Source organism: Osmia bicornis, chromosome 12 (assembly GCF_907164935.1).
Source record: "Osmia bicornis bicornis chromosome 12, iOsmBic2.1, whole genome shotgun sequence".
In the NCBI taxonomy this organism is placed as follows: Eukaryota; Metazoa; Arthropoda; class Insecta; order Hymenoptera; family Megachilidae; genus Osmia; species Osmia bicornis.
The window spans coordinates 4,639,317-4,761,212 of record NC_060227.1 but is presented as its reverse complement, the minus strand read 5'-3'; the positions used below and the strand labels follow the sequence as shown (position 1 = coordinate 4,761,212).

The following is a 121,896-nucleotide window of genomic DNA, read 5'->3' as shown; positions in this document are numbered from 1 at the left end:
TAAAACCTACTAATAAATCCGTATAAATATGCCAAAACACAAAGGGTACTACTCCATAAAACCCACTAATAAATCCGTATAAATATGCCAAATCACATAGGGTACCACTCCATAAAACCCACTAATAAATCCGTAAATATATGTCAAAGCACAAAGGAAACCACACCATAAAACACAATAAAGCACATGCAGGTACATGGAGTACCACACCACACAGGACACTAATGCACTTGTATAAAAATGTCAGAACACATGGGTGACCACACCATAAGTCGCACTAATATATCCGTATAAATATTCCAAAACACATAGGAAACACCATAGGCACACATAGTAACACTTGTGGTAACACACTAATAAATCCATGCACGAATATCCATGGTATCAACCCGTACCGGTATATGTTTGACAGTTCGATCCGTATCCTTTGGCGGTCGCGATAAGACTGATTAGATTTGACCTCTCTCCAGGTCGCTCTTGTACCGGCGCGCGCCGCGTCCAATCAAGCATGACGTTCCGCTTCACCGGTTCCGCAGATTTAACTATTTCTATCTGATATTTGTTAATATTTGTTTAATTATTATTTTATATTTTACAATTGTTTATTAATCAACTTATTGTTATATCTATTTAAATTGTTTATTTCTTTACATTTCCGCGTGGGTATATTGCAAAATTTTGTTTAATTATTCTATTAAAAATTATTTAATTATTATTTTTAATTTTACAATTGTTTATTAATCAAATGAATATTATATTTATTTAAATTGTTTATTTCTTTAATTTTCGCGTAGGTATATTGCAAAATTTTGGTTGATTATTCTATTGAAATTTATTTAATTACTATTTATAATTTTACAATTGTTTGTTAATTACATTATTGTTATATCTATTGAAATTTATTATTTTTATAATTTTTATACACGGATATCCAGTAAATTTGTTTGAATTATTTAATTTTTATACAATATTAAGAAGTGATTATTATGTTTTAATATAAATTTGATTTTTATCAAATAGTTATTGAACGTTATACAATAATAACAATTACAAATACTCTTCAATTCTTTAATTAATTTATTACTTTTCTAAAATGATTTATTTTCCAAAGTAATTGAAGTGAATACAAGTTTGTCAAACAATTATAATAATAACTGTTCAGTCTTGTGTTGCTTTTGATTGGTTTCTAAAAAAAAAAATAAAATCAAAGGGAGTGAAAATTGGGTCTTTTCAAATGTCAGTTTGAGGTGCGGTAAAAGAGGGAAAACGGGCACGATTATCATACTGGCTGCGCTCTCTACATGCAGACCTAACAATAAGTAATTTCATCTGAGGGTGTCTGGGACCCCGTGAATCATGACTCCTCGAAAACAGAGGCATGTCCAGTCTTTTGCATCTGTAGTCACTGTTAGTACGTTCAGTGACAACTACCCGATAAATTATATTTAAAAAAAATTCTGGTCTGTTTTATTGAACGTACGATTAATCAATAAGACCTTCATGTTGTAGCAATTAATATACTTGCACGCTACGATCGGTAAGCCGTTCATAAACATTCGTGATATGATTATACCAGAAATAACATAACCTCTTCTTCCTCTTTTCCCTTTTTATTCCAATGTTTTAATATAATTTTGATGTAATTTATATCATTATGGAGTAATTTTGTCCCATTAGTCGTACTGCGATCATGCGTCAGAATATAAAACAAGAGATTTAATGGGAACTTAAAGGTAAATTACAAAAAGTAGAAAGGATGCCGAGTTGCGGTGGCTTGTTTAGAATAATTAGACGCCGCCTCGTACTTGGACTGATCTTCGCTTTATCGCTTACATACTGCGCTTTTTCTCTCTTCCGTGATGAGGTAAATTGTGGATGAATTTTAGCCTTAGGATCGATCTTTGCTTTAATTGTAATAGGTGATATCATCTTGTTTATAGAGAAAATCTTTACCTGTGGACAATGATCTTGATGACATGGACCCTATGATTATCAATGACAATAATGATGACTTAATCTCTGATGATGATGCATTGGCAGAGCAATTAAGAGTATCCAGTAAACCATCATCATGGCAGATGGCGGTTGATCAAGAAGTAAATGATAATGCACTAAATATGGATATAATTTCAAATCTGAATGGCACTGATACAGTGATTCCTTGTCGTAATTCTGTTCAGGTATATCAAGTTTCTATATGATCACAATATGCTATATTATGGAAATGTGTTTAAATCCCATTATTCTGGTAGGGTAAAGCTCTGATAGTAGATGAGCGTGGTATTGTATGCTCTAGACAAGATATTCTACCAAATGGATGTTGCAACATAGATCAAAAAGATTCTGTAAAGAATGAAGATACATCCAGTATAGCCAAGAGTGAGAGGTACAGTTGTAAAACATGTAATGCTCAAGGATGCTGTGCTATCTATGAGTACTGTGTTTCTTGCTGCCTGCATCCTGGCAAGGTGGTTTTCTTATCTTCTTTTTAATTTTCCTGTAGAATAATAAAGACACTAATAGGGCACTGTTGTTAACAGCAAATAAAAGGAAGAAAGGATGTGTTGTTAGGTTTGCTTAGGGACAACCCCAAGGCACACAAAGACCAGGACGTGGTGAAGAAACGACTAAGAAATCTAGACCGCTTTCAGGTTTGCCTGGCTGCTTGTCGTACTTCAAGTGCGAGCGTTCGTCACGAGAACACCTACAAAGATCCACATTCGAAGCATTGTTATACTATTCAACCATCTTATTCTCATCAAAGACATCGACGTAATGTTGACAATAATAATGATGACAACTCTGTTGTCATTGCATCTTTTTCTGTCATGCCGTTACTTTCCCTTATCTCTCCTTTCTGTCTAGTCTCTCACATAAGTAATAATTCGCTGTTAATATCGTGCAACTATCATACTCCAATGTCACTCAGTTATTATTCTCACGTACGACCACCTTGAAATATAAATTAAATTTAACATACAGTAAATATTTTCATAGGGATGGTCCGGGTAACTACAGCTGTACATTTTACTTTAAAATTTATGGCTACGTGGTTCCATTCGCTTATCTTTATTTTTACGCGCAAGAACAAGAGATTGTTCTCTCAGAAATTTTTATTTTCTGACATTTTCGACACTTCGACATTTTTACCCCCTAAAGGGTTAATATACGAATCAGTCATCGTCCAAGAGTACAACAGTACGATTCATTTCGCGTGTGTTAGCGCGATTAATTATTTAAATTTCCGGTTTGCTCTATATCGTTGAATTATTAATCAAACGACACGTTACATTTGCAAATGCACTGATTGCAAACGATAAATTCATTGGAATTCCATCAATGCATTGATATTTTCTGAAATTTTTATCCGCGTGTTATACGAACGGTTGTGTATTTAAATTTCAGCTATTTTCAGCGCCCTACGCATAGTTTATATTCTTATGAAATTTATTTTCTGTTTTCTTTTCTGGCAGATTTGTATCGCTTTGTTGGATATACCGAAACCGCTGAGTATTTGATTTATCCTAACGTGACTTTGATAACACCTGCTGGGTATATTCTGTTTTTTAGTTTTTTCTAATTGCATTTCGAGTGTTAATTTAAAGAACAAGGAGCTTCTTGTAATAATAATTATTCTGTGAAGTATTCTTGGCACAAGTACAAGCATAATCGATGAAAGTGTAAATTTTCTGATTTATAATCGAACGTATTCGCCAAATTTTGTAAGAGTTCATTTTTATTCACTACACAGAAGTACTTTCTATGTCGATGCTGTAAACATGTTTGCCTGGGGTTTTCTGCTATCTTTTTGCGGTTACTACATTCTAAATCGGATTGAAACTTCTTCAAAAGACTATGAACAACTTCCATTTCAGTTCACGTTCGAATTTCAAGCGCTGTTCGACATGTGATTTTACAAAAGTTCTCGGATTTAACTTTTCCTCGAGTCGATCGCGATGAACATTTTTCTTTCTGCTCGTCCAAGTATTTTCTAACCAGCGTAATCTAACGTGGTAGAAGAATCGTTACGATTATTGGAATATTTGGAAATGATATTGACTTTAAAACTTCGGTTTTAAACGCAATATCAAAAGTGAATAAAGATTTCCTGTTTATGGTTCTATGATCTTTGTTTGAAAAGGAAGCTGGGCAATATTTTAAAGCTTTTATCGACTTTAGCAGGTTAGCGAACCCTGTGTTTTTATCTTTAAGCCATCTGAAGGAAGACCGTATTTATATTTTTCTTAGAACTCTTCTATTTTAAAATTTTGATGATAGTGATAAGTAGACTAGAGCAAACCGAAACCACGCTAAAATGTGTAAATTTCAGGCACGTGTAAGAAAACAGAAGAATTGTTTAAAATATGTAAAATATTAATTATATTGGTTCCATCACTGCTCGAAAGACGATAAATCTATGAAAGCTGTGACAAAATCCAATGATCAATTTCTAACAAATTTCTGTCTCTATTTTAGCAAACTTTTTTCTATTTATAGAATCGGGGATGTTTTAAACACACACTCTTTTGACGTTCTTCCTGGTTTGCAAATATCATCGTTTCTATTTCTACACGTAACACTTCAGAAAGAAAATCCGATTCGATAGCTGGTTTATTTTTATTCTTAAACCCGCAGCTTTTTTCACCGATCGATCGAAACTTCCGTTTTGCCATCGGTGCCAGACTGCTCATGAATTTCCAGAATGGAACACGTGAAATCAGATTCGAAATGCGAATGCACGAGATGTCCGCAATGTAAATGGGGAAAAGGAATCCCTTTTTGCGGGACACGGATGGATCGAGGGCAACGGAGATCCTCGGAAGACAGAGAGAATCAAATTGTAGGAACATCCGACGAACGAGTGCCGAATCGTTTCCATAACTTGCTCGATGCGAAACCGTAATGTTGCAAAAACAATTAGTTAATGGGACGCGGACAAAGTTTGCGCCACGATCGAGTTACCGTTTAATAGAGTCAGAGCATTTTAAACTTATCGTCGAGAATAGATCAGTCTGTTTTATGCTAGCAACTTACTGCCTCGAATTACCCTCGTTCTATAGAAGGGTTGTAACCGTAGGAGAACTGGCTATCAGGAGTTCAGGATAATTCCCGATGGGCACTTGACTATAGATTTTTCAAAAGTAAAGAAAAATGAGATTAACGATCGCACGGTCACCGCAGCAGGAAAGTCGTCGAGAAAACAGAGCTGCAAAAATTTCCTTTTTCGAACGAACATGCATAATACAGTAGGAATACTTCCTCTCCACACGAATAAGCAGTAAAGAACAATTTCATAAATTTTCAGCAAGTTCCAAGAGTCGGGCGGGGGAATAATATGTAGGATTCCTTGTAGGAGGAAGCTTGTTCGGAAATAAAATATGAGATCAAATGAAATCGGATGTACAATGTCCTCTTTTTACGTCAACGATGCACGCGTTTCTTCGTAATTTATTTTCAGTCTTGATCTTTCTCCCCATCTTGGTCTTTTTATTTTTTTATATCTTTCATTGCATCTAGTTAAACATGCACCTAAGAAATATCATCGCGTTAAAAGCAGTGTAATATATTATCAGAAAGATTCAAAGTGGAAGTCAGAAACTTCGAAATTCAATCGAATGTCTTTCACACTTTGACACTTCTTCGAGGAAATAAAAGTCCCGATGATTTATGTAACGTAAAACGTGCCAATAAACGTCCACGATAAAGAAATTCTAATAAAAAGAAAGGAATTACAACGATAAGTGATAGACAAGGATTTAAGAATGCGAGGAATGCAATAAATCTTCAGGATGAGTTAAAAGTTCTAGACAGAAAGTTGCAAACAGAAGAAGCACGGATTAATCGGATACCGTTGCATGGTTTGACACTTTTCCAGTGATGGAAATCACATTAAATAAAAATAACAAATGAGACGACACGTCATTACATTATGCATTCTCATAATCCGCAACAAGGAACATGAGACTCCATAAAGAAGAAAAATTACAACCCCGAGGGATGATGAACGACCAATCGCAAGATTACGAGCAAGAACAGAAGAAGGTACAATTATTATTACACACTTTTACACTTTTTATAATAACGAAAGGAGAGGCCATCAAATTGAATTTTCTCAGAACTCACTAAGACCATCTTCTGGGAAATTTGAAAATTTTAGACAATAAATATGACTTTTCCAAAGAAATAGATTATTAAACAGTGCGAATATCAAAGTGTTAGGAGAAAAAATTGCAACCCCAAGGGATGATCGAGATCGATCACACGCGATCGAACGATCGAAGGGTGCTCTCCCTCTGTTCACCCTAGCGTTAAGAGAACTCGCGTTGCGCGCGTCGTCGTAGGCGTCGCGACGTTTCGCGCCGACGTGGTTCTCTCAACTGCTATCTTTCTCTCTCTCTTACCATTCGGCTCGATCTCGTTTCTCTCCGTCTTTCTTTCCCCGGCGCCCGTTGAATTCAGCACGTGGCATCAAAGGGAAGATATACAGCGGGGTGGTCGTCGGTTCCCGGCCAAACGGCGACGACCCTCGCCCGTCGTCGCTCGTTCTCGCGCGCGATTTCGAGTATCCGTTCGGACGTAAGCGTTGTCGATCGGCGTGTCCACCGTCCACGCGACAGAATCGACCCCCTGCGAAGGGGATAGGAATAATTCAACGGTCGGTCGTATGACGCGGCAGGAACTTCCGTCGTGACTGTTCACCGTGTTCCTACTTCGCGTGAATTTGTCATGTCGGGGTGAATAAAGAGACCCACAGACACTTACGTCAGTTCCTTCGGTGCATTCGAAATTATGCTCGCGATTATTTGGACAAATTACACTGGGTGATCGCGGTTCGACCACGTAATGGAATCGTTTCCAAGTGAGTTCAATCATTTTTTAAATGTTTTTATTTGATATTTTAATTGGAAAAAATGAAGGTGTGTAGCTCATTGAAGTAAGGAATTATAAAAAATTTAAAGGCCCATGTTGCACAGAAATCTTATTCTTAATAATCTTAATAAAGTAGATAAATTAATTTTAATTTTTCGAAATGGTATACAAATTATCCTGTTTTGCATATTTGGGTATCAAAAAGGTGGAACACTTTCGAGTCTACCATGCTTCAAAGGGTTAATAGAGTGACGAGAATATGGTTATATTAACATATTGGTTGTCACAGTAGTAATAGACATACATATTCATTGTCTAATTACTTGATCAAATGAAGTTACCCCCATGGTAGTTAACACGTCTTTCAACTTTTATCTCCTCTGTGGTTTTCGAGCATCGCGACAGTCAGCTGACTAGACGATTTTTTTTTTTGGTTTTTCGCTTTTTTATTTTTGGACCTGCTAACATGACGAAGCGGTTCGACACGCTTCGATGAGCGCCAATGTTGTTTCCGCGGTAACAACACAGACTCATGATATTTCCACGAAAGACCGTAACAATTTTTCTGTTGTTTTACTCTCCTAACAGATTGATGCATTTCCTTTTGTTCATGCTCGATTATTTTGATTAACGTTTCAATTCTTACAAAAAGGGAAGTCGAATTTTCTATTATGTGAAAAATGAATTATAAGATTATAGATTGTCTATTTTTTTTTTAAATTCAAAATAATATATTTTAGGGAGATTTGTAGATTGCGCGTCTTTGGTATAATGATATATTAATTAACCTTTGACTATACCATGGTTTTTCAAATTTTCTTTCGATCAAATTATTCATACATTTACCTTGGGTTTTATATTGCTTTTTAAAATAACTACTAACAAAACCCTGCGATTCTATTTCCTACCTGTTCTTTTACGATTAATCAGAAATACTGGTCGCTTACGAATCTTCGTTTTACGCTCGCCCTCTCTTGATCTTTTATTATCATGATCGTAACCCTCGTAATTTTTCTTCGCATTTTTCACAGTTTACCATTCATTTCTTCGGCCACAAATTACCCAGCTCTATCCTGTCAGCCGCAAGTGTAATAAACAAGCATTCCTTTATTTTTATTTTATTTCATCCTTTCGCACGATTTATTTTCTCACCCTCCCCCAGCTCTTGACATTGTACACGTTACATTTTATTTTTATTACCTCGGTATTAGCGGTGCAAAAACATCCTCAAATTTATTCCAAGCCTCAATTTATTTTCTCCCTTCTTTCACCATTTTTTATACCGTTATTATTACGATCGTCTTCCACCACTCACCTCTATTACATTACCCTTACAAACATCACAGCACGACTCTCATTTTCTCGCGCTCTTTCATATGCACCGCACACAGAGATGGGAACGTTTCGTTTCTTGTTGCTTTCTCGCCTCTTCGTTTTACATTCTCGCCGAACAATAGCGTTAATCCTCGACGAACGGTCTGGCAAACAAATAAACTCAGTCAGCCTCGAGCACGTTCAAAGAGTATTCGACGATCACCTTCTCGGCTTTGCTTTTCCCATCTTTCTTTTCACCGCTGGTACCCGGCAAAAAAGAGGTGTCGAGAAAATCCCCGCGGCGGATCGATCCATTTCGTCCGCGGTTTCCGCACTCGCGGCAATGGAAATGAGTTTACGAAGCCAGGCAGACAGAATCGATGTGCATCGCGTTAATAATACACAGAGGCAAGGTCTACAACCTCTAACGGTGGATCAACCTCGATGTAAAGACGACACTTCTTTTTTCATTTCCACGCTTTCCCGATTCCTCTTTTCCCCTCCTCTGTCACTTGGGACACCGACAAGATACCATCCATGTGACCTGTCCACCACGAGGAATTGCCTGCTTTACATTTACATTGCTCACGATTCGGTGGCTGTCAAGTTCGATCGGAGATTCGCAGATTTTTCCTTTGATTTTCGATAAATAACGTCCACTTACTGGAACGAGACTTGATAGATGACGTGACCGGATGTTTTACTTTTAAAAAACAATGTTCAGTGATAAGAGACACCGGAATTTAGAGGATGAAAAACCATCTGAAATCTTTTTGCACCTTATGGCCCAGATCTCCCTGCAGTAAAACATCCCTTTCGTTCTCTCCAGAAGGCTTTACATGCAGTAGAGTAACAGAGAAATAAAAAGCTGGTAACAAATGTCCGAAACTAGCTTGGATTTTAAAAGAAATATTTATTGTCTACACAAGAAAAGTAGTAGAATACCGAGGGGAAAAATGCAGTGGTTTAATTCAACGGGTTAATTAGTTGAGATCAATGACTGCCACTTCTTTCGCCGACGTTCTTCGTCTACGATTATTCAACGCGAACTTCTTTTTTCATCCAAGTTTTAGTATTCACCGTCACGTATATCCCCTAGTCTTGCCATGGCGAACAATCCAAGTAAGTCTGCACGAGAAACACGAAGAACGAACGGGAAGTAGATATTCGAAGAATGTGATTGCACTTGGTTCGTTTACGAAGAGCGGGTGAGGTTACTACACCACGATAAGCTACTAAATTTGCTCGGCTCGGGTTTATTGGAGATCGTTAACGGTACGTTTATGTAGAGCAATCGAGATGAGATTCTTCCTTGTTATCCAAATGATCAGTGCAACTTGGGTTCATACTACTTTCGTTATTTCTGGTGGATCACTTCTACAAAGCTTCTAAACGAATTCTACAACGTTAACAGTTTAAAATGCATATTAATTTTTAAGTAATTTTCGTATAATCCGTTTTCAAAGTATCGAAGGCGAACGATCCTCTCCTATTATTAGATTTTAACTTCAAAAAGAATAGAAAGAATCGATGTCGCGTTCGTTGAAAATGAAACATTTGTGAAGTGTCAAACTCAATTTTCGACTTGTGTTCACAACAATGCTCGTCATTTTAAGATACAATACGGACGTTTCTATCTGTTTTTCACGCGTTTTAAATAAAATACAGTTTGTTCAGTTTTGTATCGCAATATTTCATTAGAATGAAATCTTTCATCCGAGGTATTAATTATTTGCACAACGACGGTTGACTTTCTCATTAATGGATTGATAATTAGATGGTTTGGTTCGTAATCCGATTTTACGTTTTGCGAAGGGTTGATAAGAATCTCAATTAAGTACAGTGCTTCCCTTGTACCACTTACTCGCGTAATCCCTTCCGTCTACGGAATTATGTACGATTACTACTACACTGAATCGATTGTACCGAGTGTAGTAAATAAAATTCTTATTCTGCCTAATTTAATTTTATTATCCATGCTCATGCTGTACTTCAACAATATATGTTAGTCCTTTTCAAGCGTTTATTATACTACTGATTAAATTATTTTATAAAAGTGACTTCATTAGAAAAGTATTCCAATATTCCTTAAATACCCGTCAACTTCACAAACAATATTGCCTTCCATCCGACATCAATATTCTCGTTTCTCTAGTTCCCCCTTTTTCCAACATCCAATTTACGCTTGATCTCACGGAAAAAAAAGAAGAACTTTGCAAACTTTCCAAATTTAATTTCGCGAACGTGAAAGTTTCAAGCTTGACACTGTACCCTTTCCATCGTCGACGAAAAATGAAGCTACTCGTATCGCGGTGCGAACGTCATCTTGTGGAAAGCAGTTGTCAGTTGAAAAGTTCGCTTCTGACATCTGTTCGAACAAACAAGTCTTACAGAATTTGAAATATCGAGAATGGTAACTAAAATTTCCAAATTTCTATTTGGCTCATCCTAGAAGCAGGTTCAAGTTACAATGACCCTTCTCATAGAATACCCACAAGTACCAAGGTGTTCCCGTTTGGAGAAGTATCCTAAACGAGCCTAGACGTGGATCAGCTTGGATGTTCAACAACGAAAAGGATTCATGTATACCGAGGCTCTAGTTGGCTCGGGTACAGAACAAACTACTTGGCCAGACACCCGGGCACCTTATTCCAGATAAGAGAAGACGTCTGCTGAGACCAATAGTCGCGCCAGATTCGCTTGGAAAATTTTTTACCGAGACTGAAACAAGCGTTTCCTGCTTTCGTGTTAACTACCGGCGAATAGAGGGATGCCTGATGAATGACGTTGGGATTTTAATTGATCGAATTAGCGCACTTTAGGTAATGAAATTTCATCGTCGCGCTGTTAATTTGCCGATTCGAAGACTAGCAATTTTAACGCGCTTTCCTGATCTGTGTACTTTTAAGGAAATTGATTTAAAATTTAACTGGTCGATTTTAAATTTGTTGCTATTACAGAATAATTTGTGTTTCATAATTTTTTCTACATTGTTCATGAGATTGGAAAATAACGTGGATATCTTTTTCGTTTTACTCATACTTCCATGGGATATCGAATTTTTCACAAAGCTATTCTTTTTTTCCAGATTTGATGAAGCGCTTTTCGTTCTACGTTTAGCTGTTTCGTGTTTTCCAACGTTCTATATTCTGCGACTGTCTCTAGCTTTGATTCTCTGTAATTTTCTTGCGGTCACCGCTCTTTGACTTTCCGCAGAACCGACTATACTCTGTAGAATTATTTCCTCGTCAACTTTATGACACCACTGTAGATTACTATTTATAATTCTCTACATTCTTCGATCGTTCCTTGCTTAATTCACCAGAGAAAATTCCATTGTTCTGCGTTTTTTAATGTCATAAAATTACATTTCTCGATTTTCTGCGGGCCTCTGTTATACTTTCCACCTTTCCAGAATGCATTACACGTGTTCCGCTCTGGGAATCTTTATGACTCTGTAAATTGAATTTCCTATAGTACCCTGCACTTTATGGCCTTTGATTTTTTACAACATCGTCATTCTACACTGCCTTTCTATGTCTCCTTCGTGTGTAATTTCGATTTTTGAACAATTTATATTCCCTTTTCCCAGATAAAGAATATTCCAAGGAGAAGTAGCCGTTTTTGAAACGAATCCTTTGCTAATTTATTCGACCATGTTAATTAAGGTGTACCTCTGTATACTGATCACGATTGACCCAGTTATTCAAACGTTACATCAATGGACGAAATATCAATCAAACCACCTTGCTTGAGTCAGTACGCATCAGTTTATGAGCAATCGGTTGCCATGTTTGCACCTTTGATTGACTACTGATCGAATCGTGACAGTAAATCAAACACGCCCCGAGCCTTTCTTTCTCGTTTCGCCGGCTTTCCTCCTATCGAACATCAATGACACGAGGGTTAAGGGTTGCTTTAGGGGCGGTACGTTGGCACACACCGAACGGGTCGTGCACTCAATTTTCCAGGATGAAGTCGAACCACGTACAAACAGGGTGTTAAGGAAGTAATGGTCATGATTTATAGAAATACTTCTTCAAATCACGTTATACATAGAAACATTTGAAGAAGAAAACGAAACATTATTTAAGGAACTCGAAGAATATATTAAAAGAAAATCTTTATTCCTCAGTCTTTGGATTAAATAATATTTTCATAATTAATATATTCTTCCAGTTCCTTTATTCAGGAACTTCTATGAAATAAACTGTTCATATTTTATGAATTTGCTTTTATTTCAGGTCTGCAATGCCATGGAATCATAAGGGGTCGCACGATAAAGAAGCACGAACCGCAAGGAACACTGCAACCGCTCACCTAGACAGGACGGTACGCAGGTAAACTCGTATTTATCCAATTATAAAAGTCTATCCAAGCATGATGTGGAAAATCAATTTCGAAAGCCATAACCATTATTTCCCTAACACCCTGTACGGTTAGGCCTGGGGGTAGGGAGCTCGTCATTGGGGATCCTTCGGACCCTTCTTCGGTAACGAGAACCGGTCGTTTCATAAGAATCGACCATCGTTTCCACTGCGAACTGAAAAGCGTTTCGCGTTACCGTTTGTTTTGCCAATTCCTCAGGGACTCGTTTCTTCTTCTGGTGGACATTGGAATCCGAGGTTTCCACGGAAAACCGTGGGTCTCTTCCAAAGCACACAATTAAAAGATCATACGCGGAAACGTGTCAAGGCTAATGTCTAAAAGGTTTGCAGACGAAACAGCGTCTCTCCTCTTCTAAATGACCATCGGCAACGATTCGAAACCGTTTTCTCGGTGTATTTCCTCGCCGTTAATGCGAAACCTCGCTCGACAAATATTTAGAACCGATCCGTTCATCTACGATCTCGATGCTCCTCCTAAGCAACGAACTGCCCTTGCCTTTGATATCCGGTCGGTTGAGGAAGATTTACTAGCATCGCGATCTTGTGTTTGCAAAGAAAATATCGCAACAATTTTCCTATTATTCGAGGCTTATAGACGATTGTTTAAGAATTTATCATAGGATTTTCAGGCTGCGTTCTGTTTCCAGCATTCGCTCAGCTGTGGATTTAAAACAATTTCAATCTATTTCAATAATATTCGACCTTGTTTAGGAAATCCTTGCATAGTAGTAGCAATTTCGTATGATCTCAAGGCATTCCATGCATCATCAGATGGCATAGGTTTTGAACGTGTTAAAGGAACATAAGCATCGCGACCTATCGTCCCTATTGATTGGAATACCGAATCGAAACTGGACAACGACTGACGTATCGATTCCACGTGTCGTCCCAGTTACCTCGAATCGGCTGTGTAAAGGATACCGAGCAATTGTACGTTTCTTCTTCGGTTTCCGTTCGATGGATTCCGGATCGAAGGAAGGAAACGATGCACCTGGCCGAGAAACGATCGAACGAATCGACGCGACGGCTCTTCATGGTTTCTTCCAACTAACCTTGGAACTATTCTTATGCTCTACGTGGTCGTATGCTCTCTTTTGATTAGCTCCTCTTACCCTCTGCTATTGGTAACACTAAAATTCTTTAGTTAAGCTTAATCCCATCTAACACGTGCAAAGCACTGTTTGAGGATTTGATTTTTAAGCCAAGTAGAAAAGTCATTATTCCACATTAATTATCACGGATTATGCGATTACATTGGTTACTATGTATTTCTTCTATAAGACAAAGAACTAACCAAGTAGATTACTTGAGCTACGAATCAAGAGGTTTGTTAGATAAATGGTGTAGTAATTAATCCAGGGATGTTCAAGCTGAGCTCACAAGCTTAAGGAATTTTCTACCATCCCCCTATTAATTACCATGGTGTACGGTTTGATGCGAGGTAGATTTAAGTATTAACGAACATGATTGCTTTTCTGATGCCAGCAGCTATGTAGACGATCGTTCAATTCTTTTCCCATAAATTTCAAGACGAATTAATGGTTCACGTTGGGTTATGAAAGAACCTTGTTACGTTTAAAAATAAATTTCAAAGCAGATTATCGATGGAAAGCAATTTTATCTAATATCGTTAAGTATGCCTTGTTACCAATTATATAATATTTTCTGAAGAATAGAATAATGATCAACTTTGAAAGATTAAATGCAAGTTAATCGGCTGAGGAAAATTGTATTATTTCTAAGCTCCGGTAAAAATATTATTTTTTTAATTTGTCGGTGCATGCAGGATATACCCAACAAAAATAATTCCAGATACTATAAAACCAAAAACTATATATGCGACTAAATGAACACAAAAATCATAAAAGAATTCGTTCCGCCTCGAATTCATAGTCTCTGTGCGATGACGATTAACCTCGCTATTACCTACATCTTTTATCCCATCCTCAAAAGTGATTCCTATAAAACAATTTTAAATCATTCTTTTTTACTAGTTCTATGTTGTTTTCTTCCTGTTCACGAGAGATTGAACTTTAATTGGAGAACCTTGTCGTTTCGCAGTCGTTTTCGCTGAATCGTCGACAGTTTCTTTCCGGTCCGCCCTCTCCGTTTCGTTTCCGTTCGATTTCTTTGCCTCTATCATGGTAGTAAAACGTTGTGTAAGCTGTAAATTTATTTGGACAAGATTGGGCTACGCCTCGGATCTACGATCTAAAGAATTTGATCAAAATTATAGCAACGACCTGCGGTTGGATGCTGGCCAAACGTCACTACCCCTTTCTGGTTAGCGACATTTTGTTGCTTTTCTGTTTTCCTTCGTCTCTTTTCACTTTCTTCTCTCTTCCCGGCTGTAACGGAGTTACGACAATTTTATTAATCCTTCGCCTCCGCTACTTTTTATTACGTTAAGAATCACAGACGTGGAGAAATAAAGTCCTACCGTTCGAGTAACTTACTACGTTCCTTGCTTCTTGCATCGAAAACAAGATTACGAGGAAACGTAGGTTCCTCTGGATTTTATTAACCAAATTGTAACTGGTTTTACGTGGTAGAAAATTCTCGGAGATTGCAAAGGGTAATGGTTTATTATATAAAAAAAAGGTGAAAGGATCTAAGGTGGGCCCCAATTTCCAAGGGACTTTTACCCAAGGTATGCACCGGTTACCTGCTTCAATTACCATTCTACATTTTATGACCGTTGGCATTCTAATTAATAAGACTGCCCATGAGAGCTAAAGGCAATAAAATCATAAAGTGATAGGCCTGTGATTTCTCTTTCAAAATCTGGGTAAATCGTTTTCCTTCGAAGAAACGTATTAAATAATTTCTGTTCCTTCTTGTAAACCTTTGCCCATTCGGTGGCCATCCAATCATACCGGTCTCATAAAAGCATTGTTGTTCGTGTCAGAACTGTTTTGCACGTGTTAGCAATAGCCAGATGTTTCAGGTCTTTTAAAACTATTACAGGCCATTTCGCTGCGTGTAATTGCACCTCTCTCACGAACCCAATATACCGATTTTGTCCCAATAACAGTGAATGGACGTTTCGCACGCTTGCCGCTTTTCAATTTCTTTCGTGTAATTATTCCAGAATACTTTCTTCCGAGCTTGGTGCCCTTTTATAACAGGTAACCCCGTTAGTTCTTTGTCTTACAAAGCGATCGAACAGACGGTTCTTTCGAATGTTTAAGTGCCATTAGCAATTACAGAGATGGTACCTTTGAAAATTTCTCAAATACTGATTACACTACTTTCTTACATAATTCAATTCATTCAAATTTCTATTTCATCTTCAGACGAGAAAGTCCCTTCTGCAATATTTACCGTGATTGCAGACACCGTAGGCGGCTAACAAATGCGTTACACGTGCGAAGGAGTGGGTCACGTTGAAGGATCAACGGGAAGGATCCTATTTAGGGAGGGTCCTGTTATATTACACTCTATAACAGTTAATTTCCAAGTGGCCAGATGTGGAACAACGAGTTGATTGCCAGATGTTGGAAACTTTCGCGTGAAATTTTACGGGCCGTCCAATGAAAGCTTGATTAAAGGTAAATTTTCGAAGCGATGAGATTTTCTCGTTGAAATTTCTTCGATCGGCTTGCCCAGCCCTGTTTTATCATTTCCGTCGTGACGTCGAGTTTCGAACGATTGATTAATCGTGTGTCTTTGCAAGGGTGAAATTAAAGATTCTACCTTTGCGATGATTTATGTGTTTACCTCGATGACAGGAATTTAATTGGACTCTAGAGCCCATGGAAATTTTGTTAAATTTCAATATATAATTCTATTACAAACAATAATAAATCTCGTTCTAATATTCAAATTCTAAACTTCAAAATTTTCATAATAAAATCCTATCTTTGTTATTAAAAATGAAGAAGAAACAAACCCTTGACCTCTGTGTTCTTCTTCGAGGAGTTCTGTGAAAGGATAATGAAGCTCAGCAGGAATCTATCGAAGGGGTGGAATTTAGGGGAAAAATTGCTTACGGTCGATGTCTCGCCAAGGGGTTGATCCATTAGATATCGATCAAAGTTCGTCGCGATAATGGACGAGCGAGAAGGGCAGAAGCAGTACGATAAGAATAAGCAAAGGTTACTTTTGTCGTGACAGGAGCCGCTGTTCGATTTTCCTTGTTATCGATCGACCGGGATCGATATGCAGGCTGGTGCAAAGACTCGTAACATGTGTACCGCGATCGAACAACTTCAACCTTGAGCCCATTTTTCTCGCGATTCCAGTCGAGTGACATCCTTTTCATTCACCGCGCCGACGAAGAATGATTTTATCGTTGAATTTATTTGGCGCGGATTTATCGTTTCCTTCCTTCAACTCGACGGAACAACCGGAAGATAAAAGCACGTGTTACGATGCATTCGCATTTTTAATCTCTTGCTGCATTGTCATATTTGTCCTGTCGCGTGAGATCTGGGACGTGGAATAAAATATCGAGGGGGTTGAAAATCATGAATACGCGTTGAAATATTAAATTCTTCGTATTCTAAGCAAAAGGATTACGCTTCCTTCTGCAAGAGCTGCTGAAGAATCGAACGATGGCCAGAAATGAATTATCAACCCTTTCTCCTCTGTCAGAGCTATTCCAATATCCTGTCATCCAGCACGAAATGCGCACCGAGTCTCGATTGTATAACGTCCACGAGAATTCGCCACAGAACAGTGAGCATTTTGAATCCACGATCGCGAAACTGTTTTGCCGTTGGAAAATACAATCGTGTTCCTTAACACTCGAACTATTCGGGAAGATATCTTGGCTCTGCGTTGTCCGGCAACTCGTCAATGCTCGGAACTTACTTTCTTCCTAGTCTTCGAGGCATACTTTATTGCTATTCACGTATAGTTTCTCAATAATATGGCGGTGTTCTGTATAATATCCTCGGGAAAGAAAGTTTCGTTCGAAGCTACTTATGAATACATTCATGAAATTTTACTTTTCAATATTCTCCAGGGTGCTGGTTAATTCGTCAAAAAAAGTACATTTTTTGGTTCACCGAAGCATTTTCTTCGAATTTCTTTCCAATTTTCAGCAGAATGCAAGGTTGCGATAAAAGTTCCTTATAACCGATCGAAGTTTCGAACAACCGATCAGTAAAATATTATCGTTGTTTGTTCCGTGCAACTTTCCAAACATTCCTTAATGGAACTTGTCTCGCAATTTTCGGACGGCTGTCACTCGAACCATGGAAAATCCAGAGCTGGAAAAGTCGCGAGGAAAATTGAACCCCTGCGACGTCGTGTAAAGTGTGCCAGCAAGAGATTGGTCTGTTAATACTATCGATACTTGCGAACAGGCAAGACAATTGGTTAGAGAAAAGGTTTTCAACAATCGTAAGACTATTATCGTTGCCTCAGTTCGGTAACGATACGAAAGGATCTTTTTCTTCGTGGCTATATTTTCACTTTTAATGGGGCGAAAAGCGTTCCGGTTAGGTACCTACACGAACGAGGATAGCTGCTGTCTCTCTCTTTCTACCCCTGCGAGTTTTACAATTACTCGAATCGGTGGCCACGCTCGATTCAGGTCGATGAGGGCCATAACGAGCCATCATAAACGTCTGGAATTTCTTGGGATAAATCGTTCTTCCCGGCTCCTTCTTCGTCATCTTTTCACGCTGATAGACCCTCCACCTTTCTTTGCCGTGATTTCATGCACCGTGTAGCTGTGGACTTTCGACGTTCAATGATACCACATTTCCGTCTTATCTCTTCTCTTGCCAAGTCAGAATCAAAGAACTATTAGATGAAAATAAATACCGAGCTTAATTTTAATTACAGTAGAATTAGGGTAAAGGACTGCTTCCCGAAGATAGTCATATTTCTGCAAGTTGCAACCTTTCTAATTTTTTTTTTTTCTTTATTAAAAACAAATATTTCATAAGAATTATATTTTGCAAGGATATCGCGTTTGAGTTACAAACTGTTCGTGTGTACACGAAACGATTGCAATTTGACACGTGCGTCCTTCGGTGGATGCAAATCGGAATTTCGACGACCCCATCCTCCGCCACCCCATTGGCCGCTCGATAAACCCGAAGATTATTTTTCACCACCTACTGGCCATCCCTTAAGTGAATTTTTCAAGGCTCCCTCCCATCGTTTCCTTCGGACATCTCAAGGCTACCAATGACATAATTTATCCGCATACGGTAACTTGCTCGAAAGAAAACAACCGTGCGATAATGTTTTCAAACACTGCCTTTTATACATTTCTTGAAGATAATTTGCAGAATTTAAATTTAATTAAGACGATGTCAGGTTCCTTTTCAGGGAAGGAGAGTATATTTTTAGTATACTGTTTGTCATAAATCTGTGCAAGATAAATGTTATATAGCTGGTCAGAAATCTCGGTGAAAGTGTTTTCGAGGGTGCGACCAGCTTGAGAAAGTCATCTTTTACCAAGAACTCGATCTCTCGCGAAAGTATCTAGTTACTCTTCAATTAAAATCCTACACCAGTGCCAGTCGACGTTGTTGCGAAGTAGATTGAAGAGGATTTTTGTCATTTGCGAGAAACTTTGCCTCTGGTTACCAGTTAATAACGTCATTTTTCTAAACTGAACGCTAATAAGTATCGTGTGTGATAAGACTTCTATCCTTCGACAATTTATTCCCGATAAACGTGTTTTCATTATTCTCTTCTCGTAACATTTCACTTCTATTTTCTATGATAATAAAAGGGTCACAGAAGTCGATTCAAGATTGCTCGGAGGTTATTATTTTAGGTCTTAATTCGGAACGTCATTTGTCACTTAAATTATATTTCCCTGTTGATTCTCTATCGGTACGAAATATACCGAAGGATTTTCGAGGAAGTTACCAAAGTTTAATTTTCCCGGATAAAGTTCCTTCCCGAGGGAGGATCGAACCGCTCTCTGCAAACGAATAACATCGAGTCCACTTCAAACCCTTTAAGCGAAACTCGTTCCATACTATAAATATTTGCAAATTGACATTGGTAAAATTTCAGTGGAATAGTTATTAACAATTGCCAGAGGCAATTGGGGATGTAAAATTTTTAATTTTGTTAAAATTAATTCTAATTTCCAATTTCAATTTAGAATATATGTCTGTTATAGTTTCTTCTTTATTTTAAGATATAAGCAACTAAGAATTTTTATATTTGAAGCTATTGACAAACTGTTCCCTTTGTATTTTCCTCTGTTTTTATGACAGCGGATACGTTGAAACGAGCTGCGAGGAAAGTCGTGAACCGATTTATTTGAATGAAATAAAATCCTAGGGAATTGATTGCTGTTAAAGGCAAAAGGATACAGACACAGAGATCAGGAGAAATAAAGACGACAGGGAGGCGAATAAATCTCAGTGGAAGAGTTTATTCAGCAAATGGATCGGTCGTACCTTTCGCCGGTAACTTTATGTTCGAAATGGTTGTAACACGATTAAATCGTCGTTTTTATTCGTAACTGCATTGAAAGATAGCGTCGATCGATCCTTTGAATCCGTTAACGCTATAGAAAACTCAATTGGAACGCAACGATTGGATCTGGTTACTCTCACTTTGACGCTTCCCGCCGTTTTGCAATTATTCTTTCATATCTATGTATTAGAAACTCGTTCCAATTATCACTGTAGATTTTTCCAAATCAGAAGATGGTTAATCGAAGAATCATTTTTCCTTTATTTATCGGTTAGAAGTTTGCGATAGAAGGTCGATAATCGAAAAATTTCAACAGCAATTTCTTACTCTATTGAATGAATACTATGTATGTAATTCATAGATTATTATTTTCACCACAATACTCCTGTTTTTCTCCTTTTAATAACTGATAATACATTAATTTTGTATAGGTAGAGAAACGTAATTAAATAAATTTCTATAGAATATTAATGAATTTTTCAAATAAACTCTGAAGAGAATTCGCGAAACGTGGTAGAAACAACAATAAAATTCTTTGTTTATCGGGTTACAAGTGGACGCCTGTCCGAAACGTGATCTCGCATGGTTTTCAGCGGATAAGTGCAACAATTTCGATGAAATTAATTTTAAAACAAGTTGGATGAAAGGATCGTCGCGTCGAAATTTTGCAGATATAAAGTTTTTCAAGTGGATGTACAATATCTCGTTATTAAAATAACATTTCCTCTTTCGTTATACGCAAACCTATGAAACCATGATTAAAAAAACATTCCATGATATTTTTCTTTTTCAATAAATTCTATTATTTTTTTGCGTACAAACATCCATACGATACACAAAATTTAACAAGAAATAAAATGTGACGGGGGGATGAAAAAATTGCATCTACATACGAAGAAGATCGATCGTCTGATTATGCATTTGGTTTCACCAGAAAAGATGGTGAGTTGGCGGTCACGTGGATAAGTGGCGTTTTCTATTGCCTGGCAATTTGCCTTTCTGATTTGATAACTTTGGGTCATTTGTTACCGGGAAAACAGCGTCACGAAATCGACCGAAAGGTTACCAGGTCGGATGCGTTTCGATTTACTCTTAAAATTTAAAAAAAATGTCCCGTCTTCTTAAAATTTGTATTAGTTGTGTAAAATATTGAGTCGAAAAGATTAACTTTGTCCTGAAATTTTTAAATAATTTTTTTTTAAATGGATAGTTATCGATATTCCTCTTTTCGTTGCTTCTTGATGTTTGATCGGATGCGAATAAACAAAGTAAAAAAGTACGTACGATGAGTGGCGTTAAAAAGGAGAAATCGTTGTTTCCGTTTCAAGAGGGGGATAATATGGATCGAGAAGGCAAAGACACGCGAAACGTGGATTTTTTATCATTTATCTGCGCAAGCTGAAACATTAGGGTAACCTTCAACCCTTCTGCCTTTCTATGCTTTTAATTTTAGAATCACTGAGAAAGTTTGTTTATTAAGATCTATGAATCGTTAAAATTGCAATTTTCCAGTCGTCGAATCATAATTAAAACATAGAAGATTTCCACCGATGCTGAATAAAAATTGCTCCAATTTGCACAACGACTTGCTCCGTTATAAAAATAACCAACGATCACGTCGAGTCGTATTGAAAATTATGACTAAATTGCACGAATCCTCTTACTGTGTCGAATAATCTAGCAATCGAGAAACCTCTTCGATTTTTCTTTACCTCTCGAATATCTGTGGATACATAATCGACGAACAGCGAAACTATACAAGATTTTCTTTCGTGACCTTTGAATATTCAACGATATTTTACGTCCGGTTGATCGCAACGATTCAATCCCTTGCACGAAGAAAGAAGAATCGTATACGTGGATGATAAAACACCGATACCGATGGTACTCCCGATAGAAAAACGAAGACTCATAGGCAGGTTGCATGATAAACTAGATTATTCAGGTTGGCTCGTGTCAGTGCTGATAAATAACACCGCTTATTCTGATTCGGGATAAATGGTGTAAATGTTAGGAGAGATTTACTGCGCTGAAATGACTGCTCGACACCTTGTTTGGCATAATCTTGACGTATGTTAACAGATTTGAAATTTTATTATGTTCGGGTATTTTACTTCAAAATTTCAGAATTAAAATAAAAATAGTTAATTTGAAATTCCTAAATTCTTCCTAGTCGAATTCTACAAATTAAAAACTCATCACTCTTGACAGCCAACATTACTTTCATAATTTCTGGTTTCATGATACTTTGGTTAAATAAATGGGAAACTAGTAATTGGATATCTGCCAAGGTCGAAACATTTACACCATCAATAATTTAGATGTTTTACAGGCAATCAGTGATGCAGTAAAATGCAAAATAGTTAAATACATGTTCTACGGAAACGATTTGGTGATATTGTATCTTACTTATTTTATGACAATTTCACTCTATCTCTGCTCTCAACTATGTACCTACACACTACGAAATAACGGACAGGTATCTAAAATGTATAGAGTTCGAATGATTTCTTTAATTCGTTATGAGCTGAGAACCTGAAGAATCCACGATCGTTCACGTAACATTTTGCTCGTATTTCGAGTCGTGCTTCACGTTTATTTATTTATTATCCTGTAAGAGCCAAGCTATTTTTCATTCCTTCATGAAACGTTATAATTTTCTTTTATCAATCTAAAGATTATTATTTGACCAAAGTTTGAGTGATATTTCAACTTTCTTTGTTCATGTTAACATTGCAATTTCTAACAGATGCAATCATAATCCAAAAGATTAGATGTATTTTTCTTCTATAAATTGCAGAGGCGAAATGAAATGAAAGTACTTGAACTTTATAATGAGACACCTTTCTGTTGTTTCATCATTAACGTGGGTTGATTGCGTTTCATGGAAATCAATATTTTGAGCACTGAATCGAATGATTTTGAAACTAGGGGAAGATCAACCACAGAAACACGTGTAATATCGCTGAAAAGTCTGTAGTGGGTTAACCTAATTTCATTCCACAACAGATTATTTAGATGTAAAAAGAACAAAGGTTACCACAAAACGTGGTCTGACTGTTCCAATCAATTGACCTCAACCTGATTGTTCTTTTCTGATGAAATGTACAAATCTCACGGAAGTACATCGGGGAAAAATCAGGAGAGCATCCGTGTCAGCTGTACCAAGGATATCAGTAAAATTATACCCATTAATCAAGATTCTCATTAGTGTAACTAAATAGGGGTTGGTGTGGATTTGGTTCCTCCTCTATTCTGTGATACTAATATTCTAAAGTCTAAAATCTTTTAATTTCAAAACTTTAAGGTTCTAAAATTCTAAAATTCTAAAATTCTAAGATTCTAAAATTCCAAATTCTCTTATCATGCAATTCCCTTGGATAATTTCCATCATGTATTCTCTTTGCATGAAATATTTCTACGAGCTAAGAAATCCTTTTGTCGCACTCCCTTGACGAAGGTCAGGAAAATATTCTTTCTTTTCTTCCCGTTTCGTCGGAATAAAAATTCCATGATTAACTCGACGAAGAAAGTTCCTCAACACGTGCGATCAGTTAGGTTTCTCTGTGCATTGTTCAGCGTACAAGCACACCACGAAACACGTGGCAAATTACGACCCGTTCGAGTCAAGGGGCCTGCTGAAACAGCATGGAAGGTCCATCGTGTTCCTCAGGGCGAATCGTTTACACTGCGCGTGTCGTGGTCGCCCGTTAAGAGTAACGACGAAAGTTTTCCATTTTGCAGCGTCTGGTGTGATGTAATTTCAACGCGACCACTTAGATCTGTGTGTTTAGGATTCTGGTTTAACTTCGCTCACACTCGAAAGCGACGATACTTTAGCGATAGCGACATTGGCAGAGCGTGACCCTTTTGACACGACGAAATTTAAACGAGAAGTAATTTCGATGCGATTATACATAATTACTGAAATTAATATTTCAGGTATAAATCTGTCCATTTTATGCCCCTCATTTTCTTTTTCCTCTTTTCCCTCTTTTATGACGGTGCGTTAATAGCCCAAGTTTCACTGCATAATTACTTTTCTGGTGGATATTAGAATGCACGACCACGCGACAAGAATTAATTCGTGATTCGATCCAGCTAAATTCTTCTCCAACATTGTTTTCCTTCTTTTTCTATTTTTCCAATTTGTAACTTCCGTCCATTAACGAAACCGCGTTAATGAACTTTCGAAGGCTTTGTCATAGACTCCGTTTCAGACTCGATTATTACACACTGTGTAGATTGTTAGCGGAGGGTATCAAGTGTGGCATATAGGAAGTACGGTAATAGAAGTAGTCACACTTAATGACACAACGAAACGTGGTACTTGGTCGAATCCTCTCTCTATTCCTATACCACGATACCATCATCACCGTGGTTTTCGACCTATTTTCAACTTTGCACCGCATCGCTTTGAGAGTTAATATCGTAGAAGTTGCCATAGAGAGGATGAGGGCCTGCATTTTCCACAAGGATGCACGCGTTGCTTACTTTACCCACGATTGGTCTTTGACCTTATTCTATGCTATTTCACCTGACAAAGTTTTTTCTTTTTTTGGCTTTCAGTGATTCGAAGCATGTCGCTTTTTCGTCGTCTATTTTAGTCGAGGAGAATGCGAAGTTAAGCGAGATTCCAGGTACGATTTTCAAAGTTAAACCAAATACTATATCATTTCTATTTCTTGTTGTTAGATCGAAATCTTTCTGCAGCTACTAAAAATAGTAATATTCAATTAATGCCACATGTAAGGCCAAGTTCTTGGTATAGTAAAGACGAAGGTAGCTTGCGTTTGAAGGGCAAGCTGCGTGTCGATACGGATTTCTAGGTCACAAAGAACGCATTAGGAATTTCGTATTTGCTGCGACGTATTCTTCGTGGATCGATTTAAACTGTCTGGCTAAAAGTTTTTCTACTTTCGCTTGTTTCTTTGTATTAACTCATTGCGGATGAATGCCGTCAAACAAGCTGCATCATGCTTTCATTTAATGGCTCTTGCTTCGATTGAGGATGATTACAGTGTGCTTTCTCTGGAATTTATGTTGCGTATAATTCAGTTCATTTTATCGTGAAACGTGTCGCGAAGCAAGGCAAACAGAAGTTTCGTTGACGGTAACTTTATTAATACCGATGAAGACATGTGCGAATTTTATTTCTGATGATGAGGTATTAAATAAAAATACTAGACAGCTGAAACCGTACTAAATAATAGCAATAAAATTTGTATAAAACACAACATTTTTTTCCGCGACACTTAATATTTGAGTCTTCGGTAGAACACGCGATCACGCGAGGCATGTGTACATTTGTCAATAATGCGGATTCAACCCTAATTAGAATAACCATTTTTTCCTTCCTTTCAGTCTACACATCTTACAAAAGTCTCATCATTCATACACGCGATGTCCTGTCTACCTTCTACATTTTTATCCATTACTTTTTATCATTCTGATCGTTATTAATCACATGCCTCCATTTCAAAGCGACTCGAAAGAGAAGTAGACGTAGAAAAGACTATGGAAATGAACAAACAGGACAAGATAAATGTTGTTTGCACACTTCTTTGTTCTTTCAAAGCGTTGAGAAAAATGAAGGAACTGCATCCGTTCTATCATTCAACTACAAAAATCATCCTTGTTCGTTTGTTCGGTAAGCAGATTTTAGTTAAACACCCTCAGGTTCTATACAGCCTGCTAAATCGAATGGCAACGTAATTTCTTGTGAGCTCGTTAATATCTTATTAACAAGTTGCTTTCACTTAACGCAATTTCCTAGGGAGTTAAATTGAAACTCTCGTATAGCTACTTAATCTCTGATTAAATGTAAATTGCTCAAAGTGTTGGGCAAACTTTTAGTCGTGTGATGTGCGAAGGCCACCAAAATTCGTTCCTTGGACCTTAATTAATTTCGAGGGCTTCTTTAATTATCATCAGGTGACATATTTTTCGATCTCAAAATTATTATAAAATTTCAAAATTTTCTATATTCGAATTTAATAACGTTCAACCCTTTGTAATTTGAATTCCTTAATTTGCAATTCAAGTTCAACTTGGTGCAAGAATTCCAATAGACCAAGTATTTTCTTCTTGGACCCGTGAGTTCAATTTTAATCTCGATTTTCTAAAGAGGTTGATCCGAAGAATGAAGAACGAACGAGCGAAAGGAAACATCGTCTGAAATCGATCGAATTCTTGTTTGCTGTACTAGTTCAGAGGGAAACGCTTTAGCTGGTACAAAATGGAAATCAGCTTACAGTGGAGGGTCTTATTGGGATGCTCGAAATCTTGCTCGAGTGTCATCTATCGTTAGATACTTGTTGCGTGAAATTCTTTGCGCACCAAGTGGAAAAAAGTGGAATCGAAGAAATGGGGATCCATTGGGAAGGCACTTGACTACCCTCGACAGAGTTTTATTTGCGTTGAGAAGTTAATTGCCTAGATTAAATCGTTGAAACAACTTTCGACGCCTAATTTTATTTTTATTTTCTAATTGATGAACTGTCTGCAGTAACGTAACATAATTTTTCGTCGACTGTTATTCCATTTTACAATCGTTCGTGAAAAAGAATGGTAAAAGCTCGTAAATTGAACAATATGAATTTTTCTCGGGGAATGAAGCAATTTTAAAATTCTCATTCACGAGCAAATATAAAAGAAACAAATTACTATGTCAACGTTACATTTATATTCGGATGCTGGCCAAAAAGGAAGTTCACTTCATCCATTTTCATTCCACGTGCTATTAAAATACAACCCAGCTTGAATTTAGCCTTCCGAGTCTTATTATTCCTAAAATTTGTTACGGTTGCCTGGAAAATTCAATGAAATCCATCGCTGGCAGAAGCCCATCGCAGTCTGTCCAGATTTGATCTGAGAATGCCCTGTTATTTTCAAACTTCAGCCTATTTCGGACAAACAAATGAGAGCCTAAAGCAGGAAGCTTAGTTTCCCAATGGTTTCCTTTATTTCTAAACAACCGCGTTATCATGCGAGGCAGTTTCACTTTCATCCCTCCGGTTCTACGTTAAACCTCATGGTTTCTGCGAAGCAGTGGAAGCACGAATGAGAAAACTTTCAACTACTTTTCGTCCGCGCAGTTTCACCGATTTTATTTACCCCTTGGTTCAGATATTTAAACCTGGATCGTGAACGACCCAGCATCCATTGTCCCAGGGAGAATTTTGATACTTTAAAAAATAGAAACAATTGTATTTCTGCCTGCAGGAAAAATTTTTTGGAAATTAATGTGCAAAAGCTGACTGCGAAATTTGTAAGGGCAGAGGAGGAAGAAAACTGAATGATTCAAGAACCGCATGAATATTGCAAGAATTGTAAGAATGAAGAAGATAAATAATATTTGAAAGTTATGACAATTTATATACAGACAAAATATTGATAGATTTTGGTCCCAATTTTCTTCATTAAATGGATACTCTACAAGATATTTATACTGTGCGAAAATACATGAACGAATTCACGTGTATAAAATCGAGACGGGACGAGCACAACGCTCGCTTTCAGCTCCAAGTACTTTGCATACCGTATACACGGTTAATTTCATGGAAATCGCATTCCTTTAATTTGCCTCGACCGAGAAAATTTGCAAAGAGAACAGTGTGCGGCCAATCTCGCGAAACGGGTGAGCCCTATCGTTTCGTTCTTAAAACGCCGACCCGAAAGTAGCGATTATTATTTAATTGAAAAACACGTGACCCCGTATGAACGAACCTAATTTATTTAAGCTAACCAGAAAAATTACCATGTTACATCGAAAAAGAAAATTTTTAACATACATGATATTGCTGACTTATTCCCTAAACACAATTTGGATTCATTAAGTTCATAAAATTCGCAAAGATAATTCGTTAATGGGAAAACAAAAAACGACAAACATCGCGTGACTTATAGCTGATTTTCGTGTAAATCCGTCGTTTACAATTTCGTTTATCTCTGTTTGTGCCCTTTCATTAACGAGTTTTTAATGCCACCCTCGAGCAACGCGTACAGAATACTTTAATTAATGATTAGGGCGAAATATGGACAGAAAACGTAATGACAAAATCGAATACTGTCATTTTACAATGGAATTAAATATTTTTTTCTCTTCAAACAAGAAATTATAAACGATTGAAGCAAATATTGTTCGCGAAGGTTGCCAGTCGTCTGAGCATAAAGGTTGAACCAGGCTAATGGTCGATAATGGAAGCTCCCGAATGGCAGAATAACTGAATTACGTTGTCTACTAACTACTCGTGATATGTAAAACAATATTCATAAGGGGCCATGTCATTACACGTATTATTCCACCGAATTTGCGTTCATTTCGACCCGTAACTGTTGCGTTGCCTTCTGACCTTATTCTGTTTCAATTTCTAAACTACCCTTCTCCAAATTATTCGACCAAGAGCAGACAAATCATTATAATATTTTTAAATCTATGGAAGAATATTAGAAAAATTGCTGTTGCCTCGGATAAATGACTGGTTTCCAAATAAAGATTGCATCGTTACGCATAATGGAGCACCAGGTCATAAGGGCAAGGGTGTCACAAAGTATTTGGTCGATCAGCATGTGCGAACCTTGCTCTGGCTATGTAATAACGCTTATTTAAGATTTATGCGCCACAGCGAAGAAAAGGACCGAGCAATGCATCACATCCAAAGTATTATAGAAGCTGATAAAAAAGTTCCTTAAAACGTGGCATAGATTTTTTACAGATATTGAACTGAAAATTTACATATTTCTTCCTTTTTAATTTCTCGACTAAATTAAGTTCACAGCATCGATCATAGATGATTCCATGACAGTCGATGCGTTCATATGTATAGAGTTAGGGTAACGGGGATGTTCATCGATAGGATTTATCGCGAACGCGTGCTACTCGTGTCAGTTGATCAAAGGACATTAGCAGATTGGCCAGCATTTCGATCACCTTGAGCCGTCAGTTGTAATTTTCACTGGCAGCCCTTATCGTCTCGCGGATCGACGTTCCTTTTGTTGTTCAACGAGCCCTGTGTTTTTGTTTCAATAAAGCCTTCTGAAAACTAGTTAACGCGTTGCCTGTCATCAGAGTCACCGTCGCTAATATTGCAGCATTTATGTAAAAATGTACACTCTTGTACTATTTTATTTTTAATCGTACTAACGACCTTCCACGAGGAAGGAAGATCAAGGATGAACTAAACAGCACATAATCTTGTATTCTGTATTCAATTGAATTTCTAAGAGGAAAGAAAATCGAAGGAAAATGTGCTGGTTTCGTAGTTGAGTTCTTATGAAATATCGAAGGATATTTTCCGAACGATTGAATTTTTAAACTTCATCTTGGAGTGGAGTCGCAGGATTGAAGATGGTAACCGTGATACGAACGAAGAGAAAACAATAATACCTATTTTCGATTTCAACTCTCGAGGGATTACGATCATTGTTTTCAATAAAGCTTTTTTGCTGACGATAAGTTTCATGATCTAAACTTTCATTTCCATTTGATACAAACAAACGAGTAGGATATAAGATCCTTTTTATGGCTTACATCACCCTACAAGGATTCGAATCCTATATCCTTGGAACAAGGAATTATTGGATGGTATTAGCATGGAATATTGTAACATTGATCGGAGGTAAATTGCTGCTAGATTCATTTCTCTTACGACTAATGTATTATTCAATATATCTGCGGTAATCGGCCCCGTTAATTGACGTATTCGGTGGCAAATCGGAGACCGCGTCTGACAACCGATAACCTTTCGTGTCCTGATGGAACAGCCTTGACCAAACCGATGTCTCGTTTATGAATCGATATCACGACCTGCCAAGACGGTAAAAAGTTTGTAAAACTCCTGGCGACATAGGTAAAAAGATTCTTTACGAGCACCCTTCTATTGCTCAGCAACTGCGTGTTACTCGCTAATTATATAGCGCTTAATTATACAGGGTGTCTCGTGGGGTAATTGCAAAAAGTTGCATAAATTCAATGAGAGAATATTACATTTAGTGAAATTAAATTAAATCGCCAAGAAATTCAATTTATAACAAATTTAATCCAGGAGCTTTTGGATTTAATAATGGCGAACATACTTTGGCATACTTGATACTGAATTTTACTTGCCAGTAAAGTTTGTGCTCATAATTATTGATTTATGATGCAAAACTAATTTCGCGTGGAAAATTTACAATTTGTTACTCAACGGTATCTCAAATTAACCCCGAAACTGTTGACTCCAAGTGCTGCTAGCATAATGTCATAGATGGTTCCCTCTTTTTCCCCGGAAATTATTATCCTGCACGATAACTTAATTACCCGCGAACGCACTAATCGAATAACCGTAGTTCAAGTTTGAAGCCGGCACGAGTTTCCGGGTGACATTAACGCGATTTGGTTCGGTTATTTCGAAGGTTTGATCGACACGGGACCGTCGTGGCAGATGTTTCAGGTGCAACCACCATCATGACGTCGTGGATCGCGTGGCAGAGGATCGATACCTGAGCTACAGACCGCGGGAAGTGTCAACTGTCCTCATCGGAGCCGAAATCTTCGAAGGCGAGGAAAACACGCGGGAGGAAGAGGAATGGTCCCTTGGGCCTTCGGCGTGCCTCTCGTCCTTGTTTCTGCTCTGGGTCTTCTTCTCAATGGTTACGTTCTCCTCGTGGTTCTTGGATTGGGCAAACAGGTGAATCATTACCTTTTCTCTCTTTTTGTACTGTGAATAACTTCAAACGGAGACAGAATAATCGTCCATAGACGATAGATCACGGATACTGCAGGAATTATTCAATAGACTATTGGTCCTTCACGAGGCTTCTGTTATCGAGAACACAGGGGATACAATGAAGTTTGATAACGTATGGAACTGCGACGAAAATTTCATTATGCTTTCGCAAGATAAACGATGAAATTACGTAGAGTACTCGGAGCCGATAAATTTCAGTTCATTTTCGCAAAGAAACTCGATTCGCTAATGAACCGAACACTTCCCCGAACACAATCAGAGCAATTGCAATACCAGTTGGGAATACAGGCTTGCTCGGCTCGAATTGATTACGCGTTATCTACCTTCGAATGCGTCTTGCTTGGTTTTGGAATTAGCATTGTTACATTATAATTGCTTCGTACGTGTCCTTGCAAACACATATTAACCCTCGGACGGCGAACAATGGAGAAAGCCACGATTTTAATCCAATTTTGTATTTCATATTATTATTACACCATTCATTAAAATCTTCATTTTCATCATTTTAATGATTAATTATTGTATCAAAGATTTACTGGATCTGAGAAATAAATTGATTCGTACAGGTTCGATAGGGATTCAATATTCGCCATGGATCTTCCTTCGATGAATTTTCTGCGAAATTTTCCGAGCTCCTTTTTTCATCACGAGATCCTTTTCAAGCAACTCCCAGCTCTCGAGAAATTAATTGAGGGTTAAGAGCATCCAGAAGGATAGGTCCTTTGGATTTCTCACGATTTTTCCTATCGCTGTAATCCTACCTTTTAAAACGATTTCCTTTTGAACAGAAGCACACCTTACTTTCGCGAACGCGACACATTTCTCGTCGAGGAAACGAAAGGAAGAAAAGCGGCCAGCTTATCTTGCAAATAGCCTTACGCTTTTACGCGATCCATTTTCGTTTAGGTTGCCGTTCGCAGTGACCGTGGCAATTTGAACAACGCGAACCTTTCGCGGCTAGAAGAGCTCGCTTTTCCTTCGATGTAATATCGAAAGTCGGACATTGAATGACAGCCGGCGAACTAGGTCGCTCGGAACGTTTTCCGTAGCCTTTGCGAGACCGGTGCTTCAGATTTCCTGTATTGTTTTCCGTAAACGTACACGCGATACTACCACTCTTTTTATGGGGTCAAATAAGACACTTCTAGAGGATATCTTTTATCGACGAGGAAAGTTCGATAAAAATTTACCGAAGAAGAAGGCACTAACAGAGGAACATAGTACCTATTCCTTTTGAACAGCCTATCAATTTTTAAAAAGTCAATAATTAACAAAGCGCAGATAGTTCTTCGAATGTAATGTGAAATAGTCAGTGACCAGGGAACGTTTAAGAAACGAGGATTCGCGTGCAAATAACGAAAAGTTTAAATTACTAGATCTCAGTTGGAAATTAAGATTGCATGCTGCAGGAATGCTGTAGAAATGAAAAGTTGATTTAACGAGTCAATCGTGTTATCAACCCGATGTTCACAGACGCAGCAGCAACAAACCGCGAATACTTTGTTGTTGATACATTTGGGCGCGGTGGAGGCGGCCGTGTGTCTGATATTACTGATCTTTACTACTGGTTCCTGGCCGATCGCCGGCACTTGGTGCGTTCTACACGGTTTCCTTTTGGCTCTCCTACATCCGGTCGCTCTTTGGACTGTGACTGGATTGAACTGCGACAGGTGAGTTCTTTTCAATTATCTATTTTGATAAGAGCCACGATTTCCAGCGATTTGGAGAATTTCCATTCTTAATATATTCAGCAAAGTAGAATTCCTACTAGCACGTTATCGAACAGACGCGATTCGTATCCAAAAAGGATCTCCGTTCCTTTGATCGGTAATTCAGGATCCAGACGGATCGGAGCCCCTTTATCTCGTGGAAAAATCGACTTCGATCCGGTGCCAGGGTGACGTTCAACGAAACGTGGTCTTACGTGGCAGAAAGCAGCCAGGCTTTTCAATGTAAGATGTCAATAGCTGCTCGTCGTATTCAGTCGATATCTCTGTGGCCGTCAGCCGACGCGAGATCTTCGATTCAATCTGAAACCCCTCGACAGATCGTCTCGTTCCTGTGGCTCGTATCTAGCGTAACACAGAAAACGATGCTCCTTCCTTTAAATCGCGTCCCAGAACTGAGCAATAGTTACGGAATTTGTAAATCGAACATGACATGCTCAATTTTGCGATGTCTTTCTTTAAAAGTGACTCGAAAATTTTAGCGATTGAATAGTAGACAATTTTCAATAAAATATGAAAAATATCAAACTTCCACCGTTTAAAGGCGAAAGGAATTTTGAAAAGTATAATGGACAGTTTATAGACGTTTACCAGGAAACAAGACAAAATAATATCACGTGTACGGTTTGCTTCAAAGAAATATTAGAAATGTTCCACGCGCTATTAAAGGATCAGACGAGACACAGAACGAGAACGAAGAGCGTGGATAAAAATACTTGGAAATATATCGTGGCTACTGATCGAACGTCTGGAATATTTTATTCACTAGGTCGGTGGATTTAAATCGGCATTCCTCTTCGACATCGTCACGACCTTTTCCTCTCGTTTCATTCTTTTTTGCCTTACCCTTTCATTATTCACCGGTGCATGCCACATTCCAACGATTCCAGAAGTATCATTTAAGAGTAATCGTCCCAGACAGAACGACGGTTATATTAGACTCGACGTCGTTTACAGAATCTGTCTTTTCATGAATCCCCTTCGAATCGACGTGTAACTAGCACGTTGAATTCCTTCGATTTCTTGTGCAGGTATTACGCGATAGCTGCACCGCTGCATTACGCTGCATTGGTCTCGCCAAGACGCGTTGCAGTTGGATTGGCTGCATCCTGGACAGGCGCTCTGTTTTTATGCGTGTTGCCTTTCTGGGGCTTGGTACCACCGTACAGGTTTGTTTTATTTTTCCAAAATTCTAACCGATATCGAAGCAGAGAATTTATCAAAGATTCTCTTAATTATTTTTTCCATAGATATAGCCCGGGTCTGGGCTGCTGCGCCCCGGATTTCGGTAACGATTCCTGGGGTTTAGCGGCTGTTCTCTACGGGGCGGTTTACGCGATCCTAGGGCTGGCGTTGCCCGCGATTCTGGTAACCGTGTGCAATTTGCGCGTGCTTGGCATAGCCCGTTACCACCGTCATCGCATCGCGAGCGCAATTTACGAAGTTACCTTGAGTGCCCAGGTGACCATCACCCATCAACGGAATCCGTTTTTCGTACCGACTGTCACCGCGCCTTCTGCCGTCAGCCCGCCACGTTTCCACAGCGCGGCCAGCACGGTTTGTACACGTCCCTGTATCCGCGTAATTTCTGTTTGCTCTGCATAATTATCTCCTCGCGTGATGCTCTCCCTAGCCGCAGATACCTTTCAGCTACATAATTTCCACGAGGAAAACGTGTTACGTAGGGAATCGTTAGCAGTGTCAGCGAAAGGTAGTTTTCACCCCATTTCGCGTGGTTTTAGTTCACCGTGCTTTTAAAATAATTACCTTTTATTTTAAATATGAAATTTCCCAGTGGTTTCTAAATTAATACGAATCTATCTGACTTTTCGATATTTTATATTATTATTTGCGATATTTCAAATATTAAACGTCACGCATCAACAAATATTTACTTCATCCGATGTTCGTGCGTATGTAAACACTGTTGGTTATTATATGTATACATCAATAAATTTTGTACCTTTCGTCAAGTATTTTATGATAAATCAATTGTTAGCTATGATCAATATTTATGTTAATTAATGCACGATTAATTGAAACTGTTTTAATATTCCCCGTTACAATTGGACAATATATTTTTAATTAATTAATAGATTGAAGACTTAAAGGGATGTTAGCAAGTCAAATCGATTAGACACCCCGCCGCGAGGCGTTTACTTGCTTCGCTTTTATGTTCAATTAACTCCTCTGTAACTGCCTGATTCTAAAAACCTGAAACATTCTTTTGCTCGCGTTGTTTCTCTCTGAAAGATCTTTTAATTATCAATTCCTCATTATAGCAAGTAACTTTCTTTCATCCGCAACCTTCTTTTGAAACATAACTCATTAACTCGGAACATTTAAATGAACTAATATTAATTTTCCAGGTAATGCAACTGGTTGGCTCGTTGTATTTACTTTATTTCCCATACTGTGGCCTGATTCTTTGGGAGGTTTGCGGTGTCGGGAATCAACCCCATTTCTACGATCATCCAAAACTGGCCTCGTTGGCCTCTCTTTTACTCGCCTGTTCTCCACCCATCAACGGTCTTCTCTACGGCTTGAAATCGCAGACCCTTAGACGATCCGTGCAAAATTACTGGCGAAAAAAGGCGACAAAGTCGGAGCTTCAACACGTAATCATCATATCATTTTACTAACGTCTCCTTTGCATTTCTCCTTTCCTTTGTGAATCGGAAGCTAACATGTAATATTAACCCTCAGTAGACGATTCAACTCGTTGATGGTGCAAGATTCCTCTTCCCCTGCACTTATTTTTATCCAAAGGAAGTCTACGTTGCATCCAAATCATCTTTTTTTTCATTTGATTTCTTTTCACCGAAAAAATCAAGATTCCTTATCCTCTTAATATTCCAATATATTAGCAAATGGTTTTCAATAACAATGCTTTTAATTCAGGAGATCCAAGCTAGGACACCGAGCGCAGCAGGATCGAGAAGGCCATCCGGAAGTGGGACTGGTTCTTTCTTCCCCTTCCCGCCATTACAACGAAGACTGAGCGAGGCACTGTTGGCTCTCGGCTCCTGCAGAACCGGAAACAGTTTCGACAGCAACAATCTCGGTTTCCATCGAGGAAGACTGCAACCTGCTGCCTCGTGCAATACGCTTCGAGTACCGACTTCCGAATCAGGTTAGAGTTCGACGCTCGAATTCTTCGAATCTCTGATTTATCGTTAAAGTTTCTCGACAATTTTCATTTGTTCTCGTTCGTACAGGGGAAAGTAGCAAGTTGGTGAGATCGAGTGCAAGCGCGGCCAGCTTGATGGGTCCTCATTACAGAAGCGATTTCATCGGGACAGACGCGAGCACCGGATGTTCGATAGCAATGAACGAGACACCAAGGAGAAGTCCAAGGATCCTCATAACACGCGCGTGTAGCGAGGAGAGCCAGGACGGAGGAAGTCCATTGCTGAGGAAACCGTTCCTGGCAAACGCCCTTCCATGTGACAGTACGTGTTATCGTTTTGAAATTGGCGTAGAATTTTTATTGAGAATTATTGAATCTTCGAACAGCGTGTCTCGTAGGGGTCACCAGTGGCACAACTTTCTTTCATTAACATTTTGATAGCCGGTGTTACATATTCGGGGCTTTGATAAATATTTCTTTACCTTATCGTCTTCTGACTCGTTTTTACATAGAGCGACAATCATTAATTGCAATTTGGTAATTGGGAATTTTATAGAGTATAAATGGAATCCGTTTCGATATCAAATTATTCGTATGTTTTGCAAGAGCGGAGATGGCGGCATTGTAGTACCGGCAGTGATAGCAGTACCGGAAGTAGCGAGGCGAGCGTGTGGACCACGGGCGTTGCTCAAAAACTTGCCAAGGCGAATGCAAAACACGTTTCGGACATGTGGCCCCCATCGCGAAGATTCGCGCGTGGAAAGAATTTGGAAGAAGGCGCGGTTCTGGTTGGCGCCAGACCCAGCAATAATAGCGAAAGCAGTGATACCACGGATACCACGGCCACAACCACCACCACCACAACAATGCCCACGAAACCACCCGCCATGGTAAGTATACCATTTCCGATGAACATCTTATACAGTATTGTAACGCTAGTAACATTGAGCAAACGATTCGTTGCAATGTTATTTCTGCTGTTACATTATTTTTTAATTATGAATCGATCCTAATTATACCCTTGATACGTTATTTCATATATGATTAGTCGATAAAACTGAACTCTAATTATTAACTCTAGAATGTTGTTCTATTTATCCGAGATTCATCGATGATTCACAACAGTGACTGCATGAAATCAGTAATGACTTGCGTCTTACGTACTCTTGTACAAATGATTTCACAATACTGCTGAGGATTCTAAAAAATTGCGTAACTGATATTTCTTAAAAATTCACTGAAAGTATGATTACCTGCAATTAGCGTGCAAACAAAAGAATTATTTCTTCTCGCATCAATGTTACCGGAAACGTAATCATGAATATGTACAGGAGAACGGATGTTACCGAGAGAAGCAGAAGGAAGAAATAAACGGTAGGAAGAAGGAAAGAGAGCATAGCGAGAGCGACAACAGTTGGAGCAGCGTGGACGAGATCGAGTCGAAGGAAATGGCGGAGAAATGTATGGAAGAGGATAATCCCGTGATCATCGAAGAGGAGACAGAAGAAGAAAAGTGCAAGCAATTGAGGCGGAAATCGAAAACGATTCGCAAAGCGGATGTTCCTCAGGATTGCAAGGAGGCAGCGCAACGCAGGCCTCTTCTCACCTCGTCGTCCTAAGTTCGATCAATGAACTCGAATATTTTTTCTTAAATTAATTTATTATATCCCTTTCGTTATTTATTTATAATTTCCAAGGTGCTCGTTCGAAATGAAACGATCGAATCTTATCATCTCGTGGTCCAGAAGGAGGCTTTATTTTTCTCTTCGAAGAAGAAGCCCGACGCGTCCCCCTCAACTATGCTCGATATCATTTACAACGTATCGACATATCCTGAAATTATATTTTTATACTTCCACTCAACCACGAAGCAGCGTTAACGAGAAAACCGGGGCGAATGCGGTTTCGCTGAAACGAGAAGCTGATTTAATACACCACGAGCAGGTTAATCTCGGCGAAAAAGTTGTTCCCCTCCCCCAACCCGAGAAAGTCCAAGGAAAGTTGATCGGCCAATCATCCTTGTACGAGTGTCGGCGAGACTGGTGGAAAGTTCGCGGAGGGAAAGAAGCTCGTCATAATTTTCTTCGCGATGATATCCGCGACCGTACGAAACTTTATCCGCGAACAAATAAGCTTAAGAAAGTTCTTGCTACGATTTGAGAATCATTGTTAGTCCTGAAGAATTTCAAATCGCTCTTCTGTTGGCTCGAAGAGAACGTTTGGTACGATTTTATAATTTCATACCCGATAATTATTTCTCCCTCCGCTTTTGCCGATGTTCCTAATTAATTGACTCGTGAATCATAGAGATTTAATGATGCGTTAATTAACCATTGTGTGAATAATAAAAGAAAAAGTGTTTGAAGAATAGAATTGTGGATGATTTTGAAATATTTCAATAAAAATGTAATAAATTCTTTAACGTAATGGTAAAAATGAATATTCAGGTGCAACGGTATTGGCAAACGGATTAAAAGTTGATAGGATCGATTCCTCTTATGGAATGTAATTTAATAAAATAAATAAAGTTCTTCGTTAAATTTACAGAAAATAATGGAACATTTTCATTTCAAAATCCTGGAAAGGTTACTTCTTCGATTTGCCTCAATTATTGTAACGTAAAATAGAAGGAATCGAGGGTTGAAATTTCTATGTTTCACGAGTCGCAGAAAATATATTTTAACATTGAAATACTAGGAAATTCTGACACGGACTCAAGCGTCTTTCAATCGTCACGAATTTAAATAAAGATGTATCTATGGAGATAGAAAATTAGTAAAAATAATAATGTCGATTAACGTGGTCATCCATTGATCGGGGTTCGATAATAAACGGATGATCGCGTTAAATCGATCGGTAATAATATACGTTAATGAAGAGCGACGAAGCATCGTGCGAATTCTTTTTACTAGCAAGTTTGTACAGCCGTTTTTGTGAATTGTGGCCAACTTACTGTGTTTGCACCGACGCGGTAATAATTTGCAATTTAGATCGTAGCGGCAATTATTTAAAAGTTGAACGATATTAATGTTGGTGGTTATTGGAATTGATGTTCTGAATTTTGTAGAACACGAATGAGTGCGTGTGGGTGTATGAGTGTGTGTGAAAGTACAGTATCGAGCACAGTAGCCGAATATCCCGGGAGCCGAATATGCTCGGTAATGTACAATTTCATGATGCGAATTGTTGCAGATCCAAATGTTCTAATTATCGAAATCTTAAAGATTTGTTGAAAAATCATATTCAATTTAATTTACTTGCACTTGCGGATGAAATTTAGTCGTTGATTTTATCAAAAATTAAAATCGTTATCCAGTACAAATTTTATTTAATGAATGTTTGTGTGTATAAATCCAGATCGAAAGCTACAAGAACATATTCTATTTTAACGTACGTGCTGGTTAGCTTTTGAATTCGTCAATTAGAACATCCGAGAAACGATCTCGTTAACAGAAACATGTTACTTTATCATTCCGGCGTGAAGAAGTTAATCGGGTTCGAGTGTTCACGTTAATGTTAATAATATTAAAATATCCCGATCTAAACGATGTCTGAGTGTATGTCATTAGTGCTAATAAAACAGAAGAAATGATTTAAAAACAAAAAAGAAAAAAAGATAACTCTGATTTTAACGATATTATTCCTTTTTATTTTTGGTTAAATGCTTCCTGAAGGAGGTAAATCAATACGATGCTGGTACAGATTGTCTTATAATTTAATGAAGATACCCGACCATTAAACTCGACGTTTAGAGAATTATTACAAGGTGGCCAAACTCGTCTACCAACTCGTAATACATTTTAGCCAAGGCTCCCGTTTCATGCCGGCGACCATGATGGTTAACTTTGAAAACTCGTTTATCCTTGCAAGTGAAATTCATTTTCACCGTAAGATGTTCCACGTAGAAGACACTCGCGCGACTATCTTCTTCTCTACACAGCTAATTCGACGTGTAATAATTTTCATTTTTTTTTTAAATCTTAAATTTTCTAATTCCCTCCATTCTTCATTTCTTCCTAGGAACCTTCAGATTTCCATTAAAATCTGAAACTCGGCGAGAAGCGAAGCGCCAGGGCGTTAAATCGTCCGGCGATTAAAATTACGCGAGGCAGAAACGGAGCAGTTGTCGAATAGTTCGAGCGGAAAAAAGGCGATGAAGCAACGTAGCTCGATAAAGCATCGCGAGTATGTGTGCGGCGCGAAACAAGGCCTTCTTTTAGTATCGAAAGTCATCTGGACCGGCGCGATCTTCTCCCCCTATCGTTTAGAATTCAAATAAGGGGAATTAAATTCGTCCGCGGCGTGGGCAAGAAACAACAATCCCTTCTCTGCCACGGCCATGAGCCTGGCAAACACGTTTCGAGATGTTTTCGTCGAGAGCTGAAGCGAGCGTGCTGCGATCCGGTCTCACCACTGTACGATAAACCTCGTGTCCGGACGACACGTTCGATGCCTCGAAGCCGGCTTCTCGAATGATCGTCGCTCGATCATTCAAAATTTTATCCTACTCCAGTTTTATCGCGGTGACGAAGAAATAATTACTCTTTCGATACGTCGTGATTGATTAAACGATCGATAACATCGAAAAGGAGTGATCGGATTCGAAGAAGGTATCAACTTTATGTAACAGTGGATGATATTCTGAAAATTACTTTTGAATCGGTTGTTGTTGGGTTTCGCAATCGGCTATGATTACGATAGTGTGTTGAAGATCTGATAGAGTTGATGCGCGCGTCACTCGCTGAAAGGAAGGTGTTCCAACGGGTAATTACTTCAATTTAGAACCGAGTGCGCGGTAAGATTTTTAAATTCCCGATTATCTTTATGAATATGAACGATTGACTGTGGGATCATTCGTCTCCGAGTACCGGTCAAATTCTCGGGTCACAGGCGGTCGATCGTCGTACGTGTACGTTTAAAAGTTCTGTGTGATTTAAAAGTTTGATCGCAAAGATGACGAGAAGAAACAGCCTGGCGGAAATCGAAGAGTCACGAAAGAGACGAAGGTATGATGAAAATACTCGATGAACGATAAAACCAGATAACATTTGTTGCGACAGGTGTTATTTTTCTGAGGATAACACTTTTCATTTAGAGCTGTGAATTTCAACAAAGTAAATGAAGAAGTTAAATGAATCTCGTTGTTTCATTATTCGATGCGTTTACACTTTTCTGAATCAGATTGCTCGATGCTTAGCGGTTCCGATAATTGTCGAATATCCGCTACAAATTGTCGCAATTGCATGCCACTTCCCGATACACATATAGTGCCGTGCACGTTCTACGACCCAGATATGTAACTCCTCTTAATTGTATATTCCATTGTTTCGTCGAAATACTATTATGCCATGAAAGGTCATATAACTTCGTCAATTAAATATTCATGTACCGTACGAGTTCCGCATTCCTTTTAATCGCAACAAAATTAGACAGTAATTCTGTTATTAATATCAATTTTATGATATTCAGTGTTTTCTGTTGGCCAGCTTATAATTAAATAAGCGGAACGACAGATTCTCGTAGAAGTTCATTCGTCACCCTGAGGTGACTGACACCCAAAATATTAATAGCATTCCGGAATTCACTAATAGAGTGTTTTGTGGTGAAAATGAAGAAATTAGAAATATTTCATAAATTTCAAATACTGAAATAAACATATTTTGAAAAAGACAAGTCATAATCGATGCTATGTGTACGAGATACACGTATTGCTAAATCACTGGTCATGGATAATCGGTAGTTTATCGCTAGGTGATATAACTGATGTATCACTAAGACACGTGCCTTTCAATATTGAAATATTTGAAATTCAATCCAAAATACAAATTCTTCAAATATTCGAATGCCTCGAATTATATATTGCCTATTTCATGTAATGACAGACTATTTTTCTGATTAAGTAGAAGATAGGAAACTCTATGATGCAATTATGTAATATTCTACTGAACGACGTTTATCAAACGTGACGTTCTCGTTATCAGTTCACACAGATTTCTCTCACAGGTTGTTACGGGACGACACTGACCTACGACAATCAGCCTGATTCAATTTTTTATCGCTCTACATATAATAAGGTTACGAGTGGGTGTGAAAGGTTCTCGAAAAAGAATACTATAACTACATTCATGTCAAAACCTATTCTTTCAAAGTAGAAATAAAAAGTTCCTAATTCTATTACCTCAGCGAATCCAACACTGATTGTCAAATTCGGTTTCCTCAAAAACAAAAGCTTAAACGAAAAAATGTTACTTTTTCTTTTTCACTCATTTTTGGACATAAAATCACCCCTGTACCGCGCATTCTGCTGCGCCCTATATTTAAACACCGAAACTTCATTTTGAATTTACATCAATTTGCAAACAGAAGTATAAAAAAATTAAATTGTTATCTTAGAAAAAAAAAAACAGAAGCAATATAACTGTTAAGCTTAATTTAAATCGCGTGTATACACGTGACTGTGACATCCAGAAGAATATTGCGCGAACGGGAAAGGAACGCGCAAGCCCGGATTGATTTTCGCCGGTCAGCTGGTACTTGCTCAATGTCGGGACGATGCGGTTAACGTTTCGGACGCTTTTCGGCCAGCGATTATTACCGTTCGTACGAACGAAATGGTTCGTAAATCTTTCCTAAAACGAGATCGGAATAGGTGCAAGAAAAATCGTCGACCAGTTACAGTGAGTGTCTTTCAGTGATCCCACCGTACGAGAAAATATACAACTAAACACTAACGATATACCTGTCTCTATGCGTTTAGTCGGCTTGTCAAAAGGTGGCGATAGCCGTTTGTTCGACAACGATTTTTATAACAATTATCGTTGAAGTAACGTCGTTTGAATACGAAATTCGTTTAATGTATCTTGTTTTTCTTTTTCCTGGGTCGTTTTATAGCAGAGAAAAAACATGACGTCCTCGCCGTCGTCTAGCAACAGTTCAGCTTATGCCATTACCGATGATCTACGTCAGTACTATAACAACGATAAACGAAATTTCCTTGATTCGGACGAGGTCGGAACCGCTCGACTCTTGCGCTCGTATTCGCCTCATCGTAAGACGAGAGGATTATTTCCAAGACTAATTCTCGACAAGTGAGTCCCCCTTATGCGCAGGTTGCCGCCAATTTTAATTTCAAAACGGCGTTTTATTTGCAATTAAAGTATATGTAAAACTTGATGGGTAGACTCTTATTGGTACAGAACCGAACATGGTAGACTTTCTCAGGAGAAAAGGGGAATTGAGCGTAAAAATGATTTTCTAAATTACTCTCAATATTAATGACTTCAAAATTAAAATTCTGAGAATTCCTGTTTCCTCTACAGTCTACAGCCTCTACCATCATTTTCTCTGGGATGGTGTACTTCGCTCGAAACTGTACATATGTGTATAGAAAGAACGTATGCATGCAAGATACGTACAAGGACGCATGCAGAATTTCGTACATACGAATGGCATATTCAATTGAATATCGTATTTAAATAATTCATATCTTAGCTATTAAAATCGTAGATAAAACTGAATGGGTATACGATTGTTTATAAAGCTCTCTTTCAGTTAATCTAATTAACTGATTAATCTTAAACCGCAGATTAGAAATGAAGTGTACTTACCACACGACGACAGTGTTTCTTCTATCACTTTCAGATTATGCAGTATTTTTCCCAGTTTTCCCGAATCATCGTTGATTCCATGTTCCTGCACAAAAATGAATAAAAGTTATATTTTAAGAGAGTTAAACATGAATGAAAGTATTTGAAAGTAAACTTACCAGAAGGATTATTTTTCAAGCGAGCCACAACTTGTTTGCGCTGCTTCATTCGCTTTGATGGTGGTACCAGGAACTGAAATAAAAATTCATTGATAAACACTGATATTTTTATGTAACAACCTTCCCTGAACACAAATATCCGTGTAAAGTTCAAAACATTCGGAGCAACTGTTTCAGTTTAATGTTTGCGCATCAATGAAATCGTAAAATTTTACATATACCACAATCTTTGTTTAGGATCATATTTATCATCGGACGACTTTCGATTTTCAGGTCATATATAAACACAAAGGTAATTGTAATCGGGAGCATAGTATTAGCAACAGTGATCCTAGCGATAATAGCGATCTGCACTGTCTATGGATCGAACAGAGACGTAGAAATTCAAGAAAACGAAGAAATACCACCGGATCCAGAAGCAGAGTTGCCTCCTTCAGCGAGTAAATTAAGAACTTTTAAACGTGGGGCCGTTTGCGCAGATGGTGCCCCATGTGCCGTTGTCGGCAAGTACGTAACATCATATTTTTAGCATCAAGGCATACGAATATACAAAACAAAAATCCCACTGTAAACCTTATTTTAAAACGAATTAAAATACGATTGTATAACCATCGTTCCGCAGGTCGATTTTAGAGAAAAATGGCTCGGCTGTGGATGCCACGATAGCAGCGATGATTTGCAACGGTCTCGTGAATATGCAAAGCATGGGCATTGGAGGCGGATTTTTTATGACAATTTATGATAAAGCGAGCAGACGCGCGTACACGTTAACTGCAAGAGATCGTGCACCCTTAGCAGCCAATGCCACGATGTACGAAGGGAAACCAAGAGATGCATCCTTTACCGGTAGACTTACTACTTTCCCTTTCACTTTTAATCGAATCAATCAACTATCCGTAAAAATTATTTACTGACAATTAGGTCCATTGGCCATTGCTGTTCCTGGAGAATTGGCCGGATACTGGGAGGCTCACAAACGTTTTGGTAAATTACCATGGGCCGATTTGTTCAGACCATCGATCGAACTTTGCGAAGAAGGATATAATTTAACAAAAATCCAACACGATGGGTTCAGATTCAATGCGAAGAATATTTACAACGATCGTGTATTAAAGTAAACATAAGCGAAGAAATATATTTTACATAATTATTCGTTTATTACAATCTATATTTTCTCTGATTCTTAGGGAACTGTTTGTCGATCCGAAGACCGATGATTTTTACAAACCGGGTACCATCATTAAACCAAAGGTACTTTGTAAAACATTGAGAGTGATTGCGGAGAAGGGTGCCTCGGAATTGTACAATGGTACCTTGGGCAAGTTACTTGTGCAAGATCTGCAAGAAAAAGGAGCGATAATAACGATGAAGGACTTGAACAGTTACAGGTGTTTATTATAAAATTAAATAAGCACCAGAAATGACAACACGTTAAATTTCATTTATTTTTAGAGCTACGTGGGATGAACCCCTTCAAACGAATCTCTCTAATGGAATAAAGGTTTACACTGTTGGATTGCCAGCTAGTGGAGCTCTTTTCTCGTATATTTTAAACATTTTAGACGAATATCATTTTAATCCTGACAGCATAGCTGATCAAAACCAGACCATTCTTACTTATCATCGAATGATAGAAAGTTTCAAATATGCTTACGCGTTGAGAAACGATATGGCTGACAAAGAATTTGTCGACATGGAAGAAGTTAGTAAAGAATTAGCAATGTCTATACATCCAGGTGTCTGAATACATAATTACCCTATTCTTACCATCGAATTCTTTTCTTTCAGTTAACGAGGAATTTAACCTCGAGGAGACACGCTCACGAAACTCGAATGAAGATCGACGATAACAAAACATGGGACGATCCAGCTCATTATGGAGCTGTTACTTTGAACAGTGCGAAAGATCAAGGAACTGCCCATGTTTCAGTATTAGCACCCAATGGAGATGCAGTGTCAGCTACTAGTACCATTAATTTTTAGTACGTTCCATTTTCTACCAACCATGGAAGAAGAAGAGAGCTAACATTTTTAGTCAGAAGATTCTATGGAAAACAATTATTTATTTTTCAGCTTTGGAAGTGGGGTAATTAGCGATACCACTGGAATATTATTAAACAACGCGATGAATGATTTCGGTATACCATCGACGGTAAGTTATTTCGGTATACCTCCCAGTCCGAATAATTACATCGCCCCTGGGAAACGACCTTTGTCGTCGATGGTACCTTCCATCCTCGTCGATTCGGACGGAGACGTGAAAATGGTGATCGGCGCATCCGGTGGCACTAAGATCACCACGACAGTGTCTCAAGTTAGTATTCCACCACTGTCCTTCGCTATCAAAAATATTCCGTCTCAGGATCTCCGACAATGAAATGGTTAACCACACGTTGCAAAGGTATTTCATTGATGGATCACGATTTCAGGTAGTGGCGAAAATCATTTGGATGGGACAAACGGTGAAGGAAGCGGTGGACGCTCCCAGAATACATCATCAGTTGTACCCATCCGAGATGGTGTACGAATATGGCGTGCCAAAGCAAGTAATCGATGGTTTAAAGAAAATCGGCCATAAAACTGCTCGTTACAGGGTTCGCGGCAGTGTGGCGTGTGTGATTTTTGTTAACAACGACACGACCGTCTACGCGAACGCTGACTTCCGCAAAGGCGGTGACGTCTACGGAGTCAATTGAATGTATGTTCGCGGGGATTATTGATTTTAGCTAAACATCTTCCATTATTGAAGTAGTTGTTAAACAGTTACGGCGGAAGTAAGTCATAAATATCATTCGATTCTTCGAGAAACTTTTAATCAACATTTGACGTTCGTGTGTTTTAAAGGTTTATGTATTGAATAATTGTGCGATTATGAACTTCAATAAAAATTTTCCACGTTATCTCATTACATTCGTTTATTTTGATTCAGTTCGTGGTATAAAATTTATTAAATACACGATTCAAATGTTACTTCCGTTTTCTGAGCGTAATGGAAACGTTGGGGCACGGATTATTGATCGAAAGAACAATCTCGATGTAAGAGAACGGTTTGATCGGTATTATCGATCGGAAATGTATTCTACCATTAACTAGTCACAAAAGTATCCGACTAAGAGTTCATCAATTATATATCGTGTATTTAATATAAACATTAACATCGTACTTTAAACAAAAGAGAAATATTTTGGGACCTACTATAACCATAAAGAAAATTACCTGTGTTAAGCTTTTGCCAACTCCAGTGTTTGCAAGGACTGATTCATTAGGGGTCGAGGCATTCTTCAATGTATTATTCAACTTTGTTCTGCCTTTCTGAAATTTGATAATAATGATGTAATGGGCTTCTTTAAATGTGTTTTTAAATTTATCATTGCGCAGTTTGAAAGGAGTACTATGCACGCCGCCTAACGGAGAGTGTCGATAATGCTAATTTTTTCATAAAATAGTTTTTGTGCTTAATTAAAACGAGTAGAACGTTTCATAATTACTGTGCAAGACGCAGACACATACCTCTACATTTTTATCACTTTTAACACATCAAATTCACTTTAATACCACAATTTTATGGATATTATCAATACAGATTTTTTCACGAGGTTCAGCAAGTTAAAAAACTCAAGAACTGTAGTTTCGCTATGCTGCCGTTAGGCGGCTCTAACGGCTCAGAATTGTGGCGGTCTTTTTTAAAAGAGAGTTGTATTCCTTGAACTCGTTAGTAAGCTTTAGCTCATAAGATCCTTGTTTTAGACAAGAAAAATGAAATTTCTTTTGTTAATTGCTTTTAATAATGCTGCCACAAGAACATTCTACTTGTTCCGATAAAGCAAAGAAATCATTTACATATGTATTTCGAGAACAGTAGTAATTTTCAATTGCGTTAATTTGTTCTCTCGTTAGATGGCACTTATAGCACCATTTTCTTAACATTAATACAGTACTATTGATTTATTGAATCTATTCTTGATTCAAATTAATTATAAAGCAGCTACTGTACTGTTTGTTGATGAAACAAAGTATAAATGTAATATGATCGTAGTAAATATGATTCAGAAACTCTAGACGTGAATAAACACTACTGATCAACGTATATACATGATCAGTAGATTTATTTTTACGTGGGAAGCTTAATTACCATCTGATAGTTATTAATTAGAGCATGTCCATACTCGAATACAGACATGCGTAATTCGAAAGATACGAATCTGGTTAACCTGAATTTCATTAAGCCTAACTACGTCTTCATTCGCGTATCATTGTTTGTTTCACACTAGATTCGTATTGAACGATATCACTGACGCGTTTGGTAATCGAGTAATTTTAACCTCATCCGGTATAGATATTTTGGCGCCTCATTTTGCGTGCACTGTTGCACGTATCAAATGATAGATACCTACAAAATATTCGCCAACGTTCTGCTTACGATGAGTATGGAGCCTTCTAGAAGTCAATGCCTTGAGACGATTGCGCATGCGTAGTAAATCCAACAGTATGTTGACAAACATACGAACAATGCTGTGTGACAGTAATACATACAAGGCTTATCCATTATCCATATATGTATATGTGTTTTTCAGCAATGACACATGTAAAATTTCGATATTTGAAAAATGTTGCATAAAATTAAACAAAATTGTTTAAAGTCACAGATAACCTGTGCAATATTGCAGTATACATATACGCAGTTACTAAACGGAAATATCACGCTATCAGGGCTGTCAACACAGCATAAATAATACACTTAAGACATATATAAATATTTACCAAATTATGTTAGATTCTCCTGATTGATTTCCATTGGATTAGAAGATATAACGTTAATCGTACGATTGTTCTGTCTTCTAGAAAATTTTAGGTTCCAGTACATTCTCGGTCACATGTTCCGATTAAAATTTCATTAATTATTTACCTTTGTACCTTTGTCAGGTATTGAAATGAATTATCTTTGTTCGGAAATAGTCCTACTAAAGCTGTTTTATCTTATTTAACGAAGTAACAAAGAAATCTACGGTGTTAAAACAACTTTTATAGCAGGTGTTCAAAATACTAGAGACATCACTGGGTACTGGGCATGCGCAAGTTACCTCAATCAAACTATATAAGGAGCTGCAGCCGGGCGCATCGGAGCAGTATTGAAACAAAAACGCAAGAAAATAGACTATTTCGTTCGCAAGTGAGTGAATACGCAAATTACATTGTATTACTCCATGAACAAGCTTAACGACCCGGAAGCAATGTCGGATGAGTACGTCGTTGACGAATACGAGCATTTCAACTACGATTACGACAAGCATATTTTCACCGGGCACAGCGGTAAACAACGGAGTAAACGGGAAGCCCTTACTCACACAAATCACTTTGACCCGTGCGGCCATTCTAGAAAGATCATGACTAAACTGATGAATTCCGAGCACAAACGGCACCATCAGCACCAGCATCGTGATGAAGGAAAAACCAAAGCATAAACTGTAAGAAAAAAGAAAAGAATTATTTAATAAACTACAACATAATTTTCAACATTTATATTGTATTACGCGTTATTGATTGAAGCGCAGCCGGGATAGTCGGCAACCTTGGCCGGGTTTTTGCGCGTTTATATTTTTGATGTTCCTGCTACCTGCAGGTGAACCCCGTACATCTTTTAATTGGGCATTAATCGGTGAACTTAAATTTCAATTGTCCATCAGTTTTTGTTTTTTTATTTTACCGTTATAGAAAGTCGTCCTTAGCATTGTTATTGTTTTTTTTATCGCTGCGCCACCATTTTGCAGATGACTCATTTCTTGAACACTTGTTGCTTTCGATTCGTGTACAATGCGATAAACGTAGAAAAGAATATAACTGATTGTGTTAACACATGTTAGTATCTCAAAGTACATAATTAGATCATTCTTTGATATCAAACTAATTATAGAAAATTTTTTTTTTTCTCATTGTTTCATTGTGTTGTGTATTTCTGTTCCAGGACCTTGGGCTTTCCTGTCCATACTTCTAGAAAGAACATTTGTCAACTCTGACAAACCATAATCTCTCTTGAAGATACTGGAATATACACATAACAGTTTTTTTTTTTATCTCTTATCTTCGGCAATGCATTTACTCGCTAAACATAGATTCTCACTTAGAATAAGATTAGTACACATGGGATAATAAATGTTTACTGCATCTTGTAATCGTCATTTAGTCATATCACCATTTATAGATTATCCAAACATATACTTAGGTAGGACTGCTCTTGATACAGAGTTACTTGAGTCTGTAGTTTTCGTCATGTTAGGATATATCTGGTAATATTCGTATTGGACTTACATTGGACGTGAAACTTGTAGATATTGAACATCTAGTTAAAAATATTCCATTGGTACGAAAGCAGTTTGCTAAGTTTGGTAATTTGACGAAAGAAGTTCAATATTGAAAAAATGCATTTTTTTGTCGACTACGTTGAAGAGGTTTCCATTTAATTCGATAAGTATTTTTTGAGTTCGTTAAACACTGAAAGTATCGGGTTGAAAATCTGTACGTAATTCTGATGAATAAAGTTTATAATCAGTAATGAAAATATTTATCATTGTATGGTCCCTGTAATGGAGTCGGAGTTTGGTATGCCGGAAATGAAGTATCCAATTTTCAATATGAAACTTTTCTCTGTTTATTTCAGGATATAGAATTCGAAGTTCAGATTGTACAGTTTGTCTGAAAACATTTCGTATATATTTGTAAATAGTAGGTATAAAATAAATTTTATACGAACAGAAAATTACGTTTATTGTAATTTACTTCACTTTTTACATTTATGGAAAAATAAGAAATATGTATAAACGCTGATATATACAAAGTAGAATTTACGTTAACTTGTATTTAACGAAATTCAATTCTTGTTTCAAAATACCTGTTAATATAAATTCTGTCGACTGGATAGTGACAGTTTCTGGTGCTTTGGCAGCAAATTTCTTTGCGTTTATTAAATCTTCTTCGCGGGAAATGATCACCGCTTTCCGAGGCCAAGATGTCGGTGGTCGCATCAAAGCTTTACCACCGCATGAAACAATTATGCCTGTAAACAATAAATTATTTCTATAACGAAATTTAAAATGTTTTTATTATGAAAACGTACTTTTTAATTCTGCTAGAGGTGGCGGTGCCACTTTCGGTGTCAATACAATACTGTAACCCTCAAGAAGTTTATCCTGTTTCGCTTTTTCCCAGCTGCTCCTTAGTCTGAAACCAAACTTAGCTTCTGCGGCAGGATCTTTCAATATATAATTTTCTAGATCTACGAAGTGTCCAACTTTTTCACTTTCAATTAACCAATCGACCGAAACTATTGGCACAGCTTGTGCTAAAGCGCATAAAAATTTAACGGTTCGTCGAACTTTGTCAGTAACCAATACTGTGCATTTTATTGGATCTTCAACTTGAGACGCACCTGCAAGAAAAAGACATTAATAAAATTGCATTTTAAAGCCTGTATAAGTCAATACTTACCCAATTTTGTTAATAACTTGCTGTAATCGTTAGCTGATATACCAGTAAATAAAATTTTATGTTTTATCTTGAATGGCGATGATATGGAAGAAGTACTTCTACGAGTTCTATTAGATATTGAAACAATCGATGCATCGTCGACACTGGAGTTCATTTCTGAGGAAACACTCTTTTCTTCAAGTTTGTTCTGTTTCTTGTTACCTTTCAGCTTTACCGCCTTCCGTTTAGTTCCTTTCTGTTTAGCATTATTACTTTTGCTTACAGTATTATTCAAATCATTCTGATTATCGCTATTTTCTAAACGTTCCTCCGAAGAGGACTCTGAAATTATATCTGGCTTGATCTGACTGGATCTTGGCGACTGTCTACTGTTTCTTGTTTTCCTAACAGCTACTTCCTTAACATTTGAAATAGTTTTCGAAATTTTCGCTCGTTTGCTTTTCATAGCGGGTACCTCAAAGTGTGCATCTTCAGAAGAAACACTGCTTTCGTATTCATCGGTGAGAGTATTTGTCTGCGCGCGTTTTCTGGTATTCCTAACGTTCACACCTTTTTTATTTGTTTCTACATCTTTCTTTATATCTGCATCATCTTTGATACTTTGCTCCATCATCGAACCGCTCATAATTTTCTCCACCTCTTGCGATTCCTCTCCTTGCGAACTGCTATCTTCTATCGCAACTTCCTCCTGTTTGTTTGCTTTTCGGCTCCTAACTTGACGCAGTTTCGAAACGGGTTTACGGTTTCTCGTCTTGGACGTTTCATCAACCTGAGTTTGTTTCGTTAAATCAGTTAAGGTATCTTTAGCCACCGATTCTACTGGGACACTCGGAGACATTGATCCTGTCGGACTCTGTGATGTCAATCTAACAAGATTAATCACCGCTTGTTTATTTATTAAATTTGTTTCATCGAGCGGTAACTTTGAGTTTTCTTTAGCTTTCATATCGATCGGTGAATTTTTATTAGTAGCAAAGTTCAGAATGTTTGCGGAGTATCTTCTGTTGACTGGACTGTTTTTAGCGCTAATCTTTCGACCTCTGGTAGATGTACGCGTACTTTCATCAGCATCTTCTCGAAGTTTTTTAATAGCGCTACTTTCAGCCACTTCCACTGCGCTAAGCGTTCTCTTTCTAGTGCGAGATGCGTTGGTATTTGGTTCCGCAGGTTTGGTAATATTTTCGATCGAAGCTTCATTTGCTACCTGAAAAATAGACGAACGATCAACATCCTTTTTACTGGAATTGCGAGTTCTTCCGCTACTCTGAACGGAAGGACTCTGGCTCGTCTGTTTTTGCACGTTACTATTGGAAGGAATCGATTTTCTATCGCGAAGAGAATCGTTTCCCTTCTTTATTTGTGAACTACCGATTATCGAATTTCTCGTTAATCGCTTAGAATTTTTATTTACTTCCTCGTCTATTTCCCTGGGCACGTCGTTGACGTTGACAGGAAGTTCCTGCTGCATGCTTCCTCGACGACTCGACGAGTCCGATTTACTGATAAACTGATAAGGCGTAGCGTTTTCCGTGTTTTTACGACCAACCGATGCTTTTCGAGACGATTTTCCTGCAACCCTTTTCTTTTTTGAAGCAGCATACTCAGGATTCTTCTTCGACCGAGTATTCATTCTACGAGCCATTGGTGTGCCCAATGTTGGACTTGGCGGATTCGATAATGAATTTCTAACCTCTAGCGCGTCGTCCACTGTCTCTTCGTAATTGTATATTGCATTTGAAATTCTAACCTCCGGCAAACCGTCCAATATGTCTTCGTAATCGTACGTTTTACTACTTTGTTGAGGTTCTTCTGTATCACTCGATGTGCTTACACCTGTGACAGTTTCTGGATTCGATACTTCTACAACTTTTGATTCTTGCCATTTATTTTTTACCGTCGATTCTGGTATCGATGGATTTTTAGGGTTAGGTTTCGACGATTGAGATTCTTCGGTATCAATCGATGTATCTTTGATACTTTTAGGAACCCCTATTTCTTCTACTACTGTTGATTCTTCGCGTTTATTTCTTCTCAGTGACCTTGGCGTTGATGGAGTTTTAGATCTGGATCTCGATGGACTTTCGTCAACATTATCTTTCGTATTATCAACAGTTGCTAATTCATCAGCTGATTTATTTTTCGTTTTATTATCGGATGTATCTTCGCTAGAATCAGATAGGTCTTGGGAATCCGCTAGGACATTGCGTTTCCGCGCTGAAGTAAGGGAAGAGAAATAATTCTCCATATTTTGGGAGTTGCTATCAGTGTTTGCATCCCTTAAATTATAAGATTGACGAGTTTTTCTGGCTAATGAAGCTGCCTTAGATTTTCTACTTTCGATGGAATTTTGTACCTTATCGATCGTCGGAGATTTGCTATTTAAATTAGATTTAGAATTTTCATTTTGGGATTCATCATTGCACTGAGATGATTGTAACACGTTTTTAAGAACCTGAGTAGATATCTCTTCCTGATTTTCAAGGGAATCCTCGTTTTCACCACAGAACATTGCATTCAGATTTTTTTCCAAAGAATCATTAAAATTTACTTTCTTGGATACATTAGACTTTCTCGTTGATCTTTTTCTCTCGACATCGCTGATTAACTGAGTAGGCGCTGTTTCATAGTCAATATCATCGATGCTGGTCTCTTTTAAATGATTTTCATTCGGACTGGGTGATCTATCACGATCATTGCCTGAAGTATCCTCTGGAGGAGTAATTATTTGAGTAGCTACATCGTCCTCTATTTCAGTAATGTCATCTTCGACTGCATTTTCTTTACGCTTCGATAAACTGATCGAAGGAACTTTTTTCGCAGGAGATTCGACCGTCGACAGAATTTGTGTTGGCATCAAATCACTGTCTTCTATTTTGACATCTGTTTTGAATTTCTCTACTACTTGCGTGGGCGCATTGAAGACTTCATCGTCATTGTTCTCCATGATCGACGCATTTTTATTTGCGGGGTTCACGTGTTGAGTAAGCATATTAAACATATCTTCCGAGTCTTTGCTCGAGCCGCGACTATTTTTCATTTCGCTGACATCGCTTCGTCGCTTTTCAAAGGAACAAGAAATATTCTCCCTTTCTTGTAAAGCTATTTTCACAAAATGACCCTCTTCGTCGGTATCCGAATCGTCGCTAGCTTCATGCTGGGAGGATATCTTACTGTCTTTGCTTCTGACGTAGGAGTAACTTTGAAATACTCCTTGATTCGTTTCGTCGGAATCATCTGTTCCTTGCGAAATCTTGATCGCATCGCGTTGAGACATATCTTTGCCATCATTCTCATCATGGATTTTAACTTGGGTCGCTGCGTCAAAGATGTTTTCATCGTCGGTGTTCTGTTCGTCGTCTACATTTGTAGACTTCACGGATGTTGATTCCAATTTCGCCAGATCCATTACTTCGTCATCATCGATTATGTGATCCAATAAGTTCTGCGATCCAAGTACATCGTGGCTCTTATCAAGTACTGAATAATCCTCGTCGAAATTCGTGGCGGGCGACAACTGCAGGTACTCTTCAGAATTCTTTTCCTTGTCCTTCGCATCATCTTCAGTTTCACCATCATCTGTAATTTCTATATTCGAAGAGGACATCTCTTCTCTAACTGGAATCTTTAACAACTCTGTAGTGATCTCAAGATTTTCATTTTCAGTATTATCATCCGTATTTTGAGTACAAAATCTCTTCGGTGTTATCATATCATGAATGTCCACGTCGTATTGCATATTCGTTCCACTAGTACCATTTGCGTTATCTTCAGTTTCCTCGTTCTGCGTCTCCATGTCATGAATGTCGACTACTTGCTGTTGCGGTAGACCCGTGGAAATTTTGATGTTGCTCAGGTCAATCTTTTGAGTCTCGATATCGTGAATATCGATGCTCGTTTCGTTTTGCGATTCGAATTGCTTCTGGGTCTCCAGATCGTGAATGCTGACTTTCGGTTTACCTACATTTTCTTTGTCTCCCGTGGTAAAACTCCTATCGTCTAAGCTGTCGTCGACGGATGAGTCACGAGGAAAATTCTTCTTCTTGCTTCCCGTAGAATTCCTTTGAGGAACGGATGGGCGTCGAAACGTTGGTTCTCGATCGTTAGCTTGGGTCGCAGGGATCGTGGACACGTCTCCCATAGTGGATGCGTTACTCTGTTCAAAGTATGTACTTTATAATATTTCTAAAACAATATTCAAGAATTATGATCTCGAGAGGTATAATTACCATCTCAGTTGACGAGTCAGGTGTTCCTGGAATAACTAGTTGATTTTTTTGTCGAGATGGCAATGGAGTTTCTGGGATCGCGGAGTCGTCCAATAATGGACAGACTTCGAAGATCGCTTGTATCATCCCAAACCCGAGAACGCTTCCATCTTTAAGCTCGTAGCACCGACCTGGCCGTAAAACTGACTAAGGAGGAAAGGTTCGGACTATTTAAGTAACAGTATTCCAATGGATGGTGATACGTTAGCTCTTGAGTAATTGCGCTTATCAGATAAACTTTTCACAAGGTTTTACAATATAAAAAGAATTTCATTCGTACTAATGATAACATACTTAAAAATCAAATCCCTATATTTAATTGGATATAAGCTAAGAGTTTATAATCACAAATCGAAAAGATGAGGAAAGAAATGAAAGTTACAAGTGTAATTAGAATTTTCATTACATTGTTTAGTTTTGTCTTGTTGGAAGAATGCAGGTCCAAGATCCATATCGTTGCTTCGGGGCTGTTAGCTTCGATTTCTGCGTGTTTCTTTGATACCGTCTGTAAATTAAAACGATCTCTTTATTAATTAATTATCTTTCTATTTCGATAAGTTTATTCTAGTCTTGTTATTCGTCTGTAGATATCTTTCTATTTAAAATAAAGTAGAAAATAAACAAATGATTAGTTCCCTTATAATGTAGTAAAATGATCTTTAGAATTTAATACTTCTGTAGTCTGATAAAATAGGTCGCGTTAATTTCAATCTTCGCTTTAATTACAATGTTTTCATGGATAAAGGTGGGTAAAAAATAAAGATTGATATTGGTTCGAACTTGAGATACAAATGAAAGATTTCGACTTAAAATACATTTAATTTCTGCGATTAAACGGTTATTAAAACATTTCACGTGATACAGATCGATCATGATTACAGTTGTATGTTACTTGTTGGACGTAACGAGTAAGGATACACTTTTGCTTTCCTATCATGACGTCTTTATTCTGTTTGATAATATATTTTTATGAAATCTTAGTTATCATTGATATAATGATATCATAAATAAACTCATCAATAAATTCATCACTAATATAGATATCATCAATAAATATTTCAATGAATATACATCATCAGCACATAAACATATTTTCCAGTACTTTGTCATTGTATCTTAAATTCGATTGAATTAAACCAATAAAACACGCTTGAGAAACAGATAAATCTACTTAACTATGATTACGGGGCATCGGGTAATGACATTCCTAAAAATATTATAGACTAATGGAAAATTATGCTAAATCAAGCACGTTAAGATAAATGTAATATAATTTCAACATGACGCGGAACTTATCAATTTTTTTTCTTTCTTCCAAAATATCTCACTTGTTTTTGTGTAGTACATATGAATCTTCATATTTAAATAGATTAAGTATACATAAGACAGACATGAGTATTTCGTTTGAATAAAATAAGATATAAGTATTAATAGAGTAATAGTTATTTATTTGGTAATTATTTACTGTAGCGATTCCTCACCGATTTCAATGATCTTGAAATATGTTGTCAAAGTCACTGTTCTGAATATTTTTTTCTCTATACATGTTACCGCCGCTCGATCTTCGATTACAATATATATTCAAAAATAATTTTATGTCTGAATTACTAAAGTAAATAATTACTATCTGACAACTGTATCTTATCATCGTTTAGTCAACAAAAGGAGGTGCAAATGTGCATCAATATTTTCACCCGTTTCACTGTTGTGCGCGTACTATATTACGAGAAACCCCGTTTCGACAACGATAACTGTTACACAAGATACAGAGTAGGGAGAGTAATCGGCTGATTGGTATTTAGTTCATATTAACAAGTCTTACATCGGTGTGTCTGTTGTTGTATATTTATCTAATTTACATACGCCACGAATCATCGAAAAGTGCGTAATAAATAAAGGGGACTGGCCGAGTTGCCTTCATTCTGCCGAAGATGACGAGACTGCCAATCCTGCTGCTCCTCTCTGGGCTTGTAACGTTGGCATGGAGCCTGGAAGAGTCGCCGAGACGTCGAACTCCTCTAGGTGCTGTCAAGGGATATTATCAAGTGTCTGCTGATGGAAGACAGTACGAAGCCTACGTGGGAATCCCTTACGCCCTTCCTCCAACTGGCAAACTTCGGTTCAAGGTAGAGAATCTGTTCCTTCTTCAAGATTGTAACTGTGAAACATTGAGCATTCTTATCAACAGATGAGCCATTACATAATTTATCACATTTGTTTCATTTAGCCTCCTCAACGGCTGCCACCATGGATGGGCGAACTCCCAGCGAACAAATTTGGCTCTCCCTGCTTGCAATACAACCAAGAGTTTTTTGATCCAGATAAGAAAGTCGAAGGTGCTGAAGATTGTCTTTATTTAAACATTTATGTACCAGCAGATGTCAAGGAATCCTCTAAACCATTGCCGGTGATCTTTTGGATTCATGGAGGAGCCTTTCAGTACGGTTCCGGAATATCCATGGGTCCTAAATACATTATGGACCGTGATGTTATATTTGTTACGTTCAACTATCGTCTTGGAATATTAGGTATCTTCTAATTTCAAGCTTCCCTGGCAAGTTCTTGCGTTGGACGATATGATATACGAGAATTTTCTTCCAAGGATTCCTTAGCACCGAAGACGAAGAGGTCCCTGGTAATATGGGACTGAAAGACCAAAGTATGGCCCTACGATGGGTCTCAGAGAATATCGAGTGGTTCGGTGGTGATCCAAATCGAGTGACCTTGGTTGGTTTAAGCGCTGGTGGTGCGAGCGTTCATTATCACTATTTGTCTCCCATGAGTGCTGGTCTCTTCCAAGGTATTTCCGATTGGTGACTCTTTTTTTTTGAGAAAGATCTTGATCTATGATTTATTACATGTAAATTTTGTTCTCTTGTTGTGTAATGCAGGTGGTATCTCAATTAGTGGTACCGCTTTCGACTGTTGGACACAGACAGAAAATTCTGCACAAAAGGCTAAGCAAATAGGTGCTCTCATGGGTTGCCCTACAAATAATGTAAGAGATATGATACGTTGTCTCAGATACCGTCCGGGCAACGTCATGGTTGAGGCTCTCGGCAAATTTTTGGTAAATATTTTGCATCTTTATATCGGAATGTCGATACTAGAGTCTAATGAGACAAATCAATAAAGCGACTAGTCTCGAACTGTATTCATTCGAACAAAATAACTTGATTGTAGCGGTTCTATAACAATCCATTCACGCCATTTGGTCCAGTCCCTGAGAAATATGGGGACGAACCATTCATTGATCGAACGCCTGCTGAAATCGTGAATAGCGGAGACGTTCAAGATGTTCCTTGGGTCACTGGAGTGGTAAGCGAAGACGGATTATACCCTGTCGCTGGTAAGGAGTACAGGATAGAAAATCGGGAGTCATTATACGCAGACCTGGTCGATTTTTTCAATAGAACGATGTATTTTTCAGAATTTATTGCTAAACCAGAAGCTTTGAAAACGTTGGACGATAACTGGGACCTTCTTGCACCTCATTTCCTTGATTACAATTACACTTCACCCAAAGAGAAACATGTTGAAGTTGCTAGACTTATTAAAAAACACTACTTTGGAACAAAGAAAATAGAAGAATCAACAAAATCTTTAATAAAATTATCTAGCGATAGATTCTTTGTTACTGACAGTGTAAAAGCTGCTAGAATGCAGGCCAAAGTTAATAAGCAACCTGTCTGGTATTACTATTTTTCCTACAGAGGTGCGCACAGTTTTAGTGAATTTATGAGCGGAACTAGTACTAATTATGGTATGTTATTTCAATAGAGAAATCAATATGTTAGAAGGAACAGAATTTTAAATAACAAGTACTTTATACAGGTGTGAGTCATGCAGATGATGCATACTATGTGGTAGACACATCTTTCCTTGACCCTACAACAACTCCAAATGATCTTAAGATGCAACAAGTGTTAATTGATTTTTGGGTATCATTTGTAACTAACAGGTGAGTGAATTAGTCTGCGTTATGTTTTTAGGAAAATCAAATTATATTACATATTTTTTTTATAAACTGATAGTGTTCCAAAAGTGGGTACTGTGCAATGGTCAAGATTAAATCCAAAAGAAAAGACCCTTTACTATGTACACATTGCTGGACCACAAAACATTCAGATGGAAAGTGCTACAAGCTTTGGAGACGCAGAGTTTTGGAACTCCCTCAATTTAAATGAAAATAAATTAAAGACTGCATCTAGTAGATCAGAAGAACTGTAATAATGTTTCATACTGATATGCGTTATATCACAAATTGTACCAATTTAATTTAAACCTTCTTTCATTATATACATGCATCATTTATTATTTTACGACAAAAATAAAATATTTTTCATATACTAATTTATTTTGAATATTTCCAAGGACTTACGTGATCATTCAGTATAATGTTACATGTTGGATGTCTTCCAATTGTATTAATTCCTTTTTTCACTGGGTATCTAGTAGAACCAACATTTAACACTCCGATCTAAAATATTTTAATGGAGAAACAATTATAATACTCATATAAATAATACATTTTTTACAATTCTATGACATAATTTCAAATACTGAATAAATTAATAAGGTATAAAAATACTCGTAGAAGGAGAAATATAAAGAATATTTATCATTTACCTGTGTTGTTGATGTTTTGTCTTGATTTACAGAAGATATTTGCTGTGTTGGTTGACAATCATTGTCTTCCAAAATCTGTGTCGCTAAACTATCCATTATGAAGGAAATTTATTGAAATTGTGCACATATACTTGAATGTTAAGCCTTACAATCAAAAATTATAATTTTATCACGAGATAACCTCTTCTGACGCACAATAGTTCGAAAATTTACTAGCACTGTTGTACACATATGAACATTTAAATAAATAATAACCGTTAATTCACATTGATACAAAAAAAATATACAAATTTATAATAACATTACAAATGAACAATTACTAGTAATTAATACAAAAAATATGGACATGTGAAACAATATTCTGTTCCATGACATTCCCGCCACTACAGCGCTTTCAAGAGATGTTGGTCACGTTCTCACTCTATTCAACCCTTCTTAGGTACCACACGCATTAGTGTAAACAGCCGGTGACAAAGGATAACGACGAACATATCGGGAGCGAGTATTAAATTGTGTGTTAGGTATTGAAAATACAAAAAACAGAAGGCAAAGTTGAGGAGAAGACGGGAGTTATGATTTCTGACATCATTTCCACATCGTCTTCAGAAATGCGTAAGCTGACAATCTATACCCTATCTTGCCGATATAGATACGGATTAAAATAACATATTTCTCATTTATTCTGCTTTTATGATGATAATTTATTAAATACCATTAATATCTTATGTATTTTTCTATCTCCTTTCCTATATTTCGGTGCTTTAAATTGAAAAAAGTAATTTTGACTTTATTACAATATGGCGTCAATAGTTCTGAACGAACCTTTTCCTTATTTTAGTATTAAAGTTTCGGAGCAATTTGAAGTTTCTACCAATGGCTGTGATTGGTCGTCTGTTATTGCGTCTTTCCATATCGACCAATCAGATTCATCGTTTAAGGGTTCAGTGCGCGGAGTGTGGTGGAGTGCATCAGTTCTCTTCGAAGCTCCATCCGTTTGTCACGTGTCTGCAACAGGTAAGATTAAAGTATAATTAAATATTAAATTAAACTGCCTTTCGAGTGTTAACAGTACAAAAAACAGAAAGAAAAGTCGAAGAGAAGTCTAGATTCTTAATTTTTGCCATTAATTCGACGTCTTCTTCGAAAATACACGAGTTGAAAATTTTTGCTCTTGCCGTGAATGTACAATGAGATGGAACAGCAGGATCTGAATTAGTTTCCCTTTTATATTGCTAATTTCCTAAACATTATTAAATGTTTTTAGTACTGTTTCACACAATTTGCTGTTTTTAATTTAATAACATTCTTTCTTGAGCATCGTAATATTATTCCTGTTTAGACCTGTTCGTGTACTTGTTTAGGTATAGGCCGATAGCGGAACTGACCGAATAGTACCGAACGATACCGACTGCCGATCAGACTTCTGCGTGAAGGAAGCTCGCGTCATTTCCCTCCTGAACGTCAAAGCAATAAGACGAGTTGAGGGCGTCCTCCTGTACGGGTAGTTCATAGGTACTTACACCCAGTTCACTATTCAAATATTTTGCATAAATTATGAAGCTCGATCATTTGTTAATCATAACTTTATTGCTGTTGGTTAAATTTCATTTACATAAATTTGTATTTCTTATTTGTTACAGATATTTCCTTGATATTGAAAAAATGCCATGCGATACCGGAAATTATTCACGGTCGCGTTTCTAGTACTTTATATCTTTATTTTTATTTTTAATTTTTTTTTTATTGCTCGCTATACGGCACTTATACGGCTCGCTATACGAGTCTTGGGTGTTGCTCCATAAGGAAAGAGTGTAAGTATCTTATTACTTTATTTAATTAATTTTCATTGCTAATATTTGATAAAATCCAAATTTATATATAATTTTATTACAATAAGAATTGATAATTTTCAAAATTAACCGTAATTCCTCATTTTTTGTTACAGATGAATTTTTGAACTTTGGCGAGTTCCTGGACATTCCTGATGGCTTCCATCTTCTCCTGTAAGGCAACCTCCTACCTGGTGTACATCCTCCTACCTAGTTGTTGACTGTCGGAAGAAGAGTATATCTGCGAACGGTGAGTCGCATGTTTTATGGTTCCTCCGGTGCCCAATCATGTCGTAGGACGAATGGTCCGAATCGACACGGGTAACTGGTTGTATACGTAGTTTGCTAGCACAGTGACCATGGGTATGATTATACTCATGAGGAGTAACATGTTTATTGTGTTTTATTTTATTTAGTTCAAGCTAGGTCTTCTTGTACCCCGCGTTTTAATATCATTTCAATTCCACTTATTCCAATAGATATTTTTGAAATTTATGAATGATCTTAAATGTTTTTAAATGTGGAATATGAAATATTTTAATACCGAAACGATTTTATTTAGTATGTCTGATTTAGTTATTCGAAGGCTCAAAGCAATATAATATTGATAGTATTATGTAATATGTATACTGTATATACATATTAATGATGCTATTACATTGATTTAATTACATTTTATACATTGTAAATTCATATATAATTTGAGAATTTTTTACGCGTAGTAAAGTTCAATTACACGTTCATGAAGAATTGAACAATTTATGTGCAAGAAGACTATTCGCGACGGGTAGATTTCCAAGTCAGAGTAATCTATTTGAACACCTTTTTCATATGCTTGAAAATTTACTCTGAGGAGGAAATCGCCCGAGGATGTTTTATTCATTTTCACAACAAGGAATTCTTAATTAAAGACATTAAATTCTTTTTTATTAGAGATTTGCAATTATTAAATTAGTGTTGCGAAAAATTTCCAGCGCGAGAGTAAATATGACGATGCACTGACTAGTATTCGGTGGGAATCCTTTTGGTTTTTAATCTCAATCCTATGTATTATTTAATTAATCAAATTAGTTACAAGGATTCCGCGGCATAAGACCGTGAACACCATCTCTGGGAGATATACCCATGTATTACTAGGCCTTTGCAGGCGCAGCTTTAGAATACGGAACATATGAAAATATGTTACCATATTTTAAACTGTAGTCCTTTTGTCTATACTATGGGCGTCCGCAAATCTGACACCGTTGGATGCAACGTGTTGGACGGGCGGGTAGCGCTCTTAGCGAAGGGGTGCACTCTGTCCTGGCGTTACGACGTCCAGGCGGGGTGGGTGGTATGTAGCGTCTGGCGTAAGTCTAGGGGGCGTGAGACCCTTCGTTGCCAGCTGATATTAGCAGTGCACCATGTTTGCGTCATAGTTGCTCAATATTGCTTTCAGTATTTGCTATTAAAGTTTTATATTTACAAAGTCGAGTCACTTTTATTAAACTAGTGAAATATTAGTCCGTTAGATGTTTATGTACTAATCATGTTTCTAGATCAGGATTTTCAGGTTTAACCCCTTCCGTGTTTATTGCCAAAGCCCATTCACGTGCCCAGGTACTACTTGGATGGGTAGAGGCAATGGGCACGATGACCTAGTTCATAAGAATAATAATTAATAAGCGGCTGGCATTGTGTTAGTATATCGTGCACGACGTAATCTCCACATATGGTGTGAGTGTTTTTAGGCTGTGGGATTGCGTCGATTTAATAACTTTTTCATTTATTTTTAATTTGAAATAATATTTTATTCAACAAGATGTACGATGAACGTATAAACCAAATACTATTGTTATCATTACTATTACCATGATTATTACCATTACTATGAAATATTCTATATCAAAGAAGTTAATTAAATTTTGTAATTATCATTATACGCAATGATTGCTAGCCTTGCCAGACGATTTCAGTGAAAAATGGTACGTACCTTAGAGTGTGTTGTGAGATGAAACTCGGGTGACGGAGGCGTCCCGGGACGTTCTCCCTAGTGTAGGCTCTTGCGCCCGGGTGGAGTGTATGAAAATCGTGGAATGAATTTTTGTGAGAATGTGATTTTGCCTTTTTTAAATATAGGGTTAGGTAGGTAGGTAGCATAACTTCTGGTGTGTGTGATAGATCGTAAGTAGGTAGGGCCGGGACAGGTTGTCACAGTCTCTTGGTCGGGTAGGTGCGATTTCGCGTGATTAACCTGTACCTGGAATATATTTGAAGAATTGACGATACGATCGATACGTATGGAGCATGCCGTTCGCCTTTGATCTATCTGTACAATTTTTCAAATTTTTGGCGACTTCATAAGTCGTCATACGCGATCGCGATGGCACGAAACGCACAAGTTCTGCTCGAGCACGGCACGTGTGCACGAACAACGACTTATATAAAGTCCTTTTTCGTCCACGTGTCAATTAGTGTTTCGCGATATTTCTTTTTTGTTGATGGTTTTTTTTTTGTTTTGCGAATTTGCAAGTCTCGAGCTTTAGATATAAGTTTCAGGTGGGTGGACCGCCCGAAGAAAGAAAAGACTATATGCCGAAGTGCCCCGACAAACTGTCTTTCAAGAGGGGAACTACTAATGATTTTGCATCCTTTTGCAAAAAAGGATGGGAAATCATTATCGTTACTACTTTGTCACTGTGCTCGCCTGTAGTTGTAGTTTTGTAATTTCAGGACAAGAGGGGGCCCGTGATCCCCATGATTTTGGGCAAATCGCGTTTTCAATTTAGTGTTGCGAATATTGACCACGGTTCAATTTAGTGTTGCGAATGAATATCGATCACGGTTCAATTTAATGTTGCGTATGCATGATTATCGCGATTTTCATTTAGTGTTGCGAACTTTAAATATCGCGTTTCTTTCTTGCATTGCTTTAAAATAGAATTTAACTTTTCAGTGTTGAATGCTTTACGATTTTTGAGAGTTTTGCTTTTTAATGTTCATTGCTTTAGTGTTGCGAGTAAAAGATTCACGGTTTGAGAATCCCCTTTTTTTGCATTTTAATTGCATGTCTGTTAAAGATAGCGTTGCGAAAGACATTAGCGTGATTGTTTCCCAGTGTTTAGTCAAAACGTCAAAAACGTTTTGCAAATGTACATCAAGAGGATGATATTATTGAATGAAAATAAATATTTGCATAAATGGAGGGTGGATGGGATGAGGTAGGGCGGGTCTCCACCCGCAGCAACCTCCCCGTAGTGAGACCTGGGCAATCGTTATTATTTGATGACTAATTAATAACTGTATCATTATTTCTGTGGTACATTTATTAATTATGCAGCAAATAACACGAGCTAATTGGCTGCGACATTTATGCTTTCTTTCTATTTAATCTCTGTTGTATTTTTTCAGGAACTATAACTTTGAGAAAGCTTTAAATCAATATTAAGTACAACCAGTTATCGAATGACTCTTTTTATGGAAATGAAGGGATCAAAAAGTAGACATCGAGATTTGACATACAAAATCGTTTATTCATATAAAAGGACACTTTATACTAGCACGTACTGTCAAAACTAGCCTACTTCCGTACAGTCGGGACTACCGAGACATTCTCGGATCGCTCGCTTCTTTATGTATCACATATGTTATTAAACGCTGCAAACGATAACGGATTATGCTGAGAACAAAGGAAGTAATTGTCACTGTGGTTGTCGTGATCAAGATTAAGAAAAAAAAAAAGAAACAAAATTAGAAATCCATCACGAGCGTGTGTTGAGTATATTCGTGTACTGAGCGTCAGATTTTTCTTGCTATTCACAGCATGATCAATTTTAATCCACCCTCAGCTTCCGTTTAATTAATTTCTAAGTCGAAGGACGCTGCTGCATCGCGCGAGCAGTCGCTCGAAGACTAATTGGCACCAGACGAAAATTGGTCATTCTGTGCATAAATATCATGCGTTTATGTATATATATCTATATATATATATAATATGTATAAGGTCGCGTAGTTCGTCGTATTGGTAAAAAATCAATGGGAGTCAAACGCGATTCATTCGTTGAAAAATCGCACAGACTGAATTTTTGCCAACACCGAACTCAACGCCGTCTCGTTAATAATTACATGCATCCTATGTATTCACCATAATTAATGTGTCCTTACGTTACAGTTACATGTATTACCATATAAACGTACCGTTACTCTCGGTACGCTCTATCGCTATGAGCGTGAAATGGATATTTAAGATAAATACTAGGCTCGATTATTAATTACTAGAATCGTTAGCTTGGAGAACAACCGATTCGATTGTGCATGTAAGTACCGAAATTACGATCGAGTGATTGGCTCTCGACGCAAAATGGAAATCGTTTAATCACAAAAATAACTTGGCGTATATTAAAAAGTTCTGCCTCTTATTTGTTTTATTTTTCAAATAGGAGTTGATTATAAATGTTTGTCTTGTTAAATATATTTAAACTTCGATGATTTATCTTTTTTTTTTTAAATATAAGGTGGCTACCCGACCGTGTGGAGCATACAAACAGTGGCTGTTTAGCCAGGTGTATCTAAAGGAATATTTTGGAAGTTGTCACTCTCACGTGGGAATAAAAAATATAGAGTAGAATTATACAGGACAGTTTCTATATTTCATAGTAATTTTTCGAGATTCTTCTAGTTTGTTGGCGCATCGAGGCGCGTCGTATACATGAAAGAAAATTCTCATAAGACGAGGGACAAGATCGTTTCGCAACTTAAAGAAAAAGAGAGACATTTATTTCTGAGACAGTGACGGTTAATAATATGGCCACTTGTATCACGATCGAGTTGCCATGGAAGCACTACTTTATCCATTCGATCGACAGAGATCCTGTCTCTTATATCATAATTATTTCCTTTTTATTTCCTTTTTGTGTTTCCGAGCAAAAATCACTGTCGCGATCGCGAGTTTCGCGCGAGCTACCATTCGCAATGACGAACTAAATTAAAACGAACGCGTACAAAAAGAATTTACGAGCTGATGCAAGGAAGACAGAGAAGTTCTACTCGTCGTCCTCATCCGAGTATAAATACAGACAGTATGCGCAGTATTTGTGCGATCAAATTAATAGCGTATTTTTTTTTTTTCTTCACTCTATTACATCTAAACAGCCCCAAGTTCCGAAGTCTCAAAGCGTGGCTACGTTTGTCCATATTTCGTTTCCCATCCCTCTGCGTCTGACGATCAACACTTTTCGCTATCTTTCAGTATCTTATCGCAGAACGTGTTGTATGGCTCAGCAAAAAGTATCAAATTAATTGACTTGCTTGTATGTAGAGATAATCGCGAAAAGGGAAAGGGAAGCACATTGTTCATTTTATGGATTTAAATTGATCATGCGACACTTTGAGACTAGAGAACGAAGAACGATCATCATCATCATAGATAGTTATACTTTCGTACAAATGTATAGAACATTGTTAAGTAATATTATTTAGGAGGGTACAGTGTGTATAAAGAATTGTATAAATGTATATATTTATATTTATCTATATATACGTACATACACGTATATACGTACGTGTATGTATACACATGTATGTATGCATGTATTTATGTATGTATAATGATGCCAGCTCGCCGGAGAAGCAAACTCGTAATCGGTCCTCCGCGCGAGCCGCTGTTTGAGCTTTGAGATACGCGTACCTTTCGTCTTGTCTTTCTTTAATTTTTATACGTATAAATGTACCACGTACGCATCAGCACGTGTGTTTAAATACGATCATCGTTAACAGGTTTAATGTCGCAATGAAAGTAGCACGTTACAATTATGATTAAACGGTTGGCGGGAATCTCCTCGAACGGCGGACCATGGAGAGAGACCTGCATATTTCTTTAATTGCACCGGATTATTCGCGATAACGTCGCGCACGTTTCTTTGTAATGTTAAAAATCAACAGGAAATTGAGTGTTTACATTAAACGGAATGATTTGTCATGAATTTGCAACAATAAACTTGTTATCTGGATCGTACTCGAGCACGTCGGCAAACGTGAGTAAACGTGGATTGATCGTTGGCGCACGTTGACACGTGCCAGCCAGAAAAACGATCTAGATCTGTCGCGATCGTGCAGCAGATTGCCGTTGATCATCGTTGTTCGAGTTTTTACAGTGATATTACAAGAGCAACAAGTTCGATAGCGTTTCATTTCTTCGTCGATTCAATCGTACGAGGGAAACCGTCGATACTCTTGGCGGATAATTCTTCTTTCTTCTTGACGAAATCCTTTCGCGGTTGTCCTTCGCACGATCGTTTTTGCCGTTACAATGTCACTGTACAAGAAATCGTTCCACGTATACCGAAGATGTTATTTTAATATGATTCTTTTTTTTTTGTCTTTTTTGGCCGCGTCGACGGAACGCGTCGTTTATCGTTTTGTATCCCATCACCATATTTAGTCCTAATGACGATTCCCTGAGAATAAAACCCCAACGACGATGATCGTGGCTGAAATCGGCCCCGTTTTGGCTGCCACGGAACGAAAGTAGTGCCGATGTTGTCGACACTGACGAAGGCACAGTCATAAGTCTCATACGTTCATCAACTTATATATCTTTTTTTTTTTTTTTAACGCTTTTCTTCTTCTGCTTCATCTTCCATAACCATCGTTTCATTTATTCGTAAAAAAATGGCGTGAGACGTGGAACTAATCACTTTCGTCGCTTACTTTCCTTCTCTATCACGTTTGGCACCGGAAAACGAGCCCTTCCTTACGAGGCTAAATCCCATTTTTTTGAGTCCATTCCATTTCACGTTCTCAACGATCTCACCTTCTATTTCCTACCTCTATCTTTTTCGCATTTTTTTTTCCATATATATAACATAATATAATATAATATTATAATATAAAACGTTTACGTTTTGGCCACTCAGTTCGTGATCGCCGAAGCACATTACAGTCTGTGTTCCGCGACATAGTTTAGAATATTTTTTAATTCACTTTTATACAACACTGATCCTGCATTAGACTCCGTCTCGCGTGTAAATTTGTTCGTCGGATCCCTGGGATCGAATTGGCTGGCTCATCTCCTTCTTCTGGCCGTGGCTGCCGCGATCATTTGCCTCAGCATCGGTTCCGGGCTGCACACTCGTGGATCACACTTCATGTTACCGTCCCCTCCGCAACTGAAATTTCAAATTATTTATTGCAATCATTTCTCTTCTTTCGATATCTACACTCTTAATTAACTTCGGTCATCTAGGGCTAGAAATTTTCGGGTACCCTCACCCCTACTCCTAAACCAGGGCGCATCATGTATTTCCCCACCTCCCATAAGAAAAAGATTAACCCTCAACTTGTTTATAATCCGTTCAATGAGTATTCCAAGGATTAATTAATCCGATAACTTACGTGCATTGAAGACAAGGTCCCGACGCGGACCTAATGACTTCTCCAACGCGGTACGCTTGTCCGCGAATTTGACAGCCGCTTCGTTTCGCGGCTCCCTTGTACGCGTGGGGGTGGAAGTGAGGTGGCAACGTGGTCGTGGTGGTGGTCGTTGTCGTGGTGACGTTCATCGACGTGGCCATCGAGACAGGACACTCGTATCTCGGGCAACAGAAACCGCTGATCGGCTCCTCGTGACATCCTGAGATCGGCGGCGGACAGCTTTGTTGTAGACAGATAATGTCGCTTCTGAAGCAGAAGCAGAAGTCGCAAGGATCGTCTCTAGGTATCTGCTGAGCCGATACGTAGACCTTGCCACCGTATCGGCAAGTGCCCGGTCCGTAGATCGCTTGATCGTCTTCGTCGGGATAATCATCCTCTTGCCCTGGGAAGGGTGGAGTTTCCTCGCCAGGCACCGGTTGCTCTGGATATTCGGGTACCTGCGGAGCTGAGGTACTCGTACCTTCGTGGCTAGGATGTTCAGGTGTTTCGGCAACCTCGGTCTGATTAACCGGTTGAACGTGTTCTTCATCCCCAATCGTGAGATGACCTTCGGGCAATTCTTCTTTCTCGGTTGTCGGGACAGTTTCTGGTAACGTGGCTTCGTGACCTGGAAGACCTTCTACTTCTGGTTCTTGTCCTTCTTCCGTGGGTTCCGTTGGAAGAGGATGAGCTTTCGTGACGTGTTCTTCGACAGACGGTTCGGTAGGCTGTGGACCTTCTTCAGGTTTCATCGAAATACCTTCCACTGTGTGCTCTTCAGGTATCGTTGGTTCCACGGTACTCTTCTCCTCGGGCAGTTCCGTCGATGGTTGAACCGTTTGCTCTGCTTCCGGAGTTCTTTCAGTTTCTGGCTGTTTCTCTACTTCCTGTTCGGTCGATGCTTCGATCGGAGCTTCAGTTGGCTGAACTTCCGGAGGAACAGCAGGCTGCGGTTCTTCCGACGGTTGGCTCGGTTCAGTTTCCTTCGTCGAGACTTCCTGTTCTTCGGGAACAACCGGCGTTTCCGTGGATTCTACCGTGACAGCTTGTTCTTCGCGAGGAGAGGTCGCTTCAAGTTCTGGAGCCGGTGTGCTGGGCGATGGTACTGGTTGTTCTTCAGTAATTGGAAGCACAGTCGACTTTTCTTCAACCTGAGGAGATTCAGTTGCGCTTGGTGTTTGTTCTTTGATTAGAACACTCTCTGTAGTTTGTGGAGTCTCTTCAGGTTGCGCCGTCTGTTGTTCACCTTCTGTTGGTTTCTCCTCTTCTGGAATCTTTTCAGGTTGCGCCGTTTGTTGTTCACCTTCTGTTGGTTTCTCCTCTTCTGGAATCTTTTCAGGTTGCGCCGTTTGTTGTTCACCTTCTGTTGGTTTCTCCTCTTCTGGAATCTTTTCAGGTTCCTCGATAGGCTTTTCTTTCTCTGCTCCTTCGGTAGGTTGTGCCTCTTCAGGGAGGGTCTTCACTGGTACTTCGGTACCTTCTTCCTCTGGAAGGACCTTCTCTGGTGCTTCAGTAGGTACAATCTCTTCCGGAGATTCGCTTGGAATTTCTTTCTCCGGTGCTTCGGTGGTAACTGCCTTTTCTGGTGCTACAGTTGGAATCTCTTTCTCTGGTACTTCTTCAGCAGGTGTTACTCTCTCGGGAGCCTCAGTCGAGTAGCCTTGTTCAGGAGCCTCAGAGGACACTTCAGGAAGTTTCTCTGATACTTCAGGAAGTTCTTTCTCTGGAGCCTCTGTGCTAGGAGCGATCTCTTCAGGAACTTCGGTGGCTTTCACGGGTGCCTCGGTACCTTCTTCCGGCACCTTTTCGGACACTCCAGGAAGTTCTTGCTCTGGTGCTTCACTAGGAACTGCTTTCTCTGGCGTTTCAGTTGAAGCAGCTTCGACAGGTGTCTTAACAGTAGGTTCAGTCGTCTTTTCAGTCTCCACTGCCGGGGTTGTTTCAGCTTCAGGTTCTCCCTTTTCTTCTTCTGCTGGTGGTTTTCCAGTTCCCTCTTCTGCTGAAGGTGCCTCTGTCTGTTGCGTTACTTCTGGTACAGGTTCTTCTGGTTTCTTCTCGGTAACAGATGGTTGTTCCTCGGGAGTTGGACTCACCTCGCTCGGCACCGTTGTTGCTTTCTCTTCAGGTACACCTGTTACGGGTTTATGTTCCTCGATTCCTTCTTCGGGGAAAACGAAGTCAGGAACCGTTGGTGAAGCGGTTGAACTAGGATGTTCTTCGGCTTCAGATACTGGCATCTTGGTCGGTTCTACTGACGTACCCTCTTCTACGCTTGGTTTTTGAGTTCCCTCTTCAGGTTTCGGTTCTTCGGGAGTTTCAACAGCTACTGGCGCAGCAGTTTCCTGTTCAGTCGACGGTTCCGTTCCTGTCCTGACATCGAGGGCTTCTGTGACCTCTTCCTCTTTCTCTGTCGTATGTTCCGGAACTTGGAGTTTAGGCGACGTTGTAGTTGTAGGCACTTCACCTTCGACTGGAGCACTTGGTACTTTTTCAGTCGTCGGTTGCTCTTCTGGTCGTACAGGTTCTGGTTCTGTAGGCTGTACTTCCTTGACTCCTTCCGTGACTGCTTCTTCGGTCGTTTCAGCAGGTACCGTTTGCTTCTCCACTGCAGGTTGCTCAGTTTGTTCTTCAGGTAATGTAGATTCAGACACTGCTTTCGGAGTAGTTATTTCAGGTACTCCTTCAGTAACTCCTTCAGAAACTACAGACGGTGTTGCTTCTTCAGCAGGTGAAACTGCTTCGGGAGTTTGTTCCTCCGTGGATGGAGTAACTTCTGGTTGTTTCTCTTCAGACACAGCAGGTTGTGCACCTTCTTCATGTATTTTTTCAGTAACTTGCTGTTCTTCTGTAACTCCTTCCTTTTCTGGTGTTACTTCAGGTTCGATGGACACCGATGGTTGTTCAGTACCAGCCTCAGCAGCTTCGCTAGAACTTGGTACCTCAGGTAATTTTTCAGGTTCTTCAGGAAGTTCGGTGTGCTCTTCAGCAGCTTCCGTGGTAGCCTTAACCATACCCTCGGGTGCAGGAGTTTCTTTGGTTTGTTCTTCAGCTACGACCGTAGGTGCCGGGGGTTGCTCAGTTTCAGTTACCATGCCTTGTTCTTCCTCAGGAAGTGGTTTCTTGGTTGTTTCCAATTCTTTGCTGATTTCTGTCACAGTTTCTTCTGTAGCTGCTTCGGTACCAGTTGGTTCTTCCTTAGTTACTTCCGGAACAGTTACTTCTTCAGGAAGAGACACTGGAGCTGACGTAGAGGCTTCTTTTACCGTTGGTTCAGTGGGAACTTCACCTTCTGTAGGCGAAGGTTTAACAGTTTCTTGTTCTACAGGGGTGACTTCCTGTTCTTCACCTTCTGTGACCTTTTGCTCTGGAGTAGATGTTTCTACTTCAGCAGGAGAGGATGGTCTTTCAGTTTCCGCTTCACTTGGTTGACCAGCAGTCGATAGTCCACCCTCTGTTGTCGGCTGTTCAGGTCGAACGGGTTCTTCTTCAAACGGCGTTGATTCCTTTTCTTTCTCTTCTTCAGGCTGAGTAACTGATTCTACGGTACTTCCTTCTTCCAATGGTTTCTGACCTTCGGTAACCGACGGTGGTTGGCCTTCTGAAGTAAGTTCTGGTACCATGGATGAACTTGGAACTTCGGCTTCCTTGGTAACACCTTCTTCCGGAACCACAGGGGAAACTGTTGCTTGTGGCTGCTCTTCTTCAGGTCTCTGTCCTTCGGACGGCTGTTCGCTCGTTGGTTTCACGGTAGAAGCTTCGGGTTCCTTTTCAATTTCAGAGGTAGTTTGTTCTTTCTCACCGGCTTCCGTTGTTACGATCGTCTGTTCTTCACCAGCAGCTGGACTCGATGGCTGTTCTTCAGGAGCTTGGCCTTCGATTGCTCGCTCGGTGGATGGTTGCTCTTCAGGAGTTTCGCCTTCGACTGGTTGTTCGGTAGATGGAATCTTCGTTACCTGCTCTTCTTCAGCCTTCTCCGGTGTACTTGGCACTTCCGAAGGTTCTTTCGTCTCCTCTGCAGGAATTTGACTAGAAGACTCTACCTGCCCCGGAGACACCGGACTAAGCGTGGTGTGCTCTTCAGCTTCTTTGGCAGTTTCTCCGACGGGAGTGGTTTGTACGTGTTCAGGCTCCTTGACCAAACTAGGCGCAACAGTTTCTTCGCTGGGTGTGGGCGCTTCAGGTGCTGGGCTCGTCGATGGTTCCTTAACGCCTTCGGCAGGTTCCGTTGTTGATTCGCCGACCGAAGGTGACACAGTCTTCTGCTCCTTTTCTTCTGGTTCGATCATATGATTGCCAGATTCCAGACCCACCGTAGGCGTCGAGTCGCAGCTGTACATAGGGCAGCAGGCGTCTTTGCCCGCGTACACGGGCATGCAGTTGGACAGATGAGGAGGTGGCGGTGGACACTTAACAAGGTCGCATTGGATGATGCTGCTGACACACTGACAACGGAGTTGACAGGCATTAGCAGGAGGCACAGCAGAATTGTTGCTGTAAGATTGTCCTTCGACCAGACAGTTGCCTTCTCCTGGAATCGCTGCTGGCACATGAACCGGATACTCTGACGTCGTTTCCTGTTCAACTTCAGCTGTGGTTGTCTGTTCGGCAGCTTGTTCGGTCGTCACCTTCGGTATTTCCGCATGTGGCGTTGTTTCTGGTTGACCTTCCTCCTTGGTCGGTTTCTCAGTCGATGGTTCGGCTATCTTCTCCTCTACAGATGGAGCTTCTGTTTCCTTTTCCTGAGGAGTTTGCGTAGCTTCCTCAGTCGGTACGGTCACTTTCGTTGCTACCTCTTCAGGAGGCGAGACTTTCTGTTCTTCTTCCGGTAATCCTGTTTCTTCAGGAAGTGCTGTGGTTTCGGAGACTGCAGGCTGAGCGGATGATACTTCAGGTACTTCAGAGCTGACACCTTCTTCGGGCAGTTTAACTTCTTGTTCGGTGGTTTCTTCGCTTGGAACTGTTGGTGTCGATGATACTTCAGCTGGGGGTGCTGGTTTTTCAGTACCTTCTTCGGGTATCTTTTCTTCTTCAGCAGGTTGTTCTGGAGCTAATTTAGAAGGCACTGTTGTGGGTTCTTCAGGGATTGCAGGAGCTTCAGTCGATTTTTCTTGTGGCACACCACCCTCCGTTTGGGCTTCTTCCGTTGTTGGCGAGACTCCTTCTTCAGCACCGATCGTTGAAATTTCGGGTACCTCTTTTGGAACTTCTGTTGGCAATTCAGCTAGTTCCTTAGGAGCGGATGTACTAGTAACTTCTCCTGCACTGGGAGTTTCTGTGGGTACAGCTTCAGCACCTTCGGATGGTTTCTCTTCAGCCACTGGACCTTCGGATGGTTTCTCTTCAGTCACTGGACCTTCTGTTGGAACTTCTACAGATACTGGTACAATTTCCTGAGGAGGTGTCGCTTCACTTGGTTTCTCTTCTTCCACAGATTTTTCAGTTGGAACTTCTACAGATACTGGTACAATTTCCTGAGGAGGTGTCGCTTCACTTGGTTTCTCTACTTCCACAGATTTTTCAGTTGGCTTCTGTTCTTCAGCAAGTCCTTCTGACGGTGTTTGTTCCTCGCTTGGCCTTTCAGTTGGTTTTTCTTCCGCAGAAGGTTCCTCTCCTTCAGCAGGTACCTGAGTTTGTTCTTCCGCTTCAGGAACTTCTTCGGTTGGTTTCTCTTCCTCTGCAGGTTTTCTAGTTACTTCTTCCACAGGTTTTTCTTCTTCAGTTGGTCTCTCTTCTTCACCAGGCTTTTCTTCTATTGCAGGAGCTTCAGTTGGTCTTTCCTCTTTTTCAGGTTTCTCTTTCTCAACTGGTGCCTCTGTTGACTTTCCTTCCTCTACAGGTTTCTCTTCAACAGGTGCCTCGGTTGATTTTCCTTCCTCTTCAGGTTTCTCTTCTTTAACAGGTGCCTCGGTTGACTTTCCTTCCTCTGCAGGTTTCTCTTCTTCAACAGGTGCCTCGGTTGACTTTTCTTCCTCTACAGGTTTCTCTTCAACAGGTGCCTCGGTTGATTTTCCTTCCTCTGCAGGTTTCTCTTCTTCAGCAGGTGCCTCGGTTGACTTTCCTTCCTCTACAGGTTTCTCTTCTTCGGCTGGTGCCTCGGTTGACTTTCCTTCCTCTACAGGTTTCTCTTCTTCGGCTGGTGCCTCGGTTGACTTTCCTTCCTCTGCAGGTTTCTCTTCTTCGGCTGGTGCCTCAGTTGACTTTCCTTCCTCTGCAGGTTTCTCTTCTTCAGCAGGTGCCTCGGTTGACTTTCCTTCCTCTGCAGGTTTCTCTTCTTCGGCTGGTGCCTCAGTTGACTTTCCTTCCTCTGCAGGTTTCTCTTCTTCAGCAGGTGCCTCGGTTGACTTTCCTTCCTCTGCAGGTTCCTCTTCTTCAGCAGGTGCCTCGGTTGATTTTCCTTCCTCTGCAGGTTTCTCTTCTTCAGCAGGTGCTTCGGTTGATTTTCCTTCCTCTGCAGGTTTCTCTTCTTCGGCTGGTGCCTCAGTTGACTTTCCTTCCTCTGCAGGTTTCTCTTTTTCAACAGGCATCTCAGTCGGTTTTTCTTTCTCTACAGGTTTCTGCTCTTCAGCAGGACTTTCAATTTCCTTTTCTTCTTCAGCAGGTTCTTCTTCACTTGGTTCTTTCTCTTCAGGCTTTCCTTCTCCAACAGGCTCTTCAGTTACATGCTCTTCAGAAGCAGGCATTGCAGATGTTCCTTCCTCTCCCATTGGCTTTTCAGTAGGCTTCTCTTCTTCAAGAGATGGCCTCTGAACGCCTTCCATTTCCTCTGGTCGTTCTTCAAGCTGCTTCTCCGTTATTCCTTCGTCCTCTTTACGTTCAGAAATGGGACCAGGAGTTGGTGTATGTTCCTTAACCGGAACTTCAGTTTCTTCCTTTTCTGCTTTGGTAATTGTTTCCTCAGTCGATGGTACTTCAGCCATTGGTCCTTCGGTTGGAACCTCCTCCTTCACACCTGTAGGCTCTTCCGTCTTTTGTTCTTCCGGAGCTGCTTCAGTGGACGATTCTTTGGTTACTGGACCTTCAGTCTGTTCAACAGCGGGTCGTTCCGTGGATTCTGGTTTCTCTGTCTTCTGCTCTTCTTCTACAGTCACCGTTGGATAAACCTCAACCATTGTGGGTTCTGTTGGTCTCTCACCTTCAGTTGGTTCCTCAGGTGCTGCAGTAATTTCAGCTTCTGGTGTAGTTGCCTCTTTTGGAACTTCTTCCACAACAGGCTTCTCGCTTGCTTCACCTTCTTCAGCTACTGGAACTTGTGCTGTACTTGCTTCCTCAGCTTCAGGTACCTTAGCTGTGACTGGAGTTTCTTCAACACTTGGTTTCTCAGTCACCTGTTCTTCGGCTGGTTCAGTAGCAGGCTTTTCTTCTGGACCAGCTGTAATTTCTTTCTCTTCTTCGCTAACCGGTTCCTTTTCTGTTACAGGTTTCTCTTCCGGAACTGCACTGACTTCCGTGGGTGCTTCTTCAACACCTGGAGCTTCCGTCGAGGGGACAGCGCCTTCGGTAACTGCTTTCTCACTTTCTACCGTCTGTTCTTCAACAGCTGGCTGCTCCGTTGGATGTTCCGATGCAGGTGCTTCAGATGCATGTTCTTCGGGTTCTTTCTCAGTTGGTTTACCTTTAGCAGGAGTTACTTCTTCGCTGGAATCACTAACTTCCTCGGAAGAGGTTTCTCCAGATTCGTCAATGGTGAGTCCTTTCGTTGGCAACTCTTCTGCAATTTCCTTCGACGGTGGAACTTCGGACGATGAAACTTCAGTACTTTCTTCCGGTACACCTGGTTTCTCCGTTTGTTCAGTTTGTTCCTGTGGAGCCTGTTGCGTCGATGTTGAGATCTCTGCACCAGGAGTAATTTCGGTACCTTGAGGAGCACCTTCCGTCGTTACTTTCTGTTCGCCTGGAACCTGAGGAGCTTCGGTCATCGCTGGAGCACCTTCCGTCGTTTCTTTCTGTTCACCTGGAACCTGAGGAGCTTCGGTCATCGCTGGAGCACCTTCCGTCGTTTCTTTCTGTTCACCTGGAACCTGAGGAGCTTCGGTCATCGCTGGAGCACCTTCCGTCGTTTCTTTCTGTTCACCTGGAACCTGAGGAGCTTCGGTCATCGCTGGAGCACCTTCCGTCGTTTCTTTCTGTTCACTTGGAACCTGAGGAGCTTCGGTCATCGCTGGAGCACCCTCTGTCTTTTCTTGTTCTTCGGGCACCGAGGCTTCAGTAGCGGAAGGCTCTTCTGGTATCCTCACATCAATTCCTTCTTCTTCGCTAGGCGTTGTCTCTTGTTGCTTCGGAGCTGCTGTTGTTTCCGCTACTGGAGGAAGGTATGTCGTAGGTGCTTTCTCTGGTGCTTCAGTAACGAGACTTCCTGGCACATGGAATTCTGGTGGTTTCATGTCGACGTAACCTTGGGTCACGTGAACTTCAGTGACCGCTTCCTGGTCCTCAGCTTTGCTCTCGTGCACGCGCTCGGTCACAGGAATACCAGGAGGTCCTTGTGCCGGAATTTCAGGGAGTTTTTCCTCTTCAACGGGAGGCTTCTCTGTCATAGCGGGCATGAGTTCTTCTTCAGGAATAAGCGAGTCCTCTTTCTTGGGAGCCAATGCAGGCATTTCTTCAGGAGCTTTGTGTTCCGGCATTTCTGGTTTCCGTTCAACCGCAGCCTCGGTAGTTCCTTGTTCTTCGGGAAGAACACCAGCTTCCGTTGGTTGTTGCTCTTCTGGGCTAACTTCTAATGGTTTCTCTTTTCCTTCCTCTTCAACCGGAGCTTGTTCAGTGCTTGGAATTTCCTGAGCTGGTTTCTCAGAAGATACTTCCTCAGGTGTCGCAGCCTTTTCTGTTTCTTCTTCAACTGAAGCTACCGTTGTTACCTTCTCTTCCGGTTCTGAAACGAGCGAAGGTGTTTCCGCTTCTTTAACCGCTTCAGTCGTTTGTTCTTCGACCAAACCCTTAGCCGTGGTTACTTCAGCTTCAGCAACTGGGGACGTCACTTTTTCCTCACTCAGAAGCTCTGGCGTTTCTGTAGATTTCTCAGCTCCTTCAGTTGGTTGCTCTTCTTTGGGCAAGGTAGGTTCAGTCGCGGTTGGTTCGTGCTCCAAACCAGGTACACCTTCTTCGGTTACCTTCGTTTCTTCTTCCGGTTTCGCGGTACTTGGCAGTCCAGTCTGTTCTTCTTTCTCTGGCGTGACCTCGGTTTGTCCCTCTTCCGGCATCGCTTCTTCGGTAATCGGTTGAGGTTCCTTCTCTTCCTTCATCGTAGTTGCTTCCTCAGGTTGAACCTCTGATTTCGGTGAAGACGACTCCGGTACTTCCGAAACGATTGACGGTTCAGTGGCTGCTCGAGTAGCTTCTTCTTCCGCTAATTTAGTCACTTCTTCACCCTTTTCTTCAGCGGCTGGTGCCTCGGTTGCTTCAGCTTCAGCTTCCTGAGGTGGTTCCGTCAGCTTGACTGCTGGTTCCGTAGGAGAAACAACGCTCTCGGTCGTGTATTCCTTCGAAACTTCTTGCTGCGCCGTTGTGGACTCTGGAGTAGCGCTTTCTTCTGTTGGAAGTTCCTCTTTCTTAGGTTCTTCAGTGGCAGCGGATGAAGCTTCGACAGGTTCCTGGGTGCTGCTTGCTGCTTTGTGATCCTCGGGAATAACGTTGTCAGAACCTGGGAAGGATTCCTCGGTCGTTTCAGGTTCCGCGGCCTCCTTCTCGGCTTCCGTTACGGTCGATGCTGTGGTCTCCAGGATGTGCTTCTCGGTAGACACTTCCTCTTCTTTTGGTAGCATCACGACTCCACCATGTCCGTCATCTTCTGTGCAATAATTCAGGTTATGTAGCGACACGCGTAAAAGAAATTTCATTACCTGTGTAACATAATTATGATGTTCTTACCACACTCGTAGGTCGTCGGGCAACATTCCCCTTCGGGCGGTGGCACAGCGGTGCAGTTCTTTCCGTGGGTCTTCATGGGCGTTCCGCAGTCTTGCACGGCGCACGCGATGTCACCGCGGAAACAGTAGCAATGTTGACAAGGTTGCGTCGAGTAAATCAAATCACCGTCCTCGTAAATCTTTCCTTCGTGGTAGCACTGCGGCGTCGCTCCAGGAGCCATCGTGGTTGTCATTATCAGGCCAGGCGTCGGTTCAACCGTCGTTGAAAGTTCCTCGTCGTATTCTGTTGAAGATTTTCAATCGATTAACCCGAATTCTTTCGTTAAACAACATTATCGAATAATGTTTCAGGTTAACTCACCGCAATTGTATTTGACCGGACAACATACGCCGGGTTGATAGACTGGCCTGCATCCAGCCACGCGTAGGGTGCACTCCTGCATCACGCAAGTGGTCCTGTTCCTGATGCAATAGCACAACTCGCAAGGATTCTGTGGATCGACGGGCAATTGGGCACCGTCCGCGAAGAATCTGTCGTTAACGTTGCAGCCATAGTTATCGTGGAAGCCGAGGGCAGTGGAACCGGGCATCGCCGGTGCGTTAGTGGTCGAGGTGAGTAACTGCACCGGTACTTCCGGACAGGTAATCACGGGACAGCATTGATCCGGACGTTTCTCGACGGTGCAGTCCTGGCCGATCGCCTTCGTGAACGGACAGACTCTCAGATAGCACATCAGCATCCGGTTGTGACACGTGCAGTTCAGACATGGCTCGTTCGTGATTATTCGGTCACCCTCGTTGTAGTGCTGGTAATTGTAATAGCATCCGGCTGTGGCTGTTGCAGAAGGTATAAAATAATTAGATATTCATAATTAAGATGTATCACTTATCGTACCTAAGGACTGGTCAATTTAAGATTTACTTTTGATTTACGATTCGGTGCGACGCGGTGCAATCTAAGGAGGATACGCGTTCGCAAAACGGTGTACACGCGACACGAGGATCGAATAATGTCGGACACTCTTAATATTCATCGAAAGGATCGATTGAAAGCGACGTCGTGTAAGAATCGTTAAAACGGCACGTGCCATCGTCTGTTTGGCTGCGATACAATTAACGTCACGTCGGTGTCCCGTGCTCGTACATTGATTAGGGGTAATAAAAGTCACTACACTGTACGTACCTCCATCGTATTCTGCTACTTGTGTGGTATCCTGGTCGTATACGGGCGCTGTAACAGAAACGATATCCATTCCGTTAACTTCGTCTCGTGCTTTTCTCATTTTATATTTGAAAAATTTATAACTTTTCAATTTGCCAGGTTGAAATTAGATGTACGTTATTAGGTAATCTAGCATTAGGAGTCAGACCGTGGAACGGCGCAGAATGCGATGGCAAATAATCTTGGTAGACTCCATTTCCCATGAAATTCGCAGGGAGACGAGTCGTGTCTCCGGTGCGTGCAGTTTATCATAGTAATTACCGGCGGGATGCGTTTGTCCGGAGGGTGAACCGAGGCTTAACAACGAAGTGAGTCAAAGCGTCATATGGCGCGAACGTGCGTGGGCGAATTCTCGTTAACACCCTAGGCCCCTAGCCGAACGAATTGTATGGCGAGTGCACATGGAATACACAGAACTCAGTGTGCTCGCTCTCCCTTTCTGTTTCTCTCGTCGCTTTTCTTTCGGCCGCTTCGTTGACACATCCGAGGCAGTAACGCGTATCCGTCAACTCTTTCGCGCATTGCAATCCGTCCGTAGCCCTCGGTGTCTCATCTTACGCCCGGTGTTTTCGCAATTTCTTTCGGCAATTGAAGTGCCGCCGTGAGCCGCGTCTGACTCGAGCGTTCGATTGTTCGTGAAAAACGACGCGCCACCCTTCGTTCTTACCCTGATAGGCTCTTCTCCGCTCTTTCTCCTCGACACGCGTTTTCGTTATCGCGTACGGAGCACCTCTCGAGGATGCCAGAAGAATACGAACGACAATCCCGGTAACCGTGAATTTATGGAATCCTCGAAGGGCTGTACGAATTCCCAAACGATACATTGTGTCCTCTTTTCGAAAGTCTTACCGGCGATATTCTTTTTTTTTCTCCTTTGAAAAACCGTCCAGGAACTCCTTGAAATGCAGAAAACGTAGCCGTACGCGGATACGTGCATTGCGAGGCAAAGGTTTGCGAATGTCCACTATAACCCTTTCATTGAATGTACCGAACTGGCAGATTTATTACACGCGAAGATGGGTTACGAACGTTTTTCTGGGTTTTATGCTAAGTCGACTTCCTCGAGTCGCTTTTTTACTCTCGAAAACTTGTCTTGTAGCTTGTTTTAAAAAAGAGCGAGAACATCTCTGATTTGAATTTAGTACACTTGGGAATTTATTAAAATAATTAAGGGTTAATTATAAATGCATCGACGAAGGAAATCGATGACGATAACCGAGCCGGCTATGAATAGGAAGTGTTGAGAAGCACGCGTTCGTGGTAGAGGTGGGAAAACGGTGGGAACCGAGTAGTCAGCTCGATCGGAAGTCGATCCGCGACTCGAAGGCGCGAGGTTGAAATGCGCGGCGCGTGCGTTTCCGCAAGGTGCTCCCGTCCAGCACGGACATTCGTTTCCATGCGTGCGTGTCGCAGGCGAGCCAAGGCATATTCGAGAATCAGCATTCCACGGCGCGGAGCGTGCAGGCGGTTTCCAGCGAATTGAATTGTACTGGGAAGGCACACCGAGGTCCGTGAATGGAAGGGCCATCGCGTCTCTCTCGCAGAGTCCCACGAACGGCTCCCAGCCGCGTGCCTCCACGTTACACGGGCCCATCACGTACGTGTGTACATTGCTCCACCGAGACGATTCTTGTCTTCCACGGTGCCTGTGCTAAATTATTGCGGCTGTTCGGCTAGCTTCGCTAACCGTCCCCTGACCAACGACGCTTCATCCAGGTGTCAGCGTATCACGCGTGATTACAATCGCGGATTACCTTCGCTTTGTATTCGTTCAACGAGGGGATAAGGAGTCCCGAGAAATTTACGACAACTAGATTTCCAGCAGAACGCTACAGGTGCGAGGAATCACTGTTTTACCCGCCTACGAATCGTTGAAGAGGAAATAGTTCATTATCTTCTCGTGGATCCAAAGACGATCGATGAATGATCAATTAACGGGATCGTTATCGATGCGAGAAAGAATCTCTAAGAACAATGTGTCCCGTATGTTTCAGCTGCGCGCTTTTATCAAGGGAGGAAAGTTCCGGTGATTTCGTAGCGAACAGGTGGAGGAATCACCATTTTACCCGCCTACGAATCGTTGAAGAAGAAATAGTTCATTATCTTCTCGTGGATTCAAAGACGATCGATGAATGATCAATTAACGGGATCTTTATCGATGCGAGAAAGAATCTCTAAGAACAATGTGTCCCGTACGTTTCAGCTGCGCGCTTTTATCGAGGGAGGAAAGTTCCGGTGATTTCTTAGCGAACAGGTGGTTTAATCACGGAACTCCGCCGTTCTCGTAATTAACCAAGGACAAACGACCGGCCTTTGCAGGCTTATCGTGTTCAACAATAATCGCGATCTCGCCTCGAGGAACGGGTAAAAATTCATGTATTCGCACGAGCGGTAATCGAGGTCAGATCTTATTCATCTCGAAGACTGGCAACGAGTCATTATGTAAGTCAATGTTCTCCGATTATCCGACTCTTGCTCGCTCTTTACCTCGGTTGCTTTTCAATTACCGATCCTCCTTCTCCGTACCGAATGTACTCCACGCGACAGCTACTCGAGAGAAAAGGAGAAATAATTCAGATACCAGTCGGAGGGAAGAGGAGAGATAGAGTCGAGCGAGAGCAAAGGCATTGCGCGCGGGTTATGAAATCATCCCCGACGGCCTTGCCTCGCGAAAGTTCATTACCATCAACCGCACACGCTCCGATGAGCAGCTGGTTTCTCTGCTCTGCAACGCGTATCGCGTGCACGAAATTCTGCACTACGTGTCTACCAAGGTCGTGGTTAACCTCCACCGCAACCACCATGGAATCCTTCGTGGTAACCGTGAAAAACAAGATGAAATCATTCCGAGCCTCGTTGTGTCAAATGAAGAGCTCCGTTAATACGTTCGCCGCAAATGATAATTTGATTTTAGAAAACACGGGTAATATACGAGTTCACTGATGATATTTAATTCATTTCGAACGATGTTGTAACTATTTAGAGGATCTTCCGCTCGTTTCCTGTATGGTAGTCTCTTACGCAAACCCGACGTACCAGTTTGACTTATTTGTAGAGGAGTCCATTCATCGTTTGTTAACACATTCACAGTCATTGACGTCTCGTAGTCTTTTCATATTTTAACATAATGTGTTTTTATAATGTGACGTTATCTCTACTCGAGTCTCTAAATCCTAGTAATTAATTGAGGTGTTACATGTCATCGATTGGTCATTTCTATATAAAGTATTCAATCTTATTTTAGACCTTTATATCATCAGGTTTATATATTCACAAATTATTTCACTGAAGGCCAATTTATTAACAACCGTCGGACGGCGGACCATGGAGAGAGCTCTAATTCTAATCATCATGTTTTTTAAATTTGTGTTTCGATTTGGACTCCGTTGTTGAAGGGTTAATGGGAGAAATAAAAATTCCCCTGATGAATCGGAAAGTATCGACACTGGTACTCGCTGCGACAGTCAATGTCAATGTCAATGGTAACTATCGAGCGCGTTGCGTGGAGAGAAGTTGGCCGACCGGTTCTGCCGTAATATGCAAGTATGTACTCGTTCACTGCGACGAGACTATTTCGAGGACAATCATAAATTATCCGCTATTTTCAATCGAGTTCATTGCCGCTTACTCGCGATAAGATGAAAAGTTGAAGACAGGTGGCTTGTGGCCAGCTTCTGACGTCAGCTATAATTTGTTACGCTGTAATTAGATGATGTATCGCATTTGTAAACTGTACGAACGTTTGATAATTTTGCAAAAAAGAGACTAGGAAACGTTAACTACTTCGAGTCTATCCATTATGTTCGTCATCCTCAAGGTTAGCAATTTCGAAACCACCTTCGTAGTTAACGAACGATGAATTAATTCTGAAGCAACAGACACCTACAGTTTCTTTTTGATTCTAATTCGATCTTACAAAACGTTCCAGCCCTTTCATGAAATTATTAATGATCACAACTGCTCAACGTACATCCTGTATCATAAACTTGGATAGAAAATTGACCTTCCTTCGGTAGCAGGAGAATAAGCGTAATTGATTTTTCCCCAATAAGCGAATACCGTAGGTAGAAAGGAGGACTCGGCATTCCAGGCTTTCGCGATGCCTCGAAGGAATTAATACGATCATTTAATCCGTGTCACGACCAAGTTGCACCCACACGTTCCGTTATACCCCTTCGTCGAATGACCGCCGCTGACCTCGTCACCTCTGTGGTAAGGTAACGAAGAAAGGCGGGGAGAAGGATGAAAGTAGGAAAAGAGCAGAGGGAACGCGGGAACGAGCAGGTCCTCTTACGAAGTATGTACCAGTTACAACGGGCCTCTCTTCTGCATTCTCCTGCATCACCAGACCATCATCCTCAGGGCATCGTCGGTTTATCGTTTATACCCAGCTGTAGAAGCTGGCTTCCGTCGTAAAACGTGTGCGACGATGATCGTAAACGAGAGGAAGCGATAAGGGTTCGTAAATAGAGCAGAGAAGAGCAAACGAGACTGGTCGGGAACGTAGGTAGGGAAAGGTGAAAATCCTCGAGCGTAGTTGTTTCAAGGTCAGCTGGTAAAGAAAATAACCAGGTGAATGGTTGAATTCGGATCAATGGCCTGTGTTCGTCGACGAAGGCACCGTTCGCCTCGAGTGCACTCGACGAATCTTCGTCCACGGTTACGTAATGGTTTTGGTACGAAAGAAACAAGGCGTTAGGAAAACCAACTAATTATGCAGGAGTGTTTGTACAAAGCACGCTGTTCGTGTACCTTTGTTAATGGGAGTTCACCGCTACGTTTACTTTACCGCTCCTTTACACGTCCCGAATTTTAAGTGCCCGGCCGAATTCGGTGTCTGGCGTGGCGGCGGACCGACGCGACGCAACGCGACGCCGTGATCCTCGGAACAGCATTCGACGCGCGTCAGGGTCAAAAGACGCGGTCTTACTCCTGCTGGTCGTAACGGAAATTAATTACTCCTCTAACGAGCTACGATACACGGCTATGCTCGAACAACAGAGGTAAAAGCAAATAAACTAGAATGTGTTTGTCCAACCGTGTTTGATATCCGACTGCTGTTTGCCTGGTAAATGTACGAAGAAAATGAGGCTTGAAATTACCTTGCTTTTAATTAAAGCTCGTCGAATGAAGCGTTGGGTCTAAATTCTAAATTAACGAGTTCGTTTAATTAAAGGAACGATCTTTATTTAAATTTTGAAATTTAACGATTTTTGAATCTTACGGCGTTAAAATTGCACGGTATTCAATTTCAATGCTTTTCTTAATCTTCTAATAAATTCTAGCTTCACGTAGGTGAGCTCGATTAATCTCACCGAGGAATTTAACGGTATCAATTTTGCAACAAGGTACCCAAGTTGCGCGTAATGGAAATTCCAAGGACCGAGTTCTCGAGACGTCAGCTTACTCGATAATGTTTTACAGGAAGCGTGTTGAAGCGGTATCGAAGCGGGTAACAAGGAAGGACAGTTGAACGATACTCGAAGATAACGACACTTCGGCCGGCATTAAAGCATAAATATGGAACGGCCGGAGGGTCAGGTGCGACGACATGGACCGTAAGTGGGCAACGGTGAAGTACGCGGTCAGTGACATCCCGACGAGCCGTCTCTTCAGGGTTTACAGGTTTGACCAGAATTCACAGCATCACGTGGATGCAGGCAAGTATAGGAACCGCTATTCGTGCAGCTGTGTGTACCAACGACACGCATTCTTTTTTTCCTCTTACTTCGTGTTTCCGTGAAGATTTCAAAATTTCTTCCGTTCATCATTTTTAGAATTAAATCAGAGAATCGAGAACAATTTGAAAATCGTTGGAACGGTGAACGAAACTAGCAGGTTTTTCCGGCTCGATGACTTCGATGCCTCGGGAATACCGATTATTTTCTCGAAAGCAACCGTCCATCAAACGAGCCGATCCTTTGGAAGAAATGCTGGCAGATGCTCGCTAGATCGCGTCGATCTCGATGTCCGTTCGCTTGAAAGGGAAGCTGCGATAAAAAGGTGCAAGGTGCTCGAGCGAGGGACAAGATCACCCAGTGATCTAGTTGAAAAAAAGGAAGACTCGGTGAGGCTGGGTTCTGCGCGAGCAGTGGAAGAATTCAATCGTTCCCCACGTCCATTTGTCCACACCTGCTGTTCGTCGAAGCAGCCGTCGATGCGGCCAATTGTCGTCGCGGGGATCGGGGGGAAAGGCAAAAAACGACGCATCTCCAATGAGTTCTCATTGACGATGCAACGCCGTTTTTGCACGTCCGCTCTGTTCGAGGTAGCACGCTGTTCCGAGAATGATCCTCGCCCTCTGTACGTACAGAGTGGAGAAACAGGATCGATCGTGAGCTGGCATTGATAGATCACGAAGGGGGATGACTAAGATACAGGAAGCAATTACGAACGTTAATATTTGCCGCAATTTTTTCATTTTTTTTTTCTCTTGCTGTACCAGGAACACAGAAGGATCTAGCGACGTTTACCAGTAGGGGAAGTCGATGGAGATGGACGTTGGCTTGGTATCAATTCCGGATCAAGTGTCATCCCCTATTCTTTTTCGAGATAAATAATTTTTTATCAATGATCAAATTTGAGGAATAAAAATCACCAAAGTTCCCATGAACTTGAACTCCAGATTCATCTGACGCAATGGGTGAAAGTGGTCGACCGGTCTTTAGGATTTCGAACGTAACACGAGGAGGATGACTAATCGATCTCGGATGATTTCGATCGATCGTGAAGAACGCAGCAGCCAAGGGATGGATAGTCCCTTAACGTAATTCAAAACCGGCTGGACGTAAACGGAAGAGGCTTATGCGATACCTCGAAGAGAGCTTGGCTCGTGATGGAGAAGACGACCCGAGAAGCATCGAGGAACGAATATGGTGCGCCAGGTCCATGGGAAAGCACCTTGGGCCTCGACGTGGCCGATGCCAGAGGTGAGCATTATGAGGTAAGACCATTCTACTCGTAGGGAAGTAAAGGACAAAGAGAGGTTCGATGTCCTGATGGAGCCCTGGCTCGCTCATTCAAACGCTGCCCGCTCGTGTTAGTCATAGTGATCGTTTGAAAAAAAAAGGACTTTGGACGTAGCTGATCATCATCGTCAAACAATTAATTCTGTATAGGTGTGCGTGGGTTTCGACCTCGGGCGAAATTAGTCTGCGAGGATCTTCGCCTTCTTATTGTATTAGTCGTGTTCAATCTTTTCGGCTGGTTTCTAATGAAAATTCCTATCGATTTTAATCTTCAAATTATAGTTTGCTCTAATGAAATATCGAATTAAATTAGAATTAGGCCGCCATCCGAGGTTTAACCCTCTGCTAGCAATTTAGGTTACCGATAGCATAAACGAGACTCGATTCTTTTTCAAAGTTCTACTTTTATTAAGAAAATTTTTAACATTTGGTATTTGAGATTCTAAAAGCTACGAAACTTTATCCTTCAAACTGATCGTACGTGTTATACAATAAGAAGCTATTGTCGAGGATGTTTATTGCTGTAATCGAGTCTCTCTTCAAATCTCTTGTTCATCAATTCAATACCCTTTTTATGGTTGTATATTTGTTTATCGAAGTAATAATCGTGTGTATCCACTGTTTCTTTTTCTATCCGCGTACGTACGAAAGAATAAAAGGCTTGTACGTAAGAGTCATTCTTCCTCGTTGAGGCTTCCTTTTCATACTATCTCACGTACACCTGTTCACTGCCAAATGAGTTTCGTTTCGACGCGTACCTCTCGTCGAGTATGTACGAGGAGGCGTTGAAGCAAGACGAAAGGAGTAGATAAAAGTCTCTCAGAGCGAAACGACTTCCTCTATCCAAGAAGTTTCTCGCCGGATTCGCTCGTAAAACTCACCAGAATTGGATTGCGATGCCAGTAGAACAGCCAGACAGAATATAATCCCGGGTCGACAGAGCCCGGTGCTCAAGGCCGACATGTCGGCGCTCTTCTTCCGTTTCCTGAAATCAAAAATCCTTCTGTTAACTATTTTTATTTCACCCCGACTATCTTCGTTTGTTAATCAATTTCAATAGGACAATCGGATCAGTTTATCAACAGTTTGACCTAGAATGATCAGAACATAAGCATAACAAGCCATTATATGCCTTTGTTTCTATGAACGTTAAGGTCTCAGTTATTCCATCACAGGGTATTCCATTGAAATCGTCGACCAGTGACAGCTGGACACATAGCCACACCTGGAAGCGAGCCAATCGCATACCTTCGCACTTTGACCGACCAGTTCTGATGATTACAACGCGGTATGCAGATCAGCACGAGTACTATTTTTAGAAAGTATTCGCAAGTATCGGATCTCACGATCAGTATTCAAAGCCGGCGAAGTAAAAATTGACTCAAATTCATCGATGTATCGAAGTTAATCCCGTGACTATTGATAAGAGTCGCGTGGAGGAGGAATGATGTACGCTAGGAACGTGGTTCAGAGGTTCTCCATGGGGGAGACGGGTTAACAGAGAAAGAGGAAGGATGAGAGGAAGAAAAAGAGGAATCGACAGGAAGGGAAGGTGGACTTTGGTGAAGCCGGCGCGCATACCAGTTGCCTGCGACAGCGGCTTAATACAAAGTGCTAGCGAGATAAAAGAGCGTGGGTAGTTTCTCTTGCAGACGTCGGCTTCATCTTTTCCTGTCGTCTTCGCGCTTCCTCCGTCGTCGCTTTCATTGTTGATCGAACGGAAGAGAGAAAGAAGAAGGAAGCGCCGCGACTCGTGACATCGAAAGCTCGGCAACCGCTCGTTAACGAGCCTGTAAATTACACGCCGGGCTATATCGTAATGAATCTACCGATGCTGGATGCTTATCCTCTAACATTTTTTCTCTTCTTTTCTTTTTTCCAGCCTGCGGATCGGAAGAGACACGGCTATGGCGAATCCCGCTTCTCTCCAGCCGGCTGAAGGTACGCGTCATTGCGTATTCAGGATACGGCCCGTTGAGCCGAGGAATTCGGTGAATGGGTATGAACGGGCATTGACGAGCACGCACGCCTTTGCGGGTTGCTGAAGTATTCGCAGGTGAAAAGTGCAGACGCTCCGTGTAAAGAGGACAATGCGAAGATTCTCTGGATTGGCAAATTCAGGAAAAGCCTGTTAACACATTTTGTAAGGCGGTCTGCTCGACCAAATTCTTCTCGATGGAATGGTAATACTGACCGATTTTTTTCACACTTTTTTGTCATTACCTTTTTGACATAAGTTATCGCAGGACTTCGTTACAGGTCAAATTATATTTAATTCGTCGAGTTGTCGATACGATAGTAGTCCATCATCGAATCAAAGCAACCGAGTCTTAACCCTTCTTCAGAGGTATACTTGACGTACATACTGGAACGTGTCATGTAGAATGTTAAGACAATTCCGTAATTAAGAGGGCCGCCAGCCTCTGACCAAGCCTATTCCTTTCGAAATTCAATGAATCCACGTCCCCATTGTCCTATTATCGCATTGCCGGCCGGTCGTGCGTCTACGTTTGTTAACAGAGACGCCGTTACCGGTGACAAGCTAGAAACGACACGCCCACGCGGTGACACGTCCTGAATGAAAATGCAAGCGCGCCCAGCCTGTTCGGCGTCCCCTTTTTCCTCCTACCGTTTCCCTTTCGACGCGATCGCCGGTGATCCGCCGGCGAGACGTCGATTCACCCTGATTCGTCGCGAGTCGCGTTTACTTTCCTTCTTGCAGGACCCGGTTGTGGCCGCGGCTCGTCGAACCGCGACTAATTTCACTTGCGCTCTCGATACGGCCGTGCCGCAACCGAAAGGCCGATTTCACGAGGCGATACGGATCGGTTCGGACGGCTATTCTCCGCGCGGGTCGCGGTACGGCCTAATGACGCGCGGTGAACGCGACGGACGAGCCGTTTCGAACGGGTAACGCGTATCATAGCCGATTTCACGAGGGAAAATGAAACCTTCGCCGAGACACACCGGTGAGAAATTGTACGATTCGTCAAAAGTTTATACACGGATAAACGGCGCGAATCGTTTGACCCGAGTATCCGAGAAAATTGGACAGCAGATGAATCTCGTGAAATTTATTAAAGGATTAGAAGACGCGGTTTGAAACAACAGGGTGATAACGATCAGGCAACCTTTTCTATCCCGGCTAACAGCTGTTCGCGCGATAATTACGGCAGACTAGGAGTTTCGCTTGAGTATAAGGTGCAGGTAGGTGCACCCACAAGTCGAACGAAACGGGGGTGCTGGTGGCATAGGTTCCGTTAGAGCCCGGAGGCTGCGTTCGTTCACCATTACCGTGGAACGCGGAATATGATTACCTTCACCTGGGAACAGACTGTTCGTATCCCCTCCGGTGCGGAGACCGTGGGCGAAGTTTCCACCGTGGATCCTGTGTCCCGGTTCGCCGTTGATACTCGCCGATGTTCCGTGATTAGTTAAAGACTCGGCTCCCCGCACGATTTCCGACTTTACAGGCCGTGAGATCGAGATCAGGCTCGCCTTGAAATCCGCATTAACGACGACAAACGAGGAACCGCCGGTAACGGCGCGGACCGAGAAGAGAGTTCTGCCAGGCGAAACCCATTTACGCGTACGGCTAATTCGATTTCGCGCGTGTTGCGTGTTATGCAAATGAACGATCGAAACGATCGGCGTGTGCGTGCCTGCACGATCGTCAACATCGGTCGCGATCGGTGTTCCCTTGATTTTCTATCTGCTAATTGGAAATGGTTCAAGACGGTTCAACGGAACGCTTCCCTCGCGAGTGGCTGCGTTTTATGCAAATCTTCCGAGATCCATTTGATCGGCCAGTTTATGGGCATCGACCATTTTTGTTCGGCTCTGTTATCGCGTGCCGCGTGTAACGGTGGTATTTCATATAAAGGGTTTCAAAGCCGGCGGCCCGGTGACACGATGCAAAGCGTTCACTTCCGACATGGTAATACTCTGAATGAGCATCGTATACCGATCCAGCTACGAATAACGGACCTGTCCGCCTCTCCTAAAAGGCACTCTGTCCCGTACACCGGGATGCTTCATCTTCTTGCCGGGCTTTCGACGACTGAAAGCTCGATAATTGACAGCCCCGGCTTCTGGGCTATTTTATCGCGCCCGGTAAGTGGACGTCCAACTTTGTTTGCTCTCGTCCTTGGGTATATCTTCGATCGTTTCTCCTTTTTAAATTACTCGCATGGTCTTCGAGTAATTTAACAATTTTTTCGAGTATCCAAGAAATCAACGTGTATCACTAGCCTAATATTCCTTGTTAGTTTCATTACCGAACAAGACTGTAGGAGAGGTTAAACAAGGAACTAGCTGTGCATCGGTATCTGATACAAGCTATTCTGCTCGGTCCAGCAAATGCGAGAACGGTCGCGGCGTGATCTGCACATTTCAGTTTATGGGCGCAAACGGGTTGAAAGGTCAGGGATCAGCGCGAAGGTGGACACTTGGTGGCCGGGGTTGAGGCTGGTAAATGACGTTATGCAAATTGCAAGGTTAACCGTAAACTTTCGTGATCCTGCCACCATTAGCCTCGTTGTTTCGCCTGGAAGCATCTTGCCCGTGGGAGACATCCGCGTTATTAATTATACGGGAATCGTCATCGTTTTCTTTCTTCCGGAGTTTCAGGGAAGGTGTCCGGCCCGGAGGGAAGGGCCTCGTCTCGTCTCACCCCCGAAGCTCGCTTCCGCGTGCCAAAGGATCGAACAGTTCCAGACTGGTCCCTCCGGCCACTGGAGACAGGTTGACGGCGAGCGGCTCGTTACCCGATCATCAGCTTGCAATCTCGCCACGAAAGCAGTCGTTTCTTCGTCTCCTCTTCGGCTCCTTTGCGCCAAGTTAACTTGAGCGTGAATCGCAGCCTCAAACTCGTGGTAATTTTTCAATCTCCGATAATACCATCGTACCAACCACTATGACGAAGATCCATATTGTACGCGTCCATTCAAACTGCGAACACGCGGTTTGATTCATCACGGTCGCAATTGTGAAACGATTCGAGGCCGCATCAAACGGCACAAATTGCAACAACAAAGAAAAGTCAGCCTCGACGCGTTCTTGCAGAAGGTTCGGAAAGGTATACTGCTGCGGATATTGCAGCGGAGAAATCATTAGCACGGGCCGAGAAGCATGGAGGAGAGCGAGCGGTCGAGCGTGTTTAGAGGTACGCGAGAGAGGCGATTATATTGCGGGTTAAGGGGGCTATCGGGTATTCATTACGCCTAATGACCTCTCGAAGCGGCGAGTGCTTTTGGGCACGATGGAACGATGGAACGTGAGGCGGCACGGCACGGAACGGCACGGCAGAGAAGGCAGCCACTCTTCGGAACAACGGGGTTCGATTACTCAGGGCCTCGACGTTCACACGAGGGTGCTCGAGCAACAGGTCGGCATCATGTACACCGGCTCTATTTATAGATCTACCTGAGCTAGAATTACGTGGGGCCGAGGATAAGACTGGCTGCCGACTCCTCGTCTTCACCTGAATCCACCACGATGCCGGTTTCCTACCCTCATCCGCCATATTTGGTTCGTTCGGATCTGGGCAAAATCGTGTTTCACTCGGCGATTCTTCGGAATTCGCCCCAGCTGCAGCGCCTCGATCGATCGATCGGTTCTACATCTTTTTTTTTTATATCCCCCTTTCACCCCTATTTATTTCTTCCACTATTTTCACCGTCTATCAAAGATTTACCAATTTCACGGAATTTCTGGATACACTGATTATTGATTCGATCGATCATCGATCGTAACGAGTATCTGTAATAAGCGTGTCGAAGGAATAATCACCGACGTCCATTAAGCTTTCTTTTTTTCTTTTCATTTCTCTCGGGTGAATCTCGCTTAAAACGAGCCGACCAAATAGCTCGATCTCGTGTTACTTGATAGTATCACGTACCGATGATTATCGTGAACAATGTTGCCCCGTAACTCGCGACTTTCCTATACCGTTACAGACGGAAAAAAGCCGGTTACATAGGAGTACCTGACGATGGGAGACTCGCGTTATTAATAGCTAAACGGCCTACATTGGCGCTATAAAAGCATCGGGCCGACTGAATACGCGGTATCGACGGGACGATACATTGTACAGGAGGTATGCAAATCGAGACGGGATTCCTGCAGTGGTCGACTTTAATCGTTCACTGCGTAATAATCGTTATCAGTCGGTTTTTCGAACAGGACGAAGAACCGCTCGACCGTGTCGTAAGAGTCTTCAGCAACATCTCACAGGGTATTCAAAGTTATTTTGCTCATACTTCGAGTTTGTGCGTCGCGATTGAAACGTCCCCTTCGTGTCGATCGATCGTTCGATCGTTCAGCAGCACGTAATAACGAGTATTACCGCAAGATGCGGCGATTCCCCTGGTATTATAATATCTCGTCGAAAGATCGGATCGGGCCGGGTGCCCGCAACCACCCTGGATACCCATCTCTCTTTTTCTCTTCATCTCTTTCTCTCTGCGCGTTGTTCGGACGTTTTAACCATGTAAAAACACTTCTTTTCGTGGAGTAATGGAAGACGAGATGCATGCTCATTATTGGGATTATTAAATTCGAGCAATTTAACCGTGATACACGCCGTTCCGTTTTAACGCGCATTCATTTCGTATAGGCGTGTCTGCGGCACGTTCATTTTCGTTAATCGAAAGGGAAGTTGTATTATATCTCGGTGTTTCTTTATTAAATTGATTCATCGTGCTCGAGGCGAGGAGGGATTGTATTATGGTAAATTGGAACGGGGGTGTACGTCTCACGCTTAGGAACATTCCTTCCACGAAGACGCGGTTTTTGCAAGGATCGCAAAGTTTTATCGTCATCCGTGCGTTTCGCCGACGTACAATTAACTCGATTATTATTACCGCGTTCACATAACTCGGCCCGTGAGTTACTCGCATTCTTCGCATCCTGCCTTCTGTATATCTCCCTTATATATCTGGAAAAGAGTAATAAAAGCGTAATCCCATCAGCCCCGTTCTTCTTCTTCCTCCGTTAAGTTCACACTTTTTCATCCGGCCTCCCCGTTCGAGACGTTTATGGATCTCTTCGGCTTTTCCGTTCCGAAGAGCGTGGAAAAATTCACGCAACGCGACGAAATATAATTTCCGCCTCGTCCCGGGATATTCTTACTCTCGCGTCTCGTTGTTTTCCCTTTCCGTTCCCGTCTGCTTTTTTTATGGCGGAAGTCGCTTCTTATCTAATTTCTCGTCCCCCCCCTCGTCCCGCTTGTCTTTCGGTGAGACTGCTTTTGCCACCGCGTTTGCACAATCCGTTAACACCTCCGCGAGACCTGACGAATCCTTTTTCCCTCCGCGAAGCATCGTTATCGACGGTCCCTTTGACGGGAACAACATCCCGTCTCCTCCGGGTTGTTTCCTAGCCCTTTTTCCCCGCGTCATCCCTGCCCGTCCGTTCTATCTCTACGTGTTGTATGTACAACGAGGAACACAGAGGCGAACGAGCAGCAGAAAGAGGGAATTTAGAAGGCGCAATAAAAGCAAGGGTCCCTTTTCTGTTTGACGAGAGCCTTTTTCCACCGCGTTCCCATGCATCAAGAGAAACCTCTCTTTTCTCGGTTATCCATGCGGTGCACAACAGTTCGGTCCGGCAACGAGCGCTGGCGAGTTTCCGGCGCGAAGCACCCTAAGGTCGTGCAAACACGAGCGCCCAGCCCTGCCGTGAAACGCAACTCGACTTTTTCACGGATAATCCGTAAGTGGCTGTTTTGTTTGCCGCCTGTCCCGTCCGTTCGTCCGCCAAGGTACGCGCTTCAGACGTAATTTCAAGATTCTTTTCCGGCAATTCAAACGCGTTTCTCTCTATAGAGCTTCTCGTATAGAAACACCATAATCGTGCAATTAATTTGACCAGAAAGGTAAAGAATTTTCCGCGGAAAACAGGTTTCATCCTGATCGCTACCGCTTTGCTATCATCTTTACCGGTTATCATCCCCCCCGTCTTAGACAACTAGTAATCCAATTACGCGAGTTTCTTTATTTTTCCTATCTATCGGCAGCGAGCATAATATCCAGCGCCAGATATCAGAGGTACGTAAATAGCTTGGAACGATGGATCGTCGAACGATCATCGAGGCAATTTGCACGAAATTAAAATGGCCGCGATCCACGGGATAGGGAAGAGGATGAGAGGGCATGAAAGAACAGCGAAAGGGCAAAGCGGTGCTTGGTAATCGACGTCCCGGATGATTGCGGCAGGTGCAACAGTGTGTCGCGATCGTCTCGCGATCACCGACAGGAAGACCTCTCCTCCAGGGAGAGAGGGATCTTTCTCTTCGCGCTGGTAATCGGAAACATCGGGGCGTTCCGATCGCGCCGCTACCTATCTGATCGCGTAATAACAGGAAGACGTACGGTGATCGCGGTAATTAAAACACGCCACGTAGTAATCTTCAGCCCATTAAAGCCCATCAATTACGATCCGCCCTTCCCTCAACGAGACGCATCTCGAAGGGAATCTCGCGTCCGGCCTGTTGTGCATAATTCAGAACGCGTTTCGTGATAATGGTCCACGGGGACGGGAACGAATCGATAGGTTCTTGGAAAAGGTACGATGATTTAAGGGATCGGCATCGTGAATCTTCATCTTGCTTCTTTTTTCTCTCTTAAATATTTTATAATATTCTTTTTGCGACTAAGTACCGAAAAATAAAACTGCATCAAAATTGTGGCTCTCTCCATGGTCCGCCATCGGAGGGTTACTCGTAATTGACCGTTACCGAAGAAATTGATCCAACTCCAAGTCAGAGTACAATATAACGAGAGTTTTTTAGTTTCCAGAAGGTTAGCGTTTCCTTTTACCCCGAGGAAAAGGGGAAAAGCAATGGAAATCGTTGTTTTACGGCGCGACGAAGGGTCTTATCGCGGAGTCTGCGAAAAGCGAGCGCGAAATTTCTCAGGAATTCAACGTGCAGGGAATCGACGCCCATTTCCCTCGTTCCCGATGCCATTACCTACCCCCGTTCGCCATCCACCTTCAGATTTATAACGCTACTTAAATCATTCTTTACGTTCACCGAGAGCAACATCGTTGCCAGGATAATCTCAACTACGTTGCATAATGTTTCGTGTATCCGCGATGAGTTTCTACGACTTCCTTTTCAAATAACGTCCTGTTCTAATCGAGCGTCTAATATGCAAAGCAACGTCGGCCTAATCAACGCGAATCGAATAGAACAACGATCTAATCGTACGTGGAAAATGTTCCTCTTTGCCTCGCGATAGTAAAAGAGAAATAGTGGAGGCGAAGTCTTCCGTTATCGAGTACACCTCATTCTTCGACGTTATTATTGGCAGAAACGGCCGGTTACGATCCAGGGAACACCGGAAATTGTCCGTTATGAAGAGCACCGGTGATTAATTATTATGCAAACTAGCGGTATCCGCGTTCCTGGTCCTTTATGCGTCTCGAAGGTGCCGCGGATCCTCTCACGACGGTTTAATGGCTCGTCTTTAAGGTGTTATTGCTGCGTTTGACAGAAACAGCGCGACGAGAGTTAAACGTTCACGGCCGAAGGAATGCGGAATGTCATTCCCGACGAGCTTTTCTCTATTGCCAGCCTGTCTATCCGGCCCGGCCAACATTGTTACCAGCTTGATGGGTGATATTTTACGGTGTTCCTGGATGGTAATGGCGAGACGAATAAATACGTCTTCGGATTTAATTTTCTCGGAATTATACGTGTGATTGCGCTCCGTAACGCGCAAGTCCTTCGAGATCGTCGTTCCATCGTCGCTATCGAAAACATTTGATCGGACAGCGGTGGAATTTTTATCGGGATCCATTATCAGGGTGGTACAATAAGGAAGGTAGAAAATATTTCTTGCTACGTTCGAGCACTATAGAAGATTTAACGCGTAACGATCGAGGGAACGTTACAGAATAACGAGTAGAGGCAAACGTTTCTGCTGCTGGTCGGCCGTGACGAGACACTTTGAACGCAGCAACTTCAACATTGTAACTTGAAGGATCGTTCCCAATTGCTCTCGCCGTTAGCCTGCGGTTAAATCGATGCCTCTCGAAGGGACGAAGATTTACTCCGCAGGCTGACGCGGTGTGTGTAGTTGGCCGTCGAAGAGGATGACAAACCCGAGTTGCCGGGAATTATACGCGGAGAAAAGCGCACCATCGTCCTTCCATTACGGAATGTCGATTGCTCCTTCCCTTCGCCGCTCGTATTATGGCCGTGCCTGTCGAGGGTCTCTTCACGCCTTCTACGAGCCGAAGTATACGATTCGAAGAGAGGAGAGACGAGGAGAAAAAAAAAGCGACGTAAAGTCGACGAGGTGGAAAAGAAGAAACGAACGAACAAACTAGATAATTGCGAATATCTGCTGACGCAGCAAGGAAATCGTTCGACGATTCACGGTTGTTTGACTTGCCCTCTCGAATAACGTCCAACAGATTCCTCCCGGTAATTGGATCTTCTTCTCCTGAAATTATCCCCCGAAATCGTCGAAATTATCCTAGAAAATCCTTCCGACGAAGGATTCGAATCGGAGACAATGTGTTTATCAAACGACGAAATCAGAAATTTTCTTCGTCCATAATTGGATGATTACCGCAAATCTTCGAAACTAGTCTGCTCCTCTGTTCTATATTCTTTCTTCTTTAAATTACAGAGTCGTGGGCCGAGATTAGAGGTCCTCGATGCTGTATCAAAGTACCGTTTCCATCGGGATCAGTTGCTCGGACGAACACGGTTGCTCGTTCGGCTACTCTCTAATCAGGGAGGCGACGGAAACGCGAACGTAACCGGCGGCGAGTCAGTATCCCGTGTGCAAATAGCAGGAGGCGCGTAGGTATCGCATATACAAACAGGGAATAATTAGAATGATAATGGAAGCGTGCCCTTCGGGGCGAAGAACGAAAGAGCGTACGAGCGGGAGGATTGGCTGACCGTGGCTGACTTTAACTTCGTTCCTCGGACTGTTTGCACATCGGGAAACCCTCGAAGTTGCTGCATCGGAACCGATGTTTGCCCTACGTTTACGTGGAAAGCCTGAAATACCCGAGTTTGCTTTGGGCGCGGCTGCCCACGGACGCGTTTCCCACCCGATTCACCGTCTTTGAACGAACCCTTAAGTTCAAGGCACCGTGCCACTTAGCGAGACAATGTTGAAGGTAAACGAAACGCTCGCATCTGGCCAAGCTTTGCACGACCGTTTGTCTTCAGCGTGGGAAAGCTTCGCGCCGATAGGATCTTCGATTTTTCGTATGCAGATTTCTCATTCGTAGACATCGAAATAATTATTCGTGCAATTATATAAAAGCTGAGAGTTTTTAGTGCAATTGCAATTATATTGAGTTGCATTTGAAATAACTTTAATTAAGAGAGTATTGTTAATATTTCTACGGTGAGGCTGAATCGCGCGTCGAAGGAATATGAAAAGAGCGAGTGACAGGAGGAAGACGGATCAGGAAATGACGCAAAGTTGATCGAGCCGAGCGTTCGGATAAACCATCCACCTTGGTCTTGCGATTCCTCGTAAGGTCGGGGTGAAGGAACCTTAATGACTGGATACCTAGGAGACGGGATAAGAGTTAAAGAAACGGTGATCCTGTCCTCCCTGGAACAGGCATGCGCACCTGTGCCGAGCTTTACCGAAGTAACGTGCACCGATCCCTTAGCGAGTCACGATGGCCAGTCTTCTTGTACAAGGTTTTCAGATCGACGCGACATCCCGACTAGGAAACCAGTACAAGGAAGTATAGAACGATAGCTGGAAGGAGCTTGCGCTGCTGGGAAGTAGCTACGACGAATGTACAGAAGATTTCACGGAATCGAACGTGACTCTTGTTCAGTTTTACCGTCATCTGCAACGCGAGCCATTTTTCTTTCCTCCTTTTTTCTCGAGAAGAGAGATAAACTTGAACAAATTTCATCGACGATTTACGAGACGTGTTTAATCTCGAGGTCAAAAGAATTTAATAAGAAAACGAAGAATCATCGAAAAGATAAACCATCGGGCAAGGAATACGAAATGAATTTAAATTAATTAGATTTAATTATTTTCAGGTCTGCGTTCGAGAAGAAGAAAGATTCGACGCTGTTTATTCATCGTCCTCGTGGTCCAGGTGCGAGCTCTCCCCTCGTAAAAAAGCACCGAGTGCCCGTGCTGTGATTAATATTTGCACATCCGGCCGGTGCGAATAATTTTCATCGGCTTGCCCTGTTGACGAAGCGCGAGCCGCTCCGGTACATGGTGTCGGTGTCAGGCAAAGAAAACGAGAAGATCGACGTGGTCGTGTACGAACCGGACAACGGGACACCGTTGTTCCGGTGGCCCTCTATAAATAGGATGGCGGAGAGCTTGATGATCAATATTCGTACATCCGGTTGGTTGGACGATCCGACGGATATTCCTACTTGAATTTTATAAGAAGTAAGTATTTTTATGGGCATCTGCCATAAAACAGTTTACGGTGTACACACGATACTCGTCCTTTTCGACGAAATATTTTTCACTCATTTCTTATTAATTATCAAGAAATTCCCGACGATTATCCGAACAAGTAGGGAAAAAGGATAATGATAATTCAGCCGGGGCGTACACCGGAATCCCGAAAATAATGAAATTCCATGGTAGTAGCAGCCTCCGTATCCATTGTCCTGTGACATACGTTATCGTCTCTAATTTCCAGAAGTCGCTCGGAGGAATTCCTGGCGGGCGAGGTATGTAAACGGTTACAGACGTCTCATTGTTACGAGGGAGGAGAAGGGTTATACCGTCAGAGATGGGCCGAGCACGATCAGAATAATGCAAGTCGGTGTAGTTGAACGAAGAGGTGGAGGCGTTCAACCGGAGGTGTTAGTGGACTATAAAGAGAAGCAGAAGAACGGTCGGCTCGTGCACGAGCCACACAGCGGGACACTGTTGTGTCCCCGTGGCCCAGGTGCTGGGCCACCCTCGACTCTCCCCCCAGCCTCCCCACCCTCCCCCTACGTTTACGAACGGCACGGCCAGAAAGGTTACTCGTCGAAGTCGGGGGGCTTGGTGAACGCGGTTGAAGATCGACTCTCTTCTTGGACCGGAGGACAAGGCGCGAGGGAAATAATGTGGCGACGATGAACCGGATGCGAGCTTTGCCAACCACGAACCAGCCACCCAACGTAAAGGGCCAGTGGAGTTGTCTTACCCCGTGTAAGAGGTCGAGATACGATCTCTCGTAGCCGACTCGGCCCGTCCATCGGGGGCCCACCTTCGGGGACAGGTTCACGCGACGACAAAACCTGTCGACGCCTCGACACGTCAGCCTTGGAAGGATGATAATCGCTCGCCGTTGAGGGACACCCACGAAACCGAGAATCGATAGACGATCGGTATCCTGCTACGCTCCGATACCTTATTAATCCTATCTCCTATCTGTTAATTGGCTAGTTACCCGGCGATGGTAATTATTTTACGGTAGAATTTCTGCAAGCTCGTCACGAAATACTGTGCACAGGATGCTGTTTCGTCTCTTTTAAAATAGAGAAGCAAAGATCGTATAAATTCAGTAGACGGCTGGTAAGGGGGACACGTTGTATGTATATACACTCGTCTGAACGTGAAATTATTTCCAAGGAGCGTCTACGAGATTCTATGGATTCATCTCGACTCGTTGCCCTCCCAGGAACTCGTATCAAGTCGAGCAATCGAGGCAGCGACCCGAAGAAATCGTTCCATTTCGATATTCCATCGAAACCATACGATGCCTTAATATCTGCTCCCTTCTTCGGCAATGCTCGTTCGCGGGAGGGCATGAAAATTGGTGGAAGGAAAAGCTCGAGGAAAATAGAAGAGGAGGAAACGGAGCTACTCTTTCTACACGTTGGTTCGGTTAAAACGGCCATACTCTGTTACTATCTTATTACGAGGCTCCGCAAATGGTCTTCATCAAGTTAAGACCGTGTTCTACCAGCTCGACGTTTCCTTCTCCTCCTCTTTCTTTTCCTTCGCTCTCGTCTCTTCTTCTGTTCGCCCTTTTTTCCCCTAGCTATTTCTACATCGTCAGCCCGTGCTCGAGAAGAGGCAGGAAGGTGGATGACTTTCATTCGTGGCGCGACGAGCCAGAACGGCGAAGAGAAGAGAAGAGCGAGCCGAGGAAGGGCCTGGAGAGAAGGTGAACAAAAGAGAAGGTGGTTCGACGTTATTAATCTCGGAACGGACGTGACGCGTGACGACGATCACGGTGGTTTCGTCTCGTCGCGGATAGATACGGGCCACGAGTGCCCGGAGAGCCACGAGTTCCACAGCTCATTCTTCATGGTCGAGTGACTTTTGCGTATATACGAATGCCGGACGATTAACGATCGTACCGTGGTTGCGCTCGTTAAGCGACAGTTTCTTTTCCTCCTCTTCGAGATGAGCCACCGGTAAGACGGTCGAGGGACCAAGAAGGAGAAGACGAAGAAGAAGAAGAAGAAGAAGAAGAAGAAGATGAAACTGGTACACCAGAGATCATCCCCTCGGTCGAAGACGAATGATCCGGACTCTCCGCCGGATACATTATCGCTGTGTGCAGTGGAGAACTGCACGAGCACCATCGGGGCGACACTTTCGTAGAATCGTGGATCGGCCACTCGTGACGACGATGGCGATCTCTAAGAGGTCCTCGTGCCAAGGTCGTACGACTAATAATAACTCGGTAGGTAGAAATCGATTTCACCACGAATCACGACTGCGATTCCGAACCGGAATCGACGTGTGGGTCGATTGCGTCCGTTCGGTGACAACTGATCCCACGCGACAGAAAAACAGTTTCGCCTCATTATGCATCGATATATGTATCTCGTGGGATCAACAAGGTTGCTCAACCCGGTCCGTATTTGAATAGAGTGAAAACAAGTGGAGGATAGTGAAAGTGATTCCTTGGAAACAAAACAGAGGATCTTTTCATTCCAGCAACGAATTTTATTGAATTTATTGAAAATAGAACGTGCTCGAGCAACCGTGCTACTGGTGCTTACATAATTTCTAATTAACTCATTGCCAGCTAGTTTTTCTCCTGTTCGGATAATCGTGCGAAAATTCTGACAACAATCGTAGGAAGCAATTGGTTGCTACGCTGACCAAGAGGACTTCCTATGTGTCACGGTTCCGCTCTATTTTATTCCACGACGAAACTGGAGGAAAGCTGGATGGCACGGTGGTCATTGAAGAGACAATCTACGATCTAATTGTCGCAAGATGCAAACGAAAGGACGTTTTCGTATTCAGACGTTCATGGAGTGATATTACCGCGATGGTGAATCGGCTTTGAATATTTCTCTAACTCGTACCATCGTTCGTTACGATGAAAGATATTGTACATACACGGTGTACCGTGTAATTTGCATTTATTTTATCCGTAAACACAGTGGCCGCGTACGCAGCTCGAAGAAGGAAGCAGAAAGATCCGAGGAAAAGAATTCTCTGAACGCGTTGCTACCATACTTTGAAATCGGGATCGGCTAATGGCGTTAAAGCTAAGGAACTAAGCACCGGTTAGAAGGTTTACCGTTACCACCTGCCCGATCACCATTAGAGATTACTTCTCGCCCGAGATCGCGTTTATATCTAGTTTCGTGGAGATGCTTTAGCCTTTTCTTCTTTTTTCTTCCACGATTAAAACAGTAGACTCGCGTGCGTTTCATCGATTCGTACCTGTTACGAACCGCGGTATCACGAGAACCCCTCGTTCGGTACCAGCACGGCAAATTATCGTTTCACGTGTTTCATCGATCTTTTACGAGCCTCGAATTCCGCGATTCGAGGAGAATTGAAATTACAACCGAAGTGTTTCTTCTTCGGGCTGGATAACAGCGAGGAAGGCATCGATTAGGATCGCGGTTTGATTGCACACCGTTTCTTCCTTCCTTCGATTTTTCATTCGATTCGATTAAACCGGTTTCCGAGCTGCCTTCTATATTCGATCGAGGATGATGTCATTAAAAAACCCGAGATCGCGAGACTTGCGGGAGGGAAATGTCGCGGAGGACGAAATCACGATTTTGTTTCTCATTAACCGAACACCGTTCGACCTCGAAGCTTACGATGAAGAAGGGAACGAGTTGGGGTACCCAGTGTGTACAGGTACGAACGCCTGCCTTTTAATTCACTGTATAATGTTACGCGCTATTGTACTTAATTCCGGCCTGATCTTACGGTACATCCCTCTCCGAAGTATCGTATTAGCCTACCCTTTCGCGAACGCCTCTTCTTTCATCGGTAACTCTAATAAATAACCCGGCCTTTCGAGGATGCTCCGAATAAGGAAGATTCTCTGGGAACCGAATCGCCAGCACGCGATAGTCAAACGCGATTCCATTCTTTTATTCGAAATCCCTGTTTCTTCACCTCTATCTTAGAACATACGTTTTGTCGTGTTATTTTATCATTTATAAAAATGATTTTTTTGAAAATCCAGGTACTTGAATCCCGATGAAAATCGTTCCATTTTCTAATCACACCTTCCAAGTTTCACGACGAGTTAATCTACCGACGAATGCAGGTAGATAGATTAGCGACAACTGGATCCCGTCTTTATGAGTTATGTAACAGGTGCCAGCGACTCGGAGCGCGAGCTGAAAAGGTGACAGCAATTACGCGCGACAAGTTGTACGCTCGATAAGAGCTGTCCGGAGGCTGGTTGTACCCGATCAGTCGTACAAAGGACGCATGAAAGCCAACAGCACCGTGAACTTGACGCTTTTGCATCTTATCTACGAACGAGTTAGCAGCGACTTTAGAAAATGGAACGATCCATAAGGGCCGTTTAAACTGGCCGATAAAACAAGTCCGGGTAACCTGTTACCGCTTGTTACCGGATTATTTCGTGAATAAAACGGCACGATTCCTCGCGTGCATGCTCGTGATTTGCCTACTTTAGACGCGATCAAAGGGTAGACGGAATAAGATAGAATAGGTGGAAGTAGAAACAGACGGAGATAGAGCGAAGAGGTAAAAAGGATGGATAGGTCACCGACCGGTTGTCGTTGACAATTCCGTCGACCGACACACAGCGACAGGTATGCCTACATTATTAGAGGAACTAGGCCAATGGTGCAGGTTCATTAAACGGCGAACTGGATTTGTACACCTTTATTTTCGCTTGCGACGCAACGGGGGGTCCTATGGTGTTTTAGGTCACCCGTCGTCTGACCGAATTTTTCGAAAGTCTCGCAACCACCTCGCTTTCTATCACAAACTTAGTCATCGAGAAGGTTCCCCTTTGTGCAACAATCGTGTGACGATTTTTGTCTCTTTTGTTCTTTCTTTTTTTTTTTGATTCGGGGTCCGAAGAGTGAATCAACCGAATGATTCAGGGACTCGAATAGAATGTTTGGTGCCTTTTTTTTAAATCAAACGAATCGTAGTTTGATTATTCAGGTTTTTAATGAAAAGCAGCGAGGTATTGAATTTGAAGATCCTAAAATTTGTCAATGAACCGTCGAATTTATTCGCGGTGATTCGAGTGGATGACACGAAAGGTATCGGCGTTGGTCGATTAACGTTCTAAAAACAGTTCGTGTGCTCGTGCAATACGTGCGACGAGTCCAAAGCTCGATATCCTCGGAGCCGATTCGTGCGCGCATTGAAATTCTCTCCGATCTCGTCGGGCAGAGTAGCCGATTTTTATCGAGTACACGACCGGTTACCGGGCAGAGCTCATAAACCGCATTCGACATCGAGGCACGGGCAGCGACGTAAGGAATACGAAGTATCACAAGGTAAACCCATTCGTGGTATTTCAATCGAGCAGACAGAAACCGTTCGAAACCCGTTCGCAGACCGCGAAACCGTGAAACCGTGTCGCGTGAATTCCATCACGAGCCTCGCGTGTTTGCGACAAAGCCGTTTATAATGACGTTATTAATTAGAAATATCACGGTTACGCTTCGCGAGATAATCATGATGTTGCGTCTGAAACGTCTGTTACGTGTGAAAGATAAGCAGAAGGATGAACGTGCTCTTGATCTTACTTTAATTATTCGTATCATTTTGACTTTAATCTGCATCGAGATAAAAATTCAGCGCATACATTGAATAAACAGAGATTACGTGAGGTGGATAAGATAAAGTACCCGGATCGTACCCTAGATATTTGCTATGCAAACGGTGATTACGATCGGGTAATCGAGAGACGGAGGAATCGTTCGCGAAACGGACAATTCGGTAATTGAACTTCTTTGTTCGCCGGTAATGGGAACGTTCGTTTTCGCGTACGAAGGAAACGATTTAGAATCGTGACAGAAAACCGATAAACGCGTCTTCGCTTTTTCTCCTCCCCTTGACGGTTCGCGAATCGATTCCGACCACGAAAAGGTTAGCCGAACGAAAATGGTACAACTTCCTGATTCTTGTCAGTTCCGAGGGAGTCAACGGCCGAACAAGCGAATTTCGGGTTCATTCGCATTCACCTACGCGAACCCGAGCGTATCCAAATTCCGTGATAATCGTAGGAGGTCGTCTCTTCGGAAGATTCGGTTCCGTGGAACAAGGCGTGACGTTGAATTAACACTTCGTGTACGAAGAACGCGTGCGTGGAATATGAGAAGTGTATCGACAGTACCGCGAACTAGGCGGCATACTCTGTTCCGTGTGAACGGAATTTGGACTCGATCCCCTAATTTCAAGTTATGAAATAATGGACAAAGGAATTTGGAATGGCCACTTATTTGGTGTGGTAAAAAATTGAGGGGGTGATTCTCCAAAAAAGAAATCTTCAGGTCTCCTAAGTTTAAGTTTAAATTTCATTTTCATCTCGATTGAAAAATGAATAATTATAGAAAATTAGAATAGGCATTTATTTCGAAAAATAGAAAATTGCCAGAGAATTAGAGAAATCCTCGAAATTTCTGACTGACATTAGGGGGAATGAATAATTGATCGCCTCTCCTTTGAACGGCCCTATGAATGCAGGATTTCACGGGCTGATAGGTCCAGTCTCCGTGCTCGATATTTTTAATAGCCCTTTTTCAACGGCGGTCAGGCCAGTGTCCGACGAACCAACCGTCCACGGAGGTGTTCTTCTTTTTTGAAACGTTATATGGACGGGGCCTGGGTCGATAGGAAGCGTTGCCTCTTTTAATGCTCGATCGCTTTGAAACAGTTTGACGTTCAAAAGATGTTACTCGACGTTCGTCAAACGTGATGTACCGGCACCATTAGTTTAGCGACACGCGGATTAATTCACAAACTAAAAATTAAAATAAATTTCGAGCACATCCCCCGATCTTCTAACATCCGACGATGTAAAATTCTCAATGTAATTTATCAAGTTCAATGCTCGCAGGAGGTTTCTTAAAAATTCACCAGAGGTTCGAAGAGTCGAAGGAGACGGTCGATCGAGGAACTTAGTATTTTCTGCTGAAAATAAGCGACTTCTCGGTCGCACGACCCGATTTCGTGCCGCGACACGAACCGCATCTCTCGGTTTTTACCGTTTCGTATGGGCCTACGTGATTCAAACGGTCGTTCAAGCGAGGACCCGAACGCGTATAGCAGCATAAATTCTTGCTTAACGATATTCGAATACTTTCACTGCGATTTTGGTCACCCAATTTAATCAACTAATACGTCATAGCATGCATCGTTTCTCAGACAACACTTAAGCGGAGGGAGTTGACACGTTGATCAGTCACAGTAAAAATAGACCCCTGTGATAAAAGAGTAGTAATCATTGAAAATTTTCCAGATGAGAAAATCTTAGGATCAATGTTAACCCTCGAACAGCGGAGTCTGAGCAAATCGAAATGAAATTAAAAGCGCTCTCTCCAAGGTCCGCCATCCGAGGATTAATTCTCTAATCCAAACTTTCAATTCGTTGTTTTATATTTAAGATAAAAGTATATGGAAATTTTCCTCCCATTTTCTTATTTTAATTACTTCATTACATTTGAAATGATCATTAACTAATGGTAGACATAACGTGCAGCTGCAGGCGCAAACTTCAGCTTGCTAATCGCGTGTCGTTCCAACAAGTTGTGCGACATTGGTTTTCACAGCTCACGGTTTACCTACGTTCTTGGTAACAAAGTGGCAGGCACAAAAGAAAGCTGCGAACAGTCTAGCCAAGCAAACACAGCCTGTTGCGAAAAGGGGGAGACGCGAAGTAGACGAGACGAGAGGAAAAGAAAAAGCTAGCCAGCTATGCTCGAGCTAGTTATTACCAGTGGTAATTAATTCGTGGCACGCCTAGCTCGAAACCTGCTTACGGTTGACTCTTCTCTTCGAAAGAACCGTTCTCTTCTTTTACCCGAGGGACTATGTTCGCGAAATCTTAATCGTCACCGCTTCAAGATGCTCCGTATTATACCAAAGTACCCACCAGAGGACTTGAAATTAACTTCATTCAAAAAAAAAAAAAGTAAGAACGTTTCTCCCTTTCTTTTGGAGATTGCAATTAAGTCGACAGAAGGATCGATTCTCCACGGCTATTGTTCGCAGATTGCGTGCTTCTTACTTACACTCCATTACTCTATTTCATTTTCGTCGCTGCGTGGAACGAGCGGGCAGCCTCGTGCCCGGCCACCACACACGGTCTCGGTAATTAGCCTTTAGTAATTAGCAATTAACCGGACGAGGCACGGCTAAGAAGCCGGGTAACCAGCGTTATTGTTCGTACACACGAGAAAAATCCTCTCTCGGTTGCATAGAAAATTCGCGCACGCGACGGGATGAATTTGTAGATAGAAAATTGAATCGAACGATTAAAAAGTGCATCCGACGAGTGCATCGGTTATCGAACTCTCCGAGAAAAAAAGAAGAAACGCACTCGTGGAAATTCCTATCGCGGCGTGAAATAGAAACAGCATGGTGGCTGGCGATAATTAGCGGATAACTAGGCGGTCGCATAATTAATTGATCGTTGTTGTTATTATATAGCGAGCAGGTAGGAACAAAGTAATTCGTTGATTAGAAATCCCTCGTTTCCTGGCAAAGGTGATTCAACGATCGGCTAAGCGCACGTTCGCTCGTCTACCTCGTGATCATGGATGCTAATGCAATCGCAACATCTTCGGGCTACTTCGACCGTGACAAATTCGTTCTCTTTTATTCCCGGCCAGCAGATTCATAACGAACTCGTGCACAGTTTAATCTCGGTTAGGTGCATCGCGCTGATTTCTCCGGTCGTCCTCGTCGTCGTGGTTGCTTCGAAGGGGAAGCATAGAATTCGATTCGCCGTAGGAATTCGAGGCTCGTTCACGTGCGTTAAACCGGCGCGCGTTCGTAGTCGGAAAGGAAGCCCGTTTACGCCGACGGGATACAAAGGGGTCCGTGCGCCTCCATAGATTCTCCTAGTTTACATTTTTCGTTTCTGTTAGCAGCGTGTCGCTCACGGGAACGATCCATTATTCCCGTCCCTGGAATTCCATCTGACTCATTATGCTGGCGCGCGTTCCGCCGCCGTTGGGCCCTGTTTTATATTCCGCTTTCGAACCCTCCCCGGGAAAAATTGATACAATTTCGGACCCCCTTTTGTTCGGGACAGAGCGAAGGAACGATCGGATCTCCCGGAGTAATTCTTTTTTTTTTTTTTTTTCAAATCCACGATTCGATTCGGTAGCAAGAAAAGTTTTTGCCGATCCGAAGAGCGGAACGTAATCGAACGGTGTTTCACGGATGTTAAACGGACAGATTCGCCGGTTACGTTCCTTTGGTATTCAGGTATCGGCGCGGTTTGCCTCGGCATTCAGACGCACTGTTTCTTTAATTGTACGAGCTGTTCGTGCGAGTCCGACCAGTCTTCCCGGCTGCAAGTCGACACGCACACCTATTGTGCCCGTCGACTTGAATTATTTAGGCCCGGGCCTCTTTGACTTCGTTCTAGACCGGTCCATCGACGCGCGGACCGTTTCTCTCCAGCCGGGCAGGAAAATGTTGTTTGCGTTCTTGTCCCGTACCGTGACTAACACGAAATTCCATTCGGTTTTTATCTAAAGAATCCAGCGAAACGTTCGAAACGCGACGAGGCAGCGCTCGAGATTGATACCGAGTTCGAACCGGTGTTCGATTTGTACGAAGCGTAACAGGTGTACTCCGATAAGCGAGTAGGTGAAAAACGAGGATGATTTTCTACACTCGAGGCTAGTTTATCGATCTCGACGATTCACAACCGGCTCGAATGAATCGCGTACGGAAAGCTAAGCGTATCACTTTGCGCCTCCGATGCCGCGTTCATTCGCCGACGAACGAACCGAACGTTTCTGGCACATATTGTACGTACTTCCAATTGAGAGAACACTCGAGGTATTCCTGCGGCGAGGCACATTGTCACAGTCCATGAAATCCACGATAATAGCGACGACGACGACGACGAAGAGGACGAAGACGAGCGAGTAGTGCACAGTGCAGTAGAATCACTGATCTTGATCACTTGGTATCACCAGATCGAGGAGAGGCCGGTGTACTAGCATAGCGAACGCGCGCGTCACTTTTCCACCCTTTTCGCCAGTGTTTCTTTTCTTTAATGCACTAGGATACTTTTCACTTTCTTTTTTTCTTTTTCTTTTTTTTTTTCTTTCTAAGACTTACCTATCCAGGACGGTCGTCGACGATGGACGACCCTGACGATCCTGTCCGACGACGCGTTCTCCCGCTTGGATGCGACGGAATCTCCTGGTGAAATTCTAAATCGTCGAACCTCGGTCACTGTACGAAAGGATCGCGGTCCTTGGCCGTATATCGCGATTAAAACTAACTCGGGGAAACAATCGGCTCGGTAGGGAATGTCCAGGGGCACACCGAAATGTTTCCGTCCGCTCTTCTCTCGCACCCTCGAGACGAGCGTGTGCGAGTTCAGAGCGTGTACTTTTCTCTCGTTCCCGGTCCCTGTTTTCTCTCTCTCTCTCTCTTTCTCTTCTGTCCCCTTGAAAATCACCGCGACACCGCACCGAACAGAAGTGAACTACTCGTGCGCCGCCGGTTCACGGTACCTTAAATACCTTGGCAGCCGCGCCACCGCCACCGCCGCCGCCACCGCCGCAGCACGCCACCGCCACCACCGCTGTGCGTCGTGCGGCCCCCTACCTCAAACTCGCCCCACGCCGCGCGCGCCGATTGGCGACGGAGAGGAGCCGATGTGTGCCCGCCGGCTACACCGGACCATCCTCTCTTCTTCTCCCGTGTTCCTCTTTCTCGTCTCTCTCTTCTTTCTCCCTTCCCCTCTCTCTCTTCTCTCTCTTTCTCTCTCCCTTAGTTTTCCTCTTTATTCCCCTTTCCCGGTTCCCCCCCCTCGCGCGTTTCTGCGTTTCTCTCGTCTGCCTCTTTGCCTTCTTCTCCCTGAGCGGTTATTCTCTCTTTTTCTCCGGTAATTCAACCACCGAGTCAGCGTACCCGCAGGACTCCGACGCGAGCCGCGTACGTGAGCGCCGCTTCCTTTTATTCTAGCCCCCTTCCGAGGCCTCTCCACGCCACACGGTGCGACATTTTCACCGTCGAGTTTCCCTAGTTTTTCTTTTCCTTCGAACGAAAGCGTTCGACTCGCAGTGTCGCGTGCCTTATCCCGCCGATAACCGACGTCGTGGACTTGGACTTGGTCACGAGTCCTCGAGGGTCGGTGCGGTGGCGCGCCAAGAGGACCAGCAAGAGGAGCTACGTAGAGCCGATACAAGTGCGGTGCGCAAACGCGGCTGCGCACAGGTGAAAGAGCTGCGGTGCGCGACTGCTGTCGCGCATTCGCGCTCCGCACGCCGATGCGAGCGCATCCTATTTTAGTGGGAGTGTATTTCTTTCTTTCTTTCACGCGTTCTGCTCGTAGAGTTTGTTAAAAAATTATACAACGATAATTCGTTCTCTCGTATTGTTTTAAGTTAACGAATTCTTGTTATTCGATCGGAGAGGTCCGTGACCGATATTCCGAGATGTTCGAGGAAAACGTAGCCCGACGTGAGATATCTTAAATGTTTGAGTATTTAATTACTTTGCATTACGGTATATCTATCAATGCGTCATGCAATTCAGAGAAACTCGTATCCGGCATGTAAGAACGATGTCGAAATTATGTTAAGGTCTGTTCAATTCGTTTCGAGATACTTGTCGATGGGGCTGTCCAATGCTGTCGAACGTCTATCCTGCTGACTCACTATCAGCACGTCGGTGAACGCAGCAGGACGCGCGATTATGAGCCTTCTCGGGAGGAATCGTCGCGAAATGTGCCAAACTTGGTTACCCGTCGCGGAGTTCCGAGAAAATTTCATCGGGGAATTTTTCTCGACTCCGAGAACTTTAGTTTCCGTCGAATTTCGCCTTCATCGTTTCGCGATGTTTATTTTCTCTCTTCGTACTTTCGGTACTTCTTTCCACTTTACGACCATCGACTACTTGGTTCCTCGAAGCCATATGATTTTGCATGTTCCGCCGGCTCGTTCGAAGTTCTGCCCGATTTACGAGTCATCGCATCGTCCCCCGGGGTACAATGGAGTTTCTCGACGCTCGAAAAACGAGCCTCGAGCGTTAAACACGCGAGAAGTACCGATCGAGAAGCGTACGGTTGCCGGTTCGACGACTTCAATTTCATCGTTAATCTCCTGGTCCTTTATGAATTGGCTTTCAGGGTGCTTAGCAAGCCACTCGACACCTCGTGTCCCGTCTCCTCGATTCGTGCGGCCGTCTTCTAATATATTCAACAGCTGAGGAAGTTCATCCCGGGCGTAGAGGGACCGCCGTAAAGCAATCCCGGGCCTCCGGGACCGCGTCGCAGACATCCGAGACACGGTGTTTCCACCTGGTTTCACGTTGGTTCACCTTGGCTTACCCGTGGTTAACCGGAGGAATTCGGTTCAGCGAACCCCGCTCGACGCAACGCCTGGCGTGTGTCTTTTTTCGTCGCGCTTCCGCGGATCGGTGTCGTTGACACTGACATAATAACGCGTAGCTTTGGTCACGATCACCGAGCCGGTGAAATCACGAGGAAGATGGTCTCGCGGGACTACTAATTGCTAATTGTTTCGCGAGAAAAGATGAGGATCGGGTAAACGAGCCACGGGGAGAAAGTGAAACGATAAATAAGAGAGGACAGTGTCGGGTTCGACTCGGTGAACTTGACCTGAATTCACGGACTGGGAGAAAGAATCATCCTCGTGGGCACCGTCGAACGGAGAAAGGAGAGAAAGAGCTGGATGGAGGAAATTACTTTCGATTTCGAGCTCTTAGGATCGGTTACACTTTCTCCCTCGTGTCTGCCTTGTTGAGGTCGTCGTCGCCGCTTCCTTCTTCCTCTGTCTCGGCCAGCCCATCGTTACGTGACTCTTCCGCGGGTCAAGGCCGTGCTTTCGATCACCCCGGCCTTGATGCAAGTTCACGATCGATCGATTTTTCGGGTCACTTTCAACTGGATCGCGGCCAGTCGCTCGGGCTTGCGTTTGTCGAAAGAAGCGTCACGTTTGAAGGGGTTCGGTTGGTATCATCAACTAACCCTTTCACTTCGTACTGCATAGAAATTGTCAGGGTACGATCTTCCTTTCTTTTTGCAATTTCGCTGTTGAAGTACCCGGAGCGAAGAAATGTCTCGCTCTGATAATTCGATTGTAAACACCCGTTTAACGATCGCGCAAAGCGTTACACGACGTAAACGATTTAATCGAGAGACGCGTGGGTGGCACGCGGTTAAGTAATCGCGAACGGAACCGAAACAAGTGCAAGTGCAGCTCTCGTGCACGCCACTTTTCACGTCGAGTGCATCGATGTTGAAGCGATCGGGCAAGTCGACGACCGACCTTGCGACGTTTCCTCCGCCTCCTCGACTGCATTCCTCCGCGACGAAACACCGTTTACTGCTATTCGATCAACTATCGATCCGAAACCGCTCGAAACGTGCTCCATTATCGATTTTATTACAGATTAGACGTAGCTACTTTATTACAGGTAACTCCCTCGTTCCTCCGTCGAACGTTTCGTTTCGATGATTTTTCCGAGAAACGTTGCAACCCTGTTTCAGAATCTGATGTTGCATCGTTGCATCGAGAAATTATTTCCCGATGTTCGAATGGAAACGCGGAATCCGAAGGAAATCCGTAACCGGAAACTCCGATGTCTATGCACTCTGTGAACCGTAGTTCAAGGATGCGCGAAGATGGATTGGATCCACTATTGTGATGTCATTACATCGCGGAGGCTGGAATTTATAGTTCGTTGCCCTCTTTTTTTTTTTCTTTTTCGTTCTTCATCATCATAATTTTTCTGTCGGAATTAATGCGCGCAGGAAGGTATTACTTTCTATCGTTATGAATTTTAATTTCACGTTTAGTTTTCAATGAACGATAAATATTAGAGTTCACGCGCGTTCGCTTTTCGAGATCCTTCTCGATTCCAAGGAAACATTTATTCATACGGTCGGGTCAAGCTCGCTCGCGGTTTCCCAATCTCTATGCTGATTAAATCAATAACTTCGCTAAAGTCTGAGAACTTTCTCACTTGCTGGCACAGGCAATTAAGCTCGCCGCCTTGTTCTAATAATAGCCATTAGTAACTGTATCTTGCGATTACCGTAAATTGTGAACACTCTATCGCGTGGTTCCTACAAAAAGAAAGAAATTAAACAAAGTAACTTTAAAAAAAATTTTTTTTTATGAAATAAAAAGTAGAAGATCGTTGCCCTTAAATTGGTAACAATCAAGATTTCTTTCTTTTAATTTTCTCTCGGATGACTTCATTAAGAGGACTGTTTAAGGGCAATGACTGAGAAAAGGAACTAGCAGGGAATTACTAATGCCGCCTCCGATTGTCGGATGTTACTTTATCTGGTAATACCCGTGAGAATCGCTTAATTCGCTATAGATAACTCATTGTGAAACGTTGTATCGCAGGGAAACAGGCGGAGATTGAAGCGAATTCGTTAATCAGACCATGTGTATCCATTTGCAGGCTTTCAAGCGTGAACTAAGCGTTGTTTAGCGGGTTTTGCTCTTGCCAAGACCGTGAAATGCACAATGCTGTTTAGTTTCCATTCTTCTTGCTGACAGGGAAGGCAATTACGATAAACGGAACCCGGAATCGCGATGGCTTCTTCTGCAACTGCTTGCAAGCTGGTTCGTTTTTGTCAACCCTCGAAAGCGCGGACCATGGATAGAGCCCCAATTTTGTATTTCATGTTACTTTAATTTTCTAAATTTTACACTGTTCGCTTAAAAATTAAACATTCAACTTCGAAAGGGAGATCCAAAATTCATAGTAAAATTAGTAGAAATGAAATAAATAATAAGCAGGATGTCCTTTCAAGGAAGAAACACGGTGGCAAACTCTTAATGTTCGCAACGTTAAAATATAATGGAGAGCGCGTAATCTGTGGGCTACCAATTTTCTACAGTTAATATTTTTCAAGTATCCATCATACCGGACTCGGGATGCTTGTAAATTATAAGCAATTCTTAATCCCATTTGTAACAAGATAAATGATGAGCAATTACAACACGCTTACCTCTGTAAATCCTAAGTGATTCTTAATTTCATTTGCCTGAAATTAATGCACGTCGTTTTACTACGATGTTTGTCTGCCTTCGAGAACGTATTCCGTTTCCTTGTATATTATCCTTTTTTTATTTCCCATTTTGTTCTCGCCCCTGTTTTTCTTAGCCCATGTCGGTGTCTTTTTCGGTACGGGGGAAACGCGGCACAAACGTCCTCGTCCCCTGACACGAGGACGGAGTTTCATGGACTTTCAGGACGCTTTTCCACGAAAGAGGGTAAATTCTGCGAGATAGTTCTCGCAAGGGGGACGAAGGAAATCAATAGCGTTGCTAGGGCTGGTCGGAGAGCACGGGACGATGATGCTTTTAAAGCCCAAGCATCCGGAGTCCTGTGTACGCACAATGCTCTTAACGCACGCTCCCAGGATGTCTCCTTTCAAATATTCCATTCGGCAAATTCAACTTCAAAAAATTGCCATTAATCAGCCACTGTCGTGATTGCCCCAATGATACCCTGCTAGATTTTTTATATTATTCAAAATTAAAAAATTTTGCTCAGAGCTTACTTAATGATTTTTATTTCAATTCATAAATTTAATATCAATCTACAATGTTCAAATCAAATAATTTTCAAGTGAAACTTAGAAATATTTCACAACATCAGAACTCTGCTTCGAACCTTTCAAAAATTATACTAATACACTATCCTAACATTAACCTCCAGTGATCTTTTTCTCACGTGTACAATAAGCCGCTAACAGGTTCCATTTATTTCGAACCAATTTACACCATTCGAGTAAGTAAACCCTGAATAACTTTTACATCTAGTATCACGTATTCTTGACATTCTGATTGTTTCACGTATTAATCATTTCACGATACACGTTATAGAAGTTCCACACTGACCATACAGCCATCGAACAGACGGTCGTGCCGATCGATAGAATTAATGAGCGTACAGTGCAATTAATGCGTGACATCCCCGTCTGGTTTTCCCCCGAAACGCACCGGGTGCCAGGAAAAGCTGGCTGATCGCGAAACGCACCGCTGGTGAACGCTTTTCTCCCGCGATCCTGCATTCTCTCACCCTCGTATACACAACAGGACACGTCGAAATGAATGCAGGATCCTGACGTCATCTTATTCCGTGCGCACATGTCCCAGCCACCCTCGCAAGGGACTCGCGTCCTTTGTGATCGCTGGCTCACGGATTAATCGGAATCAACGAGCTGATGAGACAGCTGCGAGGTAAATGGGATCCGCCGGCAGGATCGACAATCGTCTTTGAATTTCTGCGACCGGTGCACGTGGCGTTTGCGATCGAACCGAGGCTTGCATTTCCCGGGAATTATCCACGACCCACCCTCCCAGATGTTCCGAACTTCCATCAGCTACTATGAAAACAACGTTCGTTCGATGATTTCCTTAAAACCTTGATCGGTTCTATCGCTGTTTCTATTTACAAATCAAATATTTAGCTTTCGACAATCGAGTGAAGGATGGATTTGAAATGCTAAAGAATCGCAACGAAAACGAATATGTTTTATATATTCCGACGGGTCGTAAATAACCGAAAATCTCGTTTTATTGTCGAGCCTCGATTCGTTTCCCTGCACCCTCGCGCGCATGACACACGAGCCACCCCTTAAATCGACGGTTCGGCTTGAGATTAAAGTCGTTTTTCATTTGGAGGGTGTTGTTTTTGGCCGGTGACACTTCAGAAATGAAGGACGTCAATAGAGGGTGTTAGGAAAACTCGAGGGGAGGTTTTCCAATTACCATGATAATCGTGGCGCGAAATTGTCCGCGGTTAATTATCATAAATCGGTTTTGCACGCGTAATTTTCCAACGGTAATTTCATAGAGCCAGGCGCAGCTGGCTTGATAAAATACTGAAAAATTTATTATTTTACTTTTCAACGCCTTCCGCGGCGTAGCCTGAAGAGCTGCTCGTAAATAACCGGGAACGATCGCCTTATAGTTGTCCCGAACGGTTGAAATTAGGTGTATTTACCTGGCCTCCAGTTTCAGCTTGGCTGCTCGACCGAGTGTAACTATTTCATTTCGACGTTTACGAGGAAATTACTCCGGCTGACGTCGGACTCCCGGTAATTTCGCGTCATTTTACAATCTTACCATAAAAGAGAAGCTCTATGAGAATCGCGCGATGAACAGTGGTTACCGGGCTCCGGTTGATTTATCGGACCATAGGACTGTTCGCTTTAAGTACACTCGTATTGGCTATTTATCGGTTCGGATTTGTTGTCTCGTGTCATTTAAACGTTCGCGGATCGAAAACTTCGCGTTTGAAATATATGAAAGTTATCGCCACCTTGCATGAATATAAAAGTCATTCACAAATGAAAAGCCCCAACAGTCGAACAATCGAACCATTAGTACGGAAATGCCTAAACACAGTTAGCCGAACGAAAAGGCAAGTGATTCTCTAATTACTTTAATGACGGTGTTACCCATCGGTCTCGCCTGCTTTACGACGTTTCAACAGGGCTACCTCGGTGTTTCGCTTGGACAAAGCGGTATTATCGTTGAACCTCTGTTAAGTCAACCGCATCGAAGCATCCCTCGGCAATGCATGGTTTCACGTATTCCTAACGAAAGGAGACGTCGGGTTCAATCCACGGTGTACCCCCATAGGTTTTACCGCCGCTGAGGAATTGATTCGTCTTTCGGAGGGTGATTCTCTGTTTACAGGGGCGGCTAACAGCGGAGGCGAAGCTTGATTACCGAATGGCTGGAGGTAGGAACGAAGAAAAGCGAGGCCTTTGACGTGAAGTGGATTCTCGAGGAGGTCTTGCCGCGTCCACGGGGTTTTGTGTCCACGTGCCTCCTCTCGTCTCGTTTTTCCAATTGCACTCGCACCCTAAGCAGCCACCCTGGTTGCCGTTTGATTTCCACGCGTTTCCGCTCTCTTATCGTTCCTCTCTTTGTACACGTCGACCGTGACAAGGGAGAGGACCATTCTCTCGCGAGTTCGCCGTTTAACAATCAACCATCGGGGACGTCGCAAAGGTGACTGCGCTCGCCTTGATTCGACTCTGTTCCCCTTGGCGTTTCGTGTGCCGCCTTCGCCGGTGTTCGCCACTGACCGGATTTAATTAAAATTTTATTCCAAGCTAATTTTATCCATCGATCAGCGCGAAGTTTCATCGGTTGAAAACTTGCTGCTCGTGTCGCCCAGTTTTATCAACGTTCTGTTTAGTGGAATGGAAAATATTTCGTGATGATGGTTATTGATACCACGCGGGAGGATATTAAATTGGAAGGGTGGGAGTTTCCGCTCAACTTAAGTGAATGGACCCGAACATAAACCCCTCTACTGATACTCGCCCCCTTTTCAGACAGGGCTCATTGTGTAGCATGGTTCAGTCGGAACCCCCAGGGATATTTTGCTCGAATATTTTCAAAGTCATATTTCACTCGAAATTGAAATTGAGGTAGCCAGTTTATTGTCTTTGGTACATAGAGATTCTAAATATTACGCTTATCATTTTTTTAAGGTTCATAAAAATATGATTCATTTCTTACTGCGAATTTTATTTCTCTAAACACGTATGAAACTAGGAATTCTCACATTAGTTATAATATATGTTTGATAGTTGCGTGAAAATCACGATTATCAGTATTTATACGCATTCAAGTTGATCCTTCTAATTCCGGAAACTTGATATCTTGATCGACACGCAAGTCCGGTTCCAGGAAAGGGTTGATCTCCTGCTGCGTGTTCGCAATCGAGTCTTCTTGTTCGACGTGGTTTCTCGCCATAGGCGCGTTACCAAGTGAATTGTGGGTTAATTTGAAAAAATGAAAAAGAAAAAAAAAATCGAAGACTTAAATAAAAAGAATACAGTTATCGTGATTGACAGGGGCAATTTAAAAGAGAGATCAAAACTGCTCGAAAACAGCTTTGTCAGTTGTTGGCATAGCTATCAAGTTAGCTTGTAGAAAGTCCTTTAGCTTAATAGCAATCTTATAAATTCATTTGTTACCCCCAATATATCATGCGAATTATGCCATAAACCCGAGAATTTTAGAAGAACAATGCTAATTGCTTTTTAACGACCGGAAAGGAAGGAAACTCGAGGCGTTACTCAAAATTTTGACCATTGAATTTCCAGAAAAGGACGTTAGAGATTCAATTAGGGAAAGAGAGAATAAGGATATTTGTACTGTTAATTGTATTTAACTGTAATAAGTCACTTTGGTTTTGCTTGTGTTGATTAGCAGACAATTACAGTCGGCCCTTCGTATCTGCCGTAATTACGTTCCAAATCCTACCACGAATAATACCTAACTTTCAGAATTTCGAACCATGGATACAGGAGGATCTAAATAACAAAATAAAAATAAGGAAACGATTAACGCAGTCTAAAAATCGTTTTTGATATCGCTATCCGTCGAATCTACAAAAAAATCGAAAGTGTAGAACAAAACAAAAATTATTTTCAAGGATTATCGTAAAAATCCTCGAACGAATCGTCATGTACCCTGCAATTATCCACTTAATATCGGTGAACAATGGAAGTGGAGCAATTTGGGTGCATAAAAAGTCCGGCAAAAAAGGCAGATGGATAGATTATCCATGGAGTACCGTTGCTCGAACGAAACTGTATCACTATGAATTTCATTCACTGCTATAACGATGTTCAAGCTTATGATAGATTACCACACTTTTGTAATTAGTAATTTCTTTGTCCTGTTCAATTGCATTTTATGCGGTGTAGACAGGCGAAGTTTATTGGGAGACGTGCGTTACCAGTACCGTTCGATTCTTACTAATAGTCTCGTCCCTTGTCTCCTCTTCTTTTCCTTTTGAAATATCGCTGGCTCATAAAATAAATCAACCGAAACGATTCGATGATGAGACTTTAACGCGAGGTCCCGTTTGTCATCCTACGGTGGTCCGGGGATGATGGGTCTTCGGTTCTATGGTGAATATCGACCATGTACGGTAGCATCGAACGGAAAAATAGTTGCTGAAGAGATTTCTCAGAAATAAATGTTGCTTCTTCTAAATAGATAAATAATTAAGGTCGCATCAACTAGGTGATTATTCGGTTGGTAAGAAATTAATATCGTTTTTTGAAATATAAAAAGTTTAACTCGATTTGATAATAAGTTGTAGGAAAATACCGTTATGGCATTTTCGAGGTAGCATTCGAGAATAATTTCGCAGTCGGTATACATCGATCGATCGTTTCCATTGTGTGCAATTCATTACCTCTAATTGTTTCGAGCGATTTGATTGTCAACGATAAGGACGCGGTTGTGGCATATCCCGAGGAGTTTACAGGTGCAAATTGCGAGACCACGATAAATACAATTTGCAAGGTTAATGACCGTTAAACTGGCGGGCCTCGTCTGACAATTATACCGAACAACATAATTCAGCGTTATTATGCACGCCTGGCTGAATAGGAATCCCTGCGAAGGAACAAAGCTTCAATTATCTCGCGTTCAATATCGGACAGATTTTCCAGCAATAAATATCGACAATAATCTGATTGATCCAAGGAAATGTTCGCGTGTCTTGTTGCGTAATTACACGACGATTAATGAGTATCACGGATCGAGAATTTAGAAAAGCGCTGCCTGTGCACCGGTATGTTACGTAAACCGAGATTCTTTTTTTCCTCTCGTAGCATACCGGAGAAATACTAATTTCGTTTTCAGTGCAACGCTCCGCTCGGTTTATGAATATGAAGCGGGAAGGATAAAGAAGCAACCGATACGGTTAAAAAACTCTTGGAGCGTAAAAACGAACCGGCCGATCTCATTTACCGGTCACTTTTCATACTCCGCGACCGCCCGTACTGTTATTCAAACAGTCAATGTTTGAGAGGCGTGCGAGATGACACGTTTCTTCTTCTTCTTACCTCCCGCGACGAAAAGACGATTAACGAAAAGTGAAATGCGTAAATTTTAAGCGAGAGAATTATTTTTAAACGAGCCTCTCTCCATGGTCCGCCGTTCGATGGTAGAACGTTCACGGTAACATCCTGTTTCCTTGGTACAGGCATTCGTTGTTTCCCTTCCTGAAATTGATACCTGACTTTCGGCCACTTCCGGATTTCCTTCAAAATGGCGTCGCACAACAATGACTCGCTTCTGTTCGTTGTACACGCTCGAACCGTTCTCCTCGACCTTCTCTTCCTCTCGTGTCTCTGCGGCCCGAGTAGATCCGTATCAGCGATCCTTTCTCGAAGCGAGCATCTCAAACGTAACCGCAGACGACCATAAATACTTACGTGGTTGCAAGCGTGCGCATGGAGATCCGTTCGTGTACCGAGGCGTGCACAGCAATCGGTACCGCGTGCGTTCAGGGTGCTTTCGTGCGCCTCGAGCGGGTTGGAAAAACTGTTGGCAATTCCGCTCGGGACCGGGATCGTGTTCCTCGTAATGCCCTTATGACTGCCTCCGGTTCGGGTCCCTGAACTCGATCGATACGAAGGAAAATCGACCCCGAGAATTTCTCATTTATCAGAGGCGAGATAAACGATTGAAACCGCAACAGGAAGCGATCGAAGGTGATTCGCAGCGATTCCTTCCCCCTTTCTATGTTTTCTTTTAATAAATTTCCATTTTTCCCCGTTCTACGTTCGGTGAATTCAACAACGAGGCTCAATTAGAAATCCTAATTGCGTCAAGGAATATTAATTACGGAGGTGATTAAAAATCGTAGATACAATTTACACGGTTGGTCAATGAATGCTGCCTCGAGCCACGTTTTTACGCTTATTGTTAGCCGTACAACTGTGAGCCGCTTTATCTCCTCCTCATCGTGGCTCGCGCATAAACGGCGTTTGCAAAATCATGCCAGCATCAAAGTACAAAATTTCTTTTTCCTTTTGAAACATTAAAAGTCAGGATTAAGGATCGTGATGTCCAAGGACTCGGCTCGGGATGTTATTGCTCGTTTCCATCGGCTTTATCACGCAGGTGCGATCCTCTCCGATCGTGTAGTACACGCGGGAAAATGAGTCATCGGGTTGATCGAAGGAAATGAGGTTCGAGTGTGTTAAAAGAGTGGTAGCCATCGCGCGTTGTATTTCTTAGACGAAGAATCGCGGTGGATACGCGTACTATGTGTATATTATTCAAATGGCCGTGTTTAGAGGCGAGATTAGAAGAAGCTGGCGATTATTTTTACACCGTTCCAAGTATCTCGGTCTACAGTCTGTTAATGGTAATCTTCGTTACCTGGAAAAAGCCTATACTCGAAGGAGAAACGAAAGAAAAAAAATGAAATATAGAAGAAGATACTTGCTTTCAATGGTATGCTGCCTCATACGGGTACTAAAATTAAATGCTACTCTCTGTTCCAGAGATTTATGCGCGTGCCTAATGGAATGCAATTCCTTTTTACTTTGTTTAATATGTAGCTATCTTTTAACCATATTTTATGTATCTATGGAAATGATTAAAAACACGGATAACGGTAACCGAAATTGTATCTGCAAATTGAAGAATAGTAGAAGTTCAATAATTACATTTCAATCTATGTTGAATCAATAGAAA

General features: G+C 41.8%; 7 protein-coding genes across 12 annotated transcripts; 5 read left to right on the top strand and 2 right to left on the bottom strand.

The window, feature by feature from the left end:
• The first annotated feature begins 1,388 nt into the window (after positions 1-1,388).
• On the top strand, positions 1,389-2,972 carry LOC114879165 (SREBP regulating gene protein). Its single transcript, XM_029193807.2, has 5 exons — positions 1,389-1,537; positions 1,678-1,864; positions 1,941-2,180; positions 2,253-2,468; positions 2,541-2,972. The coding sequence occupies exons 2-5, from the start codon at positions 1,757-1,759 to the stop codon at positions 2,955-2,957; spliced, it is 981 nt and encodes a 326-aa protein (XP_029049640.1). The 5' UTR covers positions 1,389-1,537; positions 1,678-1,756; the 3' UTR covers positions 2,958-2,972.
• A 3,558-nt stretch (positions 2,973-6,530) lies between these two features.
• LOC114879163 (beta-3 adrenergic receptor-like) lies at positions 6,531-39,132 on the top strand. The gene is made up of 11 exons (XM_029193806.2): positions 6,531-6,859; positions 12,429-12,524; positions 30,395-30,640; positions 32,174-32,370; positions 33,459-33,596; positions 33,678-33,984; positions 34,797-35,045; positions 35,329-35,560; positions 35,646-35,879; positions 36,164-36,447; positions 36,889-39,132. The coding sequence occupies exons 3-11, from the start codon at positions 30,539-30,541 to the stop codon at positions 37,174-37,176; spliced, it is 2,031 nt and encodes a 676-aa protein (XP_029049639.1). The 5' UTR covers positions 6,531-6,859; positions 12,429-12,524; positions 30,395-30,538; the 3' UTR covers positions 37,177-39,132.
• Positions 39,133-39,930: 798 nt separating this feature from the next.
• LOC114879169 (scoloptoxin SSD14-like) lies at positions 39,931-46,230 on the top strand. 2 transcript variants are annotated; one of them, XM_029193818.2, is made up of 10 exons: positions 42,073-42,234; positions 42,449-42,645; positions 43,596-43,829; positions 43,945-44,168; positions 44,244-44,436; positions 44,510-44,710; positions 44,775-45,024; positions 45,111-45,304; positions 45,396-45,636; positions 45,752-46,230. In XM_029193818.2, the coding sequence occupies exons 1-10, from the start codon at positions 42,169-42,171 to the stop codon at positions 46,016-46,018; spliced, it is 2,067 nt and encodes a 688-aa protein (XP_029049651.2). In that variant the 5' UTR covers positions 42,073-42,168; the 3' UTR covers positions 46,019-46,230. The 2 variants fall into 2 exon arrangements, with proteins under 2 accessions (XP_029049652.1, XP_029049651.2); XM_029193819.2 differs by lacking the exons at positions 42,073-42,234; positions 42,449-42,645 and adding an exon at positions 39,931-40,563.
• Positions 46,231-48,435: 2,205 nt separating this feature from the next.
• LOC114879171 (nuclear protein 1) lies at positions 48,436-49,880 on the top strand. The gene is made up of 2 exons (XM_029193822.2): positions 48,436-48,787; positions 49,285-49,880. Exon 1 carries the CDS (start codon positions 48,527-48,529, stop codon positions 48,782-48,784), a length of 258 nt encoding a protein of 85 aa, XP_029049655.1. The 5' UTR covers positions 48,436-48,526; the 3' UTR covers positions 48,785-48,787; positions 49,285-49,880.
• Positions 49,881-50,058: 178 nt separating this feature from the next.
• Positions 50,059-60,261, bottom strand: LOC114879168 (mediator of DNA damage checkpoint protein 1). Of its 3 annotated transcripts, XM_029193816.2 has the most exons (8): positions 59,699-60,259; positions 59,451-59,549; positions 55,476-55,574; positions 55,031-55,216; positions 52,216-54,957; positions 50,805-52,008; positions 50,434-50,745; positions 50,059-50,373 (listed from the first exon to the last, which is right to left on the bottom strand). In XM_029193816.2, exons 1-8 carry the CDS (start codon positions 59,792-59,794, stop codon positions 50,162-50,164), a joined length of 4,950 nt encoding a protein of 1,649 aa, XP_029049649.2. In that variant the 5' UTR covers positions 59,795-60,259; the 3' UTR covers positions 50,059-50,161. The 3 variants fall into 3 exon arrangements, with proteins under 3 accessions (XP_029049649.2, XP_029049648.2, XP_046144259.1); XM_029193815.2 differs by having other exon boundaries at positions 50,805-54,957; positions 59,699-60,260; XM_046288303.1 differs by having other exon boundaries at positions 50,280-50,745; positions 50,805-54,957; positions 59,699-60,261.
• Positions 54,874-59,422, top strand: LOC114879170 (venom carboxylesterase-6-like). The gene is made up of 10 exons (XM_029193821.2): positions 54,874-54,966; positions 55,087-55,229; positions 56,968-57,195; positions 57,297-57,597; positions 57,672-57,869; positions 57,961-58,139; positions 58,253-58,418; positions 58,500-58,832; positions 58,904-59,030; positions 59,104-59,422. Exons 3-10 carry the CDS (start codon positions 57,001-57,003, stop codon positions 59,297-59,299), a joined length of 1,695 nt encoding a protein of 564 aa, XP_029049654.2. The 5' UTR covers positions 54,874-54,966; positions 55,087-55,229; positions 56,968-57,000; the 3' UTR covers positions 59,300-59,422.
• A 5,739-nt stretch (positions 60,262-66,000) lies between the features above and the next one.
• On the bottom strand, positions 66,001-109,844 carry LOC114879167 (titin). Of its 3 annotated transcripts, XM_046288072.1 has the most exons (8): positions 109,490-109,844; positions 87,851-87,954; positions 79,963-80,010; positions 79,141-79,614; positions 78,781-79,062; positions 76,868-78,700; positions 68,899-76,807; positions 66,001-68,672 (listed from the first exon to the last, which is right to left on the bottom strand). In XM_046288072.1, exons 2-8 carry the CDS (start codon positions 87,930-87,932, stop codon positions 68,570-68,572), a joined length of 10,731 nt encoding a protein of 3,576 aa, XP_046144028.1. In that variant the 5' UTR covers positions 87,933-87,954; positions 109,490-109,844; the 3' UTR covers positions 66,001-68,569. The 3 variants fall into 3 exon arrangements, with proteins under 3 accessions (XP_046144028.1, XP_029049645.2, XP_029049646.2); XM_029193812.2 differs by having other exon boundaries at positions 68,899-78,700; XM_029193813.2 differs by having other exon boundaries at positions 68,899-78,697.
• Between the last annotated feature and the right edge of the window lie 12,052 nt (positions 109,845-121,896).

Excerpts from the sequence above, each read along its gene's own strand:
- LOC114879165 (XM_029193807.2), top strand. The coding sequence starts at position 1,757 with ATGCCGAGTTGCGGTGGCTTGTTTAGAATAATTAGACGCCGCCTCGTA. Across the intron at positions 1,865-1,940 it reads TTTCTCTCTTCCGTGATGAG|AGAAAATCTTTACCTGTGGA; the intron begins GTAAATTGTGGA and ends TCTTGTTTATAG. Across the intron at positions 2,469-2,540 it reads GCTGCCTGCATCCTGGCAAG|CAAATAAAAGGAAGAAAGGA; the intron begins GTGGTTTTCTTA and ends TGTTGTTAACAG.
- LOC114879163 (XM_029193806.2), top strand. The coding sequence starts at position 30,539 with ATGGTCCCTTGGGCCTTCGGCGTGCCTCTCGTCCTTGTTTCTGCTCTG. Across the intron at positions 33,985-34,796 it reads TCCACAGCGCGGCCAGCACG|GTAATGCAACTGGTTGGCTC; the intron begins GTTTGTACACGT and ends TTAATTTTCCAG. Across the intron at positions 35,046-35,328 it reads CAAAGTCGGAGCTTCAACAC|GAGATCCAAGCTAGGACACC; the intron begins GTAATCATCATA and ends CTTTTAATTCAG.
- LOC114879169 (XM_029193818.2), top strand. The coding sequence starts at position 42,169 with ATGGTTCGTAAATCTTTCCTAAAACGAGATCGGAATAGGTGCAAGAAA. Across the intron at positions 42,235-42,448 it reads AAAATCGTCGACCAGTTACA|CAGAGAAAAAACATGACGTC; the intron begins GTGAGTGTCTTT and ends GTCGTTTTATAG. Across the intron at positions 43,830-43,944 it reads CCATGTGCCGTTGTCGGCAA|GTCGATTTTAGAGAAAAATG; the intron begins GTACGTAACATC and ends ATCGTTCCGCAG.
- LOC114879171 (XM_029193822.2), top strand. The coding sequence starts at position 48,527 with ATGAACAAGCTTAACGACCCGGAAGCAATGTCGGATGAGTACGTCGTT.
- LOC114879170 (XM_029193821.2), top strand. The coding sequence starts at position 57,001 with ATGACGAGACTGCCAATCCTGCTGCTCCTCTCTGGGCTTGTAACGTTG. Across the intron at positions 58,140-58,252 it reads AGGCTCTCGGCAAATTTTTG|CGGTTCTATAACAATCCATT; the intron begins GTAAATATTTTG and ends ACTTGATTGTAG. Across the intron at positions 59,031-59,103 it reads GTATCATTTGTAACTAACAG|TGTTCCAAAAGTGGGTACTG; the intron begins GTGAGTGAATTA and ends ATAAACTGATAG.
- LOC114879168 (XM_029193815.2), bottom strand. The coding sequence starts at position 59,794 with ATGGATAGTTTAGCGACACAGATTTTGGAAGACAATGATTGTCAACCA. Across the intron at positions 59,550-59,698 it reads ACAAAACATCAACAACACAG|ATCGGAGTGTTAAATGTTGG; the intron begins GTAAATGATAAA and ends AAAATATTTTAG. Across the intron at positions 55,217-55,475 it reads ACAAGACAAAACTAAACAAT|TCAGTTTTACGGCCAGGTCG; the intron begins GTAATGAAAATT and ends TTTCCTCCTTAG.
- LOC114879167 (XM_029193812.2), bottom strand. The coding sequence starts at position 87,932 with ATGTCGGCCTTGAGCACCGGGCTCTGTCGACCCGGGATTATATTCTGT. Across the intron at positions 80,011-87,850 it reads GGCATCGCAATCCAATTCTG|CGCCCGTATACGACCAGGAT; the intron begins GTGAGTTTTACG and ends TTTCTGTTACAG. Across the intron at positions 68,673-68,898 it reads GGACCTTGTCTTCAATGCAC|TTGCGGAGGGGACGGTAACA; the intron begins GTAAGTTATCGG and ends TTGAAATTTCAG.